The sequence below is a fragment of the Carassius carassius genome, chromosome 4, assembly GCF_963082965.1.
Source record: "Carassius carassius chromosome 4, fCarCar2.1, whole genome shotgun sequence".
Lineage (NCBI taxonomy): Eukaryota > Metazoa > Chordata > Actinopteri > Cypriniformes > Cyprinidae > Carassius > Carassius carassius.
In genome coordinates this window covers 27,509,969-27,654,147 of record NC_081758.1, presented here as the reverse complement: position 1 = coordinate 27,654,147, position 144,179 = coordinate 27,509,969, and the positions used below count along the sequence as shown (strand labels likewise).

At 39.7% G+C, this 144,179-nt stretch overlaps 7 protein-coding genes and 1 pseudogene across 9 annotated transcripts in view; 6 read left to right on the top strand and 2 right to left on the bottom strand.

Annotated features, from left to right (window-relative positions):
* Positions 1-6,526, top strand: part of LOC132139675 (serine/threonine-protein kinase TAO3-like) — a 7,006-nt gene extending 480 nt beyond the window's left edge. Inside the window, exons 2-8 of the mRNA XM_059548209.1 lie at positions 1,091-1,327; positions 1,892-2,020; positions 2,235-2,438; positions 3,173-3,412; positions 3,559-3,771; positions 4,473-4,655; positions 4,796-6,526. Of these exons, the coding sequence (XP_059404192.1) occupies positions 1,142-1,327; positions 1,892-2,020; positions 2,235-2,438; positions 3,173-3,412; positions 3,559-3,771; positions 4,473-4,655; positions 4,796-4,957 (1,317 nt within the window). The 5' untranslated portion in view covers positions 1,091-1,141 and the 3' untranslated portion in view covers positions 4,958-6,526. The remainder of the gene's footprint in view (positions 1-1,090; positions 1,328-1,891; positions 2,021-2,234; positions 2,439-3,172; positions 3,413-3,558; positions 3,772-4,472; positions 4,656-4,795) is intronic.
* An 11,488-nt stretch (positions 6,527-18,014) lies between these two features.
* On the top strand, positions 18,015-19,343 carry LOC132135226 (myosin-6-like). The gene is made up of 5 exons (XM_059547182.1): positions 18,015-18,139; positions 18,227-18,317; positions 18,412-18,423; positions 18,467-18,951; positions 19,292-19,343. Exons 1-5 carry the CDS (start codon positions 18,015-18,017, stop codon positions 19,341-19,343), a joined length of 765 nt encoding a protein of 254 aa, XP_059403165.1.
* Positions 19,344-20,943: 1,600 nt separating this feature from the next.
* Positions 20,944-31,070, top strand: LOC132139655 (myosin heavy chain, fast skeletal muscle-like). Its single transcript, XM_059548171.1, has 39 exons — positions 20,944-21,158; positions 21,249-21,392; positions 21,477-21,633; positions 21,728-21,755; positions 21,910-22,021; positions 22,213-22,305; positions 22,446-22,509; positions 22,597-22,695; positions 22,802-22,905; positions 22,988-23,126; positions 23,266-23,384; positions 23,506-23,655; positions 23,735-23,905; positions 23,998-24,318; positions 24,543-24,605; positions 24,738-24,825; positions 24,941-25,058; positions 25,143-25,266; positions 25,371-25,507; positions 25,618-25,873; positions 25,966-26,208; positions 26,306-26,482; positions 26,570-26,715; positions 26,801-26,891; positions 27,008-27,397; positions 27,475-27,601; positions 27,802-27,920; positions 28,002-28,198; positions 28,282-28,465; positions 28,552-28,717; positions 28,800-28,924; positions 29,017-29,325; positions 29,446-29,649; positions 29,735-29,860; positions 29,946-30,116; positions 30,288-30,392; positions 30,464-30,559; positions 30,684-30,815; positions 30,952-31,070. The coding sequence occupies exons 1-39, from the start codon at positions 20,952-20,954 to the stop codon at positions 30,964-30,966; spliced, it is 5,817 nt and encodes a 1,938-aa protein (XP_059404154.1). The 5' UTR covers positions 20,944-20,951; the 3' UTR covers positions 30,967-31,070.
* Positions 31,071-64,223: 33,153 nt separating this feature from the next.
* LOC132139654 (myosin heavy chain, fast skeletal muscle-like) lies at positions 64,224-74,442 on the top strand. Its single transcript, XM_059548170.1, has 39 exons — positions 64,224-64,458; positions 64,549-64,692; positions 64,777-64,933; positions 65,028-65,055; positions 65,210-65,321; positions 65,513-65,605; positions 65,746-65,809; positions 65,897-65,995; positions 66,105-66,208; positions 66,291-66,429; positions 66,568-66,686; positions 66,808-66,957; positions 67,037-67,207; positions 67,300-67,600; positions 67,730-67,797; positions 67,881-67,968; positions 68,269-68,386; positions 68,471-68,594; positions 68,699-68,835; positions 68,928-69,183; positions 69,276-69,518; positions 69,617-69,793; positions 69,877-70,022; positions 70,108-70,198; positions 70,343-70,732; positions 70,810-70,936; positions 71,137-71,255; positions 71,337-71,533; positions 71,617-71,800; positions 71,908-72,073; positions 72,156-72,280; positions 72,373-72,681; positions 72,799-73,002; positions 73,088-73,213; positions 73,299-73,469; positions 73,648-73,752; positions 73,824-73,919; positions 74,044-74,175; positions 74,326-74,442. The coding sequence occupies exons 1-39, from the start codon at positions 64,252-64,254 to the stop codon at positions 74,338-74,340; spliced, it is 5,802 nt and encodes a 1,933-aa protein (XP_059404153.1). The 5' UTR covers positions 64,224-64,251; the 3' UTR covers positions 74,341-74,442.
* Positions 74,443-80,835: 6,393 nt separating this feature from the next.
* On the top strand, positions 80,836-109,730 carry LOC132135195 (myosin heavy chain, fast skeletal muscle-like; annotated as a pseudogene).
* LOC132130749 (uncharacterized) lies at positions 105,308-106,504 on the top strand. Its single transcript, XM_059542546.1, has 2 exons — positions 105,308-105,734; positions 105,832-106,504. Exons 1-2 carry the CDS (start codon positions 105,322-105,324, stop codon positions 106,271-106,273), a joined length of 855 nt encoding a protein of 284 aa, XP_059398529.1. The 5' UTR covers positions 105,308-105,321; the 3' UTR covers positions 106,274-106,504.
* A 14,227-nt stretch (positions 109,731-123,957) lies between the features above and the next one.
* Positions 123,958-125,471, bottom strand: LOC132139653 (heat shock protein beta-1-like). Of its 2 annotated transcripts, XM_059548168.1 has the most exons (4): positions 125,106-125,471; positions 124,920-125,072; positions 124,692-124,755; positions 123,958-124,518 (listed from the first exon to the last, which is right to left on the bottom strand). In XM_059548168.1, the coding sequence occupies exons 1-4, from the start codon at positions 125,281-125,283 to the stop codon at positions 124,332-124,334; spliced, it is 582 nt and encodes a 193-aa protein (XP_059404151.1). In that variant the 5' UTR covers positions 125,284-125,471; the 3' UTR covers positions 123,958-124,331. The 2 variants fall into 2 exon arrangements, with proteins under 2 accessions (XP_059404151.1, XP_059404150.1); XM_059548167.1 differs by having other exon boundaries at positions 124,920-125,470.
* Positions 125,472-125,853: 382 nt separating this feature from the next.
* LOC132139651 (disabled homolog 2-like) lies at positions 125,854-136,447 on the bottom strand. Of its 2 annotated transcripts, XM_059548165.1 has the most exons (15): positions 136,283-136,447; positions 133,647-133,899; positions 133,370-133,509; positions 132,397-132,495; positions 132,153-132,284; positions 131,779-131,859; positions 131,422-131,448; positions 131,287-131,337; positions 131,128-131,190; positions 130,032-130,634; positions 128,039-128,174; positions 126,975-127,616; positions 126,669-126,886; positions 126,409-126,501; positions 125,854-126,273 (listed from the first exon to the last, which is right to left on the bottom strand). In XM_059548165.1, exons 2-14 carry the CDS (start codon positions 133,777-133,779, stop codon positions 126,427-126,429), a joined length of 2,400 nt encoding a protein of 799 aa, XP_059404148.1. In that variant the 5' UTR covers positions 133,780-133,899; positions 136,283-136,447; the 3' UTR covers positions 125,854-126,273; positions 126,409-126,426. The 2 variants fall into 2 exon arrangements, with proteins under 2 accessions (XP_059404148.1, XP_059404149.1); XM_059548166.1 differs by lacking the exon at positions 130,032-130,634.
* Between the last annotated feature and the right edge of the window lie 7,732 nt (positions 136,448-144,179).

The following is a 144,179-nucleotide window of genomic DNA, read 5'->3' as shown; positions in this document are numbered from 1 at the left end:
TCCACTCAACCCCACATCAGTAGCCATGGCAACCACATCCTGTTAATAAGCGCTTTTACATCCCCTCTATGTCTTTATGTCTCTGGAGCGCAGGCTTATTTTACTCCTAATTTTTGTTGTAGTAAAGATATCCATTTGTTGTGATTTGGAGCTCTTTTCTGGAGCTGTACATGATGTACAGTGTTTTTTTCCCTCCACATCTATAGATCTTGCTTAGAATGCAAACCAAGTCAGTCGTTTATATATATATATATATATATATATATATATATATATATATATAGAGAGAGAGAGAGAGAGAGAGAGAGAGAGTGTTCATAATTAAAACAGTATATTTGCTTTTATATTTGCATTTTGATTCAGTCAGTGACACTATTATCGCCATTATATTTCATTCAGGCACAGTGTGTTCAACCCATCAAGATGAAGCTGATTAATAATTTTCTTCTTCATTGCAAAATTATATGACGCTAAACACTAATAGTACAAGGTGAAAGAGATGCTTGTGATAAAAAGTAATATGTTTAATATCTGTATTGCTCAATGATATGTGTAATGCAGGCTTCATAATATCTGGTAGCTGACATGTGCTGAAATGTAACATCTAATATAATTTTACTTTATTCAGAATTTTGCTTCTTTCTTTTTTAAAATAATTTGCATGCATGCCGTTTTTATGATCTCATATTAAATTAATAATTACATAGAAGCAGTGAGCAAAAAACAAACTGAATATTTTTCAAAGAAAATTTCAATGTCTAATATATCAAACAATGCAGATCATTATATTCATAATTGCTCTGATGGGGCCAGAAAATGGCACAAACAAGATGAAGTATACACTCCTTTTTATTGGTCATATAATAATTAATATATGTTTACATATTTATACATTTTGAAAGTTATAAATAAATAATAACATAAAAAAATGACAAGAAAGTAACTTACTTTACAGAACTGGTCATTGTAAGGAAAACTTCTAACTAATAGTTATGTTAAGATCTCACATCAAAAAATAAAATAAAAAAGATAATAAAAATTCTTGCTCACCTTACTTGATCTTTGACCCCAACACACTGTGTGTTTGCAGGTCAGTGAGCAGATCCAGGAGCATGAGCAGGAAGTTGTGCGGCGTGAGCAGATGTCAGGGTATAAGCGCATGCGGCGGCAGCACCAGAAGCAGCTGATCGTGCTGGAGAACAGGCTAAAGGCCGAGATGGATGAGCACAAGCTCCGGCTGCAGAAGGAAGTGGAGACCCAGGCCAATAACACCTACATTGAACTGGAGCGGCTGGCCAAGAAGCAAGCTACACAACTGGACAAGGAGGTGTGTGCTCCTGCTTCACACATTGTGGACAGGGTCATGAAAAGTTCACATTTTTGTCTCTAAGTCAATATATATTATATGGTGAACATGCAGTAGTGTCCAAAGGTTGAAGACCACATTAAAACCCTGGAATGCAAAATCGAATTTGAACTTGGAATTAAACAGAAAGTTGTAACATTTTGAAAGATGTAGAACAAAGAATGTTATGAATTCAGATTCTTATGAAATATTTACATTTTCCCAGGATTTAGTATCATCAAACAAGCACATTTGTGACATTGATCACATGAAGTCCTTTGTACAGGTGCTCAGCTTGAATACTGCTGTGATTAAAACAAAAGGTGAAAGAAATTCTGCAGTTAAAATGCCTTTTCATGATCTGTAATAAAAAATAACTTAAATAGAGATTTTCACTAGTACCATGGTGACAAAATATCAGTTTACTAATGCATAGCTGACCACAGTGAACTTTTTGTGAGACTTATCCTCCTTTGGGCCTAGATGATTAATTTGTATGTGGTTAATGCTGCAAAACCAGATGTTATTTCTTTTGTCTCTCAAAAGATGAAATCCTCGGCAGCTGAAGAAAAAAGAATCCAGCAACAGATCTTGGTCCAACAGAAGAAGGAACTGACCACCTTCTTGGACACACAGAAAAAGCAGTACAGACTATGCAGAGAAAGAATGAAAGAGGTGAGACCAGGACAGTCAATAAATCCACAATACATGGTACAAACCCAGGACAGCTTTTAATATATAGGCCCCCCTTTTCTGGGCCCAAATGAGAATTTTTAGTGGACCTCCTTTGTCACAGGGCCCTGAATGATGTCAGACCAATTGTAAACGGCTATATTCTATTGACACATTTTTGCGGTAAAATTCATTTAATGTGATCTGTATACAATAGGAAATGAATGAAGACTCCGATACACCAAAAGAAGAGAAACAGGAGCGCTTGTCACGGCATAAAGAAACAATGCAGCGCTCCCAGGCTGAGGAGGAGGCCCAGCTGCTGAACCAGCAAAGACTGGTTTACGAAAGGAGCTGCCGTGCTCTAAAAAGAAGAAGCCTTATCAAGAAGCACGAGTTTGAACAAGAGCAAATGCGGGAGGCAAGAAATAACATGTCACAACAAAGAAAGTTTCAAGCACATTGTTTTGTTCTTGTGAATTTTGAGGTTTAATTTAGACATATCCATATACTTCCATTCAAAAGTTTGAGTGTATGTTATTTGTATTCATGTCATTTTTAAATATCTCTTTTATATTTTAATAAATTTTAAAATGTCAGTTATTCCTGTGATGGTAAAGCTGAATTTTCAGCATCATTATTCCAGTCTTCAGCATCACATGATCCTTCAGAAATCATTCTAATATGCTGATTTGCTGCACAAGTAACATTTCTTATTATCAATGTTGAAAACCGTTTTAATTTTAAGTGCTGCTTACAATTTTTGTGGAACTGTTATTTTTATGGAATATTTTCTTAGAATTCTTAAATGAATGGAAAGCATTTATTTGAAACTAAACTTTCTAACAATGTTAAATCTTTACTGTCACTTTGAATTTATTTAATGCATCCTTGCTAAACAAAAGTATTCATTTATTTAAAAAACAAATCTTACCCCAAACTGTTGAAAGGTAGTTTGAGTATATTATATATAGTGATGTATACTGTTGAACACACTTTCTTTTGCGATTTCAAGTCTGAAATCTGTTTCAAAAATCACAAAAAACAGATCTTAATTTTTACACACATTCTTAAAAAAACGTTATCCCTTTTTTTGTTGATGTCGTTCAAACAATTTAAACAGTATTCATAAATGACTTACTCTTTGTGTTAAAGGAGCTTAACAAGAAGAAGACACAAAAAGAAATGGAGCATGCATTGATGATCAGGCAGGATGAGTCCACCCAAGAGCTGGAACAGCGGCATCTACAAACCTTACAAAGGCTACGCTTTGAGCTGATGCGCCACCAGCATCAAACTGAGTTGGAGAACCAGGAGGAGTACAACGGTCGACGGCAGAGGGAGCTACACAGGAAGCATGCACTGGAACGCCGAGAGCAGCCCAGGAACCTTAAGGTAAACTTTACAATTTGTAATGGTAGGTAGAACTCGAAAAATATAAAGGAAAGAAAATGGACATGAAGAAAAGCGAAAAGCACAATTCTATTTAGCTTTTGAATGATGCATTGTAAAAAAACCTAAGGAATCTCCTCTCATTATAGACATTGGAAATGCAGATCAAAAAGCAATTCCAAGATACTTGTAAGGTGCAAAACAAGCAGTATAAAGCTCTGAGGAACCATCAGCTAGAGGTCTCCCCCAAGAGTGACCACAAAGCCATCCTGAAGTCTCTGAAGGAAGAACAGACCCACAAGCTTGCACAGCTGGCAGAGCAATATGAGCAAAGCATTAATGAAATGATGGCCTCTCAATCGGTAAAGTACACAGGCACCAGACAAAAACTACCATTTCATGGTGAACCCACACAATTTGAGCTTGCATCCTAGGTTAAGAACTCGAATCTTAGATGAATCTGTTGAAACAAACAGTATTTAATAAGTTAGTTTAGGATTTACCGTATACACAAGCATTTTTCACATCACTTTTTTGGAACCAGAGAGAACCTGATAAAATAGAGATTGTTTCCATATCTTTAGTGGGAAACGTTTCAAAGAGCAGCTACTGGCCAAAACCATTTAAGAGGTTTCCCTCTAGTGGCTACAGAGAGAAATGACTTTCCACAACCAAGCCAATATTGTTTCTACTGACTACAATAGAAGATGAGGCATTACGCAATATTATCTGCATCAAACCATATATGATATACTCTTACAGTTTTTGTTGAACTTTAAAATTTGACTTTATTTCTATATTGTCTGTTTTCATTTTAATTGTAGTTAATGTTTTAGTAATTTAGTATATATTTTGTAAATGTCTATATAGTTTTTTATTAAGTTTTAGGTTTAGTTGATTTAGTTTTTAGTTATTTTAGTGAAATAAAATGTTTTTTTTTAATGTTATTTCAGTTAATATTTATTTTATTTCAAGTAATAAATCATTATTGTTTTTTTTTATTAACCCTGCAATAACCCCCCTCAGTGTTTGAGATAATAATTGCAGCATGTAACTCTCTCAGTTACGTTTAGATGAAGAGCAGGAGGCTGAATGTCAGGCTTTAAGGCAGCAGCTACATCAGGAGATGGAGCTCCTCGATGCCTATCAAAACAAAACGAAGGCGCAGATGGAGGCCCAACATGAGCATGAGGTGCAGAAGTTGGAACAGAAGGCGTCCTTGCGCCGGGCTCACTTGGAACAGAAGGTAAGCTGTTTTACTAAAAAAAAATTTTAACAGTAAATAAACCTCTGTAATTCATAGGATTGATTTGCCCATAACTGGTCAAATAAATAAATAATACCTGAAATCCCAAGTAAACCGTTTGCCCACACCTCTGTCCACAGATTGAAGAAGAGCTGGCCTCACTTCACAAGGAACGTACTGAAAAAATCAAGCATTTATTTGAGCGTCAAGAGCGAGAACTGGAGATGTTTGATTCGGAGAGTGCACGGCTAGGATTCGGAAGCTTAGCCTCATTTGACTTTCCCACGGATGAGGCCAGATGATCCAACGGATGTTGACGGGACTGTTCAACACTGATGTCTTTGGACACATTGTGCCTGCACTGTCCCTGATTGTTGGATTTACCAAGATCACCCAAACAGTGACAATGCTGGATCAGTATCTTATAACTCATATCGGCTGTGAGAACTAGGCTGAGATTCTGAGAGGAGAAACTAAACAGCCACAGACACAAAAGCGGTTTGGTGATGCATCACTGAGCTTCTTAAACCAAGAAGAAATATCTAGACAAACTGACCTTTTCTCCATGCCATTGTCCCACTTTTGGTATTAAATTAGTAATTCAGGATATTTTAGTACAAGTAAGCACTTTGATATGTTAAGTATGATCCCATCATGTGAGGTGGAATGCCTTTGGTGTCATCAAAGGACATTACGACTGTAGAATGTGTCCTGCGTCTTCACCGTGGCTATTAGCTGTTTTGTATGTATCACAGAGAATGTGACAACTGTTGATGAAAACTTTACGCAGAAGCAGATTTTGAAGCAGTGTCTGATTTTAAAATATGGTGAATACATTTAATTAATTTCATATTGTGGAACCCACGCTTTATTTCTTTTTTACTTAGAAAAAAGGGGGGGTGGGGGATGATGGGACAAAAAATAATCAAATGTATTCATTGTTCAGTATCCTAAATGAATTGGCATTAGTTTTATCAGGATGTGGATTTATTACATTGAATCAGTTCTTTCAGAGTTACTGGTATTATTGCATGCACTTTAAAAGACAAATTCAGGTTGTGAAGTGGAGCATGAATCTGTCCGAGATTTTAGCCGTGTACAAATAAAAGTGGTCATAGCAGTTTTGTTTTCATGGCTATTGATACTGAACATAAGCTTTATCTTTGATATAAATACCCGCCAAATTGCCAGATGCCTTTAAGTTATGTTGATGAATGTTTTTGTTCTCCTTATTTTGCACAATTTGTTGAATTGTGATTCATTCAATGTGGACTTGTCACTGCTCTTGTACAGGGGAAATGTTGCAATTTGTGTTAAACAAATTTTATATAAATATTTGTATATGATAACCTAAATAGGGTTTACATATGTATTGATCAATCATTGCCAACGAAGATCTATGGAACTGTTGTTCAGTGAATGCAGAGGAATGCAAACTTATTTTTATAAGTAAAACAGAAAGTAACTTATATTCTCATGCATCATGTGACAGCCTACATGTCTGGTGGAGCGATAATGCGAACGCCTCTGTGTAACAGAGTTCATGGCTTGCTGTCATTTAAGAAAGAAACCACTCCAGCAACTAGTAGAAGGGGTTCCGTTGATTCTTAATTCACAACAACATGTTCTTTATAGGCAGATTTGTGGTGTGTAATAAAAGATTCTTTGGGCCTGACCAAATACTATCTTTTATAAACTTCTGACATCATTCATTCATGAGTGTCTCATAATGTTTTATCGGTGATAATCAGGATGATTTCCTGCTACTGTCATTTAAGGCCTCTTCTCCGGGAAAGCCATTGTTTAAACTGCAGTTGCACAAATGAAGTGATGTTTAAACAAATAAACACAATGAAGTTTTGATCGGCTAATGGCATGCTGAGAAAAATTGAGCTGTTTTTTTTTAGAGTTATAGACCATTAGATTATTTATTTGTTTATTGTGGTTGCTGATGTTAATGAAACAAAAGATCTGCATTTCTCTCCGTTTTCTAGTGCATACTGATGCTCTTAAACAACTGTAAATATGATGAAAGACATTGTGTAACTTATATCCTGTCCTCTCCATGTCAGTTCAAGGTACCTTTGGCTTCACATTCTACTCAGATAATCATCTTTGATTTGCTTCTCGTCCTGTAGCACTTCTTCCTCCGTCATCTCAGCCCCTTTATGTTTAGTGCATGATTAATTTTTGCTAGTTGTAAATGTAAAAACCTATAAAATGAGGAAAACTATAATACAGAACCTTAATAGGCCTTTTGTTTATATTATAATCACAGGGTTTAAATAATATTGAACACCTGGGGAATATTATGGGAAATATTTCATTATTAAGGTGTTTTACATCATTTGCCTTTAATACAACTTCCAACTTTCTCAGAATAGAGTCATACAACTTCTGAATAGTCTCCAGTTGATTCAGAGAATCAGCTTCTCACTCTTCTCTTCAAAACTGCCTACACTGGTTTGATGATTTTCATGTCAGATGTCTTATCTGGCCAGTGCAGATGTTAAATTTCATCTTAATGATCAAAATGTCCCGGTTTTATGAATCTTTTCTGCTCTTTAGTACGGGTGTCTGTGAGTAAAGTTTTGGCATTTGCAGCAATTTTTTTTTGGTTGTTTTTTGGATGCTTTCTTCAATGTGAATGACTTGCTTTCACTTTTTCTGTACGATTGTAGTTCTGTAGTTTCTGTAGTTCTGTTGTTTGGACACAGTCTTTTTTATAGTGACTGAAGGTCCCTATCATTCACTTTCAGTTTTCACCCACTATTCTTCTTCGCTGATGAAGTCTTCCCATGCTTTGTGTACACAGTCATAATCATAAAGACCATTATTCTTAAAACAAACAGGCTGATAAAGGTTTACTTAATACTATTTCACTTTTTTTTCACTCATTTCACACATAGCCTACATTACTACCACACACATACATTACTAAACATTGCTGAACACAACTGTATTTTCACTGAAGTCTACTCAAATGATATTAACTACTATAAAAACATGAATTAATCGAATATGCAGTCCCACCACTGACCACAAGATGGCGACATACCTTACAGAAACTCCGCCATTGACACAAGACCGATCTACTTGGTTCACTGATTACAGAAATATAAATATTCATACCTATCTCAAAACATCCAGATTCTTTCAAGTGAAACTTACATTAACTAATACAAAATGTAATTATAATGGTAATTTACGTTTGCCTACACACACACACACACACACACACACACATATATATATATATATATATATATATATATATATATATATATATATATATATATATAAACTCCAAATAGCTTAATGTTAAATTGAACATATGAGGGCGCAATATAACAAAAGGCGGTGTTTAAACTTAAGCTCGGGAGTTTAGCGGTCTGGAAGTTGTCACACGTGAATCAGGTACAATGGGTAAATAATGTTCTTCCTCGCTTCATGGATTACTGAAGCTTCTCAACACAGTTATTTAGGTCAATATAATACTGTTTCAGTTGCAATTGGACAGTGTGTGGTTGCTATTTCTCAGAGCTGGTCTGAATGAACTTATCAGAGAGGTCTCTGCGGTGGACTTTCAATAATATTTCCTCTACCAGTCCTTCAACTGGTTGTATGCATTGTATAGAAAAATAATATGTGATTTAAAGTATTATTCTTTAAGGAATTTTTTCAACAACGTTTATATATTTGGAGCTTCAATGTGGCTTTCTGAGGCCCCATTGCGCCCCATCTGGAGGAAAGCACCTTTCTCTTTCCAAATAGAAATGGCTGTAAGAGAGTAACATTTGCCATTCAACGTAATGTTTCATTTCTCACAGTTACACTAGTTGGCCACACGAGGGCGCAGGCTAAAGTTTCTTTAAAAATGTGACGTTTATAAAGTTCCAACCAAATGTTGCCATACACTCGACCAGGGGCGCCGGACTGGGGGTAAAACCAGTACTGATTACCAGGGCCCCAAAGGAAGAGAGGTCACTTGAAAAGTTAGGAATATATATTTTCATGGGGGGGGGCTGGGGGGGGGGGGTGGACTGGGATCTTGTGCAGCACTCCTGCACTCGACTAAATATGTAATTGTCTAAGCCTTTGAAATACTTTTACTTGTTGCTACACAATAAACTATAGGCTACTATATACTTAAGTGTAAATATTTATACTTAAATGCTTGACGTTTACAAACTGAACAAATTAATGTAACAATTTAAGAATGGATTTAATTATTATTTGATTCATTATTTGAATTTATTATTACACTTCTATTTATTTTCTTTACGATTATTCTAAAATATGGTAAATGGTAAAAAATGAGCTGGTGTATCCCATTTTTTGGACTATAACCACATATCAAATCAAATCAATATCTGGAAATAAACTCGTGATTTTCCTCAAGAAATAAAAAAAAAATAAAAAAAACTTCACTGATTCCAGTTTCTCTTTGGAGTCCTCATTTAATTTTCTTTAACATCTTCATGTTACAGTGATAAATATAAAAATTATTATATTACCTTGTTATATAAAAAATATCAAATAATCCATGAGTCATTATAAGGTAGAGGTAGGTAATAAGTGGACTGCTGCAATGTAAATTAGGTTTTACATTGCAGCAGTCCACTTATTACCTACCTCTAGAAAGGGGTAAGCATTGAAATCTTTCACTAATGGTTTACTCGTGAGAAATTAGACTGATTAGTTCAATATAACAAAGCTACTATTAAACTTTACAGAGTTTAATATACTGTGTTTAGAGGCATTCACAGCCTAATGGTTAGAGAGTCAGACTTGTAACCCAAAGGTCATGGGTTTTAGTCTCTCTACCATCAGAGATTGTAGGTGGGGGGAGTGAATGACCAACACTGTATTCCACCCTCAATACCACGAATGAGGTGAGGCCCTTGAGCAAGCCACCGGATCCCCAACTGCTCCCCGGGCACCACAGCACATGGCTGCCCACTGCTCCGGGTGTGCAACTGGATGGGTTAAATTCCAAATATGGGACACCATACTTTGTTACACGTCACATCACTTTCACTTAATATAGAGCTAAATATACTCTATAGTCTATACTGTCCCTTTAGGCTTATTATCAATACACTGAATTTGCAGACTTAACCATGTCATGGAATCTGTTGCTATTAATAATTTATATTAAATAAATGATTTAGTGTACAAATATACAAAGCTCAGAACTGCAGTAAACTAAATTAAGCCATATCTATGAAAGGTAATGAGTTGATGCTGAGCTAAGCTTGCAGCTGTTTGTTCGAACTCCATGTTAACAGTTGGCATGGTCATAAATAAATGTAGCTTTGGCAGCGGAAACCACATTGGGAAAGGTATGTCAGGTTCACATGCTTTCCACACGTCAGAAGGCATTTGATTAGGGTCACTGCCCTGTATCATAATTCAGGACCTTGTATGGATCATGGACAATAAAAGCAAACCCTGGATGTCTTGATGACTGTGGTAATAAAAAGATTTAGACTTTATTACCTTCAAGTTCAAACATTTAAGATACACAAAAATAAAACATTTAAAGCTTAAAGAAAATGGAGGCTAAAATATTATTTTGTCTATTGCAACCTTATGCAGCTGAATAATTCAGTTTATGGATGATAATTTAAAAAGTTGATTGATTTAAAAGTTGGCAATGGTTACAAAGCAAAATGATAACTTATCAGCTCTAACTGAGGGCGCTTCCATGGGTTTTGACATTTGACGTTTCAACATTTAATGCACTTCTTCCTTTTAATTTAGAACTCAAAACACTATATGCTCTCTATAAATCATGTTTTGGCTTAGCTGTTTACACTTTATCCCTTGAGGGTATTTAAAACTGTGAGTGATGAGAAGCTTGGAAATTGTTGGCTGGTTTGTGGCTATCAATTATTGCTGCTGGGAAGCCTAGATGAGCTGCTGATCCAGTGTAGTAAAAACACAGCAGGTGTGAAGTTGTCAGCTTCATATTAATGCGTCTTAAATTTATTATCTGGGAAGCCAAGCTGCCCCATTGCATACTCCTCCAAAGCCGTTTGCCACGTTACTGAAAGTACTTTCATATACAGAGTTCTTTACAGCAGACTGTGTGAACACACCCTGAGGGCATTGAGATTCAGACCTGAATGCATTCTACATCTATGTACAGGTCATTCACACTGTTGTGCCTTATAAAAATTTTAACTAACATGCTTTGAGAATGTCTTTCAGAATTATTTATCCACTCTTTGCCTCAAAAAAAAAAGAAAAACAACTACTACAAAATGTTTTTTTTTTCTTAATTTAGTTTCAGGCATGGTACAACTGCCATAGAACCATTGCCACCAATGGTCTTTAAGATCAAATTAGCTCACAATTCTTTTGAGAAACGCAGCCCAGAATAGTTGATACTTATGTTTTCTTATATTTTTCTATAGGGTTGTTCACCATAAATGAACAAAGATTGACCCCACCCTCTTGAGTTTTTTTTAGAATCACTTGCACCACACAAACATATGTAACGTGTCCTGTAAGAGATATGACATGTGAGCAAGTACAGTATATATATAGTTCAAGTCCTTTGTAGACTGTTTGGCTCATACAAGACTGAGCAGCATGGGACAGCAGGGCAGTCGTCACGGTTGGCATTTGACAACATTTGCAGGAATAACGTGCAAATAGGATGCCAAGTAAATTTTGAAACATTCAGGAAATATCTTTTAATGCGGTAAAGAGTTTAAAGCATAGCAGCGTCAACTTTAATAGCATCTAAGTTTTGCATGGAATGAAAAATGCAGTTTATTACTCAAAGCCAATTAGTATTAAATGCATGAGAAAAAAAATTATTAAAACAATAATATTTTTATTTGACTATACTAATTGGCAGTATATATATATATATATATATATATATGCTGTAAAAGGTGTGATATATGACTTTCCCACAGTAAATTAATGTGTGTGTGTGTGTTTTAGTGTTGGAAAGTCAAATATCACACATTTTACTCTTACAATTTTTTACTCTTACTTTAGTGATTATTTCTTAAAAAGTATGTATGTTTAGAAAAAGGCATGTATAGAAACATGCAAACAATTATTTCACAGAAAAAAAAGATCAATTTCATTAAATACATAGTGACCATTTGTTATTGTTGTTTTTAAGTGGAGCCTATGGGGTACATTGAAAGAGAGAAACTATTTTTTTCATTTTTGTTTTTAATCGTTTCATTTAATTTCACAGTAAGTAAATATGTTGCAATAAATAAATAAATAAAAAATATACAAATAGAATTTTGGAAATTAAATGTTGCATGCCCTTGTGAATTTTTAATTGTTTTGAAAGGTTTTAAATGTGAGTGATTGTTTTGGACAACAGAAGATGTAATTATTGATTTGTATAAAATTACAACAGAAACTAATAAACATTTTTTTGTGTGTTTGTGTGAGTATGAGAAATCAGTCTGATAACTTATGAGAATAATATTGCAAATGTTCACTTACAGTGAATGGTTAATAATATAGTTGAGCCTTGCCTTAAGTTTACTCAATAGCAGTTACCAAATTATTTTATGGAAAAATGTGTTTGAAATCAATGTAGATAACTTTTGCTAGACAAAAGCATTTATTCAGTAGGGTTTAGTCTCAAATATAGACTTGTCTAACAGGAGAACACATATGCACATGCACTACTAGGATATGTGGCCTTATGTTCACTTCTAAGACAAATAGTTCTAAAGAGTGTCAGATTAGGGTTTTTCAATTGTTACACAAGCAGCAAAAGAAAAAGAAAAAAAAGAAAAATAAATTAACAGTCAGGGGATAGCTTTATAGAATTTATGCTTCATAAATGATCATACATTCAATATCTCTATGGGGATTGGTACAGTTGTACAATGGGGTACAATGGGGACCAGTTACAATTGTAAAGTTAAAATTTGTAAATTTAAGAAGAATATCAAGTATCTGTTAAGAGTGTTAACACAAATAACAATTTATGCATAAAAAAGGGTTCTTCGGAATGATATGGTTCTAAATGGAATTATTAGTAAGCTACATTGAAGGAACCTAAATTCAAATTTATTTCTAAAGCACTGAATAAAACAACCCCCGTCGACCACAGTGCTGGACAAACAGTAAGACAATGAGCAGGAGACAACATTTAAAAGTGATCATATCCATGTATCTAAATGAATGTTATAACAAAGACCTTGAAAAATAAGTAATCATGTAAGATCAGAAAAGCAATATAAGGTAATAGCAATCTTTGCACTTATCTATGATCGAACGCTATCGTGAAAAAGTATGTTTTTAAATGGTTCTTAAACTGTGTCATTACGTGTACGTCCCTAATATATAGCAAGCAGGCTGTACCATAATTTAGGGGCAGCGACTGCAAATGCGCGATCCTCTAGATTTCATCTTAGACAGAGGAACAACAAGAAGTTTCTGTGATTGGGATCTCGTTGGCCTTAGTTCCTTGATTAGCAATATAAAATGGAGCTAAACCATGTAGAGACTTAAAAATTTTTTTTATAGTTAATCCTAAAAAAAAATGGGCAACCAATGCAATGCTTTTAACACTGGGGTATTATGATCTAATTGACGAGTGCCTGTGAGCAATCTTGCAGATGCATTTTGGACAATCTGTAATCTGTCTAAACTATATTTTGAGTACCATAGTCTAGTGAGTTGTGGTAATCTAATCTCGAGACGATGAATAATGAATAACTTTTTCAAAATCTTTCTGGGATAAAAAAAGGCTTAATCTAAGAAACTCTGACTCTGCAGACACCCCAAGATCTGAGCACCGACCCCATCAGCAAACGTCAATGCTTGATCTGCCTGATGTTCTTGTTTCTTGTTAAACATTTTATTTCAAGCACAGCAAAAAGCATTAAACCTAGTCAACCCAAAGGGCTTTGAGCAGGCCAGTGAAGTTCCTCTGCTCTAGACTAAGTAAATAATTTTTACTGTATATGGACCCAAACAGTTGCCTCAATGTTGAAAGCCCCAAATGATCTAAAATGTTATTTTATTGCAGCATTAAATTTTTTTTTATTATAATTATCATGATGGCTTTTTACTAAATATTTTTTTTGTATTACTGAAATAACCAAACCCATTATTTAGAAGGGGGTGTCCTACTTCTGGCCAAGTTTACATTTTCTATTCATGCATGCAGAAATGTTGATGCTGCAACACTGTAATTTTGCCACCTGCTTAAGGCCAATTCACACTGCACTGACAAACAGCATCAGGCATGTTTGCCCGCTTTTGTCTGATCAGTGTGTTACCCCCGTCTGTGTCCAGCATCTGTCGGAGGTTGTAAAGCTGAACCTATACACTTACAATCAATATTTTTTCTCATCGATATTATTAACAGATGTTCATATGTTTAAGCTCCATTTATATACCAGATAGACAGACTGACAGACAGTTCACCGAGTTCAGCTGAAGAATCATCATCTTTCCCAGCAACTGGAGGTCCCAGTCAGATCAGAAGGGGGCCTCGGAAAGAATCTGTATTTTAACCTTTTTCAGTGTTCTGTTGCATTTGTATATCAGGTCCTGCTGAACCATCAGCTATTTGATCTGCTGTTTTCAAATGATTGTTGTATTTTTCCATGCAAATCATACCTAAACTTTTGCTAATTTCTTCCTCAGGATCACATTCTCATTGTTAATAAGCTAAAGAGTTTTTAACAACATACAAGAAATGCCAAGGCATTCTTTCAACAGGTTCAGCATCTGGAACAGAAACCAACAACTTGAGTGGACCCCCCCCCAAAGCTAAATAAATTTTAACAACCACCCCCCCCGGATCATAAAACTGTCTGTGTCAGCTGCTGGAAGTTTAAATTGGAATGAACTAGATACATCGTTTAAATCATTTTATTTTATGGCTAAAACTCTAAAAGGCAATGTCCTGGTACCCTTGCCTCAAGTAACATCAGGCCATTTTTACCATCATGCACGTCTTTACCATCACGTATGTCCAGTGTCCCCTGTATTAGTCCTACTTTGATCTTTCACATTCATGCTGTACATGTCCAGACAGGCATTTGCTGCTTGTTGATTTAGCTACTGTATGTAAAAAAAACAAAAAACTATTGAGTATGTGAACCTTGACTTTGTAATTAGGATAATTAACTTAATCAAAGCCTTGCAGTTCAATGCAAACTCACTGATGGTCCATGTTTCACTGGGGTCAGGTGATTATTATGTGTGTCTTCCATAGCCAAACAGAGTGAAACACACATAACATACAGTACATGTGTCGACCAGACTGCTTAAAAACCTATTAGGAATGATATTCCTAATATGTAATATCCATTTTATTCATGCAGTGTTATATGACTTCCTGTACAGTACCTTTCTATTTCTGGTCATTGAGTCTGCACCTGTTTTTTAGATTTGGCAGGAGAACGTCTTTGTTAACTTGCTATTTAAACCTAAATAGAATTTCTTACAACAGCTGACTATGTTGTGAAAGTCTGCTTTGCTCTCCTGCAAGGCTGCAACAGGTTTTACTCTCACTAGATTTAGTTTTGTGGTTTGCCTAAAATCAGGATTCAGTCAGTGTTGAAGAAAAGCACGCATGCTTGTGTTTAGCATTTGGTTTTATGGTGAATATATACAGCATAAAATGAGCATATATTGAACATACATACAGTAAATGTTTGTTTCATACTTTCAAGGATGATGAAATAGGTTGCATGCTGGTCTGACAACATTAATTTCAGCACATGCTTTAAGTTCCAGAGTACATAATAAATTTGTGCATCGTCAATATGAAGGCTTTTTTTTTCTTTCATAGGCCGGTGATAATCGCTAAATTATAATAAGGTGGGTTTCTGTTGCATCTGTCACACAAAAAAAGAGAGTTTGTAAAATATTTTTTTCAAAAGATAAAGGTTCAGAATTGAGGTAGTTCTAATTGCATTTCTTGATCATGTATCATGTAATATTTATAATCTATCTGCCTATGCTAATCATGCAAGCAACATGTTTTACCCCAGACTGTCCTGGCCAGGATTTCTAAAATTCCTAAATTGACACTGCATGCTGTTGAATCGCTCTTGCGTTACTATGTTGTCACACAATAATCAATCTGAAAAAACTGAAAAGAAGTTTGCCCAAATACAATGCAGACATTGTACATAATCGACATAATGACATTTTAGCCATGTAGTACCCTATATTTCGAGAGTCACTGTCTCCTCCACAGAAGGGATGAGTACCAGCACATGACCCAGAAACACATGAAAGGCAACGCTCATTTCACTCAAGAAAAAATGTCAACACAGACTCCTTTCGCACTAGCAACAAGCTTTCCTAGCTAGGTGACTACTTGTTTGATAGGTTGTCTTAATGACACCCAGGTAAGTATGTACCTTCCTTGCTCATAATCTTTTTTAAGTATACATATTGTTAAACGACGTTCAGCTTTAGATTAAATAATGGGACTTATGTGTTAAAATAAATAACCCACAATATATATGGCATGCATGTGTACAGGGTAAACAGCTGTTAACAAATCTTAAAGCAGAGTTTATCTCTATTGAATTTATGAGAGGTTAGAGGCCATACTGTGGCTTACAGCAGAAGACCATGTGTGGTTCACTGGCTGGAACTGAAATGGGATATTCTATTTCAACTCATGCTGGCATTTAAGAAAGTGCTAATAGATTATGATTAAGTAGATATGATGACCAGTTATAAATCTTGAAATGCATATCGAGGAGGCTTAAATTAGGCTTTGGAAATGACATCAGTGGAAGACTCATAGCTAGTAGTCATAGAATAAGGCCTGTTGGCAGTGAGAGGAAGGTTGTGGTTACCCCCTCTGACCCTTGGTACTTTTAAATGCAAAAGGACCGACATTCAGATCGGTGACGATAGCTGTGTGCCAGCATAAAACACAACATATGTGCTTTGGGTGTCCTGAGTTTGAGTCCTGGATTGGGGACACTTCCCGATCCTGCCCCCTCTCTTTCACTTTGCTTCCTGTCTATGCACTGCACATAAAGGCAAAAATGTCATTTTTTTTAAAAAAATAAATAGACATTTATGTGTCTCACAGTCAGTAAGCCTGAGGTTTTGGTTTTACTTGTTTCTTCAGTATGAATTGGTAAAGTTAATTGCTAAACAAAAGACTCTCCCAGGAGGTAAATAGTTTAATACTAGTTTACTATTCAGTTAAATATGTACAGTTTCTCTACCTCTTCAGGATTATTATGCTTACTTTGAAGCTCTGTTTAGGAGAATGTAGAATACGATGTAACCCCCAACCCCAAATTGGATGAAAGAGCAGGAGAAAACTGGTCAGAGAGGCTACCAAGAGGTCTATAGGAACTCTGAAGCAGTTGCAGGAATTTATGACAAATAGAGGTCATCTTGTGCATTTGACAATATCACAGACTCTCCAAAAATGTGCCTTATGGGAGGGTCATAAGAAAAAAAATAACTTACAATTATTTTAGACAAATTTAAGGAATGGGTCCCATTGACCCATTATTTATTGTATTTTTAGGGGCCAAGTTCTGTAGGTGCATAGGCCCCCATCGTATTTTTCTGTATTGCATTATTTTTTGTCTCTTCTTTTGTCCATAGGACTGCTCGTGGGAAAGTTCTGAAATTTGGCACAAACATAGAGGACAGTATGAACATTAAATACTTTTTTAAAAAGCTCCTAGACAGTTCATCTGATATTTATACCAAGCGAATAAAAAGTTAAGGACTTTGGCGGAAGCTGGTAAGGTCATTCACTGCAAAAAAACGGCTTATCATACTTAGTATTTTTGTCTGGTTTCTAGTCAAAATATCTTACAATTCTTAAATCAAGATACCTTTACTAGATAAGCCAAATGACTTAAGATATTTAGTCTTGTTTTCAAGGGGAAAAAAACTAAATTAAGTGCATTTTGCTTAAAACAAGTAAAATTATCTGCCAGAGGGGTAAGTAAAATATTCTCAATTATTTTACTTACTTGTTTTAAGCAAAATGCACTTAATTTATTTTTTTTCTGCTTGAAAACAAGAACATATATTTTTGCTCATAGCTAATGCTCAAAACTAATGAACAGTTTGACCAAAAACCACAAGACTGGACTCTTTAGTTTCAATATGGGATTCAGTATTCAATACCTAATTGTCAGCCATTTTGAGTCTTGTCATAAAATGCTTTATTTTACAATCACATAATTAAATCATTATTATCATTATTATTAAACTAAACATGTGTCTGCCATATTGATTTACTACTCAAACGACTTTAGAGATCTGCTACTAGCTTGTTTATCCAATCGGAATGAAATGACTGGAATAATTACCTAAATGACCAGATGACCTCAATTTTAATGTAAGATAAGGAAAATGAAGAGTCTCCACATGGACCTGGAAAGAGCAAAGAGAAAGCTTGAAGGAGACCTGAAATTAGCCCGAGAGTCTATCATGGACCTGGATAATGACAATCAGCAATCTGAGGAGAAACTTAAAAAGTAACTGAAACATTAAACTTTTATAAAAACTTTTATGGTTAAGGTGTGATATTATTTTAAAAACTACTTGTTGTTTAACACCCACAGGAAAGACACTGAAACAAGCGAGCTGGTCAGCAGGATTGAGGATGAACAATCTCTGGTAGCTCAACTCCAGAAGAAGATTAAGGAGCTTCAAGTACTGTTTAATATATATATATATATATATATATATATATATATATATATATATATATATATATATATATATATAATAAAAAACACTGTTAAAGGTAAAGGTAAAAGTTTAGACCAATAAGGTTTCATTAATTACTTGTCACATTGGAGGAACTGGAGGAAGAGATTGAGGCTGAGCGTGCTGCTCGTGCCAAGGTTGAGAAGCAGAGAGCTGATCTCTCCAGGGAACTTGAGGAGATCAGTGAGAGGCTTGAGGAGGCTGGAGGAGCCACTGCTGCTCAGATCGAGATGAATAAGAAGCGTGAAGCTGAATTCCAGAAGCTGCGTCGTGATCTTGAAGAGTCCACCCTCCAGCATGAAGCTACTGCTGCAGCCCTCCGTAAGAAGCAGGCAGACAGTGTGGCCGAGCTGGGAGAGCAAATCGACAACCTCCAGCGCGTCAAGCAGAAGCTTGAGAAAGAAAAGAGTGAATACAAAATGGAGATTAATGATCTCTACAGCAACATGGAGAGGAAGAGCAGGAGGCAAAGGCTGAGCTGCTGCGGGGAATGTCAAAGGCCAACAGTGAAGTTGCTCAGTGGAGAACCAAATATGAAACTGACGCCATCCAGCGCACTGAGGAGCTTGAGGGCCAAGTATGAACATCACAAGAGCTGTATACTATCACAACACAACATATCTAGAAGTCTAACAGGTCAATATATTATTGGGAGAAAGTTATCTGTTAGCATTTCCATTCATCTCGTAGCAGTTGCTTCTGTGACTCCCTGCGGAAATACGCAATTTAAAATGCCATGTGATTAAAGATTCTAGACACTTCCTGGCTGAAATCTCTTTTCTTTACTGCATTTACACTTATGCTTATCTTATCTGTCAATCTTGTTTTAATTTTAAAATGTAGTATTCCCATATTACGAACATTTTCAAACTGCTAATTGAATGATTGTAAACACACTATTGCTCTTTGTACTACAGCAATGTGATCAACAATCTACGAGACAAGAGCTGTGGTCAGTGCAATTGCTAGGTTTTCTTGTCTCCTTTATATAGTTTATATATAGTTGCATTGGGCCCCTTGTAATGGAAGACTTGGGGGTTAGTAGAAACTGTGGTGGCCCTGGGGGGGGGGGGTCGTTTTATGCATATGTGATATATTTACTAAGTGCAGCTTACATGACCAAATTCATACTTTGGGTCTAATTTGCCTCTTGCCTCTTCTCCACTACACTATCAGTTTGCATCAGGTATAAATAGACACTTTATTGCCCATAAACTGGCAGTGAACTATCATGGCATTTTTATGAGAGAAATAACATAACGATCTGACAGTCAATCGTTACTTACACAGATTTGTATATCTGCTATATTAAATGAGAAAACAAAAAATTAGATCTCAAATACGTAATTTATATTTTTTGATATTATTCCAATTTAAACTGCAAAAAAAAATAATAATTCCCTAACATATCATTAAATATTTTCATTTCCCAATGAAGACAATTAAAATCAATTACAGTCCTATGCCTATGCAGAAAGGAAATTTTCTTGTCAATTTAAATGAAAGAGTATAAATGTAAATATGTAAACATATGTAAATGTATTATATGATATATATAAAAAGTATTATATGATGATTTCTATAAAAGATAACTATATTTAAATCTATCATTTAACTTAATCCAAATGTGAACATCTTTTTGAAGTATTGTGTTGTCAAATTAATGTGATGACCATAACTGTGTTAAAGGCTGTCATATATGTTGATAACTCAGAATAGATGTAGCTTCTTACCATAAAATAAGACTCTAAAAGCTTGTCTATATATAGACTCTGCTTGGTGTGCAAAACTGACCTCAATAAAAGCATGGAGGGGAGCGTGACCAGGCTCAGAGGAGACTAGTGGCATTCCAACTTGTGGTAAGACGCTGAAGTATTTTGCATTTGATGTTGTTATTTGTGTGAGCTTGTACTAAACAAACTGATATGACAGAGGATAACGTCATTAATAAGATAATATTTTAAAATAAAATAAACATTTATATTACATCCACATTCACATAAACCATCTTTTTCTAAATGTTGTTAATGTTTAACTGAATTTCTTGGCAGGGCTCTAAAAAATTCATCTGGTCTCAAGAAGCAGAAAAGGTAGGTGGTAAATATACATTCTGTTACTGCATTAAGGATTTTGTTGAATATTAGTAGGCCTGTTGTCAAATGGATGTAGACTGATTATTGTAGATGTGCTGATATTTTGGATAAATTAGTTCTAAGTGTTTTATAATTCTCCCATAGCATATGTTAAGTGGGACTCGTGATACTTTGTACGCATAGCGTATGTGCACTGTGGTACACAGAACTGAAATAAAAATAAAAACAATTCTTAATTTGTTTAATTTGTTAATTAAAGTTTAATCTGTGTTTATTACAATGCACCAGAAAAAATGCATCTTGTGACAACAGAACTAATCAAGGACAGCATCAATTAAGGAATAATGTGTTCACATTTTCTTTTTATTATTTTAATAAGCTTTTTATTTTTTAATAGACCTGACTTACATAAGAACCAAGTTATTTCATTGATCCAAAAAGCACTACAATGTTTCTTTTTTACAAATTTTAGTGAGCCGCCACCATGAGTACAGACGCGGAGATGGCCATTTATGGCAAAGCTGCCGTTTTCCTTCGTAAGCCTGAGAAGGAGAGAATCGAGGCTCAGAACAAACCATTCGATGCCAAGAGTGCCTGCTATGTGGTTGATGTTAAAGACTTGTACGTCAAGGGAACCATCAAGAGCAAAGACGGTGCCAAAGTCACTGTTACTGTGCTTGACACAAAGGAGGTGAATTTTTAACATTCCATGAAAACTAAAACATATTTCATTTTACATGTTTTTCTGGTCTTTCTGAAATCCAATGTATGAAATTTACAGGAGAAAGTTGTTAAAGAGGATGAAGTCTTCCCAATGAATCCTCCCAAGTATGACAAGATTGAGGACATGGCCATGATGACCCATCTCAATGAACCCTCTGTGCTGTATAACCTCAAAGAGCGTTATGCCGCATGGATGATCTACGTGAGTTCTGGAGCAAAGTAAAACAGCACTGATGTTCATTTTGTCAGTTTCGTTGCAATCTGACCAGGTTTCTGCTCATTTCAGACCTACTCTGGACTGTTCTGCGCTACTGTGAATCCCTACAAGTGGCTCCCAGTGTATGATGCAGAAGTGGTGGCTGCCTACAGAGGCAAAAAGCGTATGGAGGCCCCACCTCACATCTTCTCTGTCTCTGACAACGCCTATCAGTTCATGCTGACTGGTAAGATCTGATTGAATTTAATTATATAGATTTAAATAAGAGTTGCTGTTAATAAAAGAGATTTACTGGACATTGTACACATTACAATCAACAGATAGAGAAAACCAGTCTGTCCTGATTACGTAAGTTTTTTTCATTTCCTTGACTGTGACAATAAATGAAAGTATATGTTTGGCAAATATAAAGTACACACACACACACACACACACATATATATATGGAGATGTTTGCAAAATAGAATATAAGAATATACTTCTGTATTCTTTAATAAACCAGTGGAGAATCTGGTGCTGGAAAGACTGTGAACACCAAACGTGTCATCCAGTACTTTGCCACAGTTGCAGTTCATTGTGATAAGAAGAAAGAGCAGGGCCCCAGCAAAATGCAGGTATGAGACTATGTAAAAATATAAGTGTACTTAACAATATAAGTATATTTTTCTGAAATATAGACAGTAATATATACACAATATTTAATATATTGAATTTGTGAAACTGCTGCAAAGAGTATTTAGAAATAAAACAACAAGAACAACAACGATAATAATAATGATGATGAATAATCTTTCAAACATCACAGGGCTCTCTTGAGGACCAGATTATTGCTGCCAACCCTCTGCTCGAGGCTTATGGTAATGCCAAGACTGTGAGAAATGACAACTCCTCTCGTTTTGTAAGTTCACCACTTTATATTTACATACAGTACAGTTGGTCAGTTGTGTTGAATTTTTTCTATATAGTTTTTTATGAACTGTTTTAAAAGCTGGCTTCTTTTGCACAGTAGGAACTCAAAGGTTATTTTGTTTCAAACAGGGTAAATTCATCAGAATTCACTTCGGTACATCAGGAAAACTGGCTAGTGCTGACATTGAGACATGTAGGTGGACATGATTTCATTTACCCATCCTGCACATTTGTCTTTGTCTGTCACTCTTCAGATGATTGTGACACATTTTCTCAACAGATCTGCTGGAGAAGTCTAGAGTGACATTCCAGCTTCCAGATGAGAGAGGCTACCACATCTTCTACCAGATGATGACCAACCACAAGCCTGAGCTGATTGGTAGATGCACATATTGCATTCAGTGTATCAATGCTTGATAATAACTGTTGTAAGATACTTAAAAACAACAACAACAATAATAGTAAATGCTCTGTGTGTTTTACAGAAATGACGCTCATCACCACCAACCCCTATGACTTCCCCATGTGCAGTCAGGGTCAGATCACAGTGGCAAGCATTGATGATAAAGAGGAGCTGATGGCTACTGATGTGAGTCAATGCTGTTTGAATATGAACATATTCTATATAAATATGACTGATCAACGAGCTTATTCTACTCTGTAATTTCCAGTCTGCTATTGACATTCTGGGCTTCACTGCTGAGGAGAAGATGGGCATCTACAAGTTCACTGGAGCTGTGCTCCATCATGGTAACATGAAGTTCAAGCAGAAGCAGCGTGAGGAGCAGGCTGAGCCTGATGGCACAGAGGGTGAGACTAAATAATACCAACGTTTGTCATCACACACACTGCTTTGTTTTTTTTTTTTTTTTTAGATATCCATGTTTTAGTTTTAGGGCAAGAAATGTATGGATTTATTTTTTTATATTTGTAACCTTCTAAATCACAGAGGCTGATAAAATCTCCTACCTTCTGGGTTTGAACTCTGCTGATATGCTGAAGGCTTTGTGCTACCCCAGAGTCAAGGTCGGAAATGAGTTTGTGACCAAAGGCCAGACCGTGCCACAGGTATTTAGTAACTTATTTCTAGCTTGTCCTTGTATTCAACCTGAAAATTTTCAGTCAGTCTAACTATTTACTTTAAAAAGCAAACATTTTTACTAAAATATTCACTCTGTTCTACTTACAGGTTTACAACTCTGTAAGCGCCTTGTCCAAATCTATCTATGAGAGGATGTTCTTGTGGATGGTCGTTCGTATCAACCAGATGTTGGACACAAAACAACAAAGAAATTTCTTCATTGGTGTGCTGGATATTGCTGGCTTTGAGATCTTTGATGTAAGAATGATTCTTTTATCATTTCTCATGGCAAACTGTGTCATATTCAGTAGTCAGTAAATGTTTTTTCTTCCTGCAGTTCAACAGCATGGAGCAGCTGTGCATCAACTTCACTAATGAGAAACTGCAACAGTTTTTCAACCACCACATGTTTGTGCTGGAACAAGAGGAGTACAAGAAGGAGGGCATTGTTTGGGAGTTCATTGACTTCGGGATGGACTTGGCTGCTTGCATTGAGCTCATTGAGAAGGTTTTTAACTGGTTTATGAACCTTTCAATTTCCATTTTCCATTCTCAAAAATTACTAATTTGTAGCAATAAACAACATTCTTTCATAAACAGCCCATGGGTATCTTCTCCATCCTTGAAGAGGAGTGCATGTTCCCCAAGGCTACAGACACTTCCTTCAAGAACAAGCTGTATGATCAGCATCTTGGCAAGTGCAATGCTTTCCAGAAACCAAAGCCTGCCAAAGGCAAGGCTGAGGCCCACTTCTCCCTGGTCCACTACGCTGGAACTGTGGACTACAACATTTCTGGCTGGTTGGACAAGAACAAGGATCCACTGAATGAGTCTGTTGTGCAGCTTTACCAGAAGTCTTCTGTCAAACTGCTGGCTTCTCTCTACCCACCTGTTGTTGAAGGTAATGAAAAAAAAAAATTAGTGTTAATATAAAAGTGAAAGTGACGTGTGGCCAAGTATGGTGTCCCATACTTGGAATTTGAGATCTGCATTTATCCCATCCAAGTGCACATACACAGAAATGAGTAATATGTTTATGTATATCAAGTTAAACTTATGAAATTACAATTTTGTAATTTACAATTTATGTGAACTTTGATTAAGTTACATTATATGTGTTACTCTGTCTCTTCATTTAAACAGAGAGCGGCAAGAAGGGAGGCAAGAAGAAGGGTGGTTCCATGCAGACAGTGTCTTCTCAGTTCAGAGTATGTCTTTATTTGAGACCAAGTGTGAATGATGTAATTGAAAGCAGTGATTGTACATCAGCTTGCTTGACTCAGGACATGTAAATAATATATCAACAACTGAGAGAACTGTAACTTTTCATGATTAAACAGGAGAACTTGGGCAAGCTTATGACCAACTTGAGGAGCACTCACCCACATTTTGTGCGTTGTCTGATTCCCAATGAGTCCAAGACTCCAGGTAAAGTTATTAAGGGCTTACAGGTATACTGAAATGAATGCAATATTTAATATTAATGTACATAACAAGGATGAAGTTAATTTACTATCGTTATGTTGTAAATGGTTCCCTACAGGTCTGATGGAGAACTTCCTGGTTATCCACCAGCTGAGGTGTAACGGTGTGCTGGAGGGCATCAGAATCTGCAGAAAGGGATTCCCCAGCAGAATCCTCTATGGTGACTTCAAGCAGAGGTAAATGGGAACATGTGAAAACACCAATTACTGTATGAGGCTCTTAACTAAAAAATATAAAGGATTTTGATCAATTTAACACAGATACAAGGTGCTGAATGCCAGTGTAATCCCAGAGGGGCAGTTTATTGACAACAAGAAGGCTTGTGAGAAACTCCTAGGATCCATAGATATCGATCATGACCAGTACAGATTTGGACACACAAAGGTTCATGTTCTACTTTACAGCCTTTCAAAGATTTATTAATCATGATTATTAAGCCTATACAGGTAAATCAATATCCTTTGATTTGCTGTTATGTATAAATGTAGGTGTTCTTCAAAGCTGGTCTTCTGGGTACTCTTGAGGAGATGCGTGATGAGAAACTGGCTGCTCTGGTCACAATGACTCAAGCTCTTTGCCGTGGTTACGTGATGAGGAGGGAGTTTGTGAAGATGATGGAGAGGAGGTGAGTAATGTCATAAAGAAAGAAGAAACTGTAAGAAAGAGAAAGAAAGAAATGATAACTGTGTGAATGGTAAATGATGATTATGGCATTTAATTATGAATTATTCATAGGGAGTCCATTTACACCATCCAATACAACATTCGCTCATTCATGAATGTCAAACACTGGCCATGGATGAAAGTTTACTACAAGATTAAGCCTCTGCTGAAGAGTGCTGAGACTGAGAAGGAGTTGGCAACCATGAAAGAGGACTTTACGAAATGCAAAGAAAATCTTGCCAAGGCTGAAGCCAAAAAGAAGGAGCTTGAAGAGAAGATGGTGGCACTGCTGCAAGAGAAAAATGATCTGCAGCTGCAAGTGGCTTCTGTGAGTTTTTCTAATTGAATTAACTGAGTTTTGGCTCCATTAAAAATAGCAATGTGGTTTTCAGTGATTATAGCGATCTATTTTTCTAACAGGAATCTGAGAATCTCTCAGATGCTGAGGAAAGGTGTGAGGGTCTGATCAAGAGCAAAATCCAGCTTGAAGCTAAACTCAAAGAGACAACTGAGAGACTGGAGGATGAAGAAGAAATTAATGCTGAACTGACAGCCAAGAAGAGAAAACTGGAGGATGAGTGCTCTGAGCTAAAGAAAGACATTGATGACCTGGAGCTTACCTTGGCTAAAGTGGAAAAGGAGAAACACGCCACTGAGAATAAGGTTGGATTAAGATTAGATTTAATATCTATTTAATATGTTTACATAAAATATTCATTGTTGGAAAAAATAAGCTCATTTGGAACAAAAAATCCCACAGGTCAAGAACTTGACTGAGGAAATGGCATCTCAGGATGAGAGCATTGCCAAACTTACAAAAGAGAAGAAAGCTCTCCAAGAGGCACATCAGCAGACCCTGGATGATCTTCAGGCAGAGGAGGACAAAGTCAACACCCTGACCAAATCCAAGACAAAACTTGAGCAGCAAGTTGATGATGTGAGTTCCTAATTAAACAAGTCATTAATATGTTAAATTAACAGGCTTTTTTGCCCTGAACATATTTTATATATCATTTTCCCATAGCTTGAGGGCTCCCTTGAACAAGAGAAGAAGCTCCGCATGGATCTTGAGAGAGCAAAGAGAAAGCTTGAAGGAGACCTGAAATTAGCACAAGAGTCCATCATGGACCTGGAGAATGATAAGCAGCAATCTGACGAGAAACTTAAAAAGTAATTAAAACATGAAATCTTTTATTGAAAACTTTTTTGTTGTTGTGGTATTGTTTTACAACCACTTATCATTGAATACCCACAGGAAAGACTTTGAAACAAGCCAGCTGCTCAGCAAGATTGAAGATGAACAATCTCTGGGTGCTCAACTCCAGAAGAAGATCAAGGAGCTTCAGGTATTTCTTAAATTTTTTTCGTTAATATATATATATATATATATATATATATATATTGTTAAAGCTAAAGGTGACATAAAAATTAGTAAGATTTCATTGATTACTTGCCACTGTAGGCTCGCATTGAGGAACTGGAGGAAGAGATTGAGGCTGAGCGTGCTGCTCGTGCCAAGGTTGAGAAGCAGAGAGCTGATCTCTCCAGGGAACTTGAGGAGATCAGTGAGAGGCTTGAGGAGGCTGGAGGAGCCACTGCTGCTCAGATCGAGATGAATAAGAAGCGTGAAGCTGAATTCCAGAGGCTGCGTCGTGATCTTGAAGAGTCCACCCTCCAGCATGAAGCTACTGCTGCAGCCCTCCGTAAGAAGCAGGCAGACAGTGTGGCCGAGCTGGGAGAGCAAATCGACAACCTCCAGCGCGTCAAGCAGAAGCTTGAGAAAGAAAAGAGTGAATACAAAATGGAGATTGATGATCTCTCCAGCAACATGGAGGCTGTTGCCAAAGCAAAGGTTGGCAATTTAATGTGTAAAATATATAAAACATGTCTTGACGTTTTTCAGACATCTAATAACTTCTGTATTTGCAGGCTAATCTTGAGAAAATGTGTCGCACCCTTGAGGACCAACTTAGTGAAATTAAGTCCAAGAATGATGAGAACATTCGCCAGATAAATGACCTCAGTGCTCAAAGAGCAAGACTTCAAACTGAAAATGGTAAAGCAGACAATCATGATGCAATTAAAACTACTTCAGTAGTAATTGAGTATGGTTTATCAAGATTATTTAGCACTGAATATCTGACAAAGTCTTATTAGAGCAAGCTCACATATTTAAATTTTGCTTTCAAAGAGTTTGTTTATATATTAACTAAAAGAGATATTGCACAGTCTGACAGTGAATCTAAATCTAAACAGGTGAGTTTGGCCGTCAGCTGGAGGAGAAGGAGGCTCTGGTTTCTCAGCTCACCAGAGGCAAACAAGCTTTCACTCAGCAAATTGAGGAGATTAAGAGGCAGATTGAAGAGGAGGTTAAGGTAATACAGCACGATCAGTACAAAGACATATTTTCCACTTACTATATAACAAAGCTAATATTATGTGTATTTGTCTCCTAGGCTAAGAATGCACTGGCCCATGCTGTGCAATCAGCCCGTCATGACTGCGACCTGCTCCGTGAGCAGTTTGAGGAAGAGCAGGAGGCAAAGGCTGAGCTGCAGCGGGGAATGTCAAAGGCCAATAGTGAAGTTGCTCAGTGGAGAACCAAATATGAAACTGATGCCATCCAGCGCACTGAGGAGCTTGAAGAGTCCAAGTACATAGATTACTGAATAATATTCCTGATTCTCACAGCTATTTCGTAGCTTTGAATACAATGCAATGTGTAATGCTTAACAGGAAGAAGCTGGCTCAGCGCCTTCAAGAGGCAGAGGAACAAATTGAGGCTGTGAACTCTAAATGTGCATCTCTGGAGAAGACTAAACAGAGACTCCAGGGTGAGGTGGAGGACCTCATGATTGATGTGGAGAGAGCCAACTCTTTGGCTGCCAACCTTGACAAGAAGCAGAGGAACTTTGACAAGGTACAGTTTCTCTTTTAAAATAGGCTGCAATGGGCTTTGTTGAACATGTCACAAATGAAACCTACCCCAAAATATTTTCATCAAAGGTCCTGGCAGAATGGAAGCAGAAATATGAAGAAGGTCAGGCAGAGCTGGAAGGAGCCCAGAAAGAGGCTCGTTCACTCAGCACTGAGCTGTTCAAGATGAAGAACTCCTATGAGGAGTCTCTGGATCAGCTGGAGACCCTCAAGAGAGAGAACAAGAATCTGCAGCGTAAGAATGAAACATTGTGAAGTAAACATATATGATTACTGAATGTTCATAATGACACAGATTATATTTTTCCTTTGTACAGAGGAGATTTCAGATCTGACAGAGCAGTTAGGTGAGACTGGTAAGAGCATCCATGAGCTGGAAAAGGCCAAGAAACAAGTGGAGACTGAGAAGGCAGAGATTCAGACCGCCCTGGAGGAGGCTGAAGTGAGTATCTGGAGATTAACTGTAATTCTTGCTAAAACCATTATACTGTGTTGTTCATTCTGAAATGTAAATGTTGTTTTTATTATCAATAGGGCACTCTGGAGCACGAGGAGTCCAAGATTCTTCGTGTCCAGCTTGAGCTAAACCAGGTCAAAGGTGAGGTTGACAGGAAGCTTGCAGAGAAGGATGAGGAGATGGAGCAGATCAAGAGGAACAGCCAGAGAGTCACTGAATCCATGCAGAGCACTCTGGACTCTGAGGTCAGGAGCAGGAATGATGCCCTGAGAATCAAGAAGAAGATGGAGGGAGACCTTAATGAGATGGAGATTCAGCTGAGCCACGCAAATCGCCAGGCTGCTGAGGCCCAGAAACAGCTCAGGAACGTTCAGGGACAACTCAAGGTAAGTGACTTCTCTTAGACTTTAAGTTGCATTTATATGTTTGTATAATCTAACCTTTGTTTAGAAAAGACCAACAGATAGCACACTGCAAGCTTATTGTAAAGCTATTGTTATGTTCAGGATGCCCAACTTCACCTTGATGATGCTCTGAGAGGACAGGAAGACATGAAGGAGCAGGTGGCCATGGTGGAGCGCAGAAACACCCTGATGCAAGCTGAGATTGAGGAGCTGAGAGCTGCTCTGGAGCAGACAGAGAGAGGCCGCAAAGTGGCTGAACAAGAGCTGGTGGACGCCAGTGAGCGTGTCGGACTGTTGCACTCTCAGGTAAGGGCATATTGTTTTTACAGTTAAATTAAGGATATTGAGAGCATCATTTAAAATATTAATGTTGTTGCTTTTCATGTTGCAGAACACAAGTCTCCTGAACACCAAGAAGAAGCTTGAGGCTGACCTTGTTCAGATCCAGAGTGAAGTTGACGACACTGTTCAGGAAGCCAGGAATGCAGAGGAGAAGGCCAAGAAGGCCATCACTGATGTGAGAAACAGTAGTTCCCAAATGATTCACAAGACATGTGTCCTGAAAAATGTGTATCTAATGAATTTCTGTATTTGTGCAAAAGGCTGCAATGATGGCAGAAGAGCTGAAGAAGGAGCAGGACACCAGTGCTCACCTTGAGAGGATGAAGAAGAATCTGGAGGTTACAGTGAAGGACCTGCAGCACCGTCTGGATGAGGCTGAGAATCTGGCCATGAAGGGAGGAAAGAAACAACTCCAGAAACTGGAGAGTAGGGTAAAAAAATTTTTTTTAAATTTCATATAAAATATAATTTTAGGATAAAATCTCAGATGTTGCTTAGACTTATTCCTAAAATTAAAGCACCATCTCCACTTCCAAAAGTAGTTAACAGGCAATAACTACTAGGGTGTACACTTGTCTGAAAACTTTTATGTGCTATCAAAGGTCCGTGAGCTTGAAGCTGAAATTGAAGCAGAACAGAGACGTGGAATCGATGCTGTTAAGGGTGTCCGTAAATATGAGAGGAGAGTGAAAGAGCTGTCTTATCAGGTATGATCATACCCGACCAATTCCACAGATTTATCCACACAAATCTTTGAAATATTTTTCATTGTTTGTAGACTGAGGAGGATAAGAAGAACATCAACAGACTTCAGGATCTGGTTGATAAGCTGCAGCTGAAGGTCAAAGCCTACAAAAGACAGGCTGAGGAGGCGGTATGTTAAATTTGTTTGAACATTTTGACACATTTGATTATTAATTAGTTATTTATTTACTGGTGCGATATCACTGATGTTCCACTGATTAGTTAACAAACATGGTCAAATTGGTACTCTTTAGGAGGAGCAAGCCAACTCTCACATGTCCAAGTTGAGGAAGGTGCAGCATGAGCTGGAGGAGGCTGAGGAGCGTGCTGACATTGCTGAGTCTCAAGTCAACAAACTCAGAGCCAAGAGCCGAGATGCTGGAAAGGTCAGTTGCATTAAAGCAGAGTATGAACTCAGTACAGTAAATGATTTCTTGCACTTACTGAGAAGAAACATACAGTATTCGGCTTATGTACTTATTATTTACATGACTTCTTTATGTCCTTTTTTTTCTGTCTCAGGCCAAAGAAGAGTGAAACCCTCAAACCTGATGGAAGCCTCTACTGAAGTCATATAATATGATTGTTCTGTAGATTTACATTTAATATTCCTTTTGAAATAAATCTTTTCTCACTAGAAATTTGTTTTGGAGTGATCTTTAAAGGATATTTATTTACAAATAAATTAATTTAAAAAATGACTATCATTTAAATACTAAAATATTCTAAAGTTCTAATACACATTATAGCTGTGTCAAGAATGAAAAAAGGTTGTTCAAAGGTTCCCTCCACTCATGCTAGAAAAATAGTAAGTTAAATTACAAGTTGGTTATTTAGTGGAATTTAGCTGCCAAAAGGGTCAGAGGTTCAAAGAATATGAGAGTTATGGGTTTGGTTCTCCAAAAAAAAAAAAAAAAAAGCCATGAAATGGATAAAACGTACAGACTATACATTGAATGTAATGTGTGTTGCTTTGGATAAAAGTGTCTGCCAAATGTAGGCTATAAATGTAAATGTTCAGGTGGAAATTCTGCCACGATACCACGATTTCAAAAAAACAAAATGGAGTAGTTGAATTAATATCTTGGAGGGCACAATAGTGCACCCTTCTGATTAAAGGGATAGTTCACCCAAAAATAAAAATTTGATGTTTATCTGCTTACCCCTGTAACATGGAGTCAGAGACGTTTGGATCCAATTGCAGTATTTATTAAAGAATGGTCAGATAGGCAGAATTCAGGTAAGAGCGTCAAGTGGGATATCCAGAATCAATAACAAAAAGAGGCGGCAGAGTATCACAGGCGGTATATACAACCCAAAGTCAGACACGGAAAGAACAAACACTAGGGAAATGCTCGGAAATGCTAGACGGGGCTTAACAAGACTTCACAATTATTGAGAGTACAGTACACAGTATATATAGGGAAGTGGTAATGGTGAACACCTGGTGGTGATTAGCCCTAAGCACGGGTGGAGTGCCCTCTACTGGAGTTCATGGGCACTCCAGCTGACGATCGTGACAACCCCAGTGCATCTAAGATGTAGGGTACTTTGTTTCTTCAGTAGAACACAAACCAATATTTTTTACTCAAACCGTTGCAAACCGTCTTATAATGTAAGTGGATTGGAATCAAGGCTATAATAAACCCTGTGGCTCGTGACGATACACTGATGTGTAAAGACACAAAACGATCGGTCTGTGCAAGAAACTGAACAGTATTTACATCATTTTTTACCTATGAATTAACACAATGTCCAAACTGTTAGAACTCTCCTGAGCGCGTTCTCAGCAGCAGGCATGAGGCTTCTTCTTCTTCTTGCTTTATGAAGGATCACAGACTTATCTCTCAAATGGACCATTGACACTGCCTACAATCTCAATTAGGAATGTCAATGGTCCAAAAGAAGAAAATAATAATAATAATAATAATAATAATAATAATAAAGTATACATATAACAGTGTAGATATAAAATTGTACATCATCAATAGTACAAATTATAAAAATGGTAGAAAATCAATATCTTCATTAACTCCTGGGAAATAAGTCACCTAGAACATATGACTTGGACTACATATGAATAGTCCACGCTGGACTATTCAGTGCACTACACATACATTCAATGCACTATTGATGATGTACAATTTTATATCTACACTGTTATAAGAACAGTTGTTTTTCATTAGAATATATTAGGGCTGAGCAAATTAACGTGTTATTATCGCGCATTAATGTAGGTTTTTTTTATATTACGAAAGTCCTTTGCTCTCTGGCTCTGAATACACATAGGCCTACAGACACATCATGGGTCACAGAAGGGAATGCTCCCAACCAAATTATTTAGGCTAAAGCCACTTTGCCACTGTTTCCGCGGACGACAAGCAATAGACCGGAAGTCATTAATTTCTAATGGAAAGTAGTGCGGGAGCTGCGTGGAGTTCCCATCATAAGCATATGCGGAAAATTCCAACACTATTTCTGTGAACTGGTGCTTTTAATTTGATTTGTGCGATGCATTCATACATTAATTATATTCAATAAAATTATTCATTTTACCATGGTGAATATGCAGAGGTAACGGTTGCTGCACGACCAGTTTGAAAGTTGTTCAGAAATAGTGTTTAAAGAATAATGCTAAAGTGAACAAAACATCTCTGTTACGTATGTAACCACGGTTCCATAAATAGGGAACGAGATGTTTCGGTGACGTCACTGTATGGGAACACCCTTTGGTGTGACGAATGTCTGAAGCCCTGTACCATCCAGCCAATCAAATTGGCCAAATAGCACTTGGCACTGCCCTACACATGCATAAGCACGCTATTTCGCTCAGACTTCATGATACTAAGTAAACGCTATCAAGGTACGGAACGGCACAAACTGCAGCATCTCCTTCCCTATTCAGGGATGTTCCCTTTCATAGGTCACTTTGATGCTGCGGTGAAGTCACCATATGGGAACCCTATACCATCATGCCTGACGTACCTTAGATAGCTGGGATCCGAGGAAAGCATCTGCTCAAGCAGAAAGAACCTGGTAGCCAGAAGCAGTCCTCGCATCCTGGCTGTAAAACTTGAAAAAAGTGCTCGGTGAGGACCATCCTGCCGCAGCACAAATATCGACCATAGAAGATCCACTAAGGAAGGCTTGCGATGAAGCCACTGCACTAGAATTCCTAAGTGTGAAGCAAACCCGAGCGCCTCATATGCTAAGTATATAGCCTCTGCTAGCCAATGGGACATGCATTGCTTTGTGACAGCACAACATTATTTTGCTCAAAAAACAGAAGAACAGCTGGTCGGACTCACATCATTGGGCTGTGCGATCAACATAGATCGTCAGCGTCCTACAGGACAAGGCTTAAATCTCCTAACCCCACCTCGGTGGGGAAGAAAGCCTCCAGGACCACCTGCTGGAAGCGAAAAAGGATTTGAAGCTACATTAGGGACATAGTCAGGCCTTGGTCACAGCTAGTGTTGTCACGGTACCAAAATTTCAGTATTCGGTAGAGCTGTAATCAGGCCTTAAATGTTAGGCCTGACAGGGCCCGAGCCCGACAAGTACATTTTGATTGACAGCCTGTTAAAAGCCCGAACCCGTTTACAGCCCGACATTATTCAAATGTGCACACGCACGCACACCGCTCTTTTGCCTTTTGTCAAGAATGAGTCATTTATACATGTTTTAACATCATTTATTAATGACTAACGTAGGCTATAGGTCACTTAGAAGTTGGAACAAAGAAATAAAACAAGTAGTAAAACACTTAGCCTATAAACAGGCCAACGCACCAATAAAATTAGTCTTTCCTAACAAATTAAATTAAGATAAATTCTAAATTAAGATTGGCAATAACGAAATTAAAATAAATGCTCCGTGGGATTTGCTTCGCACTTCTCTCCACAATTCGGCCTCAACGCGATGGTGAATAGTATCTGAAATTTAATAAAAGAATAATGCCAACATTAGCCTATATACTCTGTCTAAATTATGCATTTAAGACTCAATTAATATTTAGTTATAATTTGAAAAACCTTACTCACCAAGATTAGGCCTACATGTTTTTGTGGAGGAAAATGATTGAATCCACTGTTGATGTTTTCAGCACGGTCCTGCGCTCACTGATGGTGCGTCCAGCAGCACTGAACACCCTTTTACTGCTGCTGCTACTGGCCGGGATGCAAAGTAATGATCTGGCTAATTTTGCAAGTTTTGGGTAGGATGTTTTGTTGATCTTCCACCAGCCAAGAACATCCATTTCATCCATGACAGCCATTTCAATGTAGTGAGTGACCTCGTCATCTTCTCGGTCAGCTTGCTGTACATATTCCCACTCCGCAAAATTTGCTCTTTTTGCAGGAGGAGGAGGAGTGGGTTAGACTCCTGAGAGCTCTGGGTCTCGTATCTCCACATCTAGTGCACCTGCAGCCATGGATTGGAGAAGAGTGTGGGCATGAGCATGTACAGCAGTCCTGTCTGAGTGTGACAACATTCTCAGTTGGTTAAATTTTGTCCAGAGGAATGTTGCGATCTTGTAGAGGTCCTGTATTATCACTTTACGCGCGAGCCAGTCTGCCTGCCGTTTACGCATGACAGTTTGCTGAGGGGAGTGTAGGGCATTGGGCTGACAGTGGCGTTTCAGTTTCTCACACCAGAGACAGACAAGATTAAGTGTTGGATACTTGTCTCCCTCAAGCTCCCGCTGTGCTTCATAGAACGGGTTCAGAAAGTCTATCAAAAAGCTCAGTGTGTCCGGTGCTATTTTTTCAATACGCGCACTCTCCCCTCGTGCCTCCAGCTTTTCACGGAGCTCATGATAACTTCCCTGTATAGAAGTTAGTGTGAGGTACACCCTACTGAACTGTGAGTCTCCCATTTGCAGCAATGTTGTTGACAGATGCGCAGCCAACCCTGACTGTTTAACGTACCTCACTAATGATTTAGCAGCAAAAATGGTATCTCCCATGTCCGGAGCACCGTTGGCTTTGGATAACTCTGCGATGTCGAGTCCATGGCGCAGTACCGTATTAATGACATGGTCAATGCAGTCCAATCTCTGGTATGGCCGCAGAGCTAATTTAATGTTTGCCCCCTTATCAGTGACCCATACAATTTTGCTGAGAGAGGAAGCGTCAATGCCAAACTTTGTCACCAGTAGTATTCAATATCTCCCATCTGATATTTTCTCCTGTCTTTGCCTCTTCCAAAGGGAAAATTGTAGTTGTCAGGGTTTTATTCACCAGTTCCATATCTTCACTTACGAAATGGCATGTGATTGTCAAATAAAAAAATTCCGATATTCCTCTGTCCACATGTCTGTGGTCATTACGACTGTGCCATCCTTCAACAAAGTCTTACGTTTCTGTACTAAAGCTTCCCTCTTTTCTTCTGCCATGTCAGTGCACCTCTTTGCAATTGTAACATGGCAGGGAATAATATAGTTTACGGGAACCTTCCCAAACACGGCCCGACATTAATTAGTTCATGCGCAAGCTCTTCAAACCCCTCGCCATTTACGATATATATATCGGGTCACGTCGGGTTCGGGCAAAGATCTTCAGCTCTAGTGTTCGGTACTGATACCAGTGAAAATCCACAGTTCTCGGTACCAATTTCAGTACCAAAGCAAAACTTAAAAATATGCTAATAAAAAAAAACACACTTTTTATCACTAAAAATAAAACCAATGCCATTCTTTATACTTATTTACAATTGTATTTAAAGTTTTTCTACAAGTAATATAATTATGAAAAACAGTAAACAAGTTTCACCCAAATTTAATTTGTCTTTTAATTAATGAAATTTAAACACATTTTATTTTTTGGTAAATAAAGGGGATTTGATATTAAAATTAAAACATGGAAGAAATATTGTGTGATTTATTTCTTTAAAAAAAGAAAGTTTTATTAATTTTTTTCAACAGTAGTAGCAGTATCACATACATTTTACTAAATAATAGTAATATATCTAGCACAATGCCTTTATGTAAAAATGAACTTTTATTTTGCAAACCTCTATGCACACCTTGGCAATATAATCGCCATTGGCTATTAAAATTTTTAGTTTACCCGCCAGACTGATATCCTATTTTACACACACACACACACACACACACACACACACACACACACACACACACACACACACACACACACACACACACACTTGATCACAATCTATGATTCCAATCAGCTTATCTTTGTAAAATGGCACAGCTTCTTAATTCTTAGCTTCTTAATCAGTTAGTCAAGCATTATATTATGGTATAAAGCACTATTTAATGATAGAACTAAAACTTGATAACCATGTATGAATGCATATTTGTCATTTTAACTAAACTTAAGACTGGTGGTGATGCTTAAGATATTTTTGGTCATTGAGGGTTTCTGTAAAAAAAAATAGTAATAGATCATATTCATTATTATTAAAAGATAATACTACTACTAATTCTACTACCATACTAACAATATTCCGTTAGCAATAACAATTCCGGTCTGTCAAACCGTATTCTGAAAAACTGCTGGAATTAGTCAAATCGGAGGAAAAAGCATACAAAGTGGTTCTGGGCCATTTGTGGGCCAGAGCGGCCAGTCCCAGGGGCAATGGTAGGGGATAGAGAGAAACATAGCATACAATACGCAGTCGTGCTCGATTCAAATAACTCCACTTCCGCCTCTCCAAATGCTCGCCATATATAGCTCACCATTTGGGGGTGCAACCTCCATTCCCGAGGGAGCAAATCCGCTCTGAAGTTCAAGTGTCCAGAGACGTGAACCTCTCAGATTGACAGAAATCTGTTCTGAGACCATAGCAGGATGTTCCTCACCAGCCTGCAAAGGGGGCGAGAGCGTAACCCTCCTTGGTGATTCAAATACAACACAACCGCTGTGTTGTCCATCCTGATTAACACATCATTCAGCAGTCTTGAAAAAAATTGGAGAGCTAGAAGACCACCAGCAGCTCCAATCAGTTTATGTGCCACACTCGCTGTGCCTCCATCCAAGTCCCATGGGCTGGGCGCCCTTGACAAACACCCCCCCCCCCCCCCCCCCCAACTTGTCAATGACGTCTATTGTCGTGAAAGTCTTGTGGCAAAAACAGACCCCTAATTGAACTCCTTTCCGAAGAAATTTGGCCTACATCCAAGTATTTATTGTCAGAACACACCTCTGTGTCAGGGTGAAATCCTTTGGCTTTTTATCCACCACTGAAATAGATGCATGTGAAGTAAGCCTAGACGGTGGATGGGGACAATCTTGTCCTCATTGCGCGAGAGTCCAGATCTATCCCCAAAAAGTTTATCCGCTTGGAGGGCATCAGAACACTCTTTGGAGATTCATTAAAAAGCTTGAAAGTGTATTAGTAAAAGACACACTAGTTGAGTGGAGGCCCAAGGAACCAAGGTCTAACCAACTCGAAGAAAGGGAACGAAGCTGAGCGCTTAACCCTTACCATCAGCATTTCAGAAAGTGCTTAGAGTCTTGCATGCACACTTACCACTTGTGTGGATTTCAGAAAGTGCGCAAAGTGCTAGCGTGCACACTTACGTGGATTTTAGAAAGTACACATAGCCTACATTATCATTTGTACTTTAATGCGTAAACCCAGGCTGCTTAGATAATTCAGCATGAGATCTCAATGACAGCGTGCTTGAGTCTGTGAATGTGCTATTATCAGCCAATCATCTAGGTAATATAGCACACGAACGCCCTTGAGCGTGGGGCCAGAACTGTGTCCATGCATTTTGTGACAGTCCATGGAGCCGGAGCTAAACTGAAGGGAAGAACATGGAATTGACAAGCGTTGCCCTCTAAAGCGAATCTGAGGAACTTCCTGTGTCTCTTGATGATCTGAATATGAAAGTATGCATCCTTCAGATCGATTGTGACAAACCAATCATTTGGTTGAATCTGAGACAGTTGAATAAATGAATAAATGTAAATGGTACAAGACTTCAGACATTCGTAACACCAAATGGTGTTCCCATCCGGTGATGTCACCGCAGCATCGAAGTGACCTATGAAAGGGAACATTGGTAATTCTAACTTTACGCTCACAGTTTTTAATAGAATGCATCATCCTGTCAGGCAGTCGCATTTTCAGAAATTTCAGATCCGATTTGAGATTCGGATGCGTTCAAATATTTGACCTTCTGCGCCTAGACCAGTGGTTTTCAACCTGTGGGCCGCGGGTTGCAGGTGGGCCACCAATTACTATTAAAATAAATAATAATATTGATAATATATGTAAAAATGTCTAAGTCATAATATAATAACATAATTTCATATATATAAATAACAAAAAATAAATATTAAACTGTAACTATGCTTCCACTATTCGAGCTCGCTTGTTGGTTTAAGAATAAACCACCAATTTATTTTATTGCATATGCTACAGAACAACAAATTCAAACATTCATAAATGGTTGTCAACAAGGTCAACATAAATAGCTGTCAACACGTTCCCTCCTGACTGCTTGCTCCACTGACTGTCTACCCGCTGCCAAGCTCTGCCTGGATCTGATTTTACCATTTTGCTGAGCGGTGCCAGCCCGAGTTATTTTCTGTTCATTGCCAGTTTATTCTAGGGCTGTGCGATTAATAGAAATCGTCATAAAATCACGATTTGGGTTAATAATTTAGTACTCAGAAGCTAGATTGTTAACTGTATTTATTGAATGAACTAGGGCTGTGCGATATGGACAAAAAAAAAAACCTATCGCGATTTAGATTTTAATCACAATTTCGGATAAATTTGAAACATATTTCCAAAAGAAAACCAATTAGAGCTTTATCAAAAAGTTGCAACGTCTCTAGAACAGACATAAGTCAAAATAATCACTGTAGTAAAGGTGTAACAAAATTTCTAGACTTATGTCAAAAAATAAATTATATATCCTGTATATATAAATATATTATATCCTGTGTCCACTTTTTTTCTTTTTTGCCATGCATTGTTCATAGAGCTCATTAATTGTAGCTGTGCCTCAGGTGTTGAAATAGATTTGTTATACATTATACAGGTTCACTCGTAGGCCTAACGTTACTCCGTTTGTAGTGCGTATACAGTATGTGTGAGCGGTGCAGAAGCAGGCATTAATGTAACGCGAAAGCGACGTACAACGACGTAATTTGCTGATTAACGACCACAGTTCGAAGCATCGTTATGGAAACGAACTAGCTAGTGAGACTGTTTCCCGAAACCAAAGTACCTGTGTCCATCGTTCAAACTACGTTGATTTGAGCTGTCGTTCTTCTTCTTCTTCGATCTAATGGCTGACTGGAGACATGAGCACATACCGCCACCTACAGTAATTTTTTTTTTTTCAGAATTATACATCAAGTAATACAGTGAATACAAATATTTAACAAATAATATTCTAAATGATTACAAAGCATCATAAGACAAAAACAAAATAACAAAAATGAACACATACACACACAAAAACATAACGGAAAGGGGTATACATATATAATTAAAATAAAGAAGAGAAATTTAATTCTTTGATAATGTCCATGGTTCTTATTGCTTTGCGGTTTGAAAGTCCTTTCAGTGTTTCAAAGTAAATCTTCATGTCAGCCTTAAAATGGTAGATGTTGGGTATCCTTTCAGACCATTTACATTTATGTATGTAAAACTTACCAAGTAATAAAATAAGATTTAACACAAAACTGTAACTTTTATCTATCTCTTTTTTGTCATAATAAAAATACATCCTTTTTCTCTATGCAAATTTTAATTCCACTCAACATATTAAATAAATATTCCACATCAATCCAAAAAAAACTAACATACAAGCATTCAAAGAAAAGATGTAAGACAGTTTCAGTATCCTTTTTACAAAATGTACAGGATTCAGAAAGGTCATTTTTATATTTATCGTTTTAGGAACTCATTTGTTGGGTACATTTTATCTATAATTTTAAAGTATATTTCAAAAACGTTATTATTAATACAGTATTTATTATTAGAAGTCAATCAAAAACAAATCAATCTCCAATTAATATTTCCAAAATGTTCATTCCAAAACTATTTATTTCGGGGCGTAGCAGGGCAGTGAACCAAGCATCTAAAGAACTTATTATTACATTTACTATCTTTTATATCAACTCCGTTTAACAAGACCTGTTTTTTATTCATTGATTGCTTATGAGGTTCACTACTACCTCTAAAGAGTCTCAATAAACCTTCTGGAATTGCATCAAAGACAATTGACAATCCCTTGGAGTTATTGGAATCCTAAACATGTTTAAAAATGCAGTATATGTTAGTAAGTAACCCTCATTATTCATCAGTTGTGAGACCATTAGAATATCGTTTTTAATCCAATTGTCATAGAAGATTGATTTATTCTTATATTTAACAATTTTATTATTCCAAATTAACTGTTTGTGAGGGGAGAAGTTATGTTTGTATATAAGAAGCCAACATAAAAGAGCCTGTCTATGAAAATTGGATAGCTGAATGGGGAGCTTGTTAACCTCAAAGTCGCATTTTAAAAGGAACTCTATACCACCAACTTTTTCAAAAATAAGATTTGGAATGATATACCATAGTTTATCAGTATGCTTAATATAGTGTTTAATCCAGTTCAATTTGAAGATTGTATTAGTAGTATCAAAATCAAGCACATTTAAACCTCCTTGATTATAAGAATTACATAAAATATTTTTATTTAAATAGTGTGACTTGTTTTTCCATATAACGTTGAATAAGGTTGAATCAATTTTTTTAATACAAGATTTTGGTACATCTAACACCTTTGCAGGATAGACTAAACTAGACAGCCCCTCAGTTTTGGACAAAAGAACTCTACCTTTGAGTGATAGATCCCTCATGAGCCACATATCAAATCTCTTTTTTTGTTTTCACTATAAGGGGTTGGAAATTAGATTGCACTCTGTCTGATTGATTTTTACAGATATTGATACCAAGGTACGTAACTTCCTCCCTAACTGGAATATCTTCAAATTCAGTTAAAGGAGTATCATTGTCTTTAAGTGGAAAAAGAGTACATTTTTTTACATTTAAAGGTAATCCTGAAGCTTTAGAAAATATATTGAGACACTCTATAACTTTTTTAACCTGTGAAATGTCTTTTAAAACAATAGCAGTATCATCAGCTAGCTGACAACATTTAATTTCTTTTTCCATAATTTTGATACCTTGAAACGAGTCATTATATATATATAAAGCCATAGTTTGCATGACCAGAAGAAACAAGAAAGGAGCCGCCGGATCTCCTTGTTTTATGCCCCGGGAGATGCTAAATCTACGAGTAGTTCCCCATGGAAGTTTAACTGAACTATTGCAGTCACTATATAAAGTTAGTATTGCCCTTTTAAAGTATTGACCAAAACCAAAAAAATCTAATACATCAAATAAAAGATCATGTGTCACAGTATCAAAGGCTTTGTATATATCTATAAATAGAACGTAACTATTATCAGTTATTAAATCCTTATAATCGATTAGATCTAAGATTAATCGAATATTGTTACTAATATGCCGTCCTTGCATAAAACCAGACTGACTGTCATCTATTATTGTATCTAAGCATAACTTTATTCTTTGCGCAAAAATATGAGCCAACAATTTTGCATCATTATTAATTAAAGTTATAGGCCTCCAATTGTCAAGAAACAAACAATCCTTATTGGGTTTAGGTAACAATGTAATTAAGCCTTGACACATTGTTGGGGGAAGCCTACAGGTTTCTATAGCCTCCTTAAAAACTAATAATAAGAATTCAGAGATGTAATCTTGAAATGCTTTATAAAATTCACCTGTTAGGCCATCATTCCCTGGGGATTTATTATCTTTTAACTTACTAATGTTCTTTTTAAGTTCTTCTAGGAATATGTCTTGATCACAAATGTCCTTCTGAGTTTTATCAATACCTTGAGCCACACTTTTTATACATGAGAGGAAATATGAGCTCTGACAACTGTTATGTTTGGAATATATTTTTTTATAAAAATCTTCCACAAAATTAGAAATTTTTTTCTCTGAGTCTTCAGAGATCTGATCATTCATTTTAAGTTTATATATACTGTTAACACTAACATTTCTTTTTTCTAAATTATGAAAATACTTCGTATTCCTTTCACCATGCTCTATTCATTTCCGCCTAGAACGAATAAAGGCTCCCTGTGCCAAATTTTGATAGATACTGTCCAATTCAGCTTGTAATTCAAATAAAATATTAATGTCAGCTTGTGACTGCTCAATTGTTTTCAAAAATAGAAATGATTCCCTTGAGTATTCTATCTTGTCTCATTCTTTTTTCCTTAGATAATTCTTTTGCCCTTTCAATGGCCATATTACAGATTATCAAATTTTCATTTATGATTTTTTTTGGCTTTTTCTATGAAGCTTTTATCACTCAAAAGTGTATTATTTAATTTCCAATAGTTTGGTTTATATTTTATTGATTGACCCCTTATACATATTACTAAAGTGATCATATTCTGATCCGAAAATACTGAGGGCTGTATTTTGGTTTCTTCCACATTGTCTGACAACTCATTTGAAATAAGCCAGATGTCAATCCTGGATCTCTTAGATAAATCTTTGTTGGTCCAAGTGAACTGGATTTGCTGTGGACATTTTAGTCTCCATATGTCACAACAGTTTAAATGCATGCATATGTGATGCCCACTAAAGTGTTATCACATTGTGGTAGTTTGTGGAATTTTAAATTGAATGTTTTTGGAAGATTTGTGCAGAGGTAATTTACCGGGTTCCACCATCCTTGGACTAAAACAATTTAATTTGGAAGGCAAGGAGTAATTGTGGAGTTCGCCAGCAGGGGGTAGTGTGGCATTTATTGTGCTCCACTGGGCTTTACATCAGTTTTGTCCGCTTTGCGATTTTCCTCTTTCTGCTGAGCGAGACGAAAAACGGACGCAGAGTTTGCCTGGTCTCATTTATTTCTCCTGTTTCCAGAGAGAGCATATAAGCTGTTTATGTGGTGCCAGCCGGTACCTGTAACAGTTTATTGGGGGCTCGTCCTGGGATCACTCCCACCTTGTGGCCGGAAGCTGATCCAGTGATACTGCAACCTTGGACCAAAAGTGACCTGATGCAACCAGCGAGCTGCAGCCAGCGGAAAAAGATCTCCAGATACCATCGATGCCGTCTATGGATGAAGAGGTTACCTGTAATGAATAAAGACTAAGGACTGTGCTGTGCTGAAATCAACACCCATCAAGAACAGAGCGTGAATTGTGATCCTGGTCTCTCGTGACCAAGTGCGAGGAATTGGGAAGCAGTATGGCGGATGGTGAGAGGAAAAGGTTGGTGTGGGCCATCAAAAAGACCCTTCTCACTCTCTCTGTAGATGAACTGTTCCAGATTGCCAAGTCAGTGGGTCCAGTGCCAGGAATTGACGAGTCTCGCGTCAAGTTGACAGATGAGGAGGGTTGTTTTGAGTACATTTGCAGTTTCATGTCCAGTGAGCCTTTACTGGAGTTAGAGGATTCTGGGATGGCACACTTATTAAACTTAAGGGAATTAATTGACATAGTCATTCAGGGTCGTGCTTCACAAGTTGCTGTAGCAATTGATGTATCTGGCAGCGGGGATGCAAGTCATGCTAATGATAATGTTAACCCAACTGATGATAGTGATACTACCGATATTGGGATTACTAATACAACTCACATGACACTATCTACGGCTAGTGACACACATGACACAGAGCTGCAGAAAATACTTCCTAGTTATGAGGAGCTGAGTAAGAAAATTATGCAGTGCAAACACAAACCCACTCCACAGTCTGTACCTCAGTCATCTGTAAAGATAGGATGCACCACACAGAGTAGTAAAGTAGCAGGCAGCAGAGGTTTAAGTGAACACACGACACCATTAACACATGACAAGTTGTTCTCCTTAAAAGAGTTGTCTTACCTTCATCGCAGGGAACTGAAGATACAGGGGGGTCAGATTGGGAACCAGGGGTCAGATCTCAGCTATAACAGTGTCTGCCGGCAGATGGAAGACGGTTTAAAGGAGCAGTTCAGTGATGCAGAGGTTGTAAGAGCCGTCCTCAAAGTCATCAAGCCAGGAACTTTTAAAGACATGTTGATAAATAAGGATGATCTGACTGTAGAAGAGCTAAAAGCGTTCCTCCACTCCCACATGGGTGAGCAAAGTTATACCGAGCTGTTCCAGGAGCTCATGTGCATCAAACAAAAAGACAATGAGACACCCCAACAGTTCCTATACCGAGTTATAGGACTTAAGCAGAAGATCATGCTGGCCTCTAAACATGCTGACACAGATGTCAAGTATAGTGCAAGCACAGTGCAGGATGTGTTTCTCCACACCGTATATCAGGGCCTAGGTCATAAACATGATGATGTCCGCAGAGAGCTGAAGCCATTGCTTGGGGACCCCAGAGTATCGGATGAGACGATTTTAAAACAGATGAAGAAAGTGATGTGTGATGAAAGTGAAAGGCAGCGAAGGCTAGGTCCCGCCACCCGTCAAAGACTAACAAATGTGCACAGTGCTCAGTCTGAAATTAATGCTGCACAGTGTCCTAGTGTAAAGGAGAAGGTGCCAAAAACAGATGTGATCCAGCAGTTAACAGAGAAACTTGAACAGCTTACAAGTACAGTTGAGCTCATGAGACAGTCAATGCAGACACAGGTGGCAGGACAGTTCAGCCACAATGGAAAAGGTAGAGGAGACCGCAGGAGAGAGAAACCATATGGCTGTGACAAGTGTGTGGAGCAAAATTGTCCCGACTGCCCTCACTGTTTCCACTGTGGTGAAGAAGGTCACCGGGCAGTGGACTGTCTAAAGAGACCAACACGGCAGGGAAACTGGAGCCGGTCTCTGCCGAGGGACAAACTGTGACCGGGTCTCAGCGATCGTCCCAACCTGAGACTTGTCACACTGATCAACCTGGAATTGAAGGACTGGAAAAAAACAAAATAATGGAAAAGAGAAGGAAAGAAACAAACAAGACAACCAATCCATTCACTTATGACTTACCTCACAGCAAAGGGGAACATCTAGCCAAACTCATTGGAAGGAAAGCTCTCACCCATTGTAACCTTAATGGATTAGCAGTCAGTGCTCTGCTGGACACTGGTGCTCAAGTCAGTATGATTGATAGAGACTGGAAGAGTAAATATCTACCTGACACTCCTGTTAGGGCACTCAGCGACATTATAGGTGACGAAGACGAGTTAAGGGTGTATGCAGTGAGTGGTGACGTTCTCCCTTTTGATGGCTGGGTTGCCCTTACAGTCAATTTGATGGGGAATGAGGACCCTAATCTGTCAATCACTGTGCCTTTTCTTGTCAGCAGTCTTGCTCTGGAGAGACCACTGTTGGGTTTCAACGTGCTGGAAGAGATGATACAAAAACAACCTGAAAAGCTTATTCCAACCCTTGTCGTTCTACTCTGTAATGCCTTATGTATACCAGCAGAGAAGGCAGAGCTAATGGTGAGCTTCATCCAAGCCAGCAAACCCTCTGTGCAGTGCGGGCTCCTACGGACAGGCAGACAGGACATGGTTATCCCAGCAGGTCAGGTAGCCTGGGTAAAGTGCCAAGTCCCTCCCCTCATGAGTACATCTGACACAGTCTTCCTATTTGAGCTTGATGATGACAATGTGCAGTTGACAGAACTGGATGTGGGTGAAGGTCTGTTGGAGGTACAAAATCCAAGAAAACATTATGTAGCTGTACCTGTGGGTAACAACACTAAACATGCAGTAACTCTTCCAAGAAAGACAGCACTTGGTGGCATCCACTGTGTTGAAAAAGTGATCGCAACAGACTCACCTGAAGCACCCGAGCCCACAGTGACTGTTAACAGTGCTGTATCAACATCTGTTGACGCCCATCCATCATCATGGCAACCTCCCATCGACCTCAGTCATCTTGATGATAAACAAAGGGAAAAAGTCAACAAAATGTTGTGTGAAGAAGCCGGGGCTTTCGCACGTGACGGCGATGATATGGGATGCATACCAAGCTTACAAATGTCAATTGCCCTCACAGATGAGATTCCTGTACAGAGAGCATACTCAGCAGTCCCCAAGCCACTGTTTAAAGAGGTAAAGGAGTACGTGCAGGAGCTGCTGATGAGAGGATGGATTGTTAAATCTAAGTCCCCTTATGCTGCCCCAGTTGTCTGTGTTAGGAAGAAGGATGGCAGCCTACGTCTTTGTATCGATTATCGGCTCCTGAACAAAAAGACTGCCTGATCGACATCCACTACCCAGAATACAAGACCTGACAGACACACTGGGGGGCTACACCTGGTTTAGTATCCTAGACCAGGGAAAAGCTTACCATCATTACCATCAGGGTTTCATCGCCGAGGGTTCGCGTCACCTGACTGCCTTCGTCACCCCGTGGGGCCTCTACGAATGGGTCCGTATCCCATTCGGACACTCAAATGCCCCAGCAGCATTTCAGCGGAGCATGGAGGAGGTGCTAGCCCCCCTCAGGGATGAATGCTGCATCCCTTATCTGGACGACGTGCTCTGTTACGCAAGAACATTCGATGAACATGTGGAGGCCCTCCGCAAAGTGCTCCAGGCTCTTCAACATCACGGAGTCAAACTGAGACCTGAGAAGTGTGAGCTTTTCAGACAAGAAGTCAGGTACGTGGGGCGCCTTGTGTCAGCTGATGGTATCAAGATAGACCCACGGGACCTTGAAGCAGTCAAAACCTTGACAAGCAAGACACCACAGACAGTTGGTGAAGTAAGGAAACTGACCGGCTTCTTGGGATATTATCGCTCCTACATCCAGGATTTTTCCAGGATCGCGAAGCCAATCTATGAGCTTCTCCAAACGAAATCAGGGAAAGCCCAGATTTCAACATGTGGGAAAACCACCAAACGCCCACAGCTGCCTTCCCGACAGCCTGTCGACTGGACCACTCAACATCAGGAAGCTTTAGAGCAATTGGTCACTCTCCTTATAACCCCACCTGTCTTAGCGTATCCTGATTTCAACTTACCTTTAACGCTGCATACAGACGCCTCAGACCAGGGCCTGGGGGCTGTCCTCTATCAGCGCCAGAATGGGAAACTAAGAGTCATTGGCTATGGCTCGAGGACTTTGACACCTGCTGAACGTAACTACCACCTGCACAGTGGAAAACTGGAGTTCCTCGCATTGAAATGGGCTGTGTGTGAAAAATTCCGGGACTACCTGTACTACGCTCCCCATTTCACTGTGTACACGGACAACAACCCACTGACCTATATCATGAGTACAGCAAAACTCAATGCTGTTGGCCATCGGTGGGTGGGAGAACTCTCAGATTTCCAGTTCGACATCAGGTATAGACCTGGAAAATCAAATGTTGATGCAGACACACTCTCTCGGCTCCCCTTGGACATGGGGAAATATGAGGTGGCTTGTACAGAGGAGTTCTCGATTGAGGCAGTGCGTGCCACATGGGATAGGAGTCAGGCAGCAGAACGGAAGGATGTGGCCTGGATTGCAGCACTTAACATGTGTTCACTGGATTCTCCACCACAACCTCATTGTCACCTGCCAGCTATCAGCCATGTTGATCTTCTTAAGGCTCAAAGAGAGGATCAAGCCATAGGCAAGATTATTGAGTTAAAGGAGTCAAACACAAAACTGACAGATGACATACGCCGAACTGTAAGTGGAGCCACCAGAAAGCTGCTGCATGAGTGGAGTAAGTTGCAGCTTGAAGATGGCCTCCTTTACAGAAGGACGATCCAGGTAAAACAGTTAGTCCTCCCTCTGAAATACAGGCCGATTGCTCTGAAGTACCTACACAATGAGATGGGTCATGTAGGCACAGAAAGAGTGCTCCATCTTGCTCGGGAACGATTTTACTGGCCCTTTATGGCTAAAGAAATTGAAGACTATGTCACCCAAAAATGTCCCTGTATCAGGTCTAAGAAACCCACTACACACACGAGAGCTCCTATGGGCAGCATCACATCTAACTTCCCTTTAGAGCTTGTGTGTATTGACTATTTGCATCTGGAAACCAGCTGTGGGGGATATGAATATATTCTAGTAGTGCTTGATCATTTCACTAGATTTGCCCAGGCATATCCCACGAAGAACAAGAGTGGGAAAACAGCTGCTGAGCGCATCTTCAATGATTTCATACCCCGGTTTGGATATCCATCCAAACTACATCATGACCAGGGTCGTGAATTTGAGAACAAACTGTTCCAATCATTACAGCGGTTGTCAGGGGTTGGCCACTCGCGGACGTCACCCTATCACCCACAAGGCAACCCAGCTGAGCGCCTGAACCGCACCATTCTCCAGATGTTAAGAACATTGACTGATAGTGAGAAACTACGATGGAAGGATCATCTCCCGCATGTTATACATGCATACAATTGCACCAGACATGAGTCAACCAGCTACTCACCGTTTTTCCTCCTCTACGGATGTCACCCACATCTCCCAGTCGACTTGCTGTTTGGATTGGTTGGAGAAAGGGAATCATATTCACCTACAGGATTTGCAGAAAAATGGGCTAAAAAGATGTCAGAAGCCTAGCGCATTGCTGGTGAGAATAGCAAAAAGGCCAGTGCAAGGGGAAAAGTGACATATGACAAGAAAGCAAGGGGGGTTGTACTGCAACCAGGGGACAGAGTTCTGGTCCGGAACCTCAGTGAACATGGAGGGCCGGGAAAATTAAGGGCATACTGGGAGAAGACTGTGTACATAGTCAAACATCAACTCGCTGAGAACCCAGTGTACGTTGTCTGCCCTGAAACTGGAGACAAGCAGAAAAGCAGAACACTGCACCGTAATCTCCTTTTGCTGGTGAATGACTTACCTGTCGATGTCACTACATCTGACACCAGATCTATTCCTGAGAAGAAAACACATAACAGACAAAACCAAGAGAGAATGACAGACACCCAAAGACGAGCAGACACCAGTGATGACAGTGAAAATGATTCAGATAATGATTCTGGCTCGGGATACTGGTTAAGGAGACCGACTGAAAGGATAGAGGAAAGACTCACCAGGTATCCAGACATTCGGGGGTCAGAACCAGCACCTGTAAGGAGAGAAAATAATACTGTACGTGAACACTTACCAGATCCTACTGATGAAAACCAACCTTTACTCACTGTACCTGTGGAAGGGGAGGAAAACAATGGGCACCAAGACTCTGACTCAGAAGCTCAACCTTTGACTCCTCCTGTAGATCACACTCAGTCAGACTTCAGAAGATCAGCTCGTGAGAAAAGGCCACGTCGTTTTCTCACATATGAGTCATTAGGTGAGCCATCAGTCCAGACGCACGCCACAGTTAACTCAGTGCCTGGATACACAGCACCCTATATACCTGTCATAGAAGCATCACATCACACTACACATGCACCCTCAATCTTTCCATACATCCCGCCTCTTTGTATGCCATATTCACACCCACTCCTTTACTCCCAGACAGCATACATGCCATACCCTTACCAAGCACCAGCCACATACATTCCACCTACTATGCTTGTTTGTTGAATAGAGGTTTGAGAATCAAGGTTAAAAATTGAAAGATAGTTAAACTGTTTTGAGATAAAGATTTTTGGAAATGTCGGGAGCCATTCTTTTCTGTCAGGGAGCGTGTGATGCTCACTAAAGTGTTATCACATTTGTGGTAGTTTGTGGAATTTTAAATTGAATGTTTTTGGAAGATTTGTGCAGAGGTAATTTACCGGGTTCCACCATCCTTGGACTAAAACATTTTATATAGAGGCAAGGAGTAATTGTGGAGTTCGCCAGCAGGGGGTAGTGTGGCATTTATTGTGCTCCACTGGGCTTTACGTCAGTTTTGTCCGCTTTGCGATTTTCCTCTTTCTGCTGAGCGAGACGAAAAACGGACGCAGAGTTTGCCTGGTCTCATTTATTTCTCCTGTTTCCAGAGAGAGCATATAAGCTGTTTATGTGGTGCCAGCCAGTACCTGTAACACATAGATTATTAAACTCTCCATAATTGCCTCTTAAGGATCTTTGAGGTTGACAGTCTTTGATGGGGTCACTTATGCAGTTCCAGTCACCCCCCAAAATTAATTTAGCGTTGATGAAAGAAATCGATAAGTCATTTATTTGTTCATCAAATTCTGCAAAAAGATGTGTATTTCTATGACTATTATTATGACCATATATATTACCCAAAATGAAAACATTTTCCATAAATTCAATAACTAAAATATTCCACATCACATGGTGCGCCATAATGGCAAGAATCGTGTGGTGTTTGATTGCTCATTTCAGTTTAATGGTCTCAGCTTAAATGATTCACTCCTCGCTGGCCCCATCTTGGGTTCATCTCTCCTTGGGGTCTTACTCAGATTCCTAAGCATGCAGTCGCCATCAGTGCGGATATCCGGGGCATGTTCCACCAGGTCCACCTTCTTCCTGAAGATAGACCTCTTCTTCGGTTTATCTGGCGTGACTCCAAGGAAAAGGGCACCCCTGATGTCTTTGAATGGCAAGTTCTGCCATTTGGGACAACTTGCAGCCCCTGCTGTGCAACCTTTGCCTTACAGCAGCATGTAAGAGACCATAGCCAACCGGGTGATGATGTAAGGTTCTCCATAGAACGATGCTTTTACGTAGACAATTGCTTGCAGAGCTTGCCATCACCAGAGGAGGCTAAGCAATTGGTTGACAAGCTGAGGGGTCTGTTAGCTGAAGGAGGCTTTGAATTGAGGCAATGGGCCATCAGTATTCCAGCTGTCATTAACCATCTTCCACCTGAAGCAAGATCGGATGGGTTTGAACTCTGGCTAGCCCACGAAAAGACTGATGTCCAAGAGTCCACATTGGACCTTAGCTGGAATTGCCCAGCAGATGTCCTGACTTACCGTCACCGGGCAATTGATCATGGGGCTCCAACCATGAAGATTATTTATAAAGTTTTAGCCAGTCAGTATGACCCCTTAGGATATATCCTCCCGTATACTACGAGGGCTAAGGTACTGGTCCAACAACTTTGGAACAAGCAGCACAGCTGGGATGATACTCAACTTCCCCAAGTCTTGGTTTCAGAGCTGGAATGAATGGGAAAGTCAGCTGCAGTTTCTTCACAAAATCAGTTTCCCAAGATCATATGTACCAGCTTCAGTAGATCAGACAAGATCTATTACAGACCTTCATGTGTTCAGTGATGCTTCAGAGAGCGAATATGGAGCAGTCGCCTACCTGCGCACTTAAAATCAGCAGGGTAAGATCCATCTGTCATTCGTATTGGCACGTTCTAGAGTAGCATCTAAAAGAGTCCTGTTAATACCCCGCTTGGAGCTCTGTGCTGCGGTAATTGGTGCACAGCTAAAAACTTCGCCACACAGTTCTCTGGACAGACTCAACTACAGTGCTGTCTTGGATTCAGTCAGAGTCTTGCCATTTCAAGGTTTTTGTCGGTACGGAAATCCATGAGCTTACCAACACCACCGCTTGGCGATACGTGGATTCAGCTCAAAAATCAGCGGACGAACTTACAAGAGGAAAGACTCTAAAAGACCTTGCTAAGCCAAACAGATGGAGCCATGGGCCCCCATTCCTGCTCCTTTCCTCAGAGAACTGGCCAGCAAACCCTACAGAGTGCCCCGAGATCGACAAGTCTGAGTTCAAGAAATCTGCATTCTGTGGAGTTGTAGCTGTAAACAGACAATTTGGCAGTGAGTATAAGTCCTGGACAGAGCTGGTGAAGGCCATTGCACAGGAGCTACATGGGATGGCTTGAGAGTCAGAAGAACCTACAGCAAACACTTACCAAACAGCAGAGACAAAGTGAGAGTTTCCCTGAAGAATTACAACGGTTGAGATCAGGCAAACCTCTTCAACATAATAGCTGCTTACTTACCTTAACTCCAGAATATGACACATCGACCAATCTAATCCGGGTTGGTGGTAGGTTACGACATGCAGAAACCTTAGATCCCGCCCTGAAACATCCAATCGTACTAGATTCTAGACATCCAGCCGTGACATTACTTCTTCAAGATTTTGATGAAAGACTCTGCCATCCAGGCCCTGATCGGGTGTTTGCAGAAATAAGGAGAAAATTCTGGGTGTTAAGAGGAAGAGCAGCCATCCGCATCTTACAGCATGCCTGTACAGAATGTCAAAGACTCAGAGCCAAACCTACCTTTCCCAAAATGGCAGACCTTCCTTTGGCACACTTAGACCTCTACAAACCAGCCTTTCATTCCACCGGTATGGATTGCTTCGGCCCTTTCCTTGTATAGATTGGTCGACGAGTAGAAAAGAGGTGGGGAATCCTCTAAAAGTGTCTTACCACACGAGCCGTACACATGGACCTGCTGAACAGCTTGGACACAGATTCATTTCTAATGTCGCTACGTAGGTTTATTGCTCGAAGAGGTTCCCCAGTAGAATTACTGTCAGACCATGGAACAAATTTCCGAGGTGGTGAATGGGAACTGTGCGAAGCATTCCAGGCCATGTCACCTGATCTCCAGCGAAAACTCGCACCACAAAAGATAGCATTCGATTTCAATCCCCCTGCAGCACCACATTTTGGGGGAGTGTGGGAAAGGGAGATAAGATCCATTAAAATGGCACTATCTACAACTATTGGGGACCAAACAGTACCAGAGGAGGTACTCAGGACTGTTCTGATCGAAGTAGAGAACATCCTTAACTCCAAACCCCTCGGGTATGTGTCTTGTAATGTGGCTGATCCTGATCCAGTAACACCCAACCTTCTTCTCACAGGGCAGCTAGACAACTCCCTACCTACAGTCATATACCCTAAAGAAGAGGGATTGAGTCGTCGCCGTTGGAGACACTCTCAAGTGTTAGCTGACCACTTCTGGTCCTCTTTCATCCGCCATTACCTTCGAACTTGCAAGTTAGACAGAAATGGCACCATACATCCCCTATTATGACCACAGGCACAATAGTCATGATAATGGATCCTCATCAGCCCAGAGCCCATTGGCCAATTGGAAAGGTAGTGCAGGTGCACCCCAGTAAGACTCGCAAGTGAGATCAGTGGATGTCCAAGTACAAGGGAAGGTTTATACTAGACCTGTAGCTCGACTTATGGCCCTACCCCCCATTCCAGAAGATGATACAGAGAAGCCCAATACACCCAACGCAGCAGCAGTAACACACATGCAACCTTCTCAAGTGTCAAATTAAACACAATTTGGGGGCGGCTGTACAAACGGCTTGCATGCATGACCCTTTTAAGACGTGTTGCCCTTTTAAGTCTTATCGCCATTTTACCATTGCGCAGCAAAGTTGAAGAGACATTAGCCGATCCAATCCAAGCATAATATGTGTGCGTGCATCCTATAAGTGAGTTGTTCTTGGTAAATTATGCTTAATATTGAGATTAAGTTGTAATCTTACCGGCATTTGCAGATATGATAATTATTTTCGATGGAAGGTAAAGGTGAAGGTGAGCACGCAGTGCCAAATGGTAGAACCTGCCACTGGAAGACTTCAGGGGGGTTATTGCACTTTATGTCCCTTCAGATGAACCTGAGGAGTGGCTGGTCTTCTGGTAAGAGCCAAACCTGGTGTAACATGCCTCTGATGTCTCCACTAACCACCACCGCATGTTCCCTGAAGCATAATAAAACTCCCAGAAAAGAGGCTCCCAGTGTTGGTCCAGAAAGGAGGGTGTTGTTGAGGCTTCAGCCTCGGAATTGAAAAGAGCAGTTGAAGAGTAAACGACTCTTCCCTTTATGACTTACCAAGTGATATTTTCATTGGTGTCTGAGGCTTCACCTGGGTCCATCCTCCTGACCGCTCCTGCTTCCACCAACTTCCGAATCACTGCACAGTACTCTTCAGCTTGTAGAGGATCCCGGGACAAGCGTCTCTCTAGACTCCTGAGGCTGGGTAGGACGGCTTCCTTGGTAGCTCTGAATGGGGAAACACCTTGCTTCCTTAGCAACTGGAACAATCCACAAATGCACAGGAACCGATCCACAAATGCGTGCAGTGATTTACAAATGCCCAGACAGCGGTTCACAAATAAATGCCAGTTAGAGTTGTGTTTGTGACATTAAACACATTTGTAAATATATATTTTTTTATTTGCAAATCTCATTTTATTTATTTGTGAGTTTTATATTTTTTTGTGTAACTCTTTACATTTATTTGTGAATTTGATATATTTTTGTGAATCTTGTTACATTTATTTGTGGATCATAATCTATTTGGAATAATGCAACAATTCTAACACCATAGGCAATCCGCTCTTTCAGCGGAAATGTATTCCAGTGCCCTAAATTTACATAATGTTAATGTTACTCCTACAACCAACCTTTAAGAGGGGAGCGTAAAACAGACGCCATATTCGTCTTAGTGCACCAGCACTAATTAATTGTACAGTAATAGTGTTTTTATGGTTTATTCATATTGAATATTGTTATGCATCTATCATAATACCCTATAATTACAGCAATTTATCTTATGAAGCTAGATTGATTGACATGTTTTTTTTAAATGTGTTGTACTAAATGTGTTTATACTTATGTTTTAGACAATGGACTTTTTTGTGAAGGAAAAATTGCAACAATAGAATTTCTGCCTGTTAATTGAAACATTTCAAGGTAAGTTACCTATTTAAATTAATGTTACATAAGTTTTCAATTTTACTTAGACCTATGACTTCCAGAAATTATGAAAAAAGACAAATGAGGTGAAATAAGTGTATTGTTGCATTCCGTCCAACAAAGTCCAAATCAGTTAAAGGGTGGTAAAATTTACTCACATTAGCCGCAAATATTGCCACAAATTTTCTGGAGGGAGTGAAAACTGGTTTAGTCTGTCTCTTAGTGCAAATGATAGTAGATCCCCACAAAGACTGTAAAAATGTAAAGTGTAAGCTTAGTTTTTTTTTTTTACTTGTGCTTTCTCTGTACTTTTGTCATTTAATGGCCTTCTTGCAGAAATTGTCTTTAAAACCCTTCCTGCTGTCTGCACCATACCACACAAATGGAAAATTGGTGTGCACATCATACACGGAAATGAAGCGGTCCTTCATTGACATTCAACCTGTAAGTAAAAGCAAAACTTAAAATTACAGTGCCCTGTGTAATCAAGTCACCTTTATTTATTTTGTATAAGACACCACTGTACAATACAAATCGTTCCAAGAAGATATTTTGAAAAAAAAATTATAACAGAATTTTAATTTATGGGTGAATTATCACTTTAACCAATTTAAATTTGCTATAGCTTTTAACTCATTTAAATTCACTCATTTGTAAAGTGAGTGTATCAATGAAATATCATCACAATGCATGTTAACTGAACTTTTTTTTTTTTTTTTTAATTCTTTTAAGGTTGGCACTAATATAGTGCTGTACTTGAATCATGAGACAAGCCAGAATCCACATATCCTGGTGCTTGGTGACAAGGAAACCCTCCTCCCAAGATTTTATTATTTTAAACGGGGAGGCGATGGAACAGAAGACGATACTACAAGCAGTCGATCTGTGTTTCAAACTTTTCTTTGTATATGACATCTATTACCCAAAGCCCTCTGCTCATATTTGAGAGTTTTTGTAACACACAGTCTTAAATAGTTTCTTCTGCACACGGTCTCCTCCTTAAAAACTTTGTATTCTGTAATCAGTAAAAAACTTTTTTATTTTAATTGATCATCAGTAGGTCCAGCAGCTGGTATATTTGTATTATTATTACTTGATTTTATGATTATTTTTTGATTTATTGTTATATATTAGGTTCATTTTATTTGAAAGTCGTAATATTTGCCAAGTATGGTAACCCATATTCGGAATTGGTGCTCTGCATTTACCCATCCAAGTGCACACACACACACAGCACTGAGAAGTGAACACACACCCGGAGCAGTGGGCAGCTATAGATCCAGCGCCCAGGGAGCAACTGGGGGTTCAGTGCCTTGCTCAAGTGCACTTTAGCCATGAGTATTGAAGGTGGAAGAGAGCGCTGTTCATTCACTCCCTCCACCTACAACTCCTGCCAGCACTGAGACTCGAACCAGCGACCTTCGGGTTACAGGTCCAACTCTCTAACCATTAGGCAACAGCTGTGAACTGTATTTGCACGTTTGTGTGTTTTGATATGAATATGAATTGACACATTTGTACATCTTGAAAATGTCAGTTGTATTTTTACACATTCTTGTACATTTAAATAAAATATTTGAAAATATATTTGTAAATGTGTTAATTGCATATTAAAATAAAATCTGTAATTTACAACAAAGTAGTTTCAAAATATGGTTGTATTAAGTCATTTTTAATAAAAATACTGATGTTAATTAATATAAATAATTAACTCAACTGTTGGGTAACTTTTAACCCAACAGGATTTTAACCCAATGGGTTGGGTTGAAATAACCCATAGATGGGAAGGTGCTATACCAACCCATAGTTGGGCTACAGGTTGGGTTATTTTTAACCCAACATTTTTTAGTGTGTAGAGGATTTTCCATTTTGCAATTGTGTTTACTGTAACTAGAGATTTTTATTTAAAAATACTTAATTTCAACTTCATGCCAGATATGACATTGAAGTATATTTTAGTTCACATTAATCTCTTATTCAGAAGTTCATATTTAACATATTGAAAAGTACATATAAAATACACTAAAGTCCCACTTAAGTAGTTCAAAAATATTACTCAATTTCAACTAATTGCAATTAATGTAATTTGAAACTGTCATAAATTTAGAAATTAAGTACAAATAATATGCATTTGTGGTCGAAAACATTACATTAATTCACACTTAAGTATATTGTTAACTGACAAAGTGTATTTTATTTCACTTTAATTGCTTTTCAGTACATTAGTAGTACACCATATTTTAAAAGACACTAAAATTAATTATGAACATATAATTGTACATATAAAGATGTACTAAAAAGTCCCACTTATGTGGTTTAAAAAAAAAATCACTCAAAAGTACAACTTATTGCATTTAATATAACATTAAAATGTGATTAATTTGAAATTCATTACAAATACAATGTACTTAAGTGGCTAAAAACATTTAATTGGCATTTATGTGTTCTTTTAAAGTATATTATTTATGCAATAAATACACTTTATTAATCACAACCGTAATACAGGCTAACAATAAGATGTAGGCTAATTTAAACTCTTATTAATGAAAGTTTGGGCTTTTAAACATCTTATCTGTAGATGAGAGGTTTTGATAGCTTTGTAAATGTTTTGCTGGTAATTTGTCAATAGATAAATGGAAGTACATTAAGCTAATTAATTTAAACTAAAAGTCTGCACTGTAGAGTCTATCGGTGACGTCACTTACATACAGGCTAAAATGGGCAGAAACAATTTCAAATAAGCCTTGATTTTTCATTGTAAACAAATATCGATAAAAATACTGTGATTTCAGGAGCATCAGAAAAAAAAAACTCTAAAACGAAGGGGAAGTTCCAAGAGAGTTCCAAGTTTTTTTTCTTTTACAGTTTTTTTCCCCCCAAAGCAACTAAAAGCCCATTCACACCGCCATACCCCAACAGGGTGAACACACTGTCCAAACAAAACGAAATAAGCATGTTTTTTATAATAGTTTTTGTGGTAGTGTAATGTTATGTCTTGTCTTGTCATGTCTTGTTCCTGTTTCTTTTTACTCTGTCTCCCTCTGCTGGTCTTTATAGGTTACTTTCTCTTTCTCTTTCCCCAGCTGTTCTTCATCTTCTCTGACTACCTCGTTTACACTCTTCCCACCTGTTCCCTTTTCCCTCTGATTATTCCTCTATTTCTCCCTCCGTTTTTGCTGCCTCCTTTGTCAGATTCTTGTTTGAGTTTTTCTCGCAAGAAGCAGACTACTATCCTATTAGTCTCCGTTCTAGTCCTGTCCTGTTGAGACCTACCTGGCCGCTACCTGCGTCCACTTTGAGAGACCTGCGATCTATTGCTGCTAACACTACAGACCCAGACTGCTGCCAAAAGACCTTTTTTTCAAGTTATCTGCTGATATTTCTGTTTTGTTTTTTTATCGCCCTCTCTGCGGGTTGCTTATTTGCCTTCACCCCCCTTACTGCCCTTACATCTGTCAAGACGTGCTTTAGATGGTCCGATTCCACCCAGGGGGCTTTTGATCTCCTTAAGAATCGATTTACGTCCGCGCCCATCCTTGTTACACCTGACGTTTCTAGACAGTTCATAGTCGAGGTTGATGCATCAGAAGTGGGCGTGGGAGCCATTTTTTCCTCAACGCTCCCTCTCTGACAACAAGATCTACCCGTGCGTGTATTTTTCTCATCGCCTATCGCCGTCTGAACGTAACTATGATGTGGGAAACTGCGAACTGCTCGCCATCCACCTAGCCCTAGGCAAATGGCGACAGTGGTTGGAGGGAGCCACTGACCCTTTTGTCGTTTGGACAGACCATAGGAACCTAGAGTACATTCGTTCTGCCAAATGACTCAACGTGAGGCTCATTGGGCTCTGTTTTTAGCTCGTTTTGATTTTATTATTTCATATCGTCCTGGCTCTAAGAACACCAAGCCTGATGCTTTATCTCGTCTCTTTAATTTTTGAGAAAGCTCTAAGGACCCCGAGGGAATTGTCCCTGAGGGGTGTGGCGTTGGATTGACTGTCTGGGGAATTGAGAAGCAAGTTAAACGAGCGCTTGCTCACACTCCTTCACCACGCGCTTGTCTGAGGAACCTCCTTTTCGTTCCCACTCCGACTCGTCTGGCTTTTCTTCATTGGGCCCACTCTTCAAAATTAGCAGGCCATCCTGGCGTTCGGGGTACACTTGCTTCCGTCCGTCAGCGCTTTTGGTGGCCCACTCGGGAATGTGACACACGCCGTTTCGTGGATGCTCGCTCCGTCTGCGCGCAGACTAAACCTGGAAATCTCTCCTCCTGCCGGACTTCTCAGACCACTTCCTATCCCTTCTCGACCGTGGTCACACATCGCCTTAGATTTTATTACCAGGCTTCCCCCATCGGCGGGTAAGACAGTTATTCTCACGGTTATTGATCGGTTCTCTAAGGCGGCTTATTTTATTCCCCTCACTAAACTCCCCTCCGCTAAAGAGACGGCTCAGATAATCATCGAAAGATTAGAGGTCCACAGTTCATGTCTAAATTTTGGAAAGAGTTTTGTCATTTGATTGGGGCATCCGTCAGTCTCTCATCCGGCTTTCACCCTCAGTCTAACGGTCAAGCCGAACGGGCCAACCAGACTGTTGGTCGCATTTTACGCAGTCTCTCTTTCCGGACCACGGCATCCTGGTCAGAGCAGCTTCCCTGGGCTGAATACGCCCATAACTCGCTTCCTTTGGTGGCGACCGGTCTGTCCCCTTTTCAAAGTAGCCTGGGGTACCAGCCTCCACTGTTCACGTCTTAGCTCTCTGATTCCTGCGTCCCTTTCTCTCAGGCTTTTGTCCAATATTGCGAGTGTACCTGGAAGAGTGTCAGGTCTGCTCTTTGCCGTTATAGGAAACGGAATATTAGAGCTGCTAACAAGCGTAGAACTAAGAGCCCTAGATATGTTCACAGTCAGAAAGTATGGCTCCCCACCCTCAATCTTCCCCTTAAGTCTGCTTCTCGTAAGTTGACCCCGCGCTTCATTGGTCCATTCCGTATATCGCAGATCATCTTCTCCCTCGCTATCTTCGCCGCATCCACCCGGTTTTCCACGTCTCTTGTGTTAAGCCCGTCTTTCGCGCTCCCGCTCGTCCCCCCCCCCCCCCCCCCATCCTTGTCGAGGGCGCCCCACAGGATACTGGACATGCGTTCCCGGGGTCGTGGTCATCAGTACCTGGTGGATTGGGAGGGGTACGGACCAGATAAAGAGAAGTTGGGTTCCCTCTCGGGACGTGCTGGACCGCTCGCTGATTGATGATTTCCTACGTAGCCGCCAGGTTTCCTCCTCGGGAGCGACAGGGGGCGCTTGTTGAGGGGGGGGGGGTACTGTTATGTCTTGTCTTGTTCCTGTTTCTTTTTACTCTGTCTCCCTCTGCTGGTCTTTATAGGTTACTTTCTCTTTCCCCAGCTGTTCTTCATCTTCTCTGACTACCTTGTTTACACTCTTCCCACCTGTTCCCTTTTCCCTCTGATTATTCCTCTAATTCTCCCTCTGTTTTTGCTGCCTCCTTTGTCAGATTCTCGTTTGAGTTTTTCTCGCAAGAAGCAGACTACTATCCTATTAGTCTCCATCTAGTCCTGTCCTGTCTTGTCCTATTGAGACCTGCCTGGTAACCCTTCCTGTTCTCTGTTTATCGTCTTCATATTTGTATTCTGTCCAGTTTGCCTGATGCCGAGAGAGAACCATCTATCACTGTCTGCCTGCTACCCGCGTCCACTTTGAGAGAACTGCGGTCTGTCGCCGCTATCACTACAGACCCAGACTGCTGCCAAAATACCTTTTTTTTCAAGTTATCTGCTGATTTTTCTGTTTTGTTTTTTATCGCCCTCTCTGCGGGTTGCTTATTTGCCTTCATCTCTCAGAAGAACATTTGATTTTTTTTTATTTTTGTTGAATCGCATTTGGGTCCTCTCTTACCTTCCTAACATGTAAACTGACCATAATGCTTTATGTTATGTAGGTGTGAGATTCATTAAACTTGGTTTGCTATAATACATCTATTCATAAGTGCACCAGTGTGAAGCACAATTCCCTGCACATTTGTGTATCCATAAAGTGATATCTTTGTCATAGTATTCTTTCAGTAGTTAACTAACTGATTAAGACAGTCTCTGGCTGCCACCTACTGGCATAACAATGTAACCTGCAATGAAAGAATCCCAGGCATGATATTGCTGGGTATAATATAAAAATATAATATATTTTATCATTTCTTTTTTTTTTTAAATGATGTATTTATGATCATATTAATGTTTACATACATACATAAGATACATATTAAATATTTAATATGTATCTTAAATATTTAAATGCAATGTGTTGAAAGCCTACTAAGACTTGAATATTTGTGCATAATGTTTTGACCCTGGATGCATACAGAAGGATAATATTTTATTTATGTGCCAGAAACATCAAGTTCATGCTCAACTGGTGTTGATAAATGTACTCTTTTTATAAATAAGTGAATTCAGTTGACATTTTCGCTGTTTTAAATTGCATTGTCTGGAGATTTGTAGATTTTTTTTGTAAATTTCTGGGGCAAATTATAATCTATAATCTAATATAATAGACTGAAAACATTTACATATACGTAGATTTAATTTATTTAAACAGTTTGAGTAAACGAGAATATATTCTGTGAAAAAATTTAAGTTTATTTACTTATATGCAATCTACAATAAAAAGGAGCATTAATGTAATATTTACATTTTGTAAAATATATTTACATTTATAGAAATCTAATATATTTACATATACATAAATGTAATATGTTAACAAATATTATAAATTTATATATTTACATAGTCGATATCTAAATGTATTTATATATAAAGGAAATAAATATATGTAAATATATGTTTAATATATGTGAAAAATATTAAAAAGCGGACAAAATCAAAATTTTAAATATATTTTATTCTATTTAAATGTAAGATATTTAAATATATGAAAAGGTATTTATTATTAATATATTTCGTGACTTCTGTATGGGTATCAGGCGAGCGTGATTTCACCAAGTACAACATGTTCCTGGATCAACATCCTTGTTGATCCTGGAACAACATTTCAATCAACCAATCAGAATTGAGATATAACTTTTCAGGAAATACCTGTTTTAAGCTTACAACCAGAGTTAGGTGCTTCTACACCCTTGTTAATCAACTATCATTTCCCACTGATTTTAGGAATAAATTATGGGTAAGGTTAGATTTAGGGTTAGGGATTGAGTTAAGTTTATATTTTTGGGTTAAGTTTATATTTTATATTTAATAATGTTGATCCAGGATCATCAAAAGATGTTGATCCAGGATCATCAAAAGATGTTGATCCAGGAACATGTCTTACTTAGCTTTTGTATTTTTACAATTTTTCTCGGGTTATGTAAAATGGATAGAGCCATGAGATTGAAATTTGAGTTGGAGCAGCATCTGCCTGACATTGCCCACACACCCCTTTTGCTGAATTTAACTGTGATATATTGGCGCCACCTTGTAGCCTATCGCAGAAATGTATATCTATAAAAATATAAAAATGTATGTTAAAAGCGAAACTGGGTTGCTTTCGCGACATGAACGCGGAAACAAGAACGCGATAGGAGCCATCATCGGTTATGAATCGTTCAAAAAGACATAGTTTGAATTAATCTAAAACGTTTTCTGAATGCCATATCGTTACATCGTGCTTATAGCTACACACATCCACGCTCATCTAAAATAAAAACAATAAAATGTAAAAAGACTGTATAGTTAAAAAATGTGAAGCAATTTGTGCAACAAATTTTGTGCAGATGTTGTGGTCAGTGGTCAGGTCTTATTGTCCTGGACATCACAGAAGCACCTTCTAAATCCGTCAGAGAAGTGTCCATGTCGAGGCACGTTTTGTGTACTTAATAAATGATAAATGATAAATGATATTATTTTCATATCTAAGCAACTAGTCAATAAATCTACTAGGACAATACGATTATTGTTTACAGACGACTAAGTGACAGTAAATATGAGTGATACCACAGTAAGCATTGGGGTAAGAGTTCCTCTCCGTCTGGCTATCACATCAACCATCAGCTTGCGTGTAACACAAATAGAAACGCTATGAATCAAATATGCAATATATGGTGTTGAGCTTGTCGTAAATTTAGCACAAGACATATATGGTACATATGGACTGATCGTAAATATAGGGAATTATGTGCATGTATTCTATATTTCTTTGTTATAGCAGGTCTACTATGATAATTAATAATTTGTAACTCATTTAAATTTAAAACCCTTGATATTCCCTTATCAAGATAATGTATGATTTATTTGTGTATATATCCTATATAAGTGTATGTATAAATATCAACAATAATAATTAATTAACTAACTAATTAATTAATTAATTATGGACTGCTCATATTTAGCCATTAATGACAACTTTATTTATTTATTTATTTTGGAACTGATTTCTAATAAGGCTGTTCTATGCTTTCCTTACTGTGGATGGACAGCTTCTATATACAGTAATTAAAACTGTAATGCCTGTCTATATTTAGTGTCTGCTTAGTGTACAAGTTCGACTCAATATAAGCGTAGGGGAGAGCATGATAGACAGGAGCTCCAGTTGGTGGTAAGTTGCTTTGCAGTTTATATTAGCACATATTGGAATTGTTATTAATTTCATTTCAAACCTGAAATGGAAGCAAAACATCTGTTGCTCTTTAGTTTGTTATAAAGCAGAATCATTTTAAAATGTCTGCTGTTTATTAAATTAATCACTTATACAGTTTTAAATATAAACTGTCTTGCAGGGCTGAAGAAAATTTATCTGGTCTCAAGGAAAGGGAAGGTATGTGGATTTCCCTTACATTGCTTTTTGTTGATCGGTTTGTTTTCATCTGTGTGTATGTAGCCCATTATTATATGACAGATTAGTCTTTCTTTTTAAAATCAATACTTCATAGGAAAAACTACTATCAGAAGAATTTAAAATGATTTATGAATGTTTTTGTCTGTGTAAATAGATGTATACAGTTATATGGGGGTATGAAATAGTAGAGGGATTAACATCTCATGTCAACATTTCAATTGTCATTGCTGTAAGACTAGTAATGTGAAGCAGTTTGTTTGACATTTGCTGGCAAGATGAAGGAGTTTTGGAGAATAAGCAGTGTACAATATATTTTAATCTTGTGTTTGGCGCTTTATAAATGTATTAGTTAAAAACACAGCAATTTCCCTTTCCAATTACCAGTGAGCCGTCACCATGAGTACAGACGCGGAGATGGCCATTTATGGCAAAGCTGCCGTTTTCCTTCGTAAGCCTGAGAAGGAGAGAATCGAGGCTCAGAACAAACCATTCGATGCCAAGAGTGCCTGCTATGTGGTTGATGTTAAAGACTTGTACGTCAAGGGAACCATCAAGAGCAAAGACGGTGCCAAAGTCACTGTTACTGTGCTTGACACAAAGGAGGTGAATTTTTAACATTCCATGAAAACTAAAACATATTTCATTTTACATGTTTTTCTGGTCTTTCTGAAATCCAATGTATGAAATTTACAGGAGAAAGTTGTTAAAGAGGATGAAGTCTTCCCAATGAATCCTCCCAAGTATGACAAGATTGAGGACATGGCCATGATGACCCATCTCAATGAACCCTCTGTGCTGTATAACCTCAAAGAGCGTTATGCCGCATGGATGATCTACGTGAGTTCTGGAGCAAAGTAAAACAGCACTGATGTTCATTTTGTCAGTTTCGTTGCAATCTGACCAGGTTTCTGCTCATTTCAGACCTACTCTGGACTGTTCTGCGCTACTGTGAATCCCTACAAGTGGCTCCCAGTGTATGATGCAGAAGTGGTGGCTGCCTACAGAGGCAAAAAGCGTATGGAGGCCCCACCTCACATCTTCTCTGTCTCTGACAACGCCTATCAGTTCATGCTGACTGGTAAGATCTGATTGAATTTAATTATATAGATTTAAATAAGAGTTGCTGTTAATAAAAGAGATTTACTGGACATTGTACACATTACAATCAACAGATAGAGAAAACCAGTCTGTCCTGATTACGTAAGTTTTTTTCATTTCCTTGACTGTGACAATAAATGAAAGTATATGTTTGGCAAATATAAAGTACACACACACACACACACACACATATATATATGGAGATGTTTGCAAAATAGAATATAAGAATATACTTCTGTATTCTTTAATAAACCAGTGGAGAATCTGGTGCTGGAAAGACTGTGAACACCAAACGTGTCATCCAGTACTTTGCCACAGTTGCAGTTCATTGTGATAAGAAGAAAGAGCAGGGCCCCAGCAAAATGCAGGTATGAGACTATGTAAAAATATAAGTGTACTTAACAATATAAGTATATTTTTCTGAAATATAGACAGTAATATATACACAATATTTAATATATTGAATTTGTGAAACTGCTGCAAAGAGTATTTAGAAATAAAACAACAAGAACAACAACGATAATAATAATGATGATGAATAATCTTTCAAACATCACAGGGCTCTCTTGAGGACCAGATTATTGCTGCCAACCCTCTGCTCGAGGCTTATGGTAATGCCAAGACTGTGAGAAATGACAACTCCTCTCGTTTTGTAAGTTCACCACTTTATATTTACATACAGTACAGTTGGTCAGTTGTGTTGAATTTTTTCTATATAGTTTTTTATGAACTGTTTTAAAAGCTGGCTTCTTTTGCACAGTAGGAACTCAAAGGTTATTTTGTTTCAAACAGGGTAAATTCATCAGAATTCACTTCGGTACATCAGGAAAACTGGCTAGTGCTGACATTGAGACATGTAGGTGGACATGATTTCATTTACCCATCCTGCACATTTGTCTTTGTCTGTCACTCTTCAGATGATTGTGACACATTTTCTCAACAGATCTGCTGGAGAAGTCTAGAGTGACATTCCAGCTTCCAGATGAGAGAGGCTACCACATCTTCTACCAGATAATGACCAACCACAAGCCTGAGCTGATTGGTAGATGCACATATTGCATTCAGTGTATCAATGCTTGATAATAATTATTGTAAGATACTTAAAAACAACAACAACAACAATAATAGTAAATGCTCTGTGTGTTTTACAGAAATGACGCTCATCACCACCAACCCCTATGACTTCCCCATGTGCAGTCAGGGTCAGATCACAGTGGCAAGCATTGATGATAAAGAGGAGCTGATGGCTACTGATGTGAGTCAATGCTGTTTGAATATGAACATATTCTATATAAATATGACTGATCAACGAGCTTATTCTACTCTGTAATTTCCAGTCTGCTATTGACATTCTGGGCTTCAGTACTGAGGAGAAGATGGGCATCTACAAGTTCACTGGAGCTGTGCTCCATCATGGTAACATGAAGTTCAAGCAGAAGCAGCGTGAGGAGCAGGCTGAGCCTGATGGCACAGAGGGTGAGACTAAATAATACCAAAGTTTGTCATCACACATACTGCTTTGTTTTTTGTTTTTTTTGAGATATCCATGTTTTAGTTTTAGGGCAAGAAATGTATGGATTTATTTTTTTATATTTGTAACCTTCTAAATCACAGAGGCTGATAAAATCTCCTACCTTCTGGGTTTGAACTCTGCTGATATGCTGAAGGCTTTGTGCTACCCCAGAGTCAAGGTCGGAAATGAGTTTGTGACCAAAGGCCAGACCGTGCCACAGGTATTTAGTAACTTATTTCTAGCTTGTCCTTGTATTCAACCTGAAAATTTTCAGTCAGTCTAACTATTTACTTTAAAAAGCAAACATTTTTACTAAAATATTCACTCTGTTCTACTTACAGGTTTACAACTCTGTAAGCGCCTTGTCCAAATCTATCTATGAGAGGATGTTCTTGTGGATGGTCGTTCGTATCAACCAGATGTTGGACACAAAACAACAAAGAAATTTCTTCATTGGTGTGCTGGATATTGCTGGCTTTGAGATCTTTGATGTAAGAATGATTCTTTTATCATTTCTCATGGCAAACTGTGTCATATTCAGTAGTCAGTAAATGTTTTTTCTTCCTGCAGTTCAACAGCATGGAGCAGCTGTGCATCAACTTCACTAATGAGAAACTGCAACAGTTTTTCAACCACCACATGTTTGTGCTGGAACAAGAGGAGTACAAGAAGGAGGGCATTGTTTGGGAGTTCATTGACTTCGGGATGGACTTGGCTGCTTGCATTGAGCTCATTGAGAAGGTTTTTAACTGGTTTATGAACCTTTCAATTTCTATTTTCCATTCTCAAAAATTACTAATTTGTAGCAATAAACAACATTATTTTATAAACAGCCCATGGGTATCTTCTCCATCCTTGAAGAGGAGTGCATGTTCCCCAAGGCTACAGACACTTCCTTCAAGAACAAGCTGTATGATCAGCATCTTGGCAAGTGCAATGCTTTCCAGAAACCAAAGCCTGCCAAAGGCAAGGCTGAGGCCCACTTCTCCCTGGTCCACTACGCTGGAACTGTGGACTACAACATTTCTGGCTGGTTGGACAAGAACAAGGATCCACTGAATGAGTCTGTTGTGCAGCTTTACCAGAAGTCTTCTGTCAAACTGCTGGCTACTCTCTACCCACCTGTTGTGGAAGGTAATGAGGAAAAAAAAAGTGTTACTGATATAAGTAAAGACATTAATTTAACCAACATTTGATTCAGTTTTGCACTTTCTTTCTTGTTTTTGCATTTATATGTGTTCATTTGTATTTTTATCTCAATAGAAACTGGTGGCAAGAAGGGAGGAAAGAAGAAGGGTGGTTCCATGCAGACTGTGTCCTCCCAGTTCAGGGTATGATGCACAGCAATTGTATTTGCTGTATTTGAGGGGGAAAAACAAAACAAAGCATGATGTCCCTTTTCTGTTCTCCACAGGAGAATTTGGGCAAGCTTATGACCAACTTGAGGAGCACTCACCCTCACTTTGTGCGTTGTCTGATTCCCAATGAGTCCAAGACTCCAGGTAAAGTACTAAAGGGCTAACAGATATTCTGGCATTAATACAACATTCAGTATTAATCTTAATATACCTAGCTCAGGGGTAGGCAAGTTCGGTCCTAGAGAGCCGCAGACCTGCAGTGTTCAGCTTCAACCTTAATCAAACACACCTGAACAAGCTTATCAATCCACTCAGGATTACCACGGTACAGGCAGGTGAGGTTTTTTTTTTCAAGGTTGGAGCTGAACTGTGCAGGACTGCGGCTCTTTAGGACCGAACTTTCCTACCCCTGACCTAGCTCATGTTGTAAATGGTTCCCTACAGGTCTGATGGAGAACTTCCTGGTTATCCACCAGCTGAGGTGTAACGGTGTGCTGGAGGGCATCAGAATCTGCAGAAAGGGCTTCCCCAGCAGAATCCTCTATGGTGACTTCAAGCAGAGGTAAATGGGAACATGTGAAAACACCAATTACTGTATGAGGCTCTTAACTAAAAAAGATGAAGGATTTTGATAAATTTAACACAGATACAAGGTCCTGAATGCCAGTGTAATCCCAGAGGGGCAGTTTATTGACAACAAGAAGGCTTGTGAGAAACTCCTAGGGTCCATAGATATCGATCATGACCAGTACAGATTTGGACACACAAAGGTTCATGTTCTACTTTACAGCCTTTCAAAGATTTATTAATCATGATTATTAAGCCTATACAGGTAAATCAATATCCTTTGATTTGCTGTTATGTATAAATGTAGGTGTTCTTCAAAGCTGGTCTTCTGGGTACTCTTGAGGAGATGCGTGATGAGAAACTGGCTGCTCTGGTCACAATGACTCAAGCTCTTTGCCGTGGTTACGTGATGAGGAGGGAGTTTGTGAAGATGATGGAGAGGAGGTGAGTAATGTCATAAAGAAAGATGACTGTATGATAACTGTGTGAATGGTTAATAATGATGATTATATAATTTAATTATGAATTATTCATAGGGAGTCCATTTACACCATCCAATACAACATCCGCTCATTCATGAATGTCAAACACTGGCCATGGATGAAAGTTTACTACAAGATTAAGCCTCTGCTGAAGAGTGCTGAGACTGAGAAGGAGTTGGCAACCATGAAAGAGGACTTTACGAAATGCAAAGAAGATCTTGCCAAGGCTGAAGCCAAAAAGAAGGATCTTGAAGAGAAGATGGTTGCACTGCTGCAAGAGAAAAATGATCTGCAGCTGCAAGTGGCTTCTGTGAGTTTTTCTAATTGAATTAACTGAGTTTTGGCTCCATTAAAAATAGCAATGTGGTTTCCAGTGATTATAGCGATCTATTTTACTAACAGGAAGCTGAGAATCTCTCAGATGCTGAAGAAAGGTGTGAGGGTCTGATCAAGAGCAAAATCCAGCTTGAAGCTAAACTCAAAGAGACAACTGAGAGACTGGAGGATGAAGAAGAAATTAATGCTGAACTGACAGCCAAGAAGAGAAAACTGGAGGATGAGTGCTCTGAGCTAAAGAAAGACATAGATGACCTGGAGCTGACCTTGGCTAAAGTGGAAAAGGAGAAACACGCCACTGAGAATAAGGTTGGATTAAGATTAGATTTAATATCTATTTTGTTATGTTTATATATAATATTCATTGTTGGAAAAAATAAGATCATTTGGAACAAAAAATCCCACAGGTCAAGAACTTGACTGAGGAAATGGCATCTCAGGATGAGAGCATTGCCAAACTTACAAAAGAGAAGAAAGCTCTCCAAGAGGCACATCAGCAGACCCTGGATGATCTTCAGGCAGAGGAGGACAAAGTCAACACCCTGACCAAATCCAAGACAAAACTTGAGCAGCAAGTTGATGATGTGAGTTCCTAATTAAACAAGTCATTAATATGTTAAAGGGCTTTTTTTACCCTGAACATATTTTATATATCATTTTCCCATAGCTTGAGGGCTCCCTTGAACAAGAGAAGAAGCTCCGCATGGATCTTGAGAGAGCAAAGAGAAAGCTTGAAGGAGACCTGAAATTAGCACAAGAGTCCATCATGGACCTGGAGAATGACAAGCAGCAATCTGACGAGAAACTTAAAAAGTTATTAAAACATGAAATCTTTTACTGAAAACTTTTTTGTTGTTGTGGTATTGTTTTACAACCACTTATCATTGAACACCCACAGGAAAGACTTTGAAACAAGCCAGCTGCTCAGCAAGATTGAAGATGAACAATCTCTGGGTGCTCAACTCCAGAAGAAGATCAAGGAGCTTCAGGTATTTCTTAATTTTTTTTTCATTAGTATATATATATATATATATATATATATATATATATATATATATATATATATTATTTAGTATAAAAGCTAAAGGTGACATAAAAATTTATAAGATTTCATTGATTACTTGCCACTGTAGGCTCGCATTGAGGAACTGGAGGAAGAGATTGAGGCTGAGCGTGCTGCTCGTGCCAAGGTTGAGAAGCAGAGAGCTGATCTCTCCAGGGAACTTGAGGAGATCAGTGAGAGGCTTGAGGAGGCTGGAGGAGCCACTGCTGCTCAGATCGAGATGAATAAGAAGCGTGAAGCTGAATTCCAGAAGCTGCGTCGTGATCTTGAAGAGTCCACCCTCCAGCATGAAGCTACTGCTGCAGCCCTCCGTAAGAAGCAGGCAGACAGTGTGGCCGAGCTGGGAGAGCAAATCGACAACCTCCAGCGCGTCAAGCAGAAGCTTGAGAAAGAGAAGAGTGAATACAAAATGGAGATTGATGATCTCTCCAGCAACATGGAGGCTGTTGCCAAAGCAAAGGTTGGCAATTTTATGTGTAAAGTATATAAAACATGTCTTGACGTTTTTCAGACATCTAATGACTTCTGTATTTGCAGGCTAATCTTGAGAAAATGTGTCGCACCCTTGAGGACCAACTTAGTGAAATTAAGTCCAAGAATGATGAGAACATTCGCCAGATAAATGACCTCAGTGCTCAAAGAGCAAGACTTCAAACTGAAAATGGTAAAGCAGACAATCATGATGCAATTAAAACTACTTCAGTAGTAATTGAGTATGGTTTATCAAGATTATTTAGCACTGAATATCTGACAAAGTCTTATTAGAGCAAGCTCACATATTTAAATTTTGCTTTCAAAGAGTTTGTTTATATATTAACTAAAAGAGATATTGCACAGTCTGACAGTGAATCTAAATCTAAACAGGTGAGTTTGGCCGTCAGCTGGAGGAGAAGGAGGCTCTGGTTTCTCAGCTCACCAGAGGCAAACAAGCTTTCACTCAGCAAATTGAGGAGATTAAGAGGCAGATTGAAGAGGAGGTTAAGGTAATACAGCACGATCAGTACAAAGACATATTTTCCACTTACTATATAACAAAGCTAATATTATGTGTATTTGTCTCCTAGGCTAAGAATGCACTGGCCCATGCTGTGCAATCAGCCCGTCATGACTGTGACCTGCTCCGTGAGCAGTTTGAGGAAGAGCAGGAGGCAAAGGCTGAGCTGCAGCGGGGAATGTCAAAGGCCAATAGTGAAGTTGCTCAGTGGAGAACCAAATATGAAACTGATGCCATCCAGCGCACTGAGGAGCTTGAAGAGTCCAAGTACATTGATTACTGAATAATATTCCTGATTCTCACAGCTATTTCGTAGCTTTAAATACAATGCAATGTGTAATGCTTAACAGGAAGAAGCTGGCTCAGCGCCTTCAAGAGGCAGAGGAACAAATTGAGGCTGTGAACTCTAAATGTGCATCTCTGGAGAAGACTAAACAGAGACTCCAGGGTGAGGTGGAGGACCTCATGATTGATGTGGAGAGAGCCAACTCTTTGGCTGCCAACCTTGACAAGAAGCAGAGGAACTTTGACAAGGTAACAAGTTTAAATCATTATGTAATATTCGCATTTTTAAATATTGCTGGAACGGACTTTGATCAACATGTTGCAACCAACCTGACCCTGAAATATGTCCATTAAAGGTCCTGGCAGAATGGAAGCAGAAATATGAAGAAGGTCAGGCAGAGCTGGAAGGAGCCCAGAAAGAGGCTCGTTCACTCAGCACTGAGCTGTTCAAGATGAAGAACTCCTATGAGGAGTCTCTGGATCAGCTGGAGACCCTCAAGAGAGAGAACAAGAATCTGCAGCGTAAGAATGAAACATTATAAAGTAAACATATATGATTACTGAATGTTCAAAATGATACAGATTATATTTTTTCTATGTACAGAGGAGATTTCAGATCTGACAGAGCAGTTAGGTGAGACAGGTAAGAGCATCCATGAGCTGGAAAAGGCCAAGAAACAAGTGGAGACTGAGAAGGCAGAGATTCAGACCGCCCTGGAGGAGGCTGAAGTGAGTATCTAGAGATTAACTGTAATTCTTGCTAAAACCATTATACTGTGTTGTTCATTCTGAAACGTAAATGTTGCTTTTATTATTAATAGGGCACTCTGGAGCACGAGGAGTCCAAGATTCTTCGTGTCCAGCTTGAGCTAAACCAGGTCAAAGGTGAGGTTGACAGGAAGCTTGCAGAGAAGGATGAGGAGATGGAGCAGATCAAGAGGAACAGCCAAAGAGTCACTGAATCCATGCAGAGCACTCTGGACTCTGAGGTCAGGAGCAGGAATGATGCCCTGAGAATCAAGAAGAAGATGGAGGGAGACCTTAATGAGATGGAGATTCAGCTGAGCCACGCCAATCGCCAGGCTGCTGAGGCCCAGAAACAGCTCAGGAACGTTCAGGGACAACTCAAGGTAAGTGACTTCTCTTTGACTTTAAGTTGCATTATGTTTGTATAATCTAACCTTTGTTAAGTAAAGAGCAACGGAAAGCACACTGCAAGCTTATTGTAAAGCTATTGTTATGTTCAGGATGCCCAACTGCACCTTGATGATGCTCTGAGAGGACAGGAAGACATGAAGGAGCAGGTGGCCATGGTGGAGCGCAGAAACACTCTGATGCAAGCTGAGATTGAGGAGCTGAGAGCTGCTCTGGAGCAGACAGAGAGAGGCCGCAAAGTGGCTGAACAAGAGCTGGTGGACGCCAGTGAGCGTGTCGGACTGTTGCACTCTCAGGTAAGGGCATATTGTTTTTAAAATGAAATTAAGGATATTGAGAGCATCATTTAAAATATTCATGTTGTTGCTTTTCATGTTGCAGAACACAAGTCTCCTGAACACCAAGAAGAAGCTTGAGGCTGACCTTGTTCAGATCCAGAGTGAAGTTGACGACACTGTTCAGGAAGCCAGGAATGCAGAGGAGAAGGCCAAGAAGGCCATCACTGATGTGAGAAACAGTAGTTGCCAAATGATTCACAAGACATGTGTCCTGAAAAATGTGTATCTAATGAATTTCTGTATTTGTGCAAAAGGCTGCAATGATGGCAGAAGAGCTGAAGAAGGAGCAGGACACCAGTGCTCACCTTGAGAGGATGAAGAAGAATCTGGAGGTTACAGTGAAGGACCTGCAGCACCGTCTGGATGAGGCTGAGAATCTGGCCATGAAGGGAGGAAAGAAACAACTCCAGAAACTGGAGAGTAGGGTAAAGATTTTTAAGATTTTTTTTTCCATCTAAAATATAATTTTAGGATGAAATGCCTTGAAGATGTTGCTTAGACTTATTCCTAAAATTAAAGCACCATCTCAGCTTCCAAAAGTAGTTACCAGGCAATAACTACTCAGGTATACACTTGTCTGAAAACTTTTATGTGCTATCAAAGGTCCGTGAACTTGAGGCTGAAATTGAAGCAGAACAGAGACGTGGAATCGATGCTGTTAAGGGTGTCCGTAAATATGAGAGGAGAGTGAAAGAGCTGTCTTATCAGGTATGATCATACCCAACCAATTCCACAGATTTATCCACACAAATCTATTAAATATTTTTTATTGTTTGTAGACTGAGGAGGATAAGAAGAACATCAATAGACTTCAGGATCTGGTTGATAAGCTGCAGCTGAAGGTCAAAGGCTACAAAAGACAGGCTGAGGAGGCGGTATGTTAAATTTATTCGAACATTTTGACACATTTGATTATTAATTAGTAATTTATTTACTGGTGGGATATCACTGATGTACCACAGCTTAGTTAACAAACATGGTCAAATTGGTACTCTTTAGGAGGAGCAAGCCAACTCTCACATGTCCAAATTGAGGAAGGTGCAGCATGAGCTGGAGGAGGCTGAGGAGCGTGCTGACATTGCTGAGTCTCAAGTCAACAAACTCAGAGCCAAGAGCCGAGATGCTGGAAAGGTCGGTTGCATTAAAGCAGAGTCTGAACTCAGTACAGTAAATGATTTCTTGCACTTACTGAGAAGAAACATACAGTATTAAGCTTATGTACTGATTATTTACTATTACATTATTTATATGACTTTTGTATGTCCTTTTTTTTTGTCTCAGGCCAAAGAAGAGTGAAATCCTCAAATCTGATGGGAGCCTCTACTGAAGTCATTTAATATGATTGTTCTGTAGATTTACATTTAATATTCCTTTTGAAATAAATCTGTGCTCACTAGATATTTGTTTTGGAGTGATCTTTAGATTAATTTTATTCTCAAATAAATTAATTTAAAAAAATGACATTATGGCTTAAATAATGAAACATTTTAAAGTCTTGTCAAGAATGTAAAAAAGCTTGTTCATAAAGGTTACTTCCACACATGTAAGAAAAATAGAAGTTTTAAATTAAAAGTTAAGCAGCCTATAAGAACTCACACTTAGGTGATCACAAGCGAACAGTTAATTATTTAATGGAATTTACCTGAGTGGGAATTCTGCAATGATAGCAAAAGCTCCAGAAGAAATGGAGTGGTTGAATAAATATCTTGGGACCCACAATAGTGGACTCTTTTGAGCTGGAAAAATGGCCATTAATAGTTTTAACATATGTTGGTTAATTAAAAATGTAATAAATGCATTAAGATTTAGTTTTATTAGTTTTGGGATTGAAGTTGAATAAATAGGCAATAAAATGTATCTAAGTTTACATTACATCCGTTTATTACCACTGAAATACACAGTATAAATAATCTGTTTTAATCAATAAACAAAACAACAAAAAAGGTTTAGTCACACTCACTAACATCATGTTCTATTCAATTAGCCCATTCTAATAAATAATACTTAAATAAAAACTATAGCTACAGATCTGGGTGGCTCTGGTGAAGTTGAAGGTGATGGAGTGGCCATGTATGTCTCCAGAACTGAACCCTATTAACATCCAGCATCCATGATGTCATTATGGAGGAGTGGAAGAGGATCCCTGCAACAACTTGTGCAGCTCTGGTGAATTCCAGGAGGATTGAGGCAGTGCTAGATAATTATGGTGCTCACACAAATTATTGACACTTTGGACACAGTTTTGACATTTTCACCTAGGGTGTACTCACATTTGTTGCCAGTTATTTCGAAAATAATGGCTGTATGTTGAGTTATTTTTAGAGGACAGTAAATCTGTACAGCTTTAAAAGCTGCACATTGACTAAAATATTTCCAATTTTAATTTCTATAGTATTGTCCCTTGAGAACATATAATAAAATGGTTGCTGATATGTGAGGGGTGTCCTCACTTTGTGAAATATTTTATAGGCTACAACAGTTCGTTCAAGGCAGTGCACAGGGAGGTGGTCCGGTGGCTAGAGCCATTGCCCCTCTGACCTCATCGTCTGAGGTGCCCCTCTCAGCAATCCCCCACCATCCCCCCAGTTCACAATGTTCTGTTATCGCTCCACTAAAGATCCACTGATCCTCTCCACAGGATGACTCAGAATCTGTGTGTCCACTCTCTGGAGAGTGGAGACTACAGTTCCCAAAGATGCTTTACGGAAATTACCATCACTTGGCACACTTTATAGAAAAAATTAATAAATAAAAACAGAGAACGGAGACAGAAAACATGAGGAGGGAGGCTGCAAAAGGTAGTTCAACATATGATATGATCATCATATAGAATATTTAGCAGTTTTTCACACTTGAATTCTTGTAATGAAATGTATTTCCCATTATAATCACTTGCCTTGATACTAGTAATCTATATAACACATAGTCTATTTATAATATTTTCTTAAAACCATATTAATAGTAGGCCTATAAATAGGCTATAAAAATTATAATCTAAATGTTTTAAATGAGTTTTTTTATTAGCATATAATATGGATTTATGCTGTAAAATATTAAACTAAATGTCTAATACTTATAGGGGAGAGTGGGGTAAGATAAGCCATTTTGTACTTAAGTGGTCCTGAAGATAAGGGGAAATGACAGTACAATGAAAGTATCTAAGGTAATTTCAGGAAGTTTCTTATGATTTTAAATGATCAGAATATATATGACAGAGAGTTCTTAAAAAAAGAAAGAAAAAAAAAAAGTGTTCCCATGGTTCAATTTGCCCCAGGTTATGGGTGTTGACCAGAGTCGAGTAAGTGGGTAAGATGCACCATCTGGGTGTAAAATGACCATCTGAGTCTGATTCAAATCCATGTAAAATAAATAATAATTTAAAAATGAATTTAATAATTTCCTTTTACAGTAATATTTATTTTCTTAAAGTTGTCTTTAACAACAAAAACAACCAAATGAAGTTGAATTTTCAGTATTTAATTGTTTGCATTTCTGAAACAATTGTATTTTGAACACCAAAGTTGTAACCTTCCTAAAAACAGACTAAACAGAGAGTTTGTTGGCCATTAGCCAACAGGTGGACAGATATATCTGATTATAATGTGACAAAGAGCATTTTCTGGTTCTTATCAATGAAGGATTTGATCCACTTGTACATTGTCCCTATCAAATAAATTACTAATAATATAACCAGTTATATCACATTAAAATACCATAATTCAGCTATAATATTTATAATATTTAGGTAAATGGTTTGCACAAATTTGCATGTTGCTAAATCATCATGCATCATAAATATTACTTTGACAAGTCAAAAACAGTTTTGAAAGTAAATGGGTGCCTTCCATTCCCCCAATGTGTTTCTCCTTTTCAGTCTGGTAGAAATGATGGGTAGTTTCAAAGTACATGGTCACATGACAGTAAAAGTGTACAGCTGCCAAGGTGCAAGGGGTGGGTCAACTTACCCCACTCTCTCCGACCCCTACTTCTACTGAAGATTAGGCAGAAGCAGGATCAGAGAGTGTGGGGAAAAGATTATAAAAACACTCTTATAAAAACATCTACAATAAAGGCTGAAATTATTATTACAGTGTGCTATCTTATCTTTCAATGGTTTGTAACAACTAGATTATTTTTATTAAGTAGCACCCACCCCCTTAGTGCCCCAATTTTTTTTTGGTTTTGCCCCCCTCAAAAAAAACAAGGACCGGAGTTCATTTTGGTCCTCGGTAAAATGCGCAGCGGAATGTATTTTTTTGTTCTTTGCATGAGCTTGCGTTTCCGGTTTCCCATAAGTAAATTGAACGAAAGTGTGACTGCACCTTTATATCATCTGCAGAAACGCGACAGAGGGTTTTATGCTAATTCATTAGGAGGAAGTAGCCTAATTCAATGTTCATTTTTGTGATCAAAATAAGCCTGCTAAAATTATGACATAAAACATTGTTTATTTTCAAAATACTGAATGAAAAACTACACTTCCACTGTGCACTTGAATTAATTCAATTAACATTTCGTATTGTGCACAAGAGTGAGTCTTTTAAGTTAACCGGCTGAATACGTTTGCAAAGCTTCTGAATCGAATATGAATTTGTTTAATCTGCTCTTACAGAATCATCAGTGGTTGCCCTGGTCTTTATATACTGTAAATTCTGCATGCATTTACAGACATCTGTATGAGACAAAAATGTAGAATTATAATATTACATTTATAAATATAATAAGATCAACCAACTTAACACAGGCGTCCATTTTGCAACAATGTGGGACAGACTGACCACAATCAACGGGATTTTAGGAATACACTTTTAGAAATAAAAGCTACAAATGTTGTCACTGGGCCGTTAACTTTTCAAAAGAAACAACTTTGTATCTAAACGGTTCCTTAAAGGTAGGCTACTGTAGGCTATTGGTAAAGTGTGTAATATCAGTAGGCTACCTAAAAGGAACAACATAAGTGTACCGTCCCATCGACAACCTTTTTTCTGACAGTAGGGGAGAGTGGGGTGATTTGTGCCAGGGGGGAAGTAGTTCCTCCCCTTGTTTCTGGAAAACCATTGAAGAAATTGGTCATGTGACCACATAATTTTAAAAAGCCATCCATTTTACTCATCCTCCAAAGAAGAGAGACACATGACATGAGAGGTAATCACATTTTAGCTCAAAAAACTGTTTTTTTCCTTTCAAAGTAAAATTTCTATGATCAAGGTTTTTTGATTGTAGCGTCTGAACAATTCTAGAAAAGTTTGAAAACATTTCACACGTGTTTTACTGCTTTACTAGGCTACGCAATGGGTCTATACAGTTAGCATGATGTTAGCTCTTAACTGCTGGATCATGCTAGTTTTTCAAAATTGTGGGTATGGGGTGATTTGTGGCAAAGGGCCTGGGTTAAGTTGTGCCAGTGGCACAACTCAGCCCCACTTATGATTATTTTCAACACATTATTAATTTGTAATTGTACATTGCACTCTTGCATTTTAGCACTTAACTATGTAGCATTCTTAATTTTAGACGAAAACCCATTATGCCACACACTTATACATGGAAGACCGACAGGGCTTCAACTGCTCTTGTGGAGTTGGACAGAGCAGTGAAAGAGATGCAACAGGGAAAAACCATACGTCAGGTGGCAAGGGAGATGAATATCTGCAGGATGACCTTGAAAAGATTCAGGGAGAAGAAAAAGGGTTGCCATGATTTTGCCAAGTAAGACATGTTTCTGGATCAACATCTTCTGATGATCCTGGATCAACATTATTGTCCAAAAATATAGACTTAACCCAATCCCTACCCCTAAATCTAACCCTACCCATAATTTAGTCCTAAAATCAGAGGGAAATGATAGCTGATTAACAATGGCTAATCCTGATTGTAAGCCTAAAACAGATATTTCCTGAAAAGTTATATCTCACTTCTGATTGGTTGGTCGGAATGTTGTTCCTGGAACATGTTGTACTTGGTGAAATCAACAAGTAACAAAGAAAGGGTATAAGAGAACATCTCTAAAGTGATGGACAGGTAATTGTAGCAGAAATGACCCGAACCAGACAAATTAAAGAGTCGATCAGGGCTGTGGCTGAAACATGAGCCAAATTCCTCAGTAAGGCAAAAAGTCATAAAACATTCTGTGCCACAAGTCCCAAGCAAGATGACCAACCAATCCTTTCACTGAACAGCTTTCAACATTAACACCACTAGAACAATTATTGACAATTAATAATTGTGAGAAGAGATTGTCAGATTTGTTGTTCGTATTTGATAGGCAACGCCGGACATCACATGTAAACCCATGAGAGTACTACAAAAGTTCATTTGACTTCCCCCAGCAGAACCAGACTGAAATTCCTAAGGGGGGGGGGGGGGGGGCCTTTGAACCTCTGGTCTCCACAGAAATCTTTGTCAAGAGAATGGCAAAGAAACTGTCTTTTCTACATATATATGGACCAAAATGAACTCAAAAGGACTTATAAATGAATATCAGTCCATCGCTTCACTCCATATTCATTTATGTGTAACCCACACATTTGACTATCATGTTATAATCACTTATTATGTATGTCTTTTAATAACTATGGGATAGCTTAAGGATTCAGAATTATGTTTGGTATGTGTGTGATTGAATCTGCTTGCTTGAAATAGTCCTGACCATCAGTTATTTGTCAAATGTATCATATTCTTGTTATAGGAATCATGTCCAAAATTATACCCTTCAAGAGCGGGAAAATTCGGACCACATGCTTGATAAGATAACATGATTTATGATACCCCCGAGCCAAGACAATATCTGATTGGTCAAGACAACATTTGAGGTGTGGCCAACAGGCCAGTTTAAATACTTAGGACACCATAAAATCTTGCTTTTAGCTTCTTAGCTTTTGCTATTAGTCATGTTTGCTTTTAGCTTCTAGCTTTGCTCTGCTATTAGTCATGTATGCTTTTAGTTTTAGCTTTGCTTTTGCAATCAGTCATGCCAGCTTTTAGCTTTGCTTCTTAGCTTTAGCTTTTAGCCATGCTGTTTGTCATCACTGTTCTTTGAGCGCGGTTCCAGCGTGCTTCAGCCTGCACGCCTGCTGCTACTTAGCCACGATGAGAAGAAACACCACCTAGTCTCGTCAAACTTTATTTCTTTTCTTTTCCGTTTGAGAGTTTCGTGTTCTGAGTTAAGTTTTGTAACGCCGTCTGACCTCGACTGCCCGTTCAACTCCAACCAGCCACACAACTCTGCATCTTCAGCCAACGCCCAACCACGGGCTTCCCAAGACGTCACTTCAACGACTACTGAACTTCCAGCCAATCAGCGACATCGGGATACCCCTTTCAACGACAACAAAGGGGACTCCCTTTTCACAGGAGACCCAAGTAACTTTACTTCCAGACTGTGACCTTTACTGGTGTATCTAATATAATTTTAACCTCATTGAGGAACTCAATGTGAGGGTTAATTAAGTGATTGATGGCTGTTCATGTCTATACAATTTAACGTATTGCTGTAAACTTGGGATTCCACATTTACATTCTCTTAAGTGACGTTTCACAAACGAATTTCGGGAGGAGCGTGCACGGATAATTAACATGGCCAGTTCATCATCATCAGCAATTACACGGTTTACCAATCTGCTCGAGAAAACGCCTATAAATAATCAAGTACATCCTACCTTCGTTATCTCTCGACTTTCAGAATTCGGTTCGCGCAGTTTGCCATCTTATCACAGACTCAATTTTCCATCCAACGAAGAGATCTAACGTTAGACCGGGGATTTTTCAGATCTGCTGCAATTCGCCGGCCCCATGATCACTCCTATCCCGCCTAACACAGCCGCCGAGTACCAAGCGTTATCGCGACACCTGCTCTTCTCGAACAGACACACGCTGCAAAGTGCAAAGCCCCGAGCTCGCCTCGCTCGACACCACCAGAGAAGTAATGGGGCCGCGCCCCAGATCTCACCGAAGCAAAGCCTCACTCACTTCCTGCGGCGGTTCAGCCCTTCACCGCGGCTTTTCCGGCCGCAACGCAGTTCGAGGCTGCCTCCACTAGCGGAGCAGACAGTGTGTTGCAAATTAATATTTTCAGGTGAAGCTGCTTAAATGCAGGTTTCGCTGCTAAAGTTTGTTAAACGATGTTATGACGTAATTCTGTCCGATGTCGATGCCATTTTTAACCATGAAGCCAACAAGGTATTTTTTCAGAGCTGTCATCCACACTGAAATGTCTGAATCCATTAACGTTACACCTGCCTTGCTGTGCATGTCCAAACCTCACTCAGACGATACAGACATAAGTTTCATTCAAATTTCCGGCAGGATCAATTTATGGAAATTTCCCCATTTACTGGCGCGATCACTCAGAATTGATCTAAAACGCAACTGCCCTCGTGTTTTCCGCAGGACAGCAATTGTGAGTAAATTCTCTGTTGTCTTTTAGGACTGTAATATGAAAAGCATGCAAAATAAATTTTTAGAAACCATGTGAAAGTGAATAGCACATAACTGCAAGTTAACGTTACTGCTATAAACATGTCTATTGTCTATTGTCTATTAAACATGCTTCTTTTCAAAAGCCTCTGTTTCTACAGTCCATACTACAACGTGAAAACAGCATCTTCAAATGTATCCACTCTGGAGAGCGTTTAAAAAGGCTGGAAGGTCAAATCGAGAGGAAAAGATGTTTTTTCAACAGGAACATATTAATGTGGACAAGGCTCGAGGAATTGTCTAATGTTACTAACCCCTCTACTTTCCCGCAGCCAACATCTACAGCAGCCGAAGCAAGCATAAGCTGCTTTTACTTGCAACACTGGCCTGCACATCCCAGTATTTCCATCCTGTTACTTCTAACCCCCCTTTTTTCTTTTTAGTGTCCTCCAGCTCAAGTAGCAGACATTAGCATAAGGCTGCCTCTGCTAGCAGTGCAGGCTACACAGGTTCTTCAAGACATCACACACCACAACCCCTTCGCCTGGCCTACAGCTACAACAGCTGAAGCAAACGTGAGGCTGCCTCCATTTGTAAACATGCCCACAACTCTTCCGCTCCCTCATGCTATTAATAACCATTTTTCTGTTCAGCGGTCTCCAGCTCCCGTAGTAAACACTAGCGTAAGGCTGCCTCCGGTAGTAGTGCAGGTTGCACACAGGGTCTTCAGGATTCCCTTCCTGTGACCAACAACACGTGAAGCAAGTGCGAAGCTGCTTCCACTTGCAACCCAGACCCTTACTTTCTTCCTGCTACTTCTTACCTCCTTTTTCCTTTTCAGTGGCCTCCAGCTCCCGTAGTAGACGCTAACGTGAGCATGCCTCCGATAGCGGTGCAGACCCATTCACAACCCTTTTCCGACAACCCTCTCCCCTACTCATTCAATTCAATTCAATTCAATTCAAGTTTATTTGTATAGCGCTTTTTACAATACAAATCGTTACAAAGCAACTTTACAGAAAATTAAAAATAATAATAATAATACAAGACGTAGTCAGCTAGATGATGAACTATCAATATTATTAATTAATAGTAATTATATGATGCAGTCACACATGTAGCAATAATTGTTAGTTCTGTTTGTTGATTCAAGGTTAGGATCATCTGGGGTCCTCTGAGGGTCAGCATCATCTCTTCTCAGGTGTTCTGGATCCAGACTGGAGCTTGTGTAAATCCTAGTTACCACGGGATGTAAATCCCGTGGCAAAACATAGAAACAAGATAGAGACATCATTAGCATAGCTGCTGATCCAACAAAGTAAAATTAGTTTAACCCAAGCTAAAGAATAAAAATGCAGATGCAACTACACTCACAATTTAAGAGATACATTATTCGAATGCTTGGCGAAAGAGATGCGTTTTTAATCTAGATTTAAACAGAGAGAGTGTGTCTGAACCCCGAACATTATCAGGAAGGCTATTCCAGAGTTTGGGAGCCAAATGTGAAAAAGCTCTACCTCCTTTAGTGGACTTTGCTATCCTAGGAACTACCAAAAGTCCAGCGTTTTGTGACCTTAGGGTGCGTGATGGGTTGTAGCGTGGTAGAAGGCTAGTTAGGTACGCAGGAGCTAAACCATTTAGGGCCTTATAGGTAAGTAATGATAATTTGTAACAGATACGGAACTTAATAGGTAGCCAGTGCAGAGACTGTAAAATTGGGGTAATATGATCATATTTTCTTGACCTGGTAAGGACTCTAGCTGCTGCATTTTGGACTACCTGTAGCTTGTTTATTGACGAAGCAGGACAACCACCTAGAAGTGCATTACAATAGTCCAGTCTAGAGGTCATGAATGCATGAACTAGCTTTTCTGCATCAGAAACAGATAACATGTTTCGTAGCTTGGCAATGTTTCTAAGATGGAAGAATGCAGTTTTTGTAACATTGGAAATATGATTTTCAAAAGACAAATTGCTGTCTAATATAACACCCAGATTTCTGACTGTAGAGGAAGTAACAGTACATCCGTCTAGTTGCAGATTGTAATCTACAAGATTCTGTGTGGTGTTTTTTGGTCCAATAATTAATATCTCTGTCTTATCTGAATTTAATTGGAGAAAATTATTTGTCATCCAATCTTTTACATTTTTAACACACTCTGTTAGCTTAGATAATTGGGAAGTTTCATCTGGTCTCGTTGAAATATATAGCTGAGTATCATCAGCATAACAGTGGAAGCTTATTCCGTATTTTCTAATAATATTACCAAGGGGCAACATGTATATTGAAAATAGAAGGGGACCTAGGACGGATCCTTGTGGCACTCCATATTTTACTGATGATAAATGAGATGACACCCCATTTAAGTAAACAAAATGGTAGCGATCGGACAGGTAGGATCTAAACCATCTTAGAGCCTGCCCTTGAATACCTGTATAGTTTTGTAATCGATCTATGAGTATGTCATGATCTATGGTGTCGAACGCAGCACTAAGATCAAGTAAGACTAGAAATGAGATGCAGCCTTGATCTGACGCAAGAAGCAGGTCATTTGTAATTTTAACAAGTGCAGTTTCTGTGCTATGGTGGGGCCTAAAACCTGACTGAAATTCTTCATACAGATCATTTTTATGCAGGAAGGTGCTCAATTGAGCAGACACAACTTTTTCTAAAATTTTAGACATAAATGGAAGATTTGAAATAGGCCTATAATTTGCCAGTACACTAGGATCTAGTTTTGGTTTCTTAATAAGAGGCTTGATAACCGCCAGCTTGAATGGTTTTGGGACGTGACCTAAAGATAACGACGAGTTAATGATATTGAGAAGCGGTTCTTCGGCTACAGGTAACAGCTCTTTTAGTAATTTAGTGGGTACAGGATCTAATAAACATGTTGTTGGTTTAGATACAGTGATAAGTTTATTTAGCTCTTCCTGTCCTATATTTGTAAAGCACTGCAGTTTATCTTTGGGTGCGATGGATGAAACTGAAGTGTTAGACGCTGTAGAATCTACATTCGCTATTGTATTTCTAATGTTATCTATTTTATCAGTGAAGAAATTCATAAAGTCATTACTATTTAACGTTGGTGGAATATTTGAATCAGGTGGCGTCTGGTAATTTGTTAATTTAGCCACTGTGCTAAATAAAAACCTTGGATTGTTTTGGTTATTTTCAATGAGTTTGTGGATATGCTCTGCCCTAGCAGTTTTTAGAGCCTGTCTATAGCTGGACATACTGTTTTTCCATGCAATTTTAAAAACTTCCAAGTTAGTTTTTCTCCATTTGCGTTCAAGACTACGAGTTACTTTCTTGAGAGAGTGAGTATTACTGTTATACCATGGCACAGTACGTTTTTCTCTAACCTTTTTCAATTTGATGGGGGCAACAGCTTCTAATGTATTAGAGAAAATAGTGCCCATGTTGTCAGTAATTTCGTCTAATTCATGTGTATTTTTGGGTACAAATAGCAGTTGAGATAGATCAGGCAGGTTATTTGCGAATCTGTCTTTGGTGGCTGGAACAATAGTTCTGCCCAGACGGTAACGCTGAGACATATAGTTAATATCAGTTATACGCAGCATGCACGATACAAGGAAATGGTCTGTAATATCATCACATTGGGGTACAATATCTATAGCAGTAAGATCGATTCCATGCGATATAATTAGATCTAGTGTATGATTAAAACGATGAGTGGGCCCGGTGACATTTTGCTTGACTCCAAAGGAGTTTATTAGGTCAGTAAACGCAAGTCCTAATGTATCATTTGCATTTTCAACGTGAATATTAAAATCTCCCATGATTAGCGCCTTATCAACTGTAACTAGAAGATCTGAGAGGAAATCTGCAAATTCTTTTAGGAATTCTGTATACGGCCCTGGTGGTCTATACACAGTAGCCAGAGCAAGAGATACATTAGATTTCTTTTGCATGTCTGACAGTGTAACATTTAGCAAAAGTATTTCAAAAGAGTTAAACCTGTATCCTGTTTTCTGGGTAACATTGAGAATATCACTATATATTGTTGCAACACCTCCTCCACGACCAGTCTGACGGGGCTCATGCTTATAACAGTAGTTTGGTGGAGTAGACTCATTTAGACCAAAATAATCATTTGGTTTTAGCCAGGTTTCAGTCAAGCAGAGTACATCAAAACTATTTTCTGTGATCATTTCATTTACAATAACTGCTTTGGGTGTGAGTGATCTAATATTTATGAGCCCAAACTTTAAAAATTGTTTTTGTTCATTTACTTTACATTTTTCTGGTTTAATTACGATAAGATTTTTTCTAGATCCTACATTATATTTTGACCTCACTATTCGGGGAACAGACACAGTCTTAATAGTTTTTACAGCACAAGTACTTTTATCATTTAAGCGGGTGGAACAAAACTCATCATAATAGTTATTAGAGAATTGTCTTACTAGTCACATGGAGCGAAGTGTCCTGGAGATGTTGTCAGAGAGCAGCTCCGCTCCGATTCTGCTGGGGTGTAATCCATCAGCGCGAAACAGCCTAGGACGCTCCCAGAAAAGATTCCAGTTATTAACAAATAGCAGTTTCTGTTCTTTACACCATGACAACAACCATTCATTTAAAGCAAAAAGTCTACTGAACCTTTCGTGTCCTCGTCGATACGTGGGCAGTGGTCCTGACACGACGATCGTCGCCGCGGGCGTCGTGCTGCGAACCGTCTCGATCAGGCTGCTGAAGTCCCTCTTCAGCGTCTCCGTCTGCCGCAGCGTGGTGTCGTTAACCCCGGCGTGAAGCACGACCGCTCTGGGGCTCTCGTCGACCTTCAGGATCGCGGGTATCTGCGCAGAAACATCGAGAACACGAGCACCAGGCAAACAATGAGTGTGCACTTTACCTTCGGCTAACGTAGCACTTACGTCAGACACACTCAGAGTGTGTCTGAACCCCGAACATTATCAGGAAGGCTATTCCAGAGTTTGGGAGCCAAATGTGAAAAAGCTCTACCTCCTTTAGTGGACTTTGCTATCCTAGGAACTACCAAAAGTCCAGCGTTTTGTGACCTTAGGGTGCGTGATGGGTTGTAGCGTGGTAGAAGGCTAGTTAGGTACGCAGGAGCTAAACCATTTAGGGCCTTATAGGTAAGTAATGATAATTTGTAACAGATACGGAACTTAATAGGTAGCCAGTGCAGAGACTGTAAAATTGGGGTAATATGATCATATTTTCTTGACCTGGTAAGGACTCTAGCTGCTGCATTTTGGACTACCTGTAGCTTGTTTATTGACGAAGCAGGACAACCACCTAGAAGTGCATTACAATAGTCCAGTCTAGAGGTCATGAATGCATGAACTAGCTTTTCTGCATCAGAAACAGATAACATGTTTCGTAGCTTGGCAATGTTTCTAAGATGGAAGAATGCAGTTTTTGTAACATTGGAAATATGATTTTCAAAAGACAAATTGCTGTCTAATATAACACCCAGATTTCTGACTGTAGAGGAAGTAACAGTACATCCGTCTAGTTGCAGATTGTAATCTACAAGATTCTGTGTGGTGTTTTTTGGTCCAATAATTAATATCTCTGTCTTATCTGAATTTAATTGGAGAAAATTATTTGTCATCCAATCTTTTACATTTTTAACACACTCTGTTAGCTTAGATAATTGGGAAGTTTCATCTGGTCTCGTTGAAATATATAGCTGAGTATCATCAGCATAACAGTGGAAGCTTATTCCGTATTTTCTAATAATATTACCAAGGGGCAACATGTATATTGAAAATAGAAGGGGACCTAGGACGGATCCTTGTGGCACTCCATATTTTACTGATGATAAATGAGATGACACCCCATTTAAGTAAACAAAATGGTAGCGATCGGACAGGTAGGATCTAAACCATCTTAGAGCCTGCCCTTGAATACCTGTATAGTTTTGTAATCGATCTATGAGTATGTCATGATCTATGGTGTCGAACGCAGCACTAAGATCAAGTAAGACTAGAAATGAGATGCAGCCTTGATCTGACGCAAGAAGCAGGTCATTTGTAATTTTAACAAGTGCAGTTTCTGTGCTATGGTGGGGCCTAAAACCTGACTGAAATTCTTCATACAGATCATTTTTATGCAGGAAGGTGCTCAATTGAGCAGACACAACTTTTTCTAAAATTTTAGACATAAATGGAAGATTTGAAATAGGCCTATAATTTGCCAGTACACTAGGATCTAGTTTTGGTTTCTTAATAAGAGGCTTGATAACCGCCAGCTTGAATGGTTTTGGGACGTGACCTAAAGATAACGACGAGTTAATGATATTGAGAAGCGGTTCTTCGGCTACAGGTAACAGCTCTTTTAGTAATTTAGTGGGTACAGGATCTAATAAACATGTTGTTGGTTTAGATACAGTGATAAGTTTATTTAGCTCTTCCTGTCCTATATTTGTAAAGCACTGCAGTTTATCTTTGGGTGCGATGGATGAAACTGAAGTGTTAGACGCTGTAGAATCTACATTCGCTATTGTATTTCTAATGTTATCTATTTTATCAGTGAAGAAATTCATAAAGTCATTACTATTTAACGTTGGTGGAATATTTGAATCAGGTGGCGTCTGGTAATTTGTTAATTTAGCCACTGTGCTAAATAAAAACCTTGGATTGTTTTGGTTATTTTCAATGAGTTTGTGGATATGCTCTGCCCTAGCAGTTTTTAGAGCCTGTCTATAGCTGGACATACTGTTTTTCCATGCAATTTTAAAAACTTCCAAGTTAGTTTTTCTCCATTTGCGTTCAAGACTACGAGTTACTTTCTTGAGAGAGTGAGTATTACTGTTATACCATGGCACAGTACGTTTTTCTCTAACCTTTTTCAATTTGATGGGGGCAACAGCTTCTAATGTATTAGAGAAAATAGTGCCCATGTTGTCAGTAATTTCGTCTAATTCATGTGTATTTTTGGGTACAAATAGCAGTTGAGATAGATCAGGCAGGTTATTTGCGAATCTGTCTTTGGTGGCTGGAACAATAGTTCTGCCCAGACGGTAACGCTGAGACATATAGTTAATATCAGTTATACGCAGCATGCACGATACAAGGAAATGGTCTGTAATATCATCACATTGGGGTACAATATCTATAGCAGTAAGATCGATTCCATGCGATATAATTAGATCTAGTGTATGATTAAAACGATGAGTGGGCCCGGTGACATTTTGCTTGACTCCAAAGGAGTTTATTAGGTCAGTAAACGCAAGTCCTAATGTATCATTTGCATTTTCAACGTGAATATTAAAATCTCCCATGATTAGCGCCTTATCAACTGTAACTAGAAGATCTGAGAGGAAATCTGCAAATTCTTTTAGGAATTCTGTATACGGCCCTGGTGGTCTATACACAGTAGCCAGAGCAAGAGATACATTAGATTTCTTTTGCATGTCTGACAGTGTAACATTTAGCAAAAGTATTTCAAAAGAGTTAAACCTGTATCCTGTTTTCTGGGTAACATTGAGAATATCACTATATATTGTTGCAACACCTCCTCCACGACCAGTCTGACGGGGCTCATGCTTATAACAGTAGTTTGGTGGAGTAGACTCATTTAGACCAAAATAATCATTTGGTTTTAGCCAGGTTTCAGTCAAGCAGAGTACATCAAAACTATTTTCTGTGATCATTTCATTTACAATAACTGCTTTGGGTGTGAGTGATCTAATATTTATGAGCCCAAACTTTAAAAATTGTTTTTGTTCATTTACTTTACATTTTTCTGGTTTAATTACGATAAGATTTTTTCTAGATCCTACATTATATTTTGACCTCACTATTCGGGGAACAGACACAGTCTTAATAGTTTTTACAGCACAAGTACTTTTATCATTTAAGCGGGTGGAACAAAACTCATCATAATAGTTATTAGAGAATTGTCTTACTAGTCACATGGAGCGAAGTGTCCTGGAGATGTTGTCAGAGAGCAGCTCCGCTCCGATTCTGCTGGGGTGTAATCCATCAGCGCGAAACAGCCTAGGACGCTCCCAGAAAAGATTCCAGTTATTAACAAATAGCAGTTTCTGTTCTTTACACCATGACAACAACCATTCATTTAAAGCAAAAAGTCTACTGAACCTTTCGTGTCCTCGTCGATACGTGGGCAGTGGTCCTGACACGACGATCGTCGCCGCGGGCGTCGTGCTGCGAACCGTCTCGATCAGGCTGCTGAAGTCCCTCTTCAGCGTCTCCGTCTGCCGCAGCGTGGTGTCGTTAACCCCGGCGTGAAGCACGACCGCTCTGGGGCTCTCGTCGACCTTCAGGATCGCGGGTATCTGCGCAGAAACATCGAGAACACGAGCACCAGGCAAACAATGAGTGTGCACTTTACCTTCGGCTAACGTAGCACTTACGTGTCGGACGATGGAGTCTCCGATGATCACAGCGTCGCGTCCTGTCTCGCGGAGGGGAGCGAAGCGGTTCCGGATGGAGATGTCGAAGGCAGGAGGGGGAGAAGTCGTCGCCCGGGACCCGGCTCGCGTCCTCCGCTGTGGATGCACCCAGGGTCCGTGGTGTCCCGGCGTCGCAGTGAAGGACATCTGGGAAGATCGCGTCCTGGGTGCACCGGGCCTGTGCAGAGAAACACACGGAGTAGACGTGGTGGGACTGTTAACAGATCGCTGTATACTTACCCCGGACTTGTGAGCGTCAGCCCGGGATGATTCCAGCGCGGTTCTCCGCTCTCTCAGCTGGGCCTGCCTTACCTCCAGGTCGCGAATCTGCTTTCCCACGGCCTCGAGCTCGAGCTGCACAGAGTGGAGACATTCATCCGCCATTAAAGCAAGTAACAGTGAGTACAGCAGTGGTAATGTGTGTGAATAGAGTATTAGCAATGTTAGCGCAGTTAGCTGCAACCACGCCGCTGATGCTAACGGGCTAAAAGCTAATAGCGGACCCGGGAGATCAAAATAAAACTAGTGATAGCGAGGCGCTCTGATTGTTTTTGTTGTAGAATACAATAGAGGATATATTCACACGTTATATAAACGGAAACGATGATGTATAAAATTGTTTTTTGAGTTAAAAATAGTCAATGAAAAGAATATAGTGACGGAGCTCAAACGCAGTACAGCCGCCAACAACAAAAAGTGTCCAGATTAGTGCTGACCCTCAAAAAGGACTCTGATTCCCTCTCACGTTAACACCTATCTCACCTAACTCATGGCCTGCAGCCCCACAGTCTAACCCCAGTGTGACATTGCCTCTCATATTGGCGCAGGCCCCTATACCCGCCGTTCACCCTCTCTTTCCCCCTCTTTTCATCCACTTCCGAAGCCGTCCCAAGCGTGAGCACGTCTCCGCAGGCGGCTCCAGCAGCTATCTTTCCTCCTCCTCTCTTGCTCCCCCTTCCTTCTCTATGTTCCGCCCTACCCATTCCTCCGAACACCCTTGGCTCAGGCCCCATTGTCCACCATTCCCCTCCTTTCCCCTCTCTCTTCTACTCCCAGAGCTGCCCCAAGTGTGAGCATTCCTCCGCTAATGGCGCAGGCCCCAATGCCCGCCATTTACCCTCTCTTTATTCCACTACCAGAACCATCCCAAGCATAAACACATCTCCGCAGGCAGCTCCAGCAGCTGTCTTTCCTCCTCCTCTCATGCTCCCCATTACTTCTCTGCTCCGCCATACCCTAATGACTCCATATAAAAGAAGATCACCGAACCCTCATCAGCCAACCCCCTTAACGCCAGTCCATCCCTTTTCACTCAAACTTGTGACCCACCATAGCTAACCCTCTTTAACATCCCCTTATCCATCCATAATAGCCCATCCTCACTCCAGGATCCCAGCAGTGCCTGCTCCTGCAGCTAGAGTTGGGCGATATGGTCATTTTTCAAATAGTCATATCGTCAGCCTGTAAGATCGACAATACACGATATTATCATATGATATGGCCACTTTATTTATATTTTTAACCTCCATTCACCTATTCTCCAATACCAAACTCTCCTAGCCTTCCTTCAGCTCAGGAAATCCCAAGCTAAATCCCTTTCCGACCCTCTTTTTCACAGATGACGCCAGCCGCCCTGTCTCCCGTTTTTGGTTCTAAAAGCGCCTAAAGTCTGTCTTATGTCTTTCTGCTATCTCAGCTGATGATTTCTCCATCCATTCCCTCAGAATAGGTGCAGCCATCACAGTGGCTCAAAATGGCCTTTCCCAACATCAGATCCAAACACTCGGTCACTGGTCATCAGAAGTTTTTAAGAGCTACATCCGATCAGACCGCTTAAATCTCAAGAAAGCCCACCAAACCCTCATCAGTCACCCGTTTTTCCCTAGCCATCTCCATTTCTCATTCCAACGGCACCCCGCTCCCGCAGGAGCCTTTCCGCATTCCCTGCTGTTTGTCAGTTGCGTGACACCTGCTTCGCGTTTTCTGTGTCTTTACCATAGACTGTATAAAAATATGGACGTAGTGTCCGTGACGTCACCCGTAGACTACTGAAGTGAGTCTTTACTCACCAGAATCGTGCCTGACGCGGCGTTGACGCGCTGCTGCTACTGTAGGTGACATAGAGGGAGACCGCCGAGGTGCCGACAGACCAGGATCTTGTCTTCACTACAACAATATCTATACTTCATGTTAAGCATAAATATAAAGCCTACTGATAAAGGACACCGTCAACAGTATTGACGGTGTTTGACAGGTGCAATATGCCAGTGTGTCACCGGCCTAAAGTTTTCAAAAGGCATCACGCGAGTGTGAACATCACTACAACTAGGAAAAACGACTGTAATTCAAACGCAGCTCCCGTCGGCATTTAAACAGACCTTTGCTCTTAATTCTGATCGGTCCAACGCAATAACGAAATCTGAGCAGGTCTCAAAACTGAAACTGTTCATGCTGCACTTTACACTTTGGAAAAGTTATATATATATTTTAAATATGAGCAGGCCTACAAGCTGGGATTGGTAATGCTGCACTGTAATCATAGTTATTTATTTATATTTTTTATTATATTTCATTATATGATATTGGTTTGAGACTGAGAGTATTTTATTTAGTGGAGAACTTTGCAGCAGTATTTTATTTCTTATTCTTTTTTTATTTTATATATATTTTATTAAAAAGTATTTTTTTTAAAAAGTTTAAACAAATTGTTCAAAACAGTTTATAGTAATAAACAACCTGCAGTTTAATGTTTGCATTTCTTTCCCTTACTGTACCGAAAATGAACCAAACCGTGACTTTAAAACCGAGGTACTTACCGAACCGTGATTTTTGCGTACCGTTACACCCCTAGTAGTCAGTAAATGTTTTTTCTTCCTGCAGTTCAACAGCATGGAGCAGCTGTGCATCAACTTCACTAATGAGAAACTGCAACAGTTTTTCAACCACCACATGTTTGTGCTGGAACAAGAGGAGTACAAGAAGGAGGGCATTGTTTGGGAGTTCATTGACTTCGGGATGGATTTGGCTGCTTGCATTGAGCTCATTGAGAAGGTTTTTAACTGTTTTATGAACCTTTCAATTTCCATTTTCCATTCTCAAAAATTACTAATTTGTAGAAATAAACAACATTATTTTATAAACAGCCCATGGGTATCTTCTCCATCCTTGAAGAGGATTGCATGTTCCCCAAGGCTACAGACACTTCCTTCAAGAACAAGCTGTATGATCAGCATCTTGGCAAGTGCAATGGTTTCCAAAAAAAAACAAAGCCTGCCAAAGGCAAGGCCGAGGCCCACTTCTCCCTGGTCCACTACGCTGGAACTGTGGACTACAACATTGCTGGCTGGTTGGATCCACTGAATAAGTCTGTTGTGCAGCTTTACCAGAAGTCTTCTGTCAAACTGCTGGCTACTCTCTACCCACCTGTTGTGGAAGGTAATGAGGAAAAAAAAAGTGTTACTGATATAAGTAAAGACATTAATTTAACCAACATTTGATTCAGTTTTGCACTTTCTTTCTTGTTTTTGCATTTATATGTGTTAATTTGTATTTTTATCTCAATAGAAACCGGTGGCAAGAAGTGAGGAAATAAGAAGGGTGGTTCCATGCAGACTGTGTCCTCCCAGTTCAGGGTATGATGCACAGCAATTGTATTTGCTGTATTTGAGGGGGGAAAACAAAACAAAGCATGATGTCCCTTTTCTGTTCTCCACAGGAGAATTTGGGCAAGCTTATGACCAACTTGAGGAGCACTCACCCTCACTGTGTGCGTTGTCTGATTCCCAATGAGTCCAAGACTCCAGGTAAAGTACTAAAGGGCTAACAGATATTCTGGCATTAATACAATATTCAGTATTAATCTTAATTTACCTAGCTCAGGGGTAGGCAAGTTCGGTCCTAGAGAGCCGCATACCTGCAGTGTTCAGCTTCAACCTTAATCAAACACACCTGAACAAGCTTATCAATCCACTCAGGATTACCACGGTACAGGAAGGTGAGGTTTTTTTTTCAAGGTTGGAGCTGAACTGTGCAGGACTGCGGCTCTTTAGGACCGAACTTGCCTACCCCTGACCTAGCTCATGTAGTAAATGGTTCCCTACAGGTCTGATGGAGAACTTCCTGGTTATCCACCAGCTGAGGTGTAACGGTGTGCTGGAGGGCATCAGAATCTGCAGAAAGGGCTTCCCCAACAGAATCCTCTATGGTGACTTCAAGCAGAGGTAAATGCGAATGTGAAAACACCAATTACTGTATGAGGCTCTTAACTAAAAAATATGAAGGATTTTGATCAATTTAACACAGATACAAGGTGCTGAATGCCAGTGTAATTCCAGAGGGGCAGTTTATTGACAACAAGAAGGCTTGTCAGAAACTCCTAGGATCCATAGATATCGATCATGACCAGTACAGATTTGGACACACAAAGGTTCATGTTCTACTTTACAGCCTTTCAAAGATTTATTAATCATGATTATTAAGCCTATACAGGTAAATCAATATCATTTGATTTGCTGTTATGTATAAATGTAGGTGTTCCTCAAAGCTGGTTTTCTGGGTACTCTTGAGGAGATACGTGATGAGAAACTGGCTGCTCTGGTCACAATGACTCAAGCTCTTTGCCGTGGTTACGTGATGAGGAGGGAGTTTGTGAAGATGATGGAGAGGAGGTGAGTAGTGTCATAAAGAAAGATGACTATGTGATAACTGTGTGAATGGTTAATGATGATTCTATAATTTAATTATGAATTATTCATAGGGAGTCCATTTACACCATCCAATACAACATCCGCTCATTCATGAATGTCAAACACTGGCCATGGATGAAAGTTTACTACAAGATTAAGCCTCTGCTGAAGAGTGCTGAGACTGAGAAGGAGTTGGCAACCATGAAAGAGGACTTTACGAAATGCAAAGAAGATCTTGCCAAGGCTGAAGCCAAAAAGAAGGAGCTTGAAGAGAAGATGGTGGCACTGCTGCAAGAGAAAAATGATCTGCAGCTGCAAGTGGCTTCTGTGAGTTTTCCTAATTGAATTGACTGAATTTTGGCTCCATTAAAAATAGCAATGTGGTTTCCAGTGATTATAGCGATCTATTTTACTAACAGGAAGCTGAGAATCTCTCAGATGCTGAAGAAAGGTGTGAGGGTCTGATCAAGAGCAAAATCCAGCTTGAAGCTAAACTCAAAGAGACAACTGAGAGACTGGAGGATGAAGAAGAAATTAATGCTGAACTGACAGCCAAGAAGAGAAAACTGGAGGATGAGTGCTCTGAGCTAAAGAAAGACATAGATGACCTGGAGCTGACCTTGGCTAAAGTGGAAAAGGAGAAACACGCCACTGAGAATAAGGTTGGATTAAGATTAGATTTAATATCTATTTTGTTATGTTTATATATAATATTAATTGTTGGAAAAAATAAGATCATTTGGAACAAAAAATCCCACAGGTCAAGAACTTGACTGAGGAAATGGCATCTCAGGATGAGAGCATTGCCAAACTTACAAAAGAGAAGAAAGCTCTCCAAGAGGCACATCAGCAGAACCTGGATGATCTTCAGGCAGAGGAGGACAAAGTCAACACCCTGACCAAATCCAAGACAAAACTTGAGCAGCAAGTTGATGATGTGAGTTACTAATTAAATAAGTCATTAATATGTTAAAGGGCTTTTTTGCCCTGAACATATTTTATATATCATTTTCCCATAGCTTGAGGGCTCCCTTGAACAAGAGAAGAAGCTCCGCATGGATCTTGAGAGAGCAAAGAGAAAGCTTGAAGGAGACCTGAAATTAGCACAAGAGTCCATCATGGACCTGGAGAATGACAAGCAGCAATCTGACGAGAAACTTAAAAAGTAATTAAAACATGAAATCTTTTATTAAAAACTTTTTTTGTTGTTTTGGTATTGTTTTACAACCACTTATTATTGAATACCCACAGGAAAGACTTTGAAACAAGCCAGCTGCTCAGCAAGATTGAAGATGAACAATCTCTGGGTGCTCAACTCCAGAAGAAGATCAAGGAGCTTCAGGTATTTCTTAATTTTTTTTTCATTAGTATATATATATATATATATATATATATATATATATATATATATATATATATATATATATATATATTATTTAGTATAAAAGCTAAAGGTGACATAAAAATTAGTAAGATTTCATTGATTACTTGCCACTGTAGGCTCGCATTGAGGAACTGGAGGAAGAGATTGAGGCTGAGCGTGCTGCTCGTGCCAAGGTTGAGAAGCAGAGAGCTGATCTCTCCAGGGAACTTGAGGAGATCAGTGAGAGGCTTGAGAAGGCTGGAAGAGCCACTGCTGCTCAGATCGAGATGAATAAGAAGCGTGAAGCTGAATTCCAGAAGCTGCGTCGTGATCTTGAAGAGTCCACCCTCCAGCATGAAGCTACTGCTGCAGCCCTCCGTAAGAAGCAGGCACTTATTAGAGTAAGCACACATATTAAAAAGTTTGTTTTGATATTAACTAAAAGAGATATTGCACAGTCTGACAGTGAATCTAAATCTAAACAGGTGAGTTTGGTCGTCAGCTGGAGGAGAAGGAGGCTCTGGTTTCTCAGCTCACCAGAGGAAAACAAGCTTTCACTCAGCAAATTGAGGAGCTTAAGAGGCAGATTGAAGAGGAGGTTAATGTAATACAGCATGATCAATACAAACACATATTTTCTACTTACTATACAACAAAGCTAATATAATGTTTTCTTTGTCTCCTAGGCTAAGAATGCACTGGCCCATGCTGTGCAATCAGCCCGTCATGACTGTGATCTGCTCCGTGAGCAGTTTGAGGAAGAGCAGGAGGCAAAGGCTGAGCTGCAGCGGGGAATGTCAAAGGCCAATAGTGAAGTTGCTCAGTGGAGAACCAAATATGAAACTGATGCCATCCAGCGCACTGAGGAGCTTGAAGAGGCCAAGTATGAACATCACAAGAGCTGATTAATATGATGTTTTTATATGGAAAAAAAGCTTTCATGTTAAAATGTTCACAAATTCATAACAGGAAGAAGCTGGCTCAGCGCCTTCAAGAGGCAGAGGAACAAATTGAGGCTGTGAACTCCAAATGTGCATCTCTGGAGAAGACCAAACAGAGACTCCAGGGTGAGGTGGAGGACCTCATGATTGATGTGGAGAGAGCCAACTCTTTGGCTGCCAACCTTGACAAGAAGCAGAGGAACTTTGACAAGGTAACAAGTTTAAATCATTATGTAATATTCACATTTTTTAAATATTGCTGAAACGGACTTTGATCAACATGTTGCTACCAACCTGACCCTGAAATATGTCCATTAAAGGTCCTGGCAGAATGGAAGCAGAAATATGAAGAAGGTCAGGCACAGCTGGAAGGAGCCCAGAAAGAGGCTCGTTCACTCAGCACTGAGCTGTTCAAGATGAAGAACTCCTATGAGGAGTCTCTGGATCAGCTGGAGACCCTCAAGAGAGAGAACAAGAATCTGCAGCGTAAGAATGAAACATTATAAAGTAAACATATATGATTACTGAATGTTCAAAATGATACAAATTATATTTTTTCTATGTACAGAGGAGATTTCAGATCTGACAGAGCAGTTAGGTGAGACAGGTAAGAGCATCCATGAGCTGGAAAAGGCCAAGAAACAAGTGGAGACTGAGAAGGCAGAGATTCAGACCGCCCTGGAGGAGGCTGAAGTGAGTATCTGGAGATTAACTGTAATTCTTGCTAAAACCATTATACTGTGTTGTTCATTCTGAAATGTAAATGTTGCTTTTATTATTAATAGGGCACTCTGGAGCACGAGGAGTCCAAGATTCTTCGTGTCCAGCTTGAGCTAAACCAGGTCAAGGGTGAGGTTGACAGGAAGCTTGCAGAGAAGGATGAGGAGATGGAGCAGATCAAGAGGAACAGCAAGAGAGTCACTGAATCCATGCAGAGCACTCTGGACTCTGAGGTCAGGAGCAGGAATGATGCCCTGAGAATCAAGAAGAAGATGGAGGGAGACCTTAATGAGATGGAGATTCAGCTGAGCCACGCCAATCGCCAGGCTGCTGAGGCCCAGAAACAGCTCAGGAACGTTCAGGGACAACTCAAGGTAAGTGACTTCTCTTTGACTTTAAGTTACATTATGTTTGTATAATCTAACCTTTGTTTAGTAAAGAGCAACAGAAAGCACACTGCAAGCTTATTGTAAAGCTATTGTTATGTTCAGGATGCCCAACTGCACCTTGATGATGCTCTGAGAGGACAGGAAAACATGAAGGAGCAGGTGGCCATGGTGGAGCGCAGAAACACTCTGATGCAAGCTGAGATTGAGGAGCTGAGAGCTGCTCTGGAGCAGACAGAGAGAGGCCGCAAAGTGGCTGAACAAGAGCTGGTGGACGCCAGTGAGCGTGTCGGACTGTTGCACTCTCAGGTAAGGGCATATTGTTTTTACAATGAAATTAAGGATATTGAGAGCATCATTTAAAATATTAATGTTGTTGCTTTTCATGTTGCAGAACACAAGTCTCCTGAACACCAAGAAGAAGCTTGAGGCTGACCTTGTTCAGATCCAGAGTGAAGTTGACGACACTGTTCAGGAAGCCAGGAATGCAGAGAAGGCCAAGAAGGCCATCACTGATGTGAGAAACAGTAGTTGCCAAATGATTCACAAGACATGTGTCCTGAAAAATGTGTATCTAATGAATTTCTGTATTTGTGCAAAAGGCTGCAATGATGGCAGAAGAGCTGAAGAAGGAGCAGGACACCAGTGCTCACCTTGAGAGGATGAAGAAGAATCTGGAGGTTACAGTGAAGGACCTGCAGCACCGTCTGGATGAGGCTGAGAATCTGGCCGCGAAGGGAGGAAAGAAACAACTCCAGAAACTGGAGAATAGGGTAAAGATTTTTAAGATTTTTTTTTCCATCTAAAATATAATTTTAGGATGAAATTTCTTGAAGATGTTGCTTAGACTTATTCCTAAAATTAAAGCACCATCTCAGCTTCCAAAAGTAGTTACCAGGCAATAACTACTCAGGTATACACTTGTCTGAAAACTTTTATGTGCTATCAAAGGTCCGTGAACTTGAGGCTAAAATTGAAGCAGAACAGAGACATGGAATTGATGCTGTTAAGGGTGTCTGTAAATATGAGAGGAGAGTGAAAGAGCTGTCTTATCAGGTATGATCATACCCAACCAATTCCACAGATTCATCCATACAAATCTATTAAATATTTTTTTATTGTTTGTAGACTGAGGAGGATAAGAAGAACATCAACAGACTTCAGGATCTGGTTGATAAGCTGCAGCTGAAGGTCAAAGGCTACAAAAGACAGGCTGAGGAGGCGGTATGTTAAATTTATTAAGCTGGAAACCCTTAAATTTTTTTGAATTAATTAGTCATTTATTTACTGGTGGGATATCACTGATGTACCACAGCTTAGTTAAAGGAGTCATGACCCACAATTTTCACTTTTCCATGAGAATCAATGTATGTTATGATTGCCTAACGATTATACACTGGCCGGGAAGCCGATATTTAAAAGTGAAGCGTTTGTTTACCTCAGGGTTTGTAAAATAGCCCACGTGCACGCGCACTCAAATACGAGATTTTGATTTCTTCCCCGTCTTGACGTCAAGACGGGGCAGGATATACCATATATGGACACCGCAGCAGGAAGCTCGCCCCTTCCCCTCTCCCCCTCATATTCAGTCGCGAAAGACACTGGAGTAGTGCACACGTGAGTTGCTCTGTGGTTGACTGCCAGAATCAACATGTAAATGTGTTTTCTCTACCAAGAATGGACCTAGCTATCAGAGACCAGTGGATTAAATTCATTTTTAATGACGCGGTTCCTTCAACCCTTCCACTGGCTTATCGTTACGTGTTTGTGCTAAACATCATACGCCGAAATCCTTCACAAATTTGGGGCAATATCAGGCGAAGTTGGCATCGAAGCTCTGGAAAAGCGCCATTCCAACAAAATTCCCTGCAATTGAAATGGTAAGTTGCAATTGTTTTTATTGCTCTACTGTGTGTAACAAACAGCATAACTGCTAATGCAGCTATTGTATGCTATTGCGTCTGTCACTAGACAAATAAACGAAAGACTGGAGGTGAAGTAATTATTTATGTTCCCTGTAAACGGACTGCAAAAACGGACTTTTGACTGCATTATAATGATTTCTTAATTTAGAATATGATCAAGATTGCGTAGGTTGATGTGTTCGGGGAATTTGCCAGTTAATAGTAACATTTAAAGCCCCTTAAATAAACGAAATGACTCGAAAAAAGATTTGTTCATTTTGATGAACGACTTTGAACAAGAGAGTCTGGCGTTGCCAGATTGGGTGTTTTTTCCACTACATATTAAGGCCGGTTTACGGTGTGTTTTAGGTGGGTTTTCGCCTGGAAGGCTTTATAGAAATCTGGCATCCTACTGAACGAAGTTAAACTGTCATTGAACTATCGTTCAATGAACGCGTCCAGGCACAACTCTGGCGGGAGTATTAGCTTCGAGGTATGGGGAATGGCTGCTAACGTACTTTGCAAAAAACAAATGACTGAGATCATCATGAATTCGGTTATTGATTATTTATTGCCTAACGCTTACATGAGGCCCCGTCTAGTTTGTGTGTGTGTGTGCTCACGTCTTATATTTGTGTGTGTGTGCTGTGCTCACGTCTCATATGAGTAACTTTATGTGCGTAGATAGTTCATATACATGTATGTGTGACTAGTACTTAGTATATATGCAAGCGTGTTTCATATGTGTGCGTGAATGAAGTTTGATTTAAGCCCTAAACGGCGCTGGCCGGGAAGCCGGTCGCGTTCATTCACAACTTGCGCCATGATGTCAGTTTGTAATGATATGCTAAAGCGTTACCTGCTGTGTCAACCCCCCTCCTTCCTGCTACCAATCAACGTGCCCCTCATTTGCATTATTATAATGACCGTCCACGACAGCCAAAATATCGCATCAGATCTCGCGAGACAATAATGCCTACAGAGATAAGGGTCTGAGGAGCTCTGTGTTTATTTTTTTTCCAATTTTCTTTTTTAGAAGGGCCTGAAAGACTATAATACAGCGGTAGGTATCCAAGGTAATACGAGGGAATGACTCCTTTAACAAACATGGTCAAATTGGTACTCTTTAGGAGGAGCAAGCCAACTCTTACATGTCCAAGTTGAGGAAGGTGCAGCATGAGCTGGAGGAGGCTGAGGAGCGTGCTGACATTGCTGAGTCTCAAGTCAACAAGATCAGAGCCAAGAGCCGTGATGCTGGAAAGGTCAGTTGCATTATAGCAGAGTCTGAACTCATTACAGTAAATGACTGTAAGTAAATTGCACTGTAATGAATGTTCGTTTGAGGTAGACGAAGGAGACCAGGGTCGGCGTACGGGGCTCGTGAGATATTTTATTTATCAAAGTAAAACAAACAAAGCGGCAGGTGCGCGCACTTCACAGAACACTTTGTGGCTTCGTCAGAGCTTCACAGGCTCACGACCCCCCGTCTCTCTCGTCCTTCGCCAGCTGTCGCGCTCCTTAAATGTGGTTCCCCACGCCAATCACTGCAACGAGATCCAGCTGTTACTTGTTTCTCACCTGAACCACTTACCGCCGCTCGTCTCCTCACTCGCTCTCCCGTTGCAGACTTCGCTAAACCACGCCTCCGCCGCCACATACCCCCACCGCCCGACTCAGCCCCCCCCCCGCATTCCTGGAGAGGAAGTCGGCCACAGCCATCTGCGCCCCCGGCCTGTGAATCACCTTGAACTTAAACGGCTGTAAAGCTAGATACCAACGGGTGATTCGCGCGTTGGTATCCTTCATGCGGTGGAGCCATTGGAGGGGCGCGTGGTCCGAGCAGAGGGTGAACTCCCATCCCAGGAGGTAGTAACGAAGGGTGAGAACCGGCCACCTGATGGCCAAACACTCCTTCTCTATGGTGCTGTACTTAGTCTCCCTCTTTGAGAGCTTCCGACTAATGTACAGCACCGGGCGGTCCTCCCCCCCACCTCCTGGGACAGGACCGCGCCCAGCCCCCTGTCCGACGCGTCGGTCTGCAAAAGAAAGGGGAGAGCAAAATTAGGAGAGTGCAAGAGCGGCCCGCCACACAGGGCCGCCTTAACTCGGGTAAAGGCCCGTTGGCACTGCTCCGTCCATTGGACCGTATCCGGTACCTCCTTTTTAGTGAGGTCAGTCAACTGGCTGGTGAGGTCCGAATAATGAGGAATAAACCTCCTATAATATCCCGCCAGCCCCAAGAACTGCCTCACCTCCTTTTTGGTCTTGGGCCTGGGACAGGTTGCAATTGCTGCCGTCTTATCAATTTGGGGACGCACCTGCCCGTGGCCCAAGTGGAAGCCCAGATACTTTACCTCCACCCGCCCAACTGCGCACTTCTTCGGGTTGGCCGTTAGCCCCGCCCGTCTCAGCGCCCTGAGGACCGCCCTCACATGCTCCATATGCCGCCGCCAGTCCCCACTATAGATGATAATATCATCCAGGTAGGCTGCGGCATATGCAGCATGGGGCCGCAGCACTCGATCCATGAGGCGCTGAAATGTAGCCGGGGGCCCGAACAAGCCGAACGGAAGCGTAACAAATTGGTGTAAACCGAACGGCGTGGTGAAGGCTGTCTTTTCTTTGGACATGGGAGATAAGGGGATCTGCCGATCAAGCAACTCGTCAATTTGCGGCATTGGATAAGCATCAAATTTAGAAACGGCATTCACCCTGCGATAGTCTACACAGAACCGAACCGAGCCGTCCGTTTTAGGCACCAGAACTATCGGGCTCGCCCAATCACTGTGTGACTCCTCGATTACCCCCATCTCCAGCATGGCCTCTAATTCAGTCTGAACTACTTTTTTCTTGTGGTCAGGCAATCTATATGGCCGGCTGCGAATTACGACACCCGGCTCTGTCTCAATGTGGTGCTGAATCAGGTCCGTACGACCGGGTAGGGGCGAAAACACGTCCGCAAATTCTACCTGCAAACGCGCAATGTCAGTGAGCTGCGAGGGCGAGAGGTGGTCCCTTCCTAGGGCCAGTGCGAGGGATTTTTTTTTAAATAATCGCTTCTGGCCCGAGATCCTCCTCCCCACTCACTGCCGTCGCTAGCAACACTGACTCCTCCCCGCTCCATTTTTTAAGGAGGTTGAGGTGGTAGATTTGCCGTGAGTCGCCTCTATCCGTTCGTACTACCTCATAATTGAGATCTCCTATCCGCCGTGTGACCTCAAAGTAGACCCCGAAGCCGCCGCCAGGCACCGCCATTTGCGCCATTTAGAATTTCAGCCGCCGCCAGCCAATAATTTCCTAAGACAAATTGAGCCGCCATCTGATAAAGTTTGGCTGAGCTGGCTAGAATTATTTGCATCAAATAATAATTCTATCACATAGAGACATACACTTACGAAATATATAAACAATACACGAGATCTATTTTCCCACTGGTTTCATAACAGCACAGTCTTGTGCTCGTTGCTACGATACACAGACTCATAGTGAATTGACGACCAATTAAAATTGCTTGTTTTCCGTACAGAAGAAGCAATGCATTTTTTTCTCGCACTGAGGTGAAATGGCGGAAAGAAGCAAGCAAGGTAATTTTGATCTCACTTCTCACATACTTTCCTAATTCCTAATTACTTTTTTTTTTAACTTAGGCCTACGCAGACTTTTGTTAAATCTTCAGGGCATGGTTGCACAAACACCTGAATCAAAGATTGATGTTATGAACCAAATATTCTGGAATGGAGAGATTTATAGCACTGAACGTGATATTACTGCAGTAACAAACCACCGTTTCCACATTGCTAATTCACGACGCATGCTTCAGTGTACATTGAAGTGAAATGTGCAAAACTTTGTCCAAAATAATACTGATAACAGTGTGTGTTTATATTAAGGCGAGACACGGTAGATTTTTTTGAGATTTTTGGATATTTGTCTTCAATAACATGTCTTCTTTCAGACTTGTGGTGAAAAAAAGTCCAAAATACACATTTAGGTCTTTATTTTACTACACTTCGTATGTTTGCGTCTGTAGATTTCTCATAAATTCAACAAAAGTTTGCGTTCTTAATCAATATACTTCTCCGCGATCTCTGCCGTCACCGTTAGGAAGCTCTCTCTCTTCTGTACAATCCTGTTGGATCCAAATATGGTAATTTCCTTTATATCAGCAACCAATCGTGAAAGTAAAAAGACTGAATGCGCGATCTCATTGGCTGATGATAAATCTTTAAAGCCCGTTTTCTCAAAATGACCTTTCTCTCATACTCCAAGTCCGAAATCTCCACTTCAGTAGTACCTAGTTATATTATGAAGACATTTACAGAGGGATTTGTAAATATATTATTCCTATCCTGATATATATAACATTTTATTCCAAAAAACATTGCGAAAATCATTTTTTTAAGACTATTGACACAGTATATTCGTATTTACAGGATAACAAAAGTAGATATCCATAAATCCCTCTGTAATTTTTTTCCCATCTAATATGTGAACACAATGAAAAAATATTTTTAATCCTGGCTTTATCCAATACTCAGATTTCGTTTTTTTAATATATGCAAATTAGCACATATTTAATTAGATATTGCCTAATTTGCATATTTAAACATTAAATTAAAGAAAACTTGTAATACATTTTTTTCTCATCTTAATGTAAGTAATCAACTGGAAAAGTTTCATGGTGATATCTGCTAGTTAAAAATTTTACCCGTAGTGTCTCACCTTAACTATAAAGTTGAACAGCGAATTACTGAACATGTCATAAATATAGTCATAACGTTACTCCGTGAAGTTTGACAAGTGTGCATTCTTACACAGCAGCAGGGACATTATTCACTAACGTTACAGTGGCTATTGAATGCGCCTAGCGCTATAGCTAATATTACCAAATAGCTCAAGTAGGCTAGTTCTAGTTCTAAATCTTCACTTTAGGTGTTTTGTGCAACCGTTCTTGTAAGTAAGAATGCCTTTTTGTCAGGACTATAATGCCATTTTGTCATTGTGTCAGGACTAGTGTTTTATGGATATTTTTGTTCTCTTTTAGGATGCGGAATTAACAAATATATTAGCACATCACGAACACATCTGCTTAAGGATTCTGGTGTGACATGGAGGCCTCACAGTGTTGATTCTGTTCATAGCCTTCGTTCACATTTTTGGACATATATGGGCGATTTGTATGTGAACAACAATCGCATTGATGACAAACTCTACTTCAAACTCTGCTTTGAAGCAGAAATGACAAAAGAACATGGAATGCTGTCAAAAGTGTACAGCTTGGGAGAAAAAACATCAAGTGGAAACTTCCTTGCTCATGCCAAATCTGCACACAAAGAGAGTACAATATTTCTCAAAGAACAATCAAGTAAACTGACTAACTGGATCCAAACTGTGCCGAAAGGAACACAAAACACTGAAGACCACAGTGCCAACACGTTGGAACAGTGTCCTCAACATGATCAGAAGCTTAGTCAGTATGGAGACAGAAGTCACTGAAATCCTGAAGAGGATAGGAAAGCCCTTGTTATGCCTCCTACCTGATGACATCAAGCTACTTTGTAACTTAGTTAGCTTTTTGGAAGACTTTGAGAAATTCACTCTCATTGTAAGTGAAGTCAGTCCAAACCTGAGTGCCATACCACTAATCAGGGCTCGAATCAAGAAAATCTGTGCAGTGGCTCCCAGAGATCCACTACTGATGAAGAGAGTCAAAGAACGAATAGTGAAAAACATGGACAAACGAATCCCCATGTCAGATCTGGTTAGAGCCACAGCAGTGTTTGATCCAGCTGTCAGAGATATCACTATGACGAAAGATGAAAGCAGAGAGCTGCTGCAGAATCTCCATGAGAAACTGAACTCCTCCAGGTGACATTGATATTTCCGTGTACTTGCTAACCACTTACTTTTCTCATGGTTTTGATTTTAACAGCCATTTGCCTTATGCATATATTTCCCTTTTCAGATTCAGTTCAACAGTGTTTGGGGTTGGAGATGAGAGGACAACTACTGATGGTGGTTCTGGAGGTCCTTCTGGTGGGAATGGTGACCACGATGGAGATGTGGGAGGAAGTGCGAAACGCCTGCGACTAGAATTATTAGCAGAGCCACAAGAAAATGCAGTAGCTCATTCTTCAAGTTCTATCCTTGACCAAGAGATAGATGCTTTTCTGGCAGTGAGAACAAGAGACCAAGGAGCATTGGACTTTTGGCGAACCCATAGCAATACTTTCCCCACACTGTCTGCTATGGCCCGGTGCTACCTCTCCATTTCACCAGGTAGTGTGCCGGTGGAATGCATGTTTAGTTCCACTGGCCTACTGCTCAATGGCAAACGATCATCACTTGCTCCTTCAAGGTGTAATATGATAAGCTTCATCCATGATAACGCCAAGTTTACAACTTAGCCTACATACATTTAGCCTAAACACAACACATTGTAGGCTATTTGAAAATGTTTAGTAGCATACAGACTACAAAATAAATATGTGCATACGTTGTGAAAGTAAAATCTGGTGTTTTCTTTATTATATTGCATTGCATTTTGTAGAAATATAGTGTAAGCCATGCATTGCTTGGAAAGATTGAGATCTAGTTAATCAGTATAACATAGACATCTGTAGACATGAAGTGGCAGCTTCAGCCATTTGCAACTATGAAAAGTTTGGCGGCTGCAGCAGCCATTTAGGTTTTGGCTGAGCCGGCTAGCCAGCCAATAACTTCATCAGCCAGCCATTACTCTCAAAACAAATGGCTTCGGGCTGTACCTCAAAGGGTCCTTGCCACTTGGCTAATAATTTGGAGCTAGAGGTTGGCAGTAACACGAGCACTTTATCTCCCGGTGCAAATTCTCGAAGCTTAGTTCCCCGGTAATATAGCTGGCTTTGTCTGCCCTGGGCCTGAAGCAAATTCTCCATAGAGAGCCGCCCCAGTATATGGAGTTTTGCGCGCAGGTCCAGGACATATTGAATTTCACTCTAGCTATCCGAGCATCCGTCCTCCCAAGTTTCTTTCAGGACGTCTAGCACCCCCCGGGGCTGACGTCCATAAAGAAGCTCGAAGGGGGAAAACCCCGTGGAGGCTTGGGGGACCTCGCGCACAGCAAATAAGAGGGGTTCTAGCCAATGGTCCCAATTTTTCGGGTCTTCCTCTATGAACTTACGGATCATGGTTTTTAATGTGCGATTAAACCGTTCGACAAGTCCGTCCGTTTGTGGGTGATAGACGCTGGTACGCACTGCTTTAATGCCCAACAATCCGTACAATTCGTTTAACGTGCGTGACATAAACGCGGTGCCCTGGTCCGTGAGAATCTCCTTTGGGATTCCCACGCGGGAGATTAAACGAAACAAGGCGTCCGCCACACTCTTTGCCGAGATGTTGCGGAGCGCCACTACTTCAGGATATCGTGTCGCGTAATCCACTAAGACTAACGCAAAACGGTGTCCCCGTGCCGATCGTTCTAACGGCCCGATGAGGTCCATACCAATTCACTCGAAGGGGACCTGCACTAGAGGAATAGGGCGCAAAGGCGCTTTTGGGGTGGCCGGTGGGTTTACCAACTGACATTCCCGACAAGACGCGCGTCACCTGCGCACGTTCTCGTGAATGCCCGGCCAAAAGAATCGGGTCGTTAGACGATTTAGAGTTGCCGTTACTCCTAAGTGCCCTGCCATAGGATTACAATGTGGTACTAACAGTTGGGTTGTATCTTCCTTTGTCTGAGCATCGTGGGTCACTCGATACAACCTGTCTTTGATAATGGCAAAATACGGGTGGGATAGCGAACGCTCAGGGTGGAGAACCTGCCCATCGATAGAGCGGACCTGCTCGAAGGCATGCTTAAGTGTCTCGTCCTGGGATTGTTTCAGGGGAAAGTCATCGCGACTGGAAAGGTTCAGCCTTACCACGCCACTCGGATCCCCTGAGACCGCCCCGCTAGGTCCTGGGACACATTCTCCCACCTGAGCGCTCGCCCCGCCCCCCGGCCGGTACTTTCCCCCGACAGCACCCGCTGTCAAACACCCCAGTAATTGCTGAAACGCTGGCCAATTCGTTCCCAAGATTAGCAGATGCCAGAGGCGCGGACTAATGGCCACCTCCACATTATGCTTTTGGCCCCTAAATTTAATGCCTATGGCTTTTATGGGGTATTCCCTTATATCACCATGCACGCACCTCACCTTAACCATGCGGCCCGTATCCAATGCCCCGGATTGTATCAGACTTTGATGGATGGAGGTCTGGTTACAACCTGAATCCACCAGAGCCTGATAGGTACCCCCCTTAATACTCACGGGTATTTGGTACAGCCCGGCTTGATCAGGGGCGGCCTGCGGGTCGTCCGGGATCCGGACCAGTGTCCCCACCTCCATCACCGGGCACCTGTCCACAAAGTGGCCCGGATCCCCGCAACGCCAGCAGGCCGGCCCAGGCCTCCCCGCCGCCCTAGTGGCAGGAAGTGGCTCAGGGGATTGGCGTGGGGAAGCAGCAGGAAGGTCCTCACTCCCCCCTCGCTGGGGTGCGGTCATCCCTCGTGCAGGGCCTCGTGCCCCGGCCACGGGCTCCATCGCCATGCTCCAGCGGGGTGCGGCCCTCGGTGGCCCCACCCATCGGGACCTAGGGAGAGGGATAGATTTCGGGGCAGGGGGGGAGGGGGAGACAGGGGCAGAGAGAGAGAGAGAGAGAGAGAGCAGGAAAGGGCTCGCCGACCCCCGAGCACGCCGCCAGCTGATCCTCCGCCAGTTGGATGGCCAGATCCAGCGACGCCGGGCGGTGGCACTGGACCCACTGGGCGGTCTTCTTCGGTGATGATTATGTTCGGAGATGAACTGTTCCAGTACCACCGTGTTGATTATGGACTCGGCGTTGCTGCCTCCGGCCAACAGCCATTTGCAGCACGAGTCCCGGAGCTGTTGTGCCAACACAAAGGGTCAGCCCGCTTCGGCCAGCGACCGGAAGCGCTGCCGATGTTGTTCTGGGTTGAGGCCGACCCTCTGGAGGATGGCTCTTCTCAGGTCGGCGTAGACCAGGAGGTTCCCCCGACAGCAGAGGGATCACCCAGACGGGCCAGCTGTCCATCGGCCACCCACATGCCTCCGCCGTCCGCTCAAAGAGGTCGAGGAACGCCTCCGGGTCGTCAGTGGGCCTCATCTTTGTGAGCGGCATGTGGGTGGGGGGGGGGGGGGGGGCACTGGGGGAGGTCGTCCCCATCCGACCCTCCCAGTCCAGCAAGCTCCGGAATAGCTTGCGGTCCACCTGCTGGACCTGCATCATAGCCTGGAACCGGTGTTCATGGTCGGCTCGCAGATCCAGCAGTGCCTGGTGGTGTTCTTGATGTAGGCCCGCGAGCGACGTGATGATGTCCGCAAACGGCGACGATGAAAGTCCTGACGGAGTCTGCATGGCGTAGCGCTCTCCTTCCTCCCGGGTTTCGGCACCAGTGTGGTAAAGGTTCTGACCAATATAGAGGAAGGAGACCAGGGTCGGCGTACGGGGCTCGTGAGAGACTTTATTTAACACTGAAAAAATAAAACAAACAAACGCGGCAGATGCGCGCACTTCACAAAACACTTCTTGACTTCGATACTGCAGTCTTGGGTCCTTCACAGCTCACCAGCTTCCCAAGCTCACGAGTCCCCGTCTCTCTCGTCCTTTGCCGGCTGTCGCGCTGCTTAAATGCTGGTTCCCCACGCCAATCACTGCAACGAGATCCAGGTGTTACTTGTTTCTCACCTGAACCACTTACCGCCGCACGTCTCTTCACTCGCTCTCCCGTTGCAGACTTCGCTAAACCACGCCTCCCCCGCCACAATGTCCTTTTTTTTGTCTCAGGCCAAAGAAGAGTAAAACCCCTTAAATCTGATGGGAGCCGTTACTGAAGTCATATAATATGATTGTTCTGTAGATTTACATTTAACATTCCTTTTGAAATAAATCTGTGCTCACTAGATATTTGTTTTGGAGTGATCTTTAGATTAATTTTATTCTCAAATAAATTAATGAATTAATAAAAAAATGACTATCACTTATATAATGAAATATTCTAAAGTCTTGTCAAGAATGTAAAAAAGCTTGTTCATAAAGGTTACCTCCACTCGTGTAAGACAAAAGGGAAGTTTTAAATTAAAAGTTAAGCAGCCTATAAGAACTCACACTTAGGTGGTCACAAGCAGACAGTTAATTATTTAATGGAATTTACCTGAGTGGGAATTCTGCAATGATAGCAAAAGCTCCAGAAGAAATGAAGTGGTTGAATAAATACATTGGAAGCCATAATAGTGACTCTTTTGAGCTGGAAAAATGTCCATTAATGGTTTCAGCATACAAACCCGATTCCAAAAAAATAGGTAGGGACACTGTGCAAATTGTGAATAAAAACCAGAGGTGGGTAGAGTACCCAAAAACTGTACTCAAGTAAAAGTAAAAGTACTAGTCTTGAATAGTTACTTGAGTAAGAGTAAAAGAGTATCGGATAAAAAATCTACTCAAGTAGTTAGTTACTAGTTACTTTGGGTCATATATACTGAGCCTATTTTTATTTAGATATATAGATAAAATGTATGTAATGTATGTGTGCGTGTATAAATGTATATATTTCATCAGCCTTTTACTACAATTTATGTAATTTATTATAAAAGCTTATCTGTTTACTTAAGTAACAGATATAGGTGTCATGCCATAACATATTTTTAATACGACTGACTTTATATTAAATGTGAATTTAACATTGAAAGTTAAGGTGATATAAATATTGCTACTAATCTTTCATTGTTCATAAAGAGAGCAAATAACATTTACATTATTAAAGATCATTTTCACTGACAGTCTAGATTTCAATCACTCTCAGAAACTCCCATTAAAAATCACTGAAACTGCTAACACTGTGAAATCAATATCTTAATTAAAGATTCGTACACACATCTGCACTTTGTTGTTTCTGACGAGAGAATTCGCCAGAAAGAGGTCTCCAGTCAGCGAGCGATGATTGTATTAAAATTAATAAAATCTTAATCGGCTATTTTTTGTCTTTTAGAAGCTGCATTCAACTTGACTCCCCTCTGTTATAAGCCACACACTTACAACAAACTAATGTCACAGTGGTATCGTGTACTGCAATCGAATGTAGCCCAAGTTACCTGTTAAACAGTAGACAGCACACGCGGTGTTCATCTAATAAGGATCTCCATCGCTAGCAAATAATAGCCTTTGCAGATCTGCTTTCAATTCAGTGCAGTTCCATAGCCACGTTTTCAACGCTCTTTCTGTTCTTAAACGTTACAACTCCAAGTGAACCACTTCAGACGCTCAGCGCCATAGGCGTCGATTTCGGGGGGGACGGGGGGGACGTGTCCCCCCCAGATTTCGTCATGAGTCATTTTGTACCCACCACTTTTTTTTTTTTTTTTAAACCTCGAGTTCTGCTGCTGCGCTGGCTACACGCTTTTCTGTTCATTAAAACTGCAACAACTGTAACATTGGGATACGTTCTAGGTTGGGGGAGGGGGAGTCATCGTGTCACTGTTATTATTTTCTCTATATGCCGGTTTCAACGGCAACAACATAAACAAACGTTACAGCGCATGCGCGCTTTTGCGGACCTAACTTAACTTCCGGTAGAATTCCAAATAGAATCAATAACATCAGCCAAGTCCCTCTAGAGTAGATATTTTTTGATAACAAACAAAATATGTTTGCTGCATGGATCAGGCGGACTTAATGAGAATGCAAATCCATTCTTTGCCAATAGGAGATGTTTTAAAGCATAGACATAAAGCGCGAGAAATGGAGGTTTCCCCAGTAACAGCTGTAAACAAAGTACGCTCACACACGCTGCTTTATCAGGCATATAACATGCAAGTCTTCCTTCAGAAATACAGCGATATAAAAAACACCTGTGCCTCGTTTTGATATTTAAACATATAAATGTAAGGGATTATTATTATTAAACGTGCAGTACATAACGTTACTCATGTTTATTCAGCGAAGCCTTTTTAAAAATCGATCAGTTTTAAAATTGTGGTGAGTTTCCAAAAATAAATAAATGTATGGGAAACACATCCCGCAGCACAACCACCTGAGCCCTCAGTCTACTCATCGCCTTGACTTTAACCGCGTTTGTAGAAGGCACTGCAGCCAGACCGATATACACAACACAGACCGGAAGTTAACTTAGGTCCAGGCGCGTGCGCCCGATGAAACCGTCTATATGACTATCGCGCTTCTTTTTTTTAAAGAATGTTTTTCAAATGAGTTGACAGTTTGGAATGGACAGTGAACGAGCGGGAACGAGGCTACCTAGTCTTTGCTGGGATTGGCCAGAATTTCTGGCGAATGTATCATAGACGAGCAAGTCATTTAGCCTTCATACAATATCACAAGGTTGCATCTTAGTGCCATGGACTATAACATATCAAAGTGATAACTTGTAGAACAAATGGATGTTGTTGTTCACACAGCAAGGGTCTGCAGACCATTGACACAAAGGTAAGACGCGATAACTTATGTTTATTAAGATTTGCTGGTATTATGGCTAGGTCTTGTGCATTTGCACACAAGGGATCGGCTGTTTTAATTCTTCTCTTGCAATTAATGTTACGTTAGACTTCCTTAGCCACCAACTTAATTAGCTAGTTACGGTTTGCGTTCATACAGCAAGTGTTGGGGGAGATGATTGTTGAGTAGTCAGTATCTTGTTTAATTATTGCTTGAATCTATTGCTGAATTCTGAAATAGTTGTGATGATGATGATGATGATGATGAGGAATGGATCAAGTTTTAGTCAAAATGCCTGATGTAGATTGGACGGATGCATGTTGTTGTGAATTGAGAGCAGTCAGATCATGGTGTGATAGTCAATAGTGTTCATGTGCTACACGTATTTTTGCTTTTTCAATCTTGATAAAATTTGTAGTGCTTAAGTTGTGTTGTGTGTAGATATGGTAAATTGTACTGGGAATTAAATCAAATTATTACATGGCTTGGTTGAATTCCACTGTAGAATGAAGTCTGTTATTTCTTGATGATAACACCGTTGCCATGAAAAACAGAGCGTTGCTATGTAGCGGCAGGATTCTAATCGTAGAGACGGAACTATTTTCTTTAGCGGAAGCAATACAATCGTGTTTAAATCAATAAACTCTTTTTTAAATCAATATTTTGTGTCAAATTATTGATTTATTTGGTGGGTAGCCATGTAATAAGCGGGATAATGTAGAGCGAGGCCCGATTTTGGGTTAGATTTTTTCCCCCGTTTTCAGTGGTTATAAAAAAGCAACATGAAAGAGAAATTTGGTAATCATTGTTTAGGTACATTAAACCACGTCATGGCCATGTCATATTGTCAACATGGTACTTATATGATGATATGAAGCAGATTAGTGGGTCATATATCATATGTCTAATGCTTTGTACGGCTTTCTTCTTCATAAAACGAGTCGGACATCATCACATTTTTGTATACATTTTTATTTATTTACATTAATAAGATACAGGACGTCTTTCAAAACATGACCTGCGCGAAAGAGAAAAAAAAAATGCATCATTGTACCCACCACTTCTGAAAATGTACTTCTGAATGCGTCTCTGTCCCCACCACATTTCAAACCAAACTGACGCCCATGCTCAGCGCGCGCGGCAGGGAACTGAACGACTCATTCAAACTGATTCATGAACCAATTCACTCGTTTGCCAATTGGTTTGATCAAGCCTTTGAACAGAATTGACTCAAAAGAATGAATCATTCGCGAATGGGCATCGCTCATTGCCCAGAGAAAAGTAGACGGCGCGTTTGGAATAAACTGAAGCATTTATAACATTTATTGCATTAAGATAAAGTAACGAGAGGAGCGTCGCCCACAGTAACGAAGTAAAAGTACAGATTTCCCCCCCAAAATTTACTCAAGTAAGAGTATAAAGTACCCATCTTTAAATATACTCCGAAAAGTATTAGTTACCCGAAAAAATTACTCAAGTAAATGTAACGAAGTAAATGTAACTCGTTACTACCACCTCTGATAAAAACAGAATTCAATGATGTGGAAGTTTAAAATTTCAATATTTTATTCAGAATACAACATACAGATGACATATCAAATGTTTAAACTGAGAAAATTTACAATTTTAAAGGAAAAATAAGTTGATTTTAAATTTCATGGCATAAACACATCTCAAAAAAGTTAGGACAAGGCCATGTTTTCCACTGTGTGGCATCCCCTCTTCTTTTAATAATTGTCTGCAAACGTCTGGGGACTGAGGAGACAAGTTGCTCAAGTTTAGGAATAGGAATGTTGTCCCATTCTTGTGTACTACAGGCTTCTAGTTGCTCAACTGTCTTAGGTCTTCATTGTCGCATCTTCCTATTCAGGGATCTAAATTAACTTTTTTGATCACCAGCCAATGTGGCTGGTAACTTTCTAAAGTTACCAGCCAATCAAAATTTCCACTAGCCATTTTTTTCCGGTAAAAATAACAAATTATGAGTGCCACTGAATGCATTTGATCATTTTATTAACATTGTTGGCATGAAAAACACATATAAAGTACAATGCATACAACAAAATATACACTGACTCAAATTTGAAATTATTAGTTCCCAGCACGAAATTGCTTGTTTTGTTTTTTCTTTCGCGTAACTTACATGCGGCAATCCTGACAAAGCATTAAGACATTCTTGTGATCAAACACAAGCCATTCATGACCCGTCAGCCATTTGGCATTAACTTTTCTTTTCTTTGTTTCTCTGTCCGTAATACAGAGCCCCGCACGTCACCTGTAGGAGAAAAAAATCAATCCGTCCCCTCAGTTTATAAACCGTACTCACGAATTCATAAACTGTTCCCTCGGTTTAACAAATCGTGCCCACGGATTAACAAACCGTGCCCACGAATTCCCTATCCGTGCGCTCAGATTTTGTAAACCGTACCCTCGGTTTTTCCATCCGTAGGCTACTCACGAATTCATAATCCGTGCGCACGCTTTCGCAATCCATTCCCACAGATTTGTAAACTGACACGCATTTGTGGCGCCGCCCCCACCGGCAGATTCATTTCTGTTTATTAAACATTATTTTTCATAGTATCCAACGAGACCACAATCAGCATTCACAAAATAGTCTTCTTTTTAGCGTTTATTTTACATTAATCACCAATAGGATAAGACACAGCCGCCTGTGTTTTATGGCCAAAAAAAAAAACGCTAAAAAGAAAAAAATAAGGGTAAAAAGCTATACAAAACAAATAATATGCCGTTTATGTTTTCATTCCTTTTCTCTCTAACTGAATGCAATGTTATTTTTGGCCTAATTATTTAATAATAATATTAACAGTGAAGCATGCATCTAACTCCGGCAGGTGGGGTGGGGTGGATGGAGCTTAGTATAATAAAATCACAAAAATAAGTCTTCATGTTAAGAAAGAATTGTACACAAGCATTTCCAAAACTGTCAAAGGTTATTTAGAAATAAAGCAATTCATGAATTATTTTATGACAAACATTTTTACTGTCTTGTAATCATTTATTTAGCCTACAAATTAAAATTATAAAAATAACTTTCTTTTTATTTTTATCATTATTATATATTATTATACAGGTTATGCATAATAATCTTTTATCCAAAACAACTTACAAAAGAGGAAAAATAATTACTCCAGAGTCAGTCACAATGGCAGGTTTATTGTACAATAATAATCAAGTGCTATTATAAGATTATCACAAATTTAACAAGATTTTGATGCACATCTTTCTTATTAAATCTTTGTATTCCACCTCGTACTACACTTGATAGAGAATCACTTAAGACACTTTGCTGTAGAACCATTCCACATAATAATATTCATTAAAACTGTATGTTAACACGTAGGAGCTTGCTGCATGAATCTGTGAGTACGGTTTACAAATCCATGGGAACGGATTGCGAAAGTGTGCGCGCAGATTATGAATTCGTGGGTACAGATTCAAAAACCGAGGGTGCGGTTTACAAAATCTGAGCGCACTGATTGGAAATTCGTGGGCACGGTTTGTTAAACCGAAGGAACAGTTTATGAATTCGTGAGTACGGTTTATAAACTGAGGGGACGGATTGCAAAACCGTCGCCACGGATTGATTGTTTTTTCTCCTACAGGTGACGTGCGGGGCTCCGTAATATCCTCATCCCCTGCCTCGTTCCTCTTTTCGCCCCGAGAAATCTGTCCCAACCACCGCCGCATTTAGTTTAATCTTAATTTTTTTCTTTAATAGCTAACTCCCTCCTCTTTCAGTCTATGTTCCCTGCTCTGGCTCCATTCGTTCTTCTTCCTTGTGTTTTCTGATGGACGCTCTATTCTTTTCCATGTTTTTTCGCGCTGGTTTCTGCAAACTGCGTGCAGCCAATGGGCATATGAAACGTCATCACGTAGCATTACAGCACAGTGTTCATGGGAAATGTAGGAAGTGCTGCCAGGGGGATAAATGACCGAGAACAGAGCCTCATGCCATGGATCACCAGCCAAACTGGCTAGTAAGTTTTAATTAACACCGCATTTGGCGGGTTGGCGGGTGTTAATTTAGAACCCTGTTCCTATTTATGATGCACCAAATGTTTTCTATGGGTGAAAGATCTGGACTGCAGGCTGGCCATTTCAGTATCCGGATCCTTCTTCTACGCAGCCATGATGTTGTAATTGATGCAGTATGTGGTCTGGCATTGTCATGTTGGAAAATGCAAGGTCTTCCCTGAAAGAGACGATTGTCTGGATGGGAGCATATGTTGTTCTAGAACTTGGATATACCTTTCAGCAGTGGCGGACTGGGACAGTAAATCAGGCCGGGAATTTGACTCCACTCCAGGCCACCTCTGTTACTGCAGTTACCACCACCCAATTCATGTGTCCACCAGGCTGCTAAACTCTTTGGCTCTTTCAGTTGTTTGAATTGGGTTATACTTAAAAAAAAATCAAAATCCTTAGACTGTGGACGGGCAAAATAATCAAATGAAGTGTCAAGAAGTCTCAAGCCATTCAATGTCTCTATCATCTTTCCCTTAATCCCCCTCTCTCTCACTCTGCACATTGAGTTTCTTTGCCATATGAAATAAGCACTTTCAATAATCTGTATTAATTATGCAGCCATCAATTGTATGTCCCAATGATCACAGTCCTACTACTGATGACCTTATAAATCATAAAAGCACATTTTTTTCTAAGAGTATAGCCAGCATGTTTAGTTTTGCTTAAACTTTACCTGAAGGTTCCTGCTCTGACTCAAAAGCTGAACTGTCCAACCCATCTTGTTCAACAGCAGGATCACTAGCAGCACTAGTGCTACTGTTGCTTCCTTCGTCACCTTCAAAATAAATAAGCATTGTACACTAGGCTACATATTGTAGGAAAATCAAATTTGGAAAATCAATTTCTGGTCAATTTTGGCACTAAAAAATACTGTATCTTCATATGTAAAACATTGTGCTAGTTTGTCATTAAGATGTTCTTTTAGAACATCTATCATTATATATATATATGTATATACAGTACAGACCAAAAGTTTGGACTCACCTTCTCATTCAAAGAGTTTTCTTTATTTTCATGACTATGAAAATTGTAGAGTCACACTGAAGGCATCAAGGGCTATTTGACCAAGAAGGAGAGTGATGGGGTGCTGCGCCAGATGACCTGGCCTCCACAGTAACCGGACCTGAACCCAATCGAATTGAAACAACCCCAATCGTTTAGGGGTGAGCTGGACCGCAGACAGAAGGCCAAAGGGCCAACAAGTGCTAAGCATCTCTCGGGGAACTCCTTCAAGACTGTTGGAAGACCATTTCAGGTGACTACCTCTTGAAGCTCATCAAGAGAATGCCAAGAGTGTGCAAAGCAGTAATCAAAGCAAAAGGTGTCTACTTTGAAGAACCTAGAATATGACATATTTTCAATTGTTTCACACTTTTTTGTTACGTATATAATTCCACATGTGTTAATTCATAGATTTGATGCCTTCAGTGTGAATCTACAATTTTCATAGTCATGAAAATAAAGAATGAGAAGGTGTGTCCAAACTTTTGGTCTGTACTGTATATATATATATATATATATATATATATATATACACTCTAAAAATGGCTGGGTTAAAAATAACCCAATTGGCAACCCAGCACTGGGTAAATATTGGACAGAACACGGGCTGGGTTAAAGTAACCCAGCATGCTGGTTTACACATTTTAACCCAGCACACTGGGTTGTTGAGAAAACCCAAGATATAGTCATTTTTACCATTTGTGTGTTTGCATTTTTGTGGTTCTGGATTATTCTTGCTGGGTTATTCTCATAATTTCACCTATGCTTAACAAAACAATCATGGATTAATAAATAATGACAAATACAGGTTATTTAGACTGTTAAAAAATATTTTTAATGCCACTTGACATTCACAAATGTGTCAAAATTTGTACCAATGACAAACAACATGCAATTTTCTTTTCTTTTTTCAGCAAATGCTAAAATCACAGAAATACAGTTGCAATAAATAAGAAAATTACTTCTGATTGACCTGTGTCTTTAGCTGTTTAACTATTACATTTTGACATATTTAGCTATTTAAATACACAGTGAAATGACATTGAAAATTAATGGTAGTAAAGGTATAGTTCACCCAAAAATTAAAATTCTGTCATTTATTACTCACCCTCATGACGTTACAGACCCGTAAGACCTTTGTTCATCTTCAGAACACAAGTTAAGATATTTTCAATGAAATCCGAGAGCTTTCAGACCAGGGTGAATAATTAATGCCAATTTTCATTTTTGGGTGAACTATTATTGTCAAACACTTAGAAAGCTTTGAAGCAAAGATCTACACCTGAGAGCAGTGTACTCTGCTATAGAGCCTGTCTATGGAAGGACAATTTTCAAAAGGAATTGCAAATTATATTTTCAATTGCGTTTTCCACATGTGACAAATTGTGACAAAATCCAAACACAATTGCAAATCTTGAATTACTGTTTCTGTTTTCACAAATGGACAATGCATGGCAAATTTAAAGTGGAAAAGCAAAGTCCATTTGCAGCTATATTTTGCATGTATTATGAGTAATAAGCCTGTCATATTGAAAAAATACAGCATCTTTACAGTATTAAATAGGAAAATAGTGTGTAATAATGCAAAGGGACAATAGTAAACACTCAGTTTTCAGTTAAAATCAGTTCATCATTGATTCAGTGATGTATCATCCAGCTGTGCAATCAAGTCAACGATATCGCTGTAGATGAAGTGACCCCAACTAAGCAAGCCAGAGGCGACAGCGGCAAGGAACCAAAACTCCATCGGTAACAGAATGGAGAAAAAAACCTTGGGAGAAACCAGGCTCAGTTCGGGGGCCAGTTCTTGCTCTGACCAGACCAAACCAGCAGTTCAATTGCAGGCTGCAGCAAAGTCAGATTGTGCAGAAGAATCATCTGTTTCCTGTGGTCTTGTCCCGGTGGTCCTCTGAGACAAGGTCTTTACAGGGGATCTGTATCTGGGGCTCTAGTTGTCCTGGTCTCCGCTGTCTTTCAGGGCTGTAGAGGTCCCTTCTAGATGCCGATCCACCATCTGGTCTGGATACGTACTGGATCCGGGTGACTGCAGTGACCCTCTGATCTGGATACAGACTGGATCCGGGTGACTATGGTGACCTCAAATTAAGAATGAAACAGGCTAATGTTAGAGTAGATGCAATATAAGAACAAGTACATCGGGTGTTATTAATAACCATGTCTGTTTTTTCACTGTTTCACACATGTATCGCAATTCCTTTTGAAAATTGTCCAAAACAACCCTACCTGTCCATTGATTATGACATATGCCTGAGAGATCTGCTGGCATTTTTAAATAGCCATGACAATTGGATGGGGTTTTGTGGACTCTGATCCAACCTATAAAATAAAGTAAACAAAATACAGATGGTTTTAATAGCAATAATTCAGTATAATTAACTGTGTGAAGTTTATCATGAAATTGAGTTCATCATTCATTATGAGTTAAATTCCCCTAGGTCTACAGAAGCAGAATATGCTATAGTGATTGGCTGAAAGGTGCTTTCAAACGGTGTAATCAATAGAATGTTCCAGTCAGTATAATCACAGTTTTATATTAATATGCTGGCTATATTGAACACACATGAACAGTCACTGGCACACAGATATGTGAGATCACAATGCATAGGCACACAGAAATTTTTGACAAGTCACGCAGCTAACGGGCTACTCTGCAGCTTTGAAATAGTCCATATATAAACACTTATAGGTGTAACGTTACCAAAGTGATTAAGGCAAGTCAAAAACACGATTTGGAAAAATGGATATATGATGTAACTTATTCGCTCATTATAAATTATGTAAATTCTGAACACAAACTTACAAAGTGCAGCTTCAACTATAGCACGAAACAAAATTAAATGTGCGTTTAAGTTACGCGAGGGTTAACGTTCAGACAAACAATTATGTAAGGAAAATGTATAATAAACATGAACTTACCGTTAGACGTCTCAATAAGACTGCACTCGACGAGTTTGTCTCTCACAAATGTAGCTATCCATGTGCTCTTCTGACAAGAAAAAAACGACATTTTGAATTATGACTTACCAAAAAAAAAAAAACGTTATTTACGTATGTAAAAAGACTTTATAAACCACACTGCGTGCGTGTGCACAGTTTATTAATAGACGTGTTTTTGCCATGATTTTGCATTATTCTGTCATCGCCGCGGCTGAAAACTAGCAGATGAAACACTGCTTACATTTATATTTTATTCTGTGATAATTTTGTGGTAGCAGGTAGCCGTTAGATCCACCCCTGGTGGTTGTACAGTAAGTAATTATCATTGCACATATTCAAACACCGAATCCAGCAGTGTCCGCCATAATATCGATGTAAAGTGCGCATCATGGATTATTGTTCTTGCTAAAGTTTTTCTCGAAACAGATCAGTAGTTTAGTTTAAATATTAATTATTGTGCACCTATAGCACCCCTCTCTGCCATTAAAACATCACAGGAAGATTCTGTTTATTGTTAATGAAATTATGTAATTAATTTGTTTGTAAAATTAGGCTATGTAATTTCAGTGTTTATCTGCTTTAAAGCGAGTGGAATATTTGATGTAAAATTGTATATCGACATGAAAACAGAGTTTAAAACCGTTGGTCGATGCATGGTCTAGAATGTCCGTACAAGTTTATTTTTTTATAAATCACGATATGTCCGTGGAAAACTGCGTACGAATATTTCTATGCCCATTTTGTGCGTACGCAACGTTTATAAATGAGACCCCTGAACAGTCCCCAGGGCTTGCATGTACCGCCTTATATTGGATTTGTTCTGCCAGCCAAGCAGAAGTTAAACATAGGATAACTCATGTATAATATGGCATGAATGTGTGTCAAAGGAATTGGTCAGGTGAAGCACTTGGCGCTGACAATCATTCTGAAGATGGAAAAGACTAGCTACTGCATATGTCATTTTTCTTCCGGAACATAAATACTGTAGGCCTACTTGTGTTTCATTGTTTGTCTGTGAAGTTTAGATATATATGAAAGTTTAGATACATTTATATATATGATACTTGGCAATTTATTAGTTTTGTTGACATTCAACACTACCTAAAAAGATGCATGGAATGTCAACAGATGTATTATGATACACCAGTGAGACTGAAAACATGACTGGCTTAATCACACATGGATTAGTTCTTATTTAATGTTAAATGTCAAGGAGACATATGTAGAACTGCTTGGCTTTGTCATCACTATGCTTATATGCCATCTTTACTGGATAATGTGTTTTTTTTCTGACTTTAAGTATTTGTAACAAGAAAAGGTTTTGGAAGTATATTGTCTTACTATTTATTATTTTGTGATGTTTTTAAGTATGATAATATGTTGTTGACAGCGTTATGTAACTTATAGTGTCAAACGTTGGTCTGTGTATTTATTTATTTATTTATTTTAAGTTACAGAAAATGTTGGAGAACTAACATTCAAATGACAGAAATATAACCACCGCTGTAGTTCATCACATTAACTACTGTATGTTCCGCTAACATTTGACAACCATAATGTACAAATAAGCATATCTAATAGCAGATGTATTGTTTAATCATTGTAAATCATTTTCAAAACCGCTTTGTGAAATGTTTTGCTTAAAATATGCGCAATTTTTTTTTTTAAATACCACTTTTATTTGTTATATAATGGAAAATACATCAAATTTGACTTAAGTATTGAGAATCTCTCATGTGATATATTAGATATTAACAATATTGTCACATCACCTCATCATACATCCCCCTGAAACATGTGACTTTTTTTAATGGCCTCATTCACTCAGGAACTGACATCAACACTAGCATAACATTTGCCTGATTTCTTATAGCAGGGCAAATGAATGTAGCGCTGAGCCCTGCACATTCTCAGCATGCATAGCTTTTAGTAGTTTAGGGCTGTAGGAAGTGAGTAAGAGAGACAGAAACTTACTTAACCAAATTAAAAGGTAACTTTACTTTGCAAATGCTATAAAGGAAAACTGTATTATTTACGTCCAATGAAGACTATCAGGGAAAATCCCCATACAATGTTATTAAAACTGACAGAAACAATCTTTGGCAAGAACAACATTAATTCAGGGTCATTTATATGCTACAGTCCAGGGAGTAATATTCTACAGATAACGTTAAGAGTCAATGCCATGCCAACTATTGATAAGCATTTTTTTAATCTTCTGAACAAATGTAAGATGAATACTATAAGTGAAACTTCATGCACACACACCTAAAAAACACCAACTAGATTACCCTATATGCAAATAACAGATATGTTCACATATTTATATTGTGCATGTAACACTGAATTGTGAAAGTTGACAAACAAATCTTTTTTTTGTGCCATAAATCTTCATTCACTCATTACACTTGCTCATACCGCAGACGGTGGAGAGTTGCCCCTGCAGAGCTCCCTGGCATTATCACTATTTCAACACCCTCTTTCCTCCTGAATATCTTAACACTTGTCATGTAATTGGAGACTCCCTGGGCCATATTTCTGGCATGTCCACCATGTGTGCACTCAGTAAGTTAAATGATGGTGCCAAGTGCCGGTATGCCCTGGTGTTATATGGTGTATATCTACAATTCCAGCACTTAATTTAATCTGCCATGTACTAACAGCAATCATCATATGAATTTTAATAGGCTCAACCTCTGTTAAATACAACTGATGATGCATTAAGTCATAACTGACTCATTAAATAGAGAAATCCTTACTGTCAGGTTACTAATTACTTCACTTTAACACACTGTCATTTGATTGTGTAAATACCTCAATAACTACTTGTAGGAATGACCGAGATAAAGCTGTTTTGTGCCCTAATCAATTATATTATATATATATAATATTCTTGATTATCTTTCAGCAAAACAGATCTTTGAGTAAAAAGGATACATCATCTGGCCAACTTATAACTAAATCAAGGTAACAGAAAAAGTGAAAATACAGAGCATGTCAACACACTGCTGTTTTTACCAAGCCTAGTGTAACTGAGACATGTCATTTGATGACTGCTCCCGAGTAATGTGATGAAAGCTGTGGAACACATACAAAAATAGTCAAGGTAAAACTGTGGAGGTAAGGAGAATCCTAGACCCCAGCTTCAGACGTCACGTCCACGGACCGTTGGATCTAGGTGAAACCTGCCTCAATACATCTAAACATCCCAAGAATGAAACCAAAGAAGGAAGGCTTTGGGTTTCATTACTGACTGCGTCAGGACCTGCCTCACAAGCAGTGCGGTAGTGTGAAGTTATTCAAGTTAAAAGCACTGAGAATCTGGTGTCAGCTCTACAGCTTTAGATACCAGCACCATCTAGAGGATGTGGCCTGAAGCGCTACTCAGCTGCATGATCAGATTTACAGATTTAGTTATTTACTTACCTATTTATTGATTTTCCCTGACAATTTCAGTTCAAAGTCTCTTGTTAATTATTTTTACATAACTTTATTTTATATATTATTTCCACCATTCTCAAAACAGATGTATTAAAATAGCCTTTTAAGATCAAAAGGATTGTCCTGGCATTTGACACAAGCTTGAGTATGAAACCATTTTTTTTCTTTCTTTCTTTCTAGCCCCGAGAAAGAGTTTACTGTAAAATCCAATCCCTCTTAAGTACTAACTAGTTACATTTAGGAGTGATTATCTTATACAGAGTTCTTATACAGCACAAATTGTGTATTTCATAATGGTATTTAAACCAAAGTAACAGCAGAACTCATCAATTTAGCGTATTACTATCTTTAGTCATGTTTGGTAATAATTCATTACAAGATAAATATTTTCACGCAAAGCCAGTATTTATAAACTTTTCTAATGTTAGCTATCAAAAGCAAAAGGTTAACACATTCATTACTTTCAACATAAACATTAAATCAGATGGGCCATGCCTAACCCTTAACTAGAACTGTAAGTTACTTGTTACCAGTTAGGCACAGCTCATCTGATTTTGCAGGTAACTGTTTGTCCATCATGTGAATAGGGATGATAATCTCTCCAGGGAGACTGATATTAGAGCCAGGTAATGGGGCCTCAACTGAGAGTATACCATCTGGAGACAGCATGGAGTTGATCTGTTTCAGGTCTAAGTCAGCTGGAAGCCTAAAGAATTGCACAATAGAAATTAAACCAGCCATGAGTCATGATAGAATAACACTGTACATTCTGTACAGCTGTAATACAAGATTTTAAAATGTAACCCTTTTTTAAATACGTAAGAAGTTACTATGAGAACACAAACTGAAAATAAAAAAGCAAACCAAAGACTCCCTTACTTGTATTTTCTTGTAAAGCTTCTTGAGATCAACCTGTGATTTTCCTGCCTTTCCTCGTGATTACCTGTGAAAGAAAACAGATACTGAAGAACATGTCATTGAAGTCTCTACGAAATGTGATCTGCAGTATGTGATGTAATTGCATACACTGGTTACATTTACATAAATACACAGTGAATTAGAAATTCTTCACACAGAATAAAGCCAGGCATATGAAGTTCATCATACCTTTTATCTCCAAATATCCCTCCTTGGTTTTGATGTTTATCTCCCCTGGAGAAAACGGACTGACATCAAGACAGACTTTCCAGTTTCGCTGTCCTTTCATTTTTTCACACACAGATTCAGAAACCCGTCCTTCTGATCCAATATATGATTTAGGTGGAATCTCCATGCACAAAGAGCTGAAGAGAGGTAAACGCATAGATCCTGGCCAGGTTGAAATCCCCAGTCTTTTCCTTGCCGATTCTATCCAACTAACCTCATCTGGTTCGAGGAAACAGGGGAGATCGGTGTTTTGGTTGAAAAGGTTTTGTGTCTTTTCCTGAAGAGGGTCCCAGCAACCATTTCTTTGAAACAAAGGACGGGGCATCTTTAAACACAATTTCAACACTGAAAGACACTTGGGAGCTTTTGGAAATTTTCAATGCCCGATGCTGATACAACAACAGTTTATCTGATTCTTGTGAAATGCTACAGAAAGCTGCTGCTCACTTCTTTTATACGGTTCTTTTCTATTAAACCTTTATCCCAAATTATCCAGTCCCAAACGTCAACAAAGACTATTTGTAAATCTTTCAGCCCTGTGTTCCAATCTGACAAACACAGAATGATGCCATCCTCTCTGTATTAATAGAACTGAAGGGGTAATGGCAAATTCTTGGCACATGACAATGGGCACACTGGCAATAGGGTCACTGCATTAATGGCCTCTGTAGTCTGGTCACATCTTGGAGCTCTTTCTTTCACTATAGTTTCCAACTTTGTTGTACAACAGTATGTACTTTCAGCCTTTATCTCAGCTCTAGAGAATTCCTCAGTCTTGTAAACATTGTAGCCGGATAAACTAAGATTCATTGCATGGCACTAACAATTGCTATGATTTTACTGATGTTTTGAGATCAGGTGACCAAGAAATACACACATCACAAAGCCAAATATTTATTCACTCTCTTTAATGACAAATTAGGATTAAGCATTTTTACTTCATCATAACTGCTCGGGATACTTGCATACAGAAAAATCATGTATACAAACATGATCATTATCTTTCATTTCCTCTCCTTCTCTATTACACTCTCTAGAAGAACCCTACTTCAACTGTGCAACTTATTTCATGAGTGACTTGGGATTGAAATGGGTTAAGGTGAATGGGCTGGAGAAGGGCTGATCTGTGATCAGTTAGAAAGGCACAGAAAGGGGTTACAGCAGATATATAGAGGGAATGTGAACAGCGAAGCACAGAATACAAGCAAAGGTTTTTTTGGGCACATCTCTTTCCCCATGTAGTAGAATGCTGATTGCAACTCTACAGTGCTTGTGTGGTCCTCTGGCTCAGTAGCACTGGATCAGTGGGAGTGTACTGAAATAAGTATATGAACAGGTCATGTATTTATTTTAACACATACCGCAAGTCATTTTTCCTTCAGACTTATTCAATATATAAAATAACCAATCATTTAAAGTAGTATTTAAGAGTGTCTTTATAGTTTCTTACCAACAGTGCTAAAGTTTCTCAGGCAAAAGGATTTCCACTAAACGGGTCTCCAAAAGCATCTGCAAGGGCAGCAGTCTGAGTGGCTGGAGTGCTCTGTGATAGAAAACCAACAGGGCAACTAAATACATTCAATAAATTCAAAAAGATCAACAAATGTGCAATCCCCAAAACACTGTACAAACAGAAAAACAGGGTTACACAAAACTGCCTTTACAACACTAAAAGCTTTTAGAATTCAAAATCTATTTAAATGTACATACTGTATTCATGGGTGGTGCTCCAAAAGGGTTACTTCCAAAAGTGTCATCAAAAAGGTTTGAGCCTGCTGTGGGAGTTGGGTTTGAGGATGCAGGGGCTGGATTAGGAGTGAAGGCAGCACCCAAAAGTCCTGTGGCTGGGGCCAGGGTCGGGATCAGACCTGCTCCCTGAGGTACAGGGAATGGAGGAGGGGATTGCTGAGGAGCAAGTTTGGAGGTCCCTGGATAAGACGAGGAACTGTAATTATCAAACCATCCAAAATTGCATTGCTCGGTTACTTAAGTTACATCTGTTTATTAAGTGTATACCATTTGAGTTAACTGAGATTTGGTTTATGTCAAAGTCATCATGATCTGCCACCTCCTGAGCCAAGCCAACCTTGCTAGAAAAGTACTGGTCAAATGAGCCATTGGTGCTAGGACCAGTTCCTTGTTCTGCTTTCTGGGGCTTAGCCATCTGGAAATTTTTAAACATATCTTTTCCAGTCTTCTTCTCCTTCTCCCCTAGGGGGTCCAAAGCTGTAAAGGAGCTTTTGACCACTGGGGGATCTTCTTTCACCGGAGGACGGGGTGGAGGTCGAGGAGGAACCACTGCACTCTGCTGCATACCCATCACTGAATTAGGAGGCATCATGGGAGCAAATTGGTTTTGTTGGAAAGGGCTGGTAACAGGACCAGATGTGGGCCAGGCCCCACCAGGTGCTGCAATTCCTGGATGGCCCCAGGCTTGAGTGACAGATGGTGGACAAAAAGGGGAAGCTCCTTGCTGCCCCCATGCAGGAGCAGGCAGTCCTCCAAAAGCAGATGGTTGAGAAAAAGGGCTTGGTTGTCCTAGAACAGTTACTTGAGGAACACCGCCTTGAGGAGGAAACATTGTGGGAGTCTGACTCCATAGAGATGGAGCTGTCCCAGGAGTTTGTGCAACCGATGTGGGACCCAGAGACAATGACCCTACAGAACACAATTACATGAATTACAAACAACAAGTTAAATCATGTTCACAATGTTTGAAATTACATGCAGTAATGTTCCTCTGAAATTGGATAGTCAAACAACCCAGAGTGCACTAGGGGAGGAAATTAAAGGGAAAAAAAAAAGTGATCTTACAATTTTACATGTGCATCGTTTATTTAAATTGATAACATTTACTGAAATTAAGTTGTTTTCATTCTGCTTTTAGAAATCATGAAAATTACAATATGAAAGCAGTTTATTTAGTTTTAAAAACACTGTCTTCACAATATAAAATATAATTGTATTCGCATATTTTCCTTACAAAGTAGAAATGGGTCTTTATAAAGAACGAGAGAGAGAGAGAGAGAGAGAGATCCGCCAGTTCAGTTTCATAAGTGTACCAAAAGCATGCATTATACCAAAAGCATTGACAGTGGAGGATGGTGTGGTGTTAAAAAGATCTGCTGGAATGGATGAGGTCTGATTTAAGGGCTGAGACTCCTTCTGGGCTGGTGGAGCAAAAAGTTCAGCTCCAAACAAGTCATTTCCAGGTGACTGTGGGGGCAAAATGTTTTGTTTAAAATCATTATAGTGCTATGCTGCGGTTTAAAATTAGTATTACAGTGCCAAACAAGATACAGCATACATTTCAAGAAGATATAAGGTACTAATGTTGTCACCAAGAAAAAGCCAAATTTTATAACGAAGGTTGTCATGGGAAAACAAATCCGTATGTTGTATGGATTAGTTCATCTCCAGAATGAAACTTTTTCATCATCTACTCACCCTCCACTCGTTACAAACCTGTACGAGTTTTACTTTTTCTATTATGGAATTCAATGGTGCTCAATTGTTCAAATACCAAACATTTTTCAGAATATCTTCATTTGTGTTCAACAGAAGAAACTCATGGTCTGGAACAAGAGGGTGAGTAAATTATAAATTTTCATTATGGAAGTGTGCTAATGCTTTAAGTCTGATATACATGTAGATGCTTGGTTGAACATACTTACCCTGCACATTTAAACGGAGGCACAAGGAAACAAAAAAAAAATTTTTTTTACTGGCATTCTGAAGTTGGATTTTCTATTAACAGCATTTCTATTGACTTACATGCAGTAAGTCACAGTATTGCTTTCAGTGACTGCCATGACATTGTTGTTTACATCCATAATTTAATCATGTTAAAACAAGTTGGACATTTTATTTTAGTATTGATGCATAAAAGGTACTACTATTTAGTGAAAAAGGACCACAGGCAGTTAGCATAAAATTTAGTAGCATTCTTAATGAGCAAAAAGTATATTATCAATTTTTAAGACACTGACAAGACAAAGACAAAAATGCCATGCACCTCAACACAAGATAATGTGTAATGTTTTAATTCAATATTTCCAACGTGCAAAAAAAAACAAAAAAAAAAAAAAACATAAATCCAACTATCAGTGATCTATAAAGACAAACTAGAAGGACGGTTTCTAAAAATAATTAAACCACCCATGCAAGCTTTCTCAAACCTTTCTAAAAAGGGAGAACATCCTTACATTAAAGTAAAAATGTATTCTGTATTTTAAATAATTTTATATAAAATTGCAGCCATTTATGCCAAACAGTCCTTTTAGTCTCTCTCAGCATTTGGATGTGCCGGTTTCACATATAATCCGTCTGCAGTGCGCATGCAGTCCGTGTGCGTTACGTATGCACAGTCATTGTGCTTTCACACAGGACGCGTTTGCAGTCCGCTACTGATGCGCAGCTGTTTAAGCCACAAAACACAACATTTGTCCATTATTTTGATATCAAATCATGTATAAATAAAAATCAAAATTCAAAAAGCTTTTTCTGCATTGTGATCCTCTTTCATCACAATACAGTAACAATCTTTCATAGACATTTAAATTCAAATGCATTTGACTGCTAGGTTTTTCTAATAAGTTGCTGAAATAAGCTGAAACCCATTTAAACACAACATTAGCCTACTTTTCTTGTTAGTATATCACAAACATGTTTTTCTGCCTCTGTATGCATATATAATGTTGCCTTGTTTCTCTAAAGTTGCTCTTTTTCATGTTTTAAATCTAGCCAAACCCCATGTGTTGCGTGGGCTTTAATTAGTATACATTTATTGTGAAATGACTGCATTTCCATGTCAATCCATGTTCATTTTTACCGCGAACAATGCGCTGTCACTTTAATTCAGCGCATGCAGCACAGCAAAAATAGACTCGCTGCACTGCTGCAGACGCACTGCTCCTGGAACGCACTGACGGACCGCGACCGCGTGCGGTGTGAACGCTGGAATCCGCCAACATGGGTGCTTAAAAAAAATACGCAACGCCTACGCACCGCAGACGGAGTACTATGTGTGAAACGGGCGTGAGAACTCTGACGTTTCTCTTGTCAAATGTTCACCTTCTCTCTCCTCCGCATGCATCCAGACTTTGAGCTTTGAGGTGGGGGGCAAAGGACTATCAAGCCTCCGTTTTGAGCAGAATTTGGCAAGATGGTTTGAAACAACTCCACTGATTTACTCGATCCATTACATAAGAGAGGAGTTTGGAGGACAGGAGGACCTGACTTGTATAACCCATGTAAGATTGGTGGGTTGTTCATTGAGGTTCTCAAAAAAGGATTCTGGCTAAAGGGGCAATTGTTTTCATCATTTAGATTGTTTAAAAGAAGCTGGTTTACTTTGCTTTCATGTGACAACTGGGTATTGAACAGTCCATTAAACAGCTGACTGTTTGAAGAGGAATCTTCACTCAGGCTTTGATGCAGATCTGGCCCATTCAAGAGGAAACTAGAAAGATCAGACTTGCTACTGGAAGAAAACATGGAATCTAACTGATCATTCAAGTGAGAAAAGGGATCAGAACTAAGAGTTGGGAAAAGATCTGATATGGATGAAACCGGTTTGTCATCTGGTGCATTGGAGAGAGGGGATGGGTATGAGATGAAAGGATTTCCTTGATTGTCAATCACAAAAGCAAAGTCAAGGAGCAGAACACTGTCAGGCTGGTTTAAAAGAAAAAAAAGATGTGATTAGAGGTAGATTCTGTGACAAATACTGAAAGAAAATAGTAAGACTGTTATAAAATGATCTTTGTGATTTTAAAATCATATAGCATTAATGACATGAACATTTCCATAGGAAGGGTATCAAACACCATTAATAGGATGTAATTGAAGAGATCTCCATTTTCTTGGGTTTGAGTGCCATCTACTGGCCAACAGGATTTTCCCAAAAGCATTATTGGTAGCCAGGAAATATTTTCTTTGGTCATGAAAAGGAGCCAATCCAAATGCCTGAGATACTTAAGAGATATAAGGGCTGATAGATGCATTTGGTAAGTACTAATGAAAGATAGTAGTAAAGCATTCAGTATGTTAACAAAAAAAAAAAACACTGACTAACACTGTAGATATTTGTAAAATAAATATTCTATAAACTGCTGAAACTACATCAACAGTAGATCCTTTGCAAAAATGTATACTTTAGGGCCATTACCGTCGGAGAGTGTATGTCAGGTGGAGTGGACATATCACCAAACAGGTCCATCTGCTCTACAGTCTGAGGATAACACAAAACGTCCTCTAGGTTTTTTTCTGAGGAATTCAAGTTGAACTGCTCAATAACACAATTTTGTAAGAAGTTGTAAGCACGCACTTTTACAGCATTTTCTTTACCATCCAAGGAGAGTAAAGCATCACCACCATTCTGATGACGGAACATCAAGACAAACAAATGAAGGATCACATCAAAATAATTAACTGAAATATCACCCAAAATGTTTATACCCACCTCGATCACAGCGCCATTCCCTTCACCCTGCAAAGTAGTAAAGGTTTCAGTCAATAAAATGCATCTAACCTAATAGGAAAAACAGTTTAGTTAAATGCTTATGAAAACTACGTTTTCCTTCATAATTTTTTTTTTTTAAGGCATTCAATGTTTGTAAGCTGCTTGAACAAAAAGTAAATGACGCGAGTACACAAGACAGCTTAGCTTACCAACAGACAAATATCTAAACAAGCCTAGACAAATCTACTTGCGTGAAATATAGCACCAAATTCATTACTCAATTTCAGACACATTTACTTAAAGCATACTACAATCCAAATAACATTTTTTGTTAAGTATTAGAAAAATATGCATCACCTGTGCAGCCTCCTGCTCTTTCTTCTTCAAATTCAAGATCAGCTGAAACAGATCCTTCAAATCAGTGACCAGAGCCTCAGCCTGTAGAAGAGGAGAGTAAATGCATTCTCGATTTACACACTGGATTACATACCATTCCATTCACATTTACAACTCTAAGCATTTTCAGCTGTGTGCAATGTTTGCTAGTGGCACTAAACAGAAGGGCAAAAGAATGACAATCCTGCATTGTCTTTTTCATTCAGTCAGTTCTACCCCAAACCATACATTAACAGATATTTGTTTAAATGCACTTAAACATATGTCATACTGTGCCCAGATTTGTTATCTATCCTAGGATTTAGTATTTTGTGTCGAATGAAAGAAACTCTGACCTGCTGAGCGGTCTTAATAGCAAAAAACTGGTGCTGCCCCTCTGCTCCACAAACATATCCAAACGCCCGGTTATCAGTGACATCGCGAGCAATGAATGAGATCTTATTCACCACATGTTCATGCGCAATCACCTTTGAGACAGAGCAAGATGACACAGAGCATGCTGTAAAACCAATACAGAATTTTATGACAAAGAAGCAGCCAGCTCTCAAATGACAGAAGTATATACACAAAACTACTCACCCCAGTTTTCTCATCAACAATTTTGATTCCTGTTAGAGAGATGTTCACCCATATTCTTTGCTTGTGCTTGCCTTGAGAACGAGAAGCTATTGCCATGCCCTGTACACAAACAAGAACTGAGCACTTTATAATAATATCTGTACCATTAACAGAATCAACAACATCAACATCATCAGCTGTGGCCTAATGGTTAGAGAGTCGGACTTGTAACCCGAAGGTTGCAGGTTCGGGTCTCAGTGCTGGCAGGAGTTGTAGGTGAGGAGAGTGAATGAACTGCGCTCTCTTCTTGTACCCATGACTGAAGTGCCCTTGAGCAAGGGACTGAACCCCCAATTGCTCCCCGGGCGCTGGAGCAGATAGCTGCCCACTGCTCCGGGTGTGTGTTCACTTCTCACTGCGGTGTGTGTGCACTTGGATGGGTTAAATGCAGAGCACCAATTCCGAGAATTGGTTACCATACTTATCAAATGTCACAACTTCATCTTTATCAACATCTCTTCACCCCATATCTCCCCATATGTGACCCTGGTCAGCCTGGTCTTAAGTCGCTGGGGTATATTTGTAGCAATAGCCAAAAATGCACTGTATGGGTCAAAGTTATAGATTTTTCTTTCATGACAAAAAATCATTAGGATATTAAGTAAAGATCATGTACCATGAAGATATTTTGTAAATCACACCCTGTAACTACATTAAAACAAAATTTTTGATCCTTAATATGCATTGCCAAGAACTTCATTTGGAGAAATTTAAAGGGCGATTTTCTTAATATTGTGATTTTTTTTTTTTTTTTACACCCCCAGATTCCAGATTTTTGAATAGTTGTATATCAGCCAAATATTGTCCTATCCTAAGATATTTATTCAGCTTTCAGATGATGTATAAATGAAAATTGACACTTATGACTTGTTTTCTTGGTCCACTGTCACATATAAAAAACACAGAAATGAAGACAACCATCTTGGATCTGCACCTTTAGTTTCATCATGGAATCCTGACACATTTTATCCCCTCTGGCTTCTGGGACATCATCTACACCAATGAGCTTGGCTTTATATCTCACTCCATCACCCTGAAACCTGGCCAGCAGGAACTCATCCGTCCTCTCCGGGACTGTAGAGGAAGAGAACAAACGCATTATTTACAATTTAGTAAATAAGTAAACAAACAAACAAAAACGTTTACACATTTGCTGTAGGTAGCATCAACCTTGTTTAAAAATAGATTAAAAATAGGAGGCCAGAGTGTACTTTTTCTCCTTTCCCTCCAGAATGAAGTTCTGGTGACTGGTGTGGTGGGTGTTGTGGCTGATGCTGGTTCAGTAGTTGTTGCTGGTTCTGCTGGTACCACAGTGACGGGCTCAGCATCAGGTGGCTGTGACATGGTGGGTGCTTCGTCACAGGAGAATGAAAGCAAAAGATGGGACAAAACCCAACTGAGAGGCAAAAGAAACTAGTGGACACAGGTAGGATATTCAGCAAGCACACATTCTCAGCACTGCGCCTGGAAAGAGAGCGAGAGAAAAAAAAAACAATAGACAAAAGAAGCTGATAGTTGAGAGAGGTGAAATCTGACTATAGTGTCTCTCTTATTCATGACATGCAGTCAAAGAAACAAGCATTTACATACAAGCTTATAATCAGTTTATCAGATCCATGCAATTATCTACAAGTACAAAGCAGTCAGTTGTTCAAATTCACATCATTCGTTACATACACATCAAGAAATGTAAAGCTCTACAGACTATTTTAACTTGGCTCACAGATTCTGTTAGTGACAGAAAGGCAGAGGAAAGAAAGAGAGGAAATGGTGTCAGTAGAAAAAAAAACACTTCCTGCTTAGTAGGCAAAACAAAAAGTGCCAAATAAGTTTTCCCATTCCTGAAATACAGGATTTATAGAAAAATTACATTGCAACCCTATAAAGATTTTCCCCTCAAAGTAATCCCTACTTTCATTTTAATTCACCAATTCCAAACAATCAATAAATCATAAAGCACCATTCAATCAATAAAATCAATCAAAATGTAAAAGATTTAGAAAAAAGGGAGAAAAAATAAATAAATAACAGTATGCAATGTTGACTAATTTCAGAGATCAAGGGAAAGGCTGTTCATCTCAACCAAAGGATTCACAGTCACATAAGATGCCCCAACAGATAGATAAACTTCAGTTAAATTACAACAGTGTCTTATTCAGTGAAGGAAAGATCATTCAGCAAAGATAAAATAGAATATAAATGGTCTGAAAGACATACCATGAGCAGCCAATAGTGTTTAGCGGTGTATTTCTCAGCAGAAAGTGGATAGACAGAGCAAGAGAGCTAACGTAGGCAGATCAAAGGTTGAGCAATTAAAACCTGTTAATCCTTTTCCAGCAGCTCATCAGCCCTAAAAACACAATTCCTATCCCATGATTCTCAAGACTGCCCAAATGCTCTTCTTTCAGTGCTTGTCTTTGGGCAGAATCTCAAATAAATTTGAGAAGAAAATCTGATTTGCTCCGATTATCTATTATCTATGAGTTTACATAATCGTAATGCAGCAGGAACCAAAAGCAGAGACAAGACAATGACAAAATAAATCTGAAATGGTTTTAAAATTAACTAAGTTCTATTAGGTTATATATGACCATGAGATAGATAGATAGATAGATAGATAGATAGATAGATAGATAGATAGATAGATAGGATTAGAATCCAAGAGTAATATAAATAATAAAATTGATGAATTATAACTCCGCTGCTAGAAGAGTAACATTTTATGACACTCAGCAGCTGACAGACAGAAGATTCTTGTGCAAGACACATAATCATGAGTTTTTCTGCTTTACAAGCACTCAAGCATATCTGCATCCTGTCTCACAAAAGCACACAATAAAATGGTGATAAACATTCACACAATCATAAAAACTTTTTTTGCTGTGAAATGCAAAAATAAGTTACTTTTAAACATGGGTTATGAGGGGCATTATATTCATACACCGACAAATAAATCAAGAAATCTCATGACTATCTACACATTAACCCAGATGAGCCAGGTAAGACACACAAGCTAAGATGATGATGGCACAATGCATTGCTGAATTCTAACTTTATAATTTAGAACCAAGACCATACGAATCCTCTGAATGTTCTGAAAACACTTCAGAGATCCAGATGTCGGAGATTGGGATCTTCCGTTTAAAACTGAACAACTTTCAGAGCAGCAACACAATGGCTCATTTATGCTCATATGTGGACTCGTCTCATAGCCCTGGCTGTTCAGTAACTTCAGTGAACCCAAGTCACAACAGTTAAGTTTAATTAAAACAGAGGATTCAGCAACAGCAGTATTACAAACATGCAGGTTACACATTAGCCATGCACAAAATACATCACTAATAGATGATTAGCACGGAATAAAAATAAATAAATAAAACATAAGTACACTTTAGTATAACATGACATTATGTAAAGCTGACTTTTCACTGGTTTTGACATTCAGCAGACGCTTTTTTTTACCACTTGATGCTGAAATTTACGGTACACCAACTTTATAGTCTACTTTTGTTTTCAAATAATTGAAATGTAGACAATAACTGCGTAGCCAATTCGGTATCTAAAAAAAAACACTTGATAAAATTGTTTTAGTCTCTCTTAACGTTAGTTTAAAGGCTGTATTAGGCTACTCCCGTGAAGTGATTAAAATCCATAAATAAGACCAAATATAAAGAGTTCATAGTCATTTGATTTTTAAATGTAATTTCATTTTTCACGTTTCCGCGTTTCTTTACTTATGCTACCATTCATAACTTTTACTTGCCTCACTAACAGGTAAGACAACAACAACTAAAAAAAACACCACAGGTAACACGAGGATGAATGAGCCATGGTATCCGTCACTTACCGCAATCGTGTGTTCTTGAGCTCCACACCTGAAACGCTGATAACAAACTCGGAATGGTGCAGACTGAGCGTCGTGGACAGTTTGGTCGAGTGAAACCTCCAAACAGGCGATCCTCAGCCTCCCCAAACTGATCCCGCTACCGAGCGCCTCCAACAGGTACCGCGCACCTAAACTCGACCTTTATAACATCTCCGGCACCTATGCAAATACTAGTGATTGGTCAACACTGAATTGAAGATCACAAATTATTTTAGCAAAAAAGCTCAACTTGATAATATTGCATCAATATATTATGGACATATTTTTCATAAGGAAATTTCTCCTGAAAGATTTGTTAAAATAAACGGGCGTTGCCATAAATATATTATATTTATTTTCCTACTTTCCATTTTTATCACAGAAGTCCGAAAATAGTATTTTATTAGCTTATAGAAACTATTAAATATATGTCAGTTAGCACTGCATTATGATGTCTTGAAAAACACACAAAAATCATTTGATTTCATTTGAATAAAATCATTTGAATAAGCAATTGAGCATGACTTGTCTTCACCTTTTTTATTTAGTGATTCTGGATGTTGTCTATATTAGGGATTTCCTGGCAGGCATGTCATAATTGTTTCTGTAAGTCTGTTTGGTACCTTTTGTGTAAGAGCGGACTCCGGCTTCGAGTATGAATGCAAGAGAGTGTTTAGCGCTGCATAATGTTCACACATTCAAACATAATATCTTTTCTCTTTAAAGTGGAACCTAGATTTATTTATACTAGTACCTGAAAACGAAAAAGTGCTGGGGACGAATTAACGTTTTATTAAACGTCCACCGCGTAGGCTATATTCTACGCCCATGAAAATGAGATTTCACATACATTAATTTACACAGCCTATGCAATGTGCAGATTTCCTTTTCATGAAACCCTAGAACATTCTGAAAGCCAGAAAAGAAATTCAGCTCATCCTTCCTTCCTCACAACACTTTCTCTGCTGTCACTGCTGACATATAAGAGAAGGAATGGAGAAACGTAATTATAGAAACAAAACTACACAAACATATCTTTAAATATTATTATTTTCTTAATTATTATTTTTAATTGTTTTCTATAGGCATGTTTAAAAGCTACTTATATCCTAATTGAGCTATGGCCTAATACCAGGCCATATCTCTTACAGGCTATTTGCATATGAAGTTCAAGTATTTTTGTTTTGACCATATAAAGTCTTAATCTAAAATGATCATTCTGATACTTCATTTATAATAATAATGCATTTTATTTATAGAGTTTTTTCTAGGGTTCCTTAAAGATTCTTAAAGCACAGGACTGAATTATAATATGATTTAAAAAAAAAGTTTTACTGTAGTTTTTTGAGGTTGCAGATACAGCCAACATAAGTCTCCCATAGTGCCCCAAAAACAGGAAAAGAGGAGAGGATTGCAGTTCATGCCTCTCCACCTTCCTGAGTGAGCTGAGGGGAAGTATCTGAAATATTAAAAAGAGGTGTTTTCAGCACATAACTGTAGTGTCCAGAACAGGAAGTGTAATAAAGTGTACAAATTTCCCATACAGAAAGGACCGCTTCACCATTAAGGGTTTAGCTGCTTTAGTAATGATATGCATTCTTTATCAGGTTAATGGAAGAGCATATCGGACCATATGTATGTGGGCACAAATCCACAAAATTCGGAGTGCATGGCTACAGGCTACACTGTTAGATTTGGAAACTGTTTAGTCATGCATTAGAATGGAGTTGGAATCATAATTTATTATTATGCGGATCATTATTTATCTTTCTACAAAGCAAGGGTCAAGACAAGAAGTGCGGAAATAAATGATCCTTGATCAATCGACTGCAAAACGAACACCTGGTCCCAGTGCACATCCTGCGACCTGTTCACCAATAATGATGGTACTGCAATTTCTGTGCTCCTCTGTCACTCTGTCTATTTCAACACCTCTCTTGTCATCTGTCTCACACTTGTGAATGTATAATGTCTTTCAAACTGGCATGTGAAGTCCTTCTGACTTAATAATAATGCATCAAGTCACAAACAATTAGTCGATAATAAATAAATGTGAAGCATTCATATGTGTCTGTGTAACACAGCATCGAGGTATTGAGGTCTTTGGGCAGTTTAAAGGCTCTTGGTGCATACACCCAATTGGAGGGAGGAAACCCTGTAAACCTCTACCAAATGCCAGATGCACCTGCCTGCAAGAGCTCTCAATGGCAGTGCGCTTAAGGTTAGTATTTTTTGTCTTTGCAAAGGTGGCTAAAAAAATAGGCAAAATTGAGGTGCATATATGTGCATACAGGAAATATAGGTCTCCTGTATTGCTTCTTCATATCCACATATAAGCCTTATACATACAAGATATGTCTTCTATATAGTTAATGGCAGGATCTGGTCATTTTGTAGCTCATATCTCATTTTTGACTGTCATACATGATGCCTAGCTCATATTTTCTATTATCAAGGCAAAAACTAAGAATTAACGAAAACAATTATGCAAGAAATTATGTATGTGCCAACATGTGAAATTGGTATCACATGTAATTGGCATGTTATGGAATTTAACTATGGCAATATATTAACATGATATACAGAGCCGGACAGTAATGGAGTACATTTACTTGAGTACAGTACAGTACAGTACATTTTTGGGGAGTACTCATGACTTCACTCAAGTACATTTGAGAGGAAAATATTGTACTCTTTACTCCGCTACATTTCTATCCATAACCGTAAGTACCCGTTAATTCTTCGGCCTTACCCCAATCCGATCTTTTTTTCCCTCGTCTAAAGAAATATCGGCGTCCACACGAAACAGATGTAGTATACATGCCAGACCAGCATGTGGCGCTGTAATTCTGCCACAGAGATACACTTAAAACGGAGAAGAAGACATGGATTTGCAGATAAACCTTGCGCGTGGTACACAAACAAACATGGAACAATACATTTATTAATCCTTGTTAATGTTAGCGTTCAGTGTTTGTTCATGTTTTTGTTGCTGTTACGTGATGTAGTGGTGTTTGACTAGGGACGAGACGTGGGCTGATGGCGTCATATTTTGAATAAATAAATAATGTACATTTCTACATTTTGGACTTTTATTTATGTTGCCTAGCAGCTATGGATTTTAATTTTACTATTATAGGTGAACATATATGTACCTATATAGGTATATGTATGCACATATATATGTGTACATATATGTGTAAATATATGCGTACATATATGTACATATATGTGTGTATATATATATATATATGTAAATATGCATATATTTACCTATATAGTATATGTACATATATATGTGTGCATATATGTACATATAATATAGGAAAAGCCAATTTTATATATGTCGCATATATTAAAAACCTATATCAAAACCTATATTGAAACATATATGTTTATGTAGGTTTTTTCCATGTGGGTGACGTTAGTTACCCTTTGTTACCGCCTTTACTGACGTAGAAACAACATGACAACAGTGTTGTGGACAAAAGCGGAAGTAAACCATGAACCCATCAACAACATTATCCTTTTTCCTGATGCTCAGCCGAGGCGGAACAATCTCAAAAGAGCCATGGATGACTATGTGGCCGAGTAAAGCTTAGGCTAAGTGCCAGCTGTGGCCCGTGCCACAATAGTGTTAATGTGATCCAGATAGACGGGAGTTTAAGGGTGCTTTCACACCTGCCTCATTTAGTTCGGTTGAATCGTACCAGAGTTCGTTTTCCCCTTTGGTGCGGTTCGATTGGGCAGGTGTGAAAGCAGCAATCGCACGGGTGCGCACCAAAAGCGAACCAAACAAGCGTACCGAGACCAGCTTGAAGAGGTGGTCTCTGTACGCTTTCAAACTTTAGCATGGCAGCTCGTGGACAAACTTGGAGTAGTGAGGAGGTGCGGAGCCTCATAGAAATTTTGTCAAATGCGCATGTCAGAGTTAAGAAGAATTAATGCACGCCTCCGCTTGAAGTTACGAGCGATTCCCGCTCGCCGTTTGCAGCGCATTAGAACGTTGTTTTCAAGCCGCATCCGCGCTTCATTATAGAAATGTATTTTTTTGCATATTGTGGTGTATACAAACAATGTAATAGATTATGACCAAGGACGAAACCAGCCCGCGCAGTCATGTTGTCGTGTAACTTAGTTGTGTTGTCCCCGTGTTGTTTGCTGGCTTTTCCTCTTATGTTGGAATTTTCCCGCACGTAAATTCTGACCAATCGAAAAGCAGTTTAGGAAATACGTCATGGCCAATGAGTGATGTAGATGTTGTCATGTGACTGCATTTTGGTTCGTTTCAACTGGTACGGACCAAAGCAATCAGTGTGGTGTGAAAAGGAACCAAAAAAGCTGAAAAATGCTACAATGTATAATTGTTTGCCCTTGGTTCGGACCAAATGAATCGAACTAGAGATGTGAAAGCACCCTAAATTTATGTGCTCACCAGGGACTGAGGGTCTCGTGTGTCAGATCATTGAGATGGAACTGGTGAAAGATGTGTGTTTCTATGTGAACCGACCTGTAAAACTTACATAGCATTCATTTCTGTTGGTTTGAGTTGAGAAGTCTCTCTCTCTCTCTCTCTCTGTTCATTCATTTCTATTTATGTACTTCGAACAACTGGGCTGCTGGTCTTCCTGGTCGCTTTGCTCCAGGGGGTGTCGCAGATGCAATGCTCGCGGTGTACCAGAAGGAGTCTGCGGAGGAGACTGAGCTAGTGCTAGTGGTAATACCAATGCACAAATAATCATGGAATATTACAAAAAGCTATGTACAAAATAAGACATACATGACAATTGCCTATTTCCCTTTCATAGGTCACTTCGATGCTGCGGTGACGTCACCACGTATGGGAACACCTTCGGTGTGACGAATGTCTGAAGCCCTATACCATCCCGCCAATCTTATTGGCCAAATAGCGCGTGGCACCGCCCAGCATGCGTAAGCATATATATACCTGGTGCCGCGCGCCATTTACCTCAGATTTCATTCCTTCAGTACGAAGCGAATCTTCTGTGCCCTATTATCTCGCGTTCTCAGCGATCATCTACGAGCAGTATACTCCTCTCCGCGGACGCGATGAGTCAACGAAAGGTAGGAGCCGTATGATGGGTTATCACGAGGAGGCACTTATGAGAGGTTCGTTGCAGCCTCTCTACAGGTTCTCTCCTTGATAGCCTATGGCTACAGTAAAATATGCATACACTTCCCCTGTGCACTAACGCCATTAGGAAGTATCCGCGCTCTGGAGTGTATTTCTTAAGTCGCCTCGCGTCTAACCCCCACCGTTTCGCTTCTGCGGTCGCCGAGGCCCCGCACGAGGTGTTGGTTAGGGGCGATATGTGCGGCTTGAATATGAATACAGTGATGCACTGGAGTTCCATGTGCTCGCTCTCCCCCACTCGAGCGCGTTAATCAACAGTTTTGCTCTTCAAATGGTGGATTACGGCTCACACAGCCGCCGCGTTTTCGCTAGCGGCTTGGCCCGATGTTATCTTGTTGGATTGAATCCTGCCGTGGATACGCTTCAGGATTATATACAACGAAACGCAGCGAGTTTGACGCACACGCTTTTCTTCATGTTAATATGCCAGGGACTATGCCCTTCACTGAGAGCGCTGTTAGACTGCTAATGCACATCTACCCTCTCACTGCAGTCCCCATACTCTAACTTTGACTGTCTCGCAGCAAGGGCACCTCGAGCGTCATTGAACTGAGCTATCATTCGCGCGCCCCCTCAGACACTCTGCACAATCCAGTCTTCAGAGTTTGAGGGACGGCGCGGAGGCTGGCAAAGATGGCCAGCGTATGACGGTTCACACAGCCGCCGCGTTCTCGCTAGCGCGTGGCCCGATGTTTATCTTGTTGGATTAAATCCTGCCGTGGATACGCTTCAGGATTATACACAACGAAACGCAGCGAATGTGACGCATGCGTTTTTCCTTCATGTTTGCTTAGGACTGTGCCCGCCTCCAGAGAGCGCTGTTGGACTGCTAATGCACATCTAAGCCTCTCACTGCAGTTTCCACACTCTAACATTTGACTGTCTCACAGCAAAGGCTCCTCGAGCGTCATTTAACTGAGCTATCATTCGCGCGCCCCCTCAGACACTCTGCACAATCCAGTCTTCAGAGTTTGAGGGACGGCGCGGAGGCTGGCAAAGATGGCCAGTGTATGACGGCTCGCACAGCTGCCGCGTTCTCGCTAGCGGCGTGGCCCGATGTTCATCTTGTTGGATTAAATCCTGCCGTGGATACGCTTCAGGATTATACACAACGAAACGCAGCGAGTTTGATGCATGCGTTTCCTTCATGTTCTCTAACATTGACTGTCTCGCAGCAAAGGCACCTCGAGCGTCATTGAACGGAGCTATCATTCGCGCGCCCCCTCAGACACTCTGCACAATCCAGCCTTCAGAGTTTGAGGGACGGCGCGGAGGCTGGCAAAGATGGCCAGTGTATGACGGCTCGCACAGCTGCCGCGTTCTCGCTAGCAGCGTGGCCCAATGTTTATCTTGTTGGATTAAATCCTGCCGTGGATACGCTTCAGGATTATACACAACGAAACGCAGCGAGTTTGATGCATGCGTTTTCCTTCATGTTCTCTAACATTGACTGTCTCGCAGCAAAGGCACCTCGAGCGTCATTGAACTGAGCTCTCATTCGCGTGCCCCCTCAGACACTCTGCACAATCCAGCCTTCAGAGTTTGAGGGACGGCGCGGAGGCTGGCAAAGATGGCCAGTGTATGACGGCTCACACAGCTGCCGCGTTCTCGCTAGCAGCGTGGCCCAATGTTTATCTTGTTGGATTAAATCCTGCCGTGGATACGCTTCAGGATTATACACAACGAAACGCAGCGAGTTTGACGCATGCGTTTTCCTTAATGCTTGCCAGGGACTGTGCCCTCCAACAGAGAGTGCTGTTGGATTGCTATGCACATCTAACCCTCTCACTGCAGTCCCCACATTCTACATTGTTTGCCTCGCAGCAAACGGTGCTTCGAGCAGCATTGGATTGAGCTGTAATGCCAAACGTTCCCTCAGACACTCTGCGCAATCCAGCTTTCAGAATTCGAGGGGCGATTCAAGGGTCCTGCACAGACGACCCATTTATGACGGCTCGCACAGCCGCCGTTTTTCGCTAGCGGCAAAGCCCGATGTTCAATCTGTTGGCCTAATTCCTGCCGTGGACACGTTTCAGGATTATACACAACGAGACGCAACGGCTCTTATACATACACTTCCCCTGTGCACGAACGCCACGAGCTTTTCGTGCCCGGATATTTTAACATGTATGACAGCGTTGCAGGAAGCGGAAATTTTGAGACCGCTAGTCTCGGCCGTGTGTGAACGCTTGCCCGACATTTCTCTATGGGTGTTACGCACGATTTGTCATGGATACACCATTCAGTTTCAATAAGGCCCGCCTCCTTTCCGCAGAATTCTTTCCACGGTGGCGAAGCCGATGGAAATAGCGGTGCTGCGACAGGAGATGTCAACTCTGCTGAGCAAAGGGGCTATAGAGGAAGTACACCCCTCTCAGATGGAGGCGGGGTTTTTTACAGCCGTCATTTTGTGGTAAAAAAAAAAAAAAAAAAAAACACTGACGGATTACGACCCATTCTGGGTTTACACCATCTGAATCTTGCACTCAGGAAGTTCCTCAGATTCGCTTTAGAGAGCAAAGCGTATCAGTATTTCTCAAAATGCATGGATGGATCTCTGGCCCCGTTGCGGCACCAGGGCGTTCGTGTTTGAACTATTTTAGGCGATTAGCTGGTGTTTAGCGCAATCGTAGACTCAAGCACACTCTCATGGGGATCTTGTGCTGAATCATTTAACAGCCTGGGCTTACGTATGGAATGTTTCACCCCGTTGTCTCCGCATCG

Coding starts and splice junctions, on each gene's coding strand:
- LOC132135226 (XM_059547182.1), top strand. CDS start 18,015: ATGAAGAGTCTCCACATGGACCTGGAAAGAGCAAAGAGAAAGCTTGAA. Junction 18,140..18,226: donor TCTGAGGAGAAACTTAAAAA/GTAACTGAAACA, acceptor TAACACCCACAG/GAAAGACACTGAAACAAGCG. Junction 18,952..19,291: donor CTGAGGAGCTTGAGGGCCAA/GTATGAACATCA, acceptor TTTGTACTACAG/CAATGTGATCAACAATCTAC.
- LOC132139655 (XM_059548171.1), top strand. CDS start 20,952: ATGAGTACAGACGCGGAGATGGCCATTTATGGCAAAGCTGCCGTTTTC. Junction 22,696..22,801: donor CCACAAGCCTGAGCTGATTG/GTAGATGCACAT, acceptor TGTGTTTTACAG/AAATGACGCTCATCACCACC. Junction 26,716..26,800: donor TCTGACGAGAAACTTAAAAA/GTAATTAAAACA, acceptor GAATACCCACAG/GAAAGACTTTGAAACAAGCC.
- LOC132139654 (XM_059548170.1), top strand. CDS start 64,252: ATGAGTACAGACGCGGAGATGGCCATTTATGGCAAAGCTGCCGTTTTC. Junction 67,208..67,299: donor GCATTGAGCTCATTGAGAAG/GTTTTTAACTGG, acceptor TTTTATAAACAG/CCCATGGGTATCTTCTCCAT. Junction 73,214..73,298: donor CCAAGAAGGCCATCACTGAT/GTGAGAAACAGT, acceptor TTTGTGCAAAAG/GCTGCAATGATGGCAGAAGA.
- LOC132130749 (XM_059542546.1), top strand. CDS start 105,322: ATGATCAGAAGCTTAGTCAGTATGGAGACAGAAGTCACTGAAATCCTG. Junction 105,735..105,831: donor GAGAAACTGAACTCCTCCAG/GTGACATTGATA, acceptor TTCCCTTTTCAG/ATTCAGTTCAACAGTGTTTG.
- LOC132139653 (XM_059548167.1), bottom strand. CDS start 125,283: ATGCCCCGTCCTTTGTTTCAAAGAAATGGTTGCTGGGACCCTCTTCAG. Junction 124,756..124,919: donor GGGATATTTGGAGATAAAAG/GTATGATGAACT, acceptor TTTCTTTCACAG/GTAATCACGAGGAAAGGCAG. Junction 124,519..124,691: donor AGCTTTACAAGAAAATACAA/GTAAGGGAGTCT, acceptor GCAATTCTTTAG/GCTTCCAGCTGACTTAGACC.
- LOC132139651 (XM_059548165.1), bottom strand. CDS start 133,779: ATGTCACAGCCACCTGATGCTGAGCCCGTCACTGTGGTACCAGCAGAA. Junction 131,449..131,778: donor AAGAGCAGGAGGCTGCACAG/GTGATGCATATT, acceptor ACTACTTTGCAG/GGTGAAGGGAATGGCGCTGT. Junction 126,887..126,974: donor AATCTCAGTTAACTCAAATG/GTATACACTTAA, acceptor CGTCTTATCCAG/GGACCTCCAAACTTGCTCCT.